This window comes from Hordeum vulgare, chromosome 5H, assembly GCF_904849725.1.
Source record: "Hordeum vulgare subsp. vulgare chromosome 5H, MorexV3_pseudomolecules_assembly, whole genome shotgun sequence".
NCBI classification, from domain to species: domain Eukaryota; kingdom Viridiplantae; phylum Streptophyta; class Magnoliopsida; order Poales; family Poaceae; genus Hordeum; species Hordeum vulgare.
The window spans coordinates 185395211-185539389 of NC_058522.1; the positions used below are offsets into that span (position 1 = coordinate 185395211).

The 144179-nt window shown below is 45.1% G+C and overlaps 1 pseudogene; it reads right to left on the minus strand.

Moving 5' to 3' along the window:
* Positions 1 to 23409: 23409 nt before the first annotated feature.
* LOC123396483 lies at positions 23410 to 56217 on the minus strand (annotated as a pseudogene).
* Between the last annotated feature and the right edge of the window lie 87962 nt (positions 56218 to 144179).

A 144179-nucleotide genomic window follows, 5' to 3' on the forward strand; every position in this document is an offset into this window, starting at 1 on the left:
CAAGTGCAAACTAACAGATGATCTAAATGTACTACGATAACCACACAGGTGCAAGCAAAGTCATCACGCTAGTCCGGAGCTCATGAAAAGAGGTTAGCTTCTCTGGGGGGTCGACGAATATGCCGGGAAGAACGCGATAAAATGGAGGAAGGATTTGCCGGACAGGGTTCTCTCTCAAAGGGATCGATCAAAGGGCAAGGGAAATCAGTCATTTCTACTATGATGATGCATAATTAAAATGGTACTACGAAATGGGCTCGACGAGACGAAAGCGTGGGCGTTGTTTTTACCTCAATTGGAGCTACGGTAGCGAAGTTATGTCTGTTTGAGTACCAGGTACCAATGTGTAAAAAGATTTACTTCAAACAGGTCCCTGGCAGAAAGAACAGAACGCGCCTTCGACGGAGTACGCTTTCCAACAGGGAAAGCGTATTTCTGAAAATGCGGTTCCACTTATTGCACTCGGTCCGGGCACTCTCTCACTTACAGTCGGGCCCAACCTTATCCACTCCCTCTCTCTCTAGCTGACGAGCGGGGCCCGCCCCATGTCTCGCTCTCCTCCTCGTGTCTTCTTCTCCAATGCGACAGAGAGGCAGGGGAGGGCGTCGGTGGCCACGGCTGCCGTTACTTGGCAACTTGGGAGGGCCTACTGCGGGTCTCGCCGGCACCGACATGCCATGCCGCATCTGAGGGTGGTTGTGGGAGCGTGCGTGACGGCCTGAAGTGTCGTGCCCACTTACCGAGGCACGACGGCTCACGGGCATCGGAGGGGCTGCTCCGACAGCGCTCCACTGATGGATTTGAGGATGCCGGTGGCTTTGTGGATTCTGTGGGAAGGATGATGGCATGCATGGGGAAAGGGAAAGGGGCGGGGCCTAGGTTAGCTCGAGGGAAATTGGGCGGCAGAGCTCGGCCATGAGGGGGAAAGGGAGCTCTAAGGGCTTGGGGAGGGGCTGGAGGGATTGCTCGTCGTCGGGAGGGGCTCAGGGCATGCCTTAAATAGCTCAGGGAGGGGTTAGACGACGCCGGACAGAGTTTCGAGAGCCATGGCGAGATTCTGGTGGCGAACCTATGTCGGCACACAACTCCAGGAGCAAGGGGACGAGGGGGAGAGGACTCTGGAGGGTTCACGCTCGCCATGGGAACCTCCATGACATTCCTGGACAGGGTGGAGCTTTCTAGAGACACGCTCCCGACAACTTCAATGCACACAGCTCCAGTTTGGCTGCGTCTGGCGTGGTCACCACGCGGCCATGGTGTTACCACGCTCCACTTGCTGCCAAACCATGTCTGGGGTGTTCTACAAGCTTACCTGAGGTGATCTATGCATCTGAAAAGCTCCAAAGAGACCTGAGGTGATTGAACCAGGGCCAAATAGTTTCCAATAGCAAGGTGTTTGTGTTGTGCAGTGGCCACCACAGTGCTCCTTTTAGCATGATCTTTGGATGAGGTTGACCACTCACTAAGGACACTATCCTGGCAAAATTTCAGCTTGAATGAGCAAAGATAACTAGCACTTCAATTGTAACTTGGCAGTGTGACCAGAATTGAAGAAGATCATGCTGGGATCAAATAGCTAGATAAAAATGGCTCAAATTTGGTGGAGATCAATGATTTAGGCACATGAAGGCACTGTAAGAATTTCATACCACTTGCATAAGTATAAATGGTACTTCCTTCACAGTGCTCCAATCTGGACAGAAACTTAGATAATTTGCTGAGGGAGGTTTGCTAGAGGGAAGGCGCTAAATTTTGGTGGACAATAATAAGTTATCATCATGAACTACGCTGCAAAACTTCAGCCCAAGGGAATCAAGGAATCAAGCACTTCCTTTGCAAATAGGAAATCTGGAGAGAATTTGCAAATGGTTGTTGTGCTGAACTTTTGAATTGTGGAACTTGATATTTTGATGGAAATAGATAATATATGGATATGAGAAGCTTCACAAATTATTTGGGATTTTTCCTAGCTACCAAAATGGTAGTTCCTTTGGAAAGTCCCCAAATTGGAATATTGGCTTTAAATAGGAAAAAGGAAATTTTCCCCATTTAATAATGGCCAATATTTTATGGGAGCTCAATATGGTCACAAAGAATATCCCCACAAGTTTTCATGACCTTGGGAGATGGATACATATATTCTTGGATTTAATTTCTCAAAAAGGTAGAAAAAGGAATCAATTCTAAATGAGAAGTATTGCATATAACTTGGCAATATTTTTGCACATCTAGGGTTGATGAAGGAAGAAGGAGTTATGGAATATTTGGGAGGATTAACAGAGCAAGGGAAATGATAGATCCTTTGTAAACACAAAGGCAGGATTCCGAGTTCCAATATTTCAAAACTAGGGTTTGAAAGAGGTTCGGGGTTTACTCAACAAGGGCAAGCTAGAACAAGTGCATGGGAAAAGCACTAAGATGTTGAGGGTAGACTGGATTCACCTGGTCATTTGCCAAATTCCAGAGGAAAAATTTAGGGAGAGATCAGCTAGGAAGGAATAATAGGACAAAAATCGATAACCCCATTTCTAGGGTGTTACAAACCTTCCCCCCTTAGAAGAATCTGGTCCTCGAGATTCCTAGGGTTAGCTTAGAACAAATATTAGTATGCCTCCTATGAAAACCTCTGGGTTGGTCTTAGTTCCGTGGTTGAAAAGAACCGAGTTAAGGGTACCAAAACTAGTACACCCAGATCGAGATACGGATATCACAAGATCTACTCCACACGTAGGGGTCACAGGGTAGCCCTGCCATTTTAGAAAAAAAGTAGAATTTTCTTTTTTCGAAAATGCTTGGGGCACAATAATGTACAGTGACCTCTCTCGCTGTCAGGTGGGACTTGGGCCCACTGACAGCCTTCTTCTTCTAGTTGCAGGAGTGCGAGGCAAGGCACTAATGGCGGATGTGGGGTCGGAGCTACTCACGATCCTCCTGGTTGGTCTACTGGCGACATTGGTTAGTGGCTCGCTACTACTATGCGCGATGATCCTTGATGATAGTCGCGATGCCACTGCCAGAGGGGTGGTTGGGGTCAACTATGGCGTGTTAGGACGGCGGAATAAGGACGGGCGGTGGCGGCGAGGGGCGGCCTGTGAACATCACTCAAGACGGTGACAGAGGCACTGCTGGGTCTCGGGTCAGTGTGGTGCAGTCAGCGGAGCTCTACCAGTGTGGAGACCACGTTGCTGGTTGCTCCTCGCTGCACGACATCCACAACGAGTGGGTGCTGGGGTAGAATTGCGGTTTAGGTCTTGGCCTGGAAAAGTTGTAAAGGTTTATGTTGCAATAAAATTACTCGGAATTTCTCCAAAATTGCAACCAGCGTGCACACATTGCTCACACGATTCATAGGAAACCTATTCAGACTAATATGCACGCAGATGCAGAATGCACATGTTGGCAAAATGTAGGCAGAAGAAGGAAATTGTTTGAGAAGATTACACTAAGGTGATTTAATGCTAGTGGGTATATGTACTCCTAGTATACATACGCCTACACCAGCTCGCGTTTCATTAGGGACTCCGGGCGAGTCCGTTGTTATTAGGTGTAAGTTCTCTACTGACTTGAATCTTATTAAGAACCCACTGTCAGCTATGTTAAATATCTCTGCTTAACAGGGTGACAGATGAACCAAGCACACATGGAAAACAAGCATACATGGCATTACAACAGCACATAGGCACAAGCAATGCAAGCAGTACAAACAACACGCAGCCCTACTAGGAAGCTAATAACAACAACTCACTCCAAACTACAGCGTCCTAATCCTAGTCGTAGGCGAAGAAACAGTCTTCGCAACACTCATACTGGGCGTACTCTTGCTGGGGCTCACTATCGAAGCCACAAATGGGCGTACTCTTGCTGGGGCTCTCCTGGGGGACGAAGGCTGAGCCAACTTCCGTCTTGATCGGCGGACACCTCTATGGGTTGGGGCTCAACTGCTGGAGCTGCTGGGGGAACTTGACGGAACACATCCCGACAACGAAGTCGCCGGATAGCTCCTAGAATGGAATTTGGGTGGATATTGCCTGGTTGATATGGGTCCATGGATTGCGAGAACGGTACTAGCTACGAAGGTGGAGTGGGTTTGGTAACAAGGAACGGGTGGACTGGGATGCAACTTGATGGGCCGCACGGTATGCTTCCGTAACAACCCGTGTGGTGGCATGGTCAATGGATTTGAACTCTCTATGAATAACGGGGGGCAATAGTCCCTGGGCAGCAACAAACTAGACCAGTCGAGCTATTGCTGGGTCGGCGTCTTCGACTGTGCTAGAGAAATCGCAACATATGTCTGACATAGAGGGAAAATAGGAAAACCCCTGCATCTCCGCCACTTGCGGAAACTGGAAATGAAGACGGGTGATGGCTTCCGGTTCAGCTATCTGGACGGCCAACACGGGGCTGAGCATGGGTTTGCCTCGAAAATTCATGGGCTTCCCATCTGCTGCTGGACCTGGGTTGATATACACCTTTGCATGGAATCGGCAAAGACGGGGAACGAGTTCCGATTGGAATACCAAACACACTGGAGGCTTACTACGACCAAGGGCTCGGGTGAGCATACTCGAAAGGATGGGCGAAAAGCAAGGATATTATTAGCCAAGGTTTGACTATGGAAAGTGGGTGTTTTGGAAGAACTAGCCATGGTTGCTGGTTTGGGGATACTAGCCTGGGTTCTCTTGCAGGGATATGGCTTACTGGATGGAGAGAGCTGCGGCTTACAAGTGGGAGGAGTTAGATAGGTAGTCGGGCTGGAACACACCAGGATGGCGTGGATCCTTCTCGTGCTGGGTAGAAGATATGCCGGCACACCCGACAACTGGGTAGGGTCGTGGTCCAATCTAGAGTGGCTGGGTGGGCAGATAACTGGGTAGGGACACATCCATTCCGATTGTGCTGCCTATTGATCAATAGTGGCCATGTTGGGTGCCAGAGACGGGTCACATCTATTGGGATTACTACTGGCTGATTCTAGGGTGGTCTTGGTGCTAGGTTAACCTACAACCAGTTAGGCTCTGATACCAAGTCTTGTGGCACCCCGATAGAGGGACGACGCACGGCAGTCCCCAAGATAAAACCGGACGCACGCCAAAGACATGATGCAGCAATTCCCAGCAAAAATGGCTTTATTAATATGATGGAGTATTACAATACTGTAGCTTACAACATTATTACATAACTCCAAGGCTAACTAAATGGCAGCACATATCTTGGTTCACCGGCATTGACGTCTCTGGCTGGGCTCCATAACTCGCAGGACTGGCTGGGTTACGATATAGCACGACAAATCTTCTCCTACAACTGGCCACATGCAAGCTCAGGTGAGTAGTTTGAATGTACTCGCAAGACAACAAAATACATAACATCCGAACAAGAAGATGACGAAGCTAGCCCTATAATTATATAATAATTATTCTAAGCATGGCATGGAATTAACTGGAAAACATGGATCAGGCATAGCATAAGATGGATCAATCATAGCATAACATGGATCAAGCATGGCACAATATGGATCAAGCATCTAATAGCATGTCAATGATCACACTAGGTACTTGAAGTACCTACTATTACTGGATACCAACTTACTCTGTTATGGGTTGTCCCACAACCCTCGACATACTCGTAATCCAACCTGAACGGATACAAATCCCATCCAAATCATATGGTCATCCGACAACTCATCATATAGCCATCTCCTGGCTAACATATCATATTCCCGACACACTCTGATGTCCACACAAGATGAGTTCATCCATCATTGTTATCATTGTTATTGTTGACCACCTAGTGAGGTATGGACGGGCTGTCCAAAACCGTGGACTCGGCTATTCGAATAGGTTCTTACACTCTGCAGAGGTTGCACACTTTACCCACAGTATGGAGCACCGACATCGTGATCCCATTCGGGTGGACCAGTGTTGCTCCAACGAAACGTGTCTGAGCCGTGACTCTTCCATCGCACCACCGGCATTCATCCTCCCCCGGAGTCCTGCCCTGGGTGGCCCAGTGTCCTCATGACACCTTCCACCATCGTGGCCAAACTAAACTATCCCAAACAAGGACGCCGACACAAAACAACTCAACTGGCTCACAGGGTTATCACCATCTACCTCATCAGGGTAGCGCGCATGCATAACCCTCCCTCTTTGGAGGTACCGACCAAAGAGCACGCAATCAGAACAAGTCAAGGCCGTCCCATACCGGCAAATGTGGTTGCAAGGGTAAGCCCGGACAAGTGACTCAAGATCAACCAACTAGGTTGCATTTGTTAACTCAACTCAACTTAACCTATCCATCACCGTACCGTTACCTCAACAAGTATAAGTGCTAACTAACAACATAGGAAAATCATAGTGCTGATAATCATGGCATGAGATCCAAACCATAGTACTAACATGTCAATGTTATTAAAAATATTATTATTAGTATGTTAATATGTAAACAAGACATGCCATTAGATGAAAACTAATGCTAGCATCTAATATGGATGTCATAACAGGTGCATGCAAGTGCAAACTAACAGATGATATAAATGTAGTATGATAAACACATAGGGTGCAATCAAAGTCATCACGCAAGTCCGGAGCTCATGATAAGAGGTTGGCTTGCTTGGGGGTCGACGAATATGCAGGGAAGAAGCGCGATAAAATGCGGAAAGGATTAGCCGGAGATGGTTCTCTCTCGAAGGGCTCGATCGGAGGGCAAGGGCAAAACAATCATTTCTATTGTCATGATGCATGACGAAAATGGTACTATCGAAACGGGCTCGATGAGACAAAAACGTGGGCGCTGGTTTTACCTCAATCGGAGCTACTGTCGTGAAGATATGTCTGTTTGAGTACCAAGGACCAATCTTTAAAAAGATTGACTTCAAACAGGTCCGTGGCAGCAAGAACAGAACGCGCCTTCGACAAAGTACGCTTTCCAGCAGGGAAAGTGTATTTCTGAAAATGCGCTTCCACTTATTGCACTCGGCCCGGGCACTCTCTCACTTACAGCCGGGCCCCAGCTTATTCACTCCCTCTCTCTCTTGAGCTGACGAGCGGGGCCCGCCCCATCTCTCTCTCCTCCTCCTGTCTTCTTCTCCAACCCGACAGAGAGGCAGGGGAGGGCGCCGGCTACCTTGGCTGCCATTGGTTGGCAACTTGGGAGGGCCTACTGCGGGTCTTGCCGGCACAGGTGTTCCACGCCGCATCCGAGGATGGTTTCGGGGCCGTGCGGGACGGCCTGCAGCGCCGTGGCCACTGGCCGAGGCACAACGGTTCAAGGGCGTCGGATGGGCTGCTCTGACAGTGCTCCCGTGAGGGATTTGAAGAAAGCTGAGGGCGTGGACGGGGGAAAGGGAAAGGGCCAAGGCCTGGGTTAGCTCGAGGGGAATCGGGCGGCAGAGCTCGGCCATGAGGGGGAAAGGGAGCTCCGAGGGCTTGGGGAGGGGCTGGAGGGCTTCCTCGTCGTTGGGAGGGCCTCAGGGCACGCCTTAAATAGCTTGAGGAGGGGCTAGGTGATAGCAGACGGAGCTTCAAGAGCCATGGCGAGATTCCGGTGGCGAACCTATGTTGGCAGACACCTCCAGGAGCAAGGGGACGAGGGGGAGGGACTCTGGAGGGTTCATGCACGCCATGGGAACCTCCATGACACTCCTGGACAGGCTGGAGGTTGCTGGAGATGCGCTTCCGACAACTCCAATTCAGAGATCTTCGGTTTGGCTGCGTCTGGCGTGGTCACCACGTGGCCATAGCGTTGCCACGCTCCACTTGCTGCCAAACCATGTCTGGAGTGTTCTACAAGTTTCCCTGAGGTGACCTATGCATCTGAAAAGCTCCAGAGAGACCTGAGGTGATTGAACCAGGGCCAAATAATTTCCAACAGCAAGGTGTTTTTGCTGTGGAGTGTCCACCACAGTGCTCCACTTGGCATGATCTTTGTCTGACGTTGACCACTCACTAAGGTCACCATCCTGGCAAAATTCTTGCTCGAATGAGCAAAGATAACTAGCACTTCCTTTGTAACTTGGCAGTCTGACCAGAATTCAAGAAGATGATGCTGCGATCAAATAGCTAGATAAAAATGTCTCAAATTTGGTGGATACCAATGATTTAGGCATATGCAGGCACTGTAAGAATTTCATACCACTTGCATAAGTAGAGATGGTACTTCCTTCGTAGTGCTCCAATCTGCATAGAAACTTAGATAATTTGCCGAGGGAGGTTGGCTAGAGGGAATGGTCTAAATATTGGTGGACAAGGATAATTTATCAAAATGAACTACCCTGCAAAATTTCAGCCCAAGGGAATCAAGGAATCAAGTACTTCCTTTGCAAACAGGAAATCTGGACAGAATTTGCAAAGGGATGTTGTGCTCAACTTTTGAATTGTGTAACTTGATATTTTGATTGAAATGAATAATATATGGATATGAGAATCTCCAAAAATTATTCGGGATTTTTCCTAGCTACCAAAATGGTAGTTCCTTTGGAAAGGCCCCAAATTGGAATATCGGCTTTAAATAGGAAAAAAGCAATTTTCCCCATTTAATAATGGCCAATATTTTTATGGGAGCTCAATATGGTCAGAAATAATGTCCCCACAAGTTTTCATGACCATGGGAGATGGATAGATATTTTCCTAGATTTAATTCCTCAGAAAGGCAGAAATAGGAATTAATTCTAAATGAGAAATGTTGCATATAACTTGGCAACATTTTTGCACATCTAGGGTTTATGAGGGAAAAAGGATCCCTGGAATTTTTGGGAGGATTAACAGAGCAAGGGAAATGATAGCTCCTTTTTAAACACAAAGGCATGATTCCGAGTTCCAATATTTCGAAACTAGGGTTTGAAAGAGGTTCGGGGTTTACTCAACAAGGGCAGGCTATTACAAGGGCATGGGAAAAGCACTAAAGATGTTGAGGGTAGACTGGATTCACCTAGTCATTTGCCAAATTCCAAAGGAAAAATTTAGGGAGAGATCAGCTAGGAAGGAATAACAACACAAAAATCGATAACCCGATTTTTTGGGTGTTACAATCGGGGGCGGCTCTGGCGAGTGCATCGGGAGCTTCTCTTGGGTGCTGTTTGAGAGGAGGGAGAGGGGATCGAGAGGGTTCGGATGCGTATGCGTGGGAGTGAGTGGAAGTGCACCTCGTTGGGATAGGAACTAGCTTCTGGAGGAGGTTCAGATGGCCTTGGGCCTGGATGCGGCTGGAAATCTCTTTCTCTCTCTATTAAATCTGTATTCAATTCCCTTTTCTATTTAAGAAAATAAACAAAGGTCAAGGAGAAGAATTTGGGCAGGAGGTCAATTTTTTGGTCTCCCAAAAATGAGCGTGAACCATGAAAAATGGAAATGGGAATGATTGCAAGGTACAAATTCATTCCAATGGGTTTGAATAAGAACTAGGTTTCAAAAGTGACCACAAAATGTAGAGAATTTAGGAGGGTCCTCGACAGACGGAGAAAGAAATATTGACAAGGTTCGAGGGTCAAACTTGAAGTAGAAAAAGGCATTGGGATTAAATGCAAGAGTGTTTGCGGGTGGTTCCAAATTAATGGAATATACTATAGCTGCTCCCTAGAATATTGGGAGGATATGTTATAAAGGGATCCCTCAATTTAAATAGATCAAGAGATGTGTACAATTTGGTTATTAGAGTTAAGAAAATTGGTTGCAAATTTTAATGGCATGATGGCATGATGCAATGCAAAATAAATTAGAGGAACTAATATGATACTAATAATGCAAAGAATCAGTCTCGGGTTGTTACAACTCTCCTCCATTAGAAAAGAGATCTCGTCTCGAGATCTTAGAACGAGAAGAGGGAGAGAAACAGAAAAGAGGAGGTAAAACTAAGTTGCTTCTTGAACAAATGAGTGAAACCAACGAACCTTCAAGGTTGCAAATAGATGAAGAATGGCATGAGGATTGAGAAAATAGAAGAAAGACATGATAAGTTGCAAATAACATGAAAGGATAACACAAGACTCGAGTTAAATGGATAATAAAGGACAGAACACGATGTTGATAAAATGATATGTTAGTTTGAAGAGAGGTGTCACGCCCAAGATGCGACCCTATCCTCAATTTGGCACGAGGGCCTCGTTAGGGATAGAAGCGCATCTCGTCGTGTCGCAATAATGGATATCGTTACAAGTACATGTACTGAAAAGAAGAGATATATATAGAATTGGCTTACACTTGCCACAAGCTACATCAGAGTCATATCAGTACATTACATATACATCATGATGAAGAGAAGGGTCCGACTACGGACGAAAACAAACGAGAAAAGAAGAACGACGTCCATCCTTGCTATCCCAGGCTGCCGGCCTGGAACCCATCCTAGATCGATGAAGAAGAAGAAGAAGCAACTCCAAATGAACAATCAACGCGCTCGCGTCAAGTAATCTTTACATGTACCTTTAACTGGTGTTGTAGTAATCTGTGAGCCACAGGGGACTCAGCAATCTCATTTCCAAAGGTATCAAGACTAGCAAAGCTTATTAGGTGAGGCATGGTAAAGTGGTGAGGTTGCAGCAGCGGCTAAGCATATATTTGGTGGCTAAACTTACGAGTACAAGAATTATTAGGGGGGAAGATCTACGCATAGCGGACGTGACTACTGATGATCAAATGAATGATCCTGAACACCTACCTACGTCAGACATAACCCCACCTTGTCCTCGATCGTAGAAGGAACTCACGAAAGAGACAGTCACGTTACGCACACAGTTCACATATTTTAATTAAATTAACTTCAAGTTATCTAGAACCAGTGTTAAACAAAGCTTCCACGTTGCCCCATAACTGCGGGCATGGCTTTCCGTAAAGATTTAACCGTGCAGGGGTTCTCCAACTAGTCCATCACAAATTACCACAAGCCACATAGAAATCCTCGATCACGACACTCGCGATCTCGTCGGATTCCTTAGTGGAAAACCTCAACTCCGAGATTGCCCAAAGCATCACCGGAATCCCGATGCACAAGATATTTCGTCAAAGGTAAAACAAATCCAGCACGGCCGCCCGACGTGTCGACGATCCCTATAGGAGCCGCATATCTCGTTCTCAGGACACGACAGATGGAAAACCCTACAGGTGTCAAACTCGAGTTGCCCCGTGGTGGCCTAGCAGTCTGTCCAGTTTGGACCATCACTCATGAGGAGCACTGGCCCGGGGGTTGATTAAATTATCCTCGGGGTCCGAAAAGTCCCTATGCAATTTTAATAGGTGATTAGGCAAATGTAGTACCAAAGTTGGGCCTTGCCAGACCAGCTTTAATCTAAAACGAATTATCAAGAGGGTCCCCATAACAACCCCGATCGTGTTGGGAGCGCTCAATTATGGAACATAACACCGGTAGCCGAATCTAAGGGGGCAAAGGTGGAACAAAACACTAGGCTAGAAAGGCCGAGCCTTCCACCTTTTACCAAGTATATAGGTGCATTAAATTAAATAGCATTAATATGGTGATATGACAAGGGACACATGTTATCACATAGAAGCAACTGCACCTGCAACTAGCAACGCTAACAACATGGTTAAGCAAGTAGTAACATAGCCAATCAGTGGTTTGCTAGGTCGAGCAGGTTGAAGGTTATCATGGCATTGTTGAGAGGATGATATTTAACATGTGGTAGGCAACGATACATAATCGAGAGAAGCGATAAAAACTAGCATGGCAATGATACTAATGGTATCTGGGGAAATGGTCATCTTGCCTGAGATCTCGCTTGGAAGAAGACTGCCTCCGTGAAGCAGACGAACCAATGTAGTCGAACGGGTCCTCACAATCCGACAGGCTTGCGGAACTCTAACGAGATGAAGCAAACCGGAAACAAGAATCAACACACGATATTCACCACACAATGCACAACACAAATGATGCATGAGCAGCTGAATACATGCAAGTGACAACATGACAATTCAGACAATCAAACACTACACATTAAGTGAAGTTCAATATGCAACGAGTTGCATATTGACAAAACTCCACATTTATTTATTTAGTTCGATCCCGATTAGATACACGGCAATATTAAATGTGGTTAAACATGGCAAGAGGTGAAGCGTAATTAAACTATCTATCCAGGCATTTTAAATGACGTCCGAAATGACATATAGCACCTCCGAGACGACCTCACATGTTAATTTACAATTCTGTCCAGATCTGAACTAACACATTTAATTAGTTTTTAAACAGCAAAACAAAAAGGTTCACGTGATTCTACGCATCATTTCAAGCAATCTACACATAAAGAACATCTCCAACGGAGCTACGGTTCAAAAGATACAAGCACCGCAAGATATGATGGCATGAATGCAATATGTGTGCAACGACGGTCATGAGCACTTCAAAACATACAACCAGCAAGAGAAAATGAAACTACATGAGATTCTAAGCAAGTCTCATATGGGACACGATCAAATCGGAGCTACGGTTGAACAACTACGAGCAAAACAAGAAATCACTACAATCTGCCAAAATCAGCCACATAGTACTTTCTACACCCCACAACTACGAGCTACACAACTCAAATATAATCAACCAAGGCATCACACGAAAGACGGCAAGAAGAACTGCAACAAACAACTAACAACAACTAGCATGGCATCATGGAGCACTAGAGAAAGAAGCCACAAAATGGCTTCTCACACACTATTTCAGACTTAGTGAAAATTACACTTCATGAAAGTGCAGTTTTCGATCTGAAGCCATATTGACAACAGCAAAACCATAAGCTACAGCATGCTAGAGAATCACAAGGACTACAACTAACTCCATTGGACCAACCCCAAAAGAGCTACAGATCACCAGATACAAGCAAGACAAGACAACAACAAAATATAACAGATCCAGACTTGGAAATATTTCAGCACCTCCAAATCAGCACTATTTCTAGCAACTTGAGAGAAAGCAAACCACACCTAAACATGCATTTCTATTGCAACCAAAAATACCAGGGGCTAGAGTAAACATCAAAGGACAACTCCCTAGTTGACAACTTAATCAAACGAAGCACGGAATAAATCCTACGAAATAGACAAGAGGGCAAAATGGCAAAATATCGCACGAACTAACTTGCTCTAATGCTAAAACTAATTGCACAGAAAAATCCCATGTATTTTTCTACCCCGAAAACATATAAAATATGTGGGGTTGCACAACAAAAATAACGCCACACGTAAATGCGAGATAATAACCTAAGCACCGAAAATAAACTAGCGGCAAATCCCTACGCGCAAAAATACCAATGACCGCTCCAAAATACATGCCAAAGGGGCTCCTAAAACATGGGCATTTCTACTGCGGAGTTCGAACAATCTGGACACGCGCGAAAAAAATAACTACGAGCAAAAACATAATAGACCGCACACGTTTCTAGGCATTCGGCATGCTAAACTACGTCAAACAAATATGCAAGTTTTATAATTGGATTCTACGCGCAAAACTGCACCAAATACATATGTAATTCATCGCGATCCGACATACGGTTTAGAAACTACGGACATTCTAATATATGTCTATTTTCTGGAATTAATATTAATTCTGAAATAATCCCTAAAAGGAAAAATTACCTACAAGCCTAACTACTAGGCGCAGCATAACTAAAGTACAACTGGGCGAGGAATAGTAGGGCAGGGAAGAGGATCTCACCTCGGCCACTTGGGCCGGCGTGAGGTGGGCCTTGGGGAGGCACGCCGTTGGGGAGGCCTGGGGTCGGAGGAGAGCAGGCAGCCGAGGCCTGGGCCGTGGACCTGAGGAGGGCCTCTCCTAGCCAGTCCGGCCCACGGGGTGAGGGGGCAGCAGGCGCTACGCTCGGTCGCTGGGAGAGGCAGCGCTCGGCCGCTGGGTCAACGTGGGAGGGGCGGAGCGCTCCCGATCCCGACGAGGCGAAGGCCCCAGGCGGCGGCGGCTACCACGGGAACCCGGCGGTGGGGGCAAGGGAGGCCAGATCCCGGTGGGGTTCTGCCGGATCTGGTCAAGGCGGCGGCTCCGAATGGGAGACCGAGGGGCGTTGGCTGCTGCACGCAGAGGGCGGCGCGCGAGGCGAGCAGGGGCACCGGCGGGCTACAGCCGGGGCCTGTGGTGGCCATTGCTCCCACAAGGGCTGGCCGGCTGAGCTGCTCCGGCGGCGAAGAAGGCAGGGAGCAGAGAGCTCCGACCGGCGATGGGGAAGGCACGAGGCTGCGTGAATCGGGAGCAGGGAGGATCCAGCGTGGAACCCATCCTAGATCGATAATGAAGAAGAAGAAGCAACTCCAAATGAACAATCAACGCGCTCGCGTCAAGTAGTCTTTACATGTACCTTTAACTGGTGTTGTAGTAATCTGTGAGCCACAGGGGACTCAGCAATCTCATTTCCAAAGGTATCAAGACTAGCAAAGCTTATTAGGTGAGGCATGGTAAAGTGGTGAGGTTGAAGCAGCGGCTAAGCATATATTTGGTGGATAAACTTACGAGTACAACAAATAAGAGGGGGAAGATCTACACATAGGGGACGTGACTACTGATGATCAAATGAATGATCCTGAACACCTACCTACGTCAGACATAACCCCTCCGTGTCCTCGATCGGAGATGGAACTCACGACAGAGACAGTCATGGTTACGCACACCGTTGGCATATTTTAATTAAATTAACTTCAAGTCATCTAGAACCAGTGTTAAACAAATCTTCGACATTGCCACATAACCGCGAGTACGGCTTTCCGAAAAGATTTAACCCTGCAGGGGTGCTCCAACTAGCCCATCACAAATTACCACAAGCCGCATAGAAATCCTCGATCACGACACTCGCGATCTCGTCGGATTCCTTAGTGGAAAACCTCAACTCTGAGTTTACCCAAAGCATCACCTGAATCCCGATGCACAAGATATTTCATCAAAGGTAAAACTAATCCAGCAAGGCCGCTCGACGTGTAGACGATCCCTATAGGAGCCGCGTATCTCGTTCTCAGGACACGAGGGATGGAAAAGCCTACACGTGCCAAACCTCTAGTTGCCCCGTGGTGGCCCCGCAGTCTGTCCAGTTTGGACCAACACTCATGAGGAGCACTGGCCCGGCGGTTGATTAAATTATCCTCGGGGTCCGAAAAATCGCTATGCAATTTTATTAGGTGATTAGGAAAATGTAGTACCAAAGTTGGGCATTGCCAGACCATCTTTAATCTAAAACGAATTATCAAGGGGGTCCCCATAACAACCCCGATCGTGTTAGGAGCGCTCAATTATGGAACATAACACCGGTAGCCGAAACTAAGGGGGCAAAGGTGGAACAAAACACCAAGATAGAAAGGCCGAGCCTTCCACCTTTTACCAAGTATATAGGTGCATTAAATTAAATATCATTAAATTGGTGATATGACAAGGGACCCTTGTTATCACATAGAAGCAACTGCACCTGCAACTAGCAACGCTAACAACATGGTTAAGCAAGCAGTAACATAGCCAATCAGTGGTTTGCTAGGTCGAACAGGTTGAAGGTTATCATGGCATTGTTGAGAGGCTGATATTTAACATGTGGTCGGCAACGAGACATAATCGAGAGAAGCGATAAAAACTAGTATGGCAATGATAGTAATGGTATCTGGGGAAATGGTCATCTTGCCTGAGATCCCGCTCCGAAGAAGATTGCCTCCGTGAAGCAGACGAACCGATGTAGTCGAACGGGTCCTCACAATCCGACACGCTTGTGGAACTCTAACGAGACGAAGCAAATCGGAAACAAGAATAAACACACGATATTCACCACACGATGCACAACACAAATGATGGATGAGCAGCTGAATACATGCAAGTCACGGCATGACAATTCACACAATCAAACACTACACATTAAGTGAAGTCCAATATGCAACGAGTTGCATATTGACGAAACTCCACGTTTATTTATTTAGTTCGATCCCGATTAGATACACGGAAATATTAAATGTGGTTAAACACTGCAAGAGGTGAATCCTAATTAAACTATCTATCTAGGCATTTTAAATGAGGTCGGAAATAACATATAGCACCTCCGAGACGACCTCACATGTTAATTTACAATTCTGTCCAGATCTGAACTAACACATTCAGTTAGTTGTTAAACAGCAAAACAAAAATGTTCACGTGAATATACGCGTCATTTCAAGCAATCTACACGTAAAGAACATTTCCAACGGAGCTACGGTTCAAAAGATAAAAGCACCGCAAGATATGATGACATTTATGCAATATGTGTGCAACGACGGTCACGAGCACTTCAAAACATACAACCAGAAAGATAAAATGAAACTACACGATATTCTAAGCAAGTTTCATATAGGACACGATCAAATTGGAGCTACGGTTGAACAACTACGAGCAAAACAAGAAATCGCTACAATCTGCCAAAATCAGCCACATAGCACTTTCTACCCCCCACAACTACGAGCTACACAACTCAAATATAATCAACCAAGGCATGACACGAAAGAGGGCAAGAAGCACTACAACAAACAACTAACAACAACTAGCTTCGCATCATGAATCACTAGAGAAAGAAGTCACGAAATGGCTTCTCACACACTATTTCAGACTTAGTGTAAATTACACTTCATAAAGTGCAGTTTTCGATCTGAAGCCATATTGACAGCAGCAGAACCATAAGCTACAGGACTCCACAAGGTTTTAAAACTCACAGCATGCTAGAGAATCACAAGTACTACAACTAACTCCATTGGACCAACCTCAAAAGAGCTACAGATCACAAGATACAAGCAAGACAACACATCAACAAAATATAACAGATTCCAGACTTAGAAATATTTCAGCACCTCCAAATCAGCACTATTTCTAGCAACTTGAGAGGAAGCAAACCACACCGAAACATGCATTTCTATTGCAACCAAAAATATCAGGGGCTAGAGTAAACATCAAAGAACAACTCCCTAGTTGACAACTTAATCAAACGAAGCATGGAATAAATATTACGAAATAGACAAGAGAGCAACATGGCAAAATATCGCGTGAACTAACTTGCTCTAATGCTAAAACTAATTGCACAGAAAAATCCCATGTATTTTTCTACCCCGAACATGGGCATTTCTACTACGGAGTTCGAACAATCCGGACACGCGCGAGAAAAAATAACTATGGGCAAAAACATAATAGACAACACACGTTTCTAGGCATTCGGCACGCTAAAGTACGTCAAACAAATATGCAAGTTTTATAATCGGATTCTACGCGCAAAACTACACTAAATACATATGTAATTCATCGCGATCCGACATACGGTTCAGAAACTACGGACATTCTAATATATGTCTATTTTCTGGAATTAATATTAATTCCAAAATAATCCCTAAAAGGAAAAATTACGTACGGGCCTAACTACTAGGTGCAGCACAACTAAAGTACCACTGGGCGAGGAATAGGAGGGCAGGGAGGAGGATCTCACCTCGACCACTTGGGTCGGCCTGAGGTGGGCCTTGGGGAGGCAGGCCGCTGTGGAGGCCTGGGGTCGAGGAGAGCACGCAGCCGAGGCCTGGGCGCGGACCTGAGGTGGGCCTCGCCTGGCCAGGCCTGCCCATGGGGCGAGGGGGCAGCACGCGCTGCGCTCGGTCGCTGGGAGAGGCAGCGCTCGGTCGTTGGGTCAAGCGGGAGGGGCGAAGTGCTCCCGATCCCTACGAGGCGAAGGCCCCAGGCGGCGGCAGCTACCACGGGAACCCGGCGGCTGGGGCAAGGGAGGCCAGATCCTGATGGGGTTCTACCGGATCTGGTCAAGGCAGCGGCTCTGAATGGGAGGCCGAGGGGCGGCGGCTGCTACACGCAGAGGGCGGCGCGCGAGGGGAGCAGGGGCACCGGCGGGCTACAGCCGGGGGATGCGGTGGTCGTTGCTCCGGCGAGGGCTGGTCGGCTGAGGTGCTCCGGTGGTGAGAAAGGCAGGGAGCAGAGAGCTCCGGCCGGCGACGGGGAAGGCACGAGGCTGCTCGAATCGGGAGCAGGGAGGAGCCAGTGCGGCGGGGCGATCCAGGCAGAACGGGGCGGCGGCGTCTCGGGCCCGGACGGGCTCTAGATGGGCCTGGGCGGGCCCTGCGTGGGAGGAGAGAGGAGAGAGCCTGGAGGTGGCGGCTGCTGGGTAGGTGGGCGCGGATCCCGAGGTAGGGCTAGGTTTTGCCTAAAATGGAAGGGAGAGCCTCTATTTATAGGAAGGGGCTAGGTTAGAGGGTATCTCGGGGTTTTTCGACACTCCGATCGCGATCGTCCGGTCCGATCGGAGAGACGGGTCAGGGTTAGCTGTGTAGATTGGTGTTGGCTAAGATGAGAGGGAAGGGGTGCGGCGCGGCAACGATTTTTAAAACACCGTCAAACGTCCGACGGTAGACTGAATACGATGCCGCTACGGTCGACCGTTTGGGTACCAGACGGACTCCGATCGCGACGAAATTCGACACGCGGCCTGGCTACAACTAATTACGACCGCATGCCAAGTTTCACCTCGATCAGAGAAAGTTTTCAACACACTTTTAAAATAGGGTTTCGACGATGCCGCGGGCGCTTGCGTGTGTGGTCGGGCTCAGAACAGACAATGACGTGAATTGGCAACTAACAACGGATGCAAGTTTTGAAAACTGGCGGCAACAGGATGCCGATGCAATGCAGATGATGCGCATGATGCGATGATGATGCGACAAAAGAAAATAGACACACGACGAAAACAGAATAGAAGGGGAACCTTCTGGAACGTCGGCATCGTCCTGTCACAAGTGGAACATCACAACGCCACTCGAACAAAAGAATAGAAACTAGATCGTTGGGATGAAAAGAACGGAGAAAAAAATGACTACTTCTATCACTATTGAATTAGAAAAGCATAGACTCAATGGAGTTGTTGGAAAATCAAGAACGAAAAGAACAAGCTTGTTGTGGGCTTATGGTAAACATCTCAAAATTATGAGGTGACAACCAGCCACTAATAACACAAGGATTGCTTGAGAGAAACAAGACATGCAAAACTTGTTTCACCAAGAGGATACATTGAGAACTTGAATCATTGATAAGCACCACGATAGCTGCAATCCTTATTAAATGCTTTAGGTGAGATCTATACCAAGGTAACTCTGAGAAAGAAATGATAGGTTTAAATATCTAATTCTTGACAAATTCTCTTCAAGACTGCTTATTGCTCAAGACTGCTATGACACCATCTCAAAAGATAATGGAAAAAGGATTGCACTTTGATATGCAAGATAAAGAATGCTTGATGTACTACCATAAGAATCTTGAAGAAATATTCGAGAAAGAATTACAATCTTAGTGAACCACCATGAGGAACCATTGGGAAAAACTCCGGAATGGAAGGGCGGTAGAAAAGAATCGAAGGTTACCAAAAGAACAAGATTGGAGCCTTGAAATGATTTTGATGAAACTTCGCTATGAGATGCTTGAGAAAACTTGGAACTCCAGAAAATAAAAGATGAACAACTTAGAACCGAGAATTTGATATCGTGAACAACTTCAGAAGAAGGACAGGAATCACCTTGATGAAACGAAAATAAGAATTATGTTCTTCTTATCCTTGATTAAGTGAAATTGATGAAAAGCAACGGATTTTGCATACCAATTATTCTTTTTAAAATGATTGAAGTGAGAATAGCACGAACTTGAAGAAGTCTTGGATGAAACACCAGTATTGCAAATGAATGAGTATACAACGAATGAATGGAGATACATGAGAACGACTAGATCGTGATCCCACTAGTATAAAACTTAAACAAGGCGCCCGTAAGAATTTAGTTATGACGAAGAGACATCAATTGAGAAGTATTAGAGGATGAAAGCTGAAAGCTAAGAACGAATAAATCTTCTGAAATGATGGCCTTCGATGGATCGGGAATGAAAACAACTCTAAAATGTTGTGGATAGTTATGGAAGGGCTTTCTCACGATCGAAAACATTTGAGAGGACAACACAACACTGAAACCATGAATCTCAAAAAAAGGACCAAGATTTAAGAGAAACTCTTCTTGAGTCTTCAATGCTAAGAATGATGATGAGAAACAACATCATGAATTACTCAGTCACTCAAGAATCATTAATGGAAAGGTTGATTAATTGATTGAATAATTCGAAGCGATCTTGGAGAAGCGATATGACTCATGAAATTCATTCTTACATCACAATTGAGAAGAACTTGAGATATTTGAAAAATGTTGGAAGAGCCAGGTAAGATATTGGGAGGAATTTGTGGGTTATGGGCCCACTCAGAAGAAACCACCATTGAAATGATTGCTTAGAAAGAGAGATCGCACTCGTACAAATTGAAATCTCGAAGAGCTGAGAAACTCGAAATAACTTGAAAAGATTTTGAACGGAAACACTAATCTTCTAAGATAATTTAAGCACTCCGGGTAGAATAGAGAGGTAAATAAACAATACAGGCTTGGATAAGAATTTCCTATACAGGAAAGCCTTTAACAAATGAAAAAGATATGATGATAAAGAGAGGTTGAGTCAAATCCACTAGGGAAGAAAAATAGAACGGGGAATGATGAGCTTAAATCTCCTAAGGATCTTGATATGAAAAACACTGGATTGAAACATGGAAAAAATGGATGCAAAGGCTTCACCTGAATAAAAGGGCACTTGATTCAAGATGTCTGGCTCCAGATGAAAATGGGTTGGACGATGGGGAAAAACAATGACAACTTGACATTAGATCTTGAAAAATATTGGAGCAGATTGAACTAACACTAAGAGAAGCACTCCGGATGGAAAAGAATTGACATGAAAATTTGATTGAACAAAAGGATTATCACTACTATCAAAATATGAGAACACCTCCTAGAAGCAAATACATAACATTATGAATTTTTTGGAAGGATAATTCTAGTTAACTACTTGAATTCCCACCCAAGAACTCCAGAAATTTTTGGTTATGCAATCGGGTCCATGGATACAAGGAGCAAAACCTCACAGAACTCCTAAAATGATACCTGTGAAGCTTCATGCAATAGCCAACGCAAGCAAAAGTCCGAACTGATGGAAATAGCTAGTGCAATCCTCATATAGTGTAACACACCGTCTCACGTGTGACGGGGAAGACAAGTCAACACGTGCAACCAGAAGAGAGCGATGGCGTGTGAAATTCACGTATGACTTGAGAGGCCTCTACATGGACACAAAGGGGGGCTACCAGCGATTTTTAATAAATTGCGAAAACCAAGACTTGAACTCAAGACCTTAGCTCTCATACCATGTTAAGCTTCATGAACTAGCCAACGCAACCAAAAGTCTGAACTGATGGAAAGGGCTAGTGCAATCCACATATACAGTAACAATACTGTACTCCATGTATCACATCCGTCAAGAGAAAACCAGAGGTCTCGAAAACTCATCTACATTAGACCCTCATAATCACAACAATACTAATTATGGTAGTACATCCAAACGCTCTCCCTAGTACGGGGTGACACCAAACTCCTCTCACCACAAGTAGTATTGAAGCAATTTTAATATCTTCGTTGTGAGATACTAAGGAAACTGAATGATAGAGATATGTCGAGAACCCCTTGGAGATGTACTCCTAGGAAACAGGAGGCACCAAGTACAGAATTTCGTCACATCGACCTCATAGAGGTTCCAAAATACCTGCGTGATACTATTTTTTTTGAGTGAGATGAGGGGTAGAATTAAAATTCCTACACCATGATTTCTCACTAGAGCGTAGAAGAGGAGTAAAAAATCCTACCCTCCGATATATAACTAGAATGAAAATGGTATTTTACTAGAATCGACTCGGCGGTAGCAGGTTGGAGAGCCGCACTAAAAACTCGAACGGAAGGGACTTTGGTTCCTCCAGCAAGAGTGACGATGCTGATGACATCACGCCCACCATGAAGAGCAAGGGCAGTGACTCCAACTATGAGTGCGTAGAATTCTAGCCCTATTTTGAAGGTGGGTCGTGTCTTAGTTAGGTCATCTCCTTGTTGGCCACCGACACAAGGAAATGGTCGGCGCTGATGCAACATTCCTTCCGCAAGACCTCATCTCTTGATCAATCACCCCATCGTAGTGGCATATCTCCTATTGTAATCGGGTCACCCCCAATGTAACCCTGCGGGGATGCGAAGAAAAAAGTGATTGGATGCTCCTTACTAAGTATTTTTAATGTATATCATATTTGCTAAAATGGATGGCTTATTTCCCTTATATTTTGATCCTACACTTGTATATTATTGATCCCTACGCTTGCTAAAAATTCTTGCCAGTGCTCACATCTCTGCTACGAGCGCTTTAGGAATGGATCCATAGCAGCCTGACGGTGATGTCGTCGTGGGCGTAGGAACCTTGACGTCGTTGCCTTAGCTACTCTTGTTGCTGAGTAGGCTCGGAAGAACTTAAGAGCGTGAAAAATTTCTACAAGGGTCGTTCGCGTGCAGGTTTTCTTGTACAAACGTAAAAAATATTTAAGGGAGGACAACTTTCAACAAATAATTTTTTGAAAGCTTTTGTGACTTAGCTGTTTTTGTAGTTCTTCTTTCCACAATTAGATCGCCTTGAACGTGTTTAAGTGTTCGTACCGTCACTCCTCCCCCGAGAGGACTTGCATCCTGGAGAGCCTTGTGCCTTTTAAGAAAAAGAAAGAAGAAAAAACGAGGCGGTAGGAACCTTGCTGGTCGAGCAACCATTTAAACAAGCTATAGTGACCGCAACATTTCATGCATATATACATAAAATAAATATGTACTTTGACAAAGGGTTGTAGAACACTTAGCTTTACTGCCTATGCAAAGAGTCTTTCTCTGGCTTTGTACAAAGGATTACAAGCCTTCTTGGCTGACACGTACAAAGGGGGTTGCCGGGGGAGGTCCCGACAACTGTGCCTCATGAGTAGAACTTGCGAAAACGTTCCATATTCCATGAATTATGCATCGAGGTGCCATCTTCGGTCTCGAGATGGACTACGCCAGTGTCGGACTCCCGGATCTGCACCCAAGAACTCCTCATGGAACAAGATTCAAACACTGGGGGGCTTGGCTTGCGACCTGCAACACGACGAAAGACACATCAAGATGGATAATGAGTGCTATTCTCCTCACTGTAGATGATGGAGACACCCAGGTTCGGGCTGCTGGAGCGTAAAACCCTACTCCTACTTGTGTGTTTCTTTCTTGGAAAGGAAGGAGCTTGAAATGTGGTACATGGGGGATGGGGAGAGAATGGGTCGATCCCCTTACAAAGATGTCATCCTCCCTTCTTGTCATGCCCTGATCCTCCATTCCCAAAATATGAGGGGGAAACGGGTGGCCATAACGTGACAATTCAAAGGGGGACAAGGTTTTAGTCCTATCCTGACTAAAGGTGGTCTTCACCTGGTAAAGTATCCCTTGTGACGCTGTTGTGGGCTCGATGATGACCTCTGTCCTATAGAGTTGATCCATTCTAATTCTCTATCACCAAACTGGCAATCTTTTTCCTCCTGCTTTGGGAGGAGTGGCTGGCGTTGATAAGCTTCATAGCTTTGCACTTGGCTTTGTACTTCACCTGTGCACAAAATAAGAATAAGGTGTAAACAACATCAAACAGTAGACAATGATGGATCCAATAGCTTGTAAAGCAAGAATTGCCAACAAATTCCATGTACATAAATAGTAAGATTAACACTAACCAGTATGTGTACATTGAGTGTCTAAAATATTCTCACTAGGTAGGAGTTTTGGGTATATAGTATACTCATATGTGCAACTCTAACTAAATTGAACATAGAAATGAAAAGTCCTGCAAGAAGAAGTTCAATCAGAATCCATGCATGTACAATTTTGAACACCAACATAACAAATCTACCAAACCAGACCATGATCATCATGCATCAGGATTTATGAGTCATGCAAAATAGTAAAGAGATGGGGATACATGCATCATCATGCATCAGGATATGCAATTCTAGCAAAACAACAAAGAGACGAGGTTGCATGCATCAAGCATACGAGCTACAATAATAAAAGGTTTAGATGCTCAGGGAACTGAATGGACTATGCGGTGCGGCAGTCGTTGAGTAGCTAGTGATGAGGATGAGCTTGCTCCCATTGTTCCTGGATGGTAAACAAGATAATAAGATATGTCATGACAAACATCATATATAGAAGACCAAACACAGTTTCACATAGTCAGATACATCTCAATGCATTCCAATATTTATTTTGGCACAAAGAAGATCCACATGCATGCAATATGATCTACTCTACACAAGTTGGTACCTAAACACACTAGAAAAAATGAATAAACAACAAACGAAAGCGCAGGTGCTTCGGGTCAATTAATTGAACAACCAGTTCACAGCCTGAAACTAAGCAGTTGCAAGTGTAGGCATATAAAGCAGAGAACCAGGGCCCTCCTCTCAGGTGTTCGTCTCTAGTAGCAGCTTCACACTAGGTCTAATTAACGTAGCAACTAATTTTGGCATATAAAGCAAAGAAATTGGGCTATAGAAGTAGAGGAAACACTAACAGGCTACAGAAGGCTATTCTTCTTGCAAATAAACATAAGAAAAACATTAGAAGTAGAGAACAAACCGATTGGCTACAGGACTTCTATTTTATTTTTAACATGACTTGACAACAGTTGTAAATAATATGCAAGGAACGAAGGTAATCTCTATCTGCATTGGCTGGCCCTTACTTCTCTTTAGAAATACAACATTATTGAAACTGCAGTCAGCACTTGAAGTTGAATCCAAGGCGATAAATGACATGTACAAAACTTGAAGTTGTAGTCAGCACTATTAAAATGACTCCAAACAAATGCAAATGCACTATTGAAATTGCAGCCAAAACCGCACACAAACTACTAAAAGTACTCTGAATTCAGTCCAAATTTAGACTAGTTATAGTGTAGTACAAAAACTACAGTATAAGTTCAGTGTGAATGTTGTCAAAATTCAGTGTATTTATACTTCACTATTAAAACTGCAATATGCTCTTCACCAATCAGATTCTGTCAAAAATATCATAGTGCAAATTAATCTATTTTGCATCTGAAAAACTGCTTGTCATCCCGTAGATCTATTAACATCAACATGGTGGTTAAGTAGTCCTCAGTTATACATCATTTCCTACAGCAATAACTGGTAAGGAAGAAATCAAGCATCAATGGGCCGAAACATGAGGAATAATGTCACTTCTTACTAGACATAATTTATTACAGTCAATTGTAATCGGGCATCAGGTACAAAGTAATGCAACTCAATGTCAATTGGCTACATCAACACTATGGTCTATGTGTTGTCTAATTGAGTAAACCATGAAGCACTTTGACAAGAATGTGTAAGAGAAAATAACATCAAGAATTGTTGTCAAACTGAAAACTCAATAAAATCAGGTCCAAAACAAACCTCTACATATTGGACTTCAGCCAAAGGATCGGGGCTACAACTAGACAAAACCTAATCTTCAAGTTCAAACTGCACCAGCAAGGCCCAAGTTGGCCCGTGCGTCTGCCCTAGTCGACCCGGCCCTAACATTCTCGAACGTGTTCTTGCAGCCACTGCATTTTTTTTATAGAAACCAAGCTTTTAATTAATATTGCACGATGAATTGATCTCTCCAGTCTTTGGTTTGTTTGCCCATAAAGACTAAAAGTTCAAGACAGCTACCCATTATACATGTGTAACAATTTTCTAAGCATTTAAAAGAAAGTACAGAAGAAAGAAATTACACAGGCAAGAGGTGAATATTTGGTAGAAGGCCATACTTGCTTGAGGTTGATGGATGGAAGATAACCATTCACCATAATTGACAATGAAATCAGTCAAAGTTGTGGAGGCAAAATCCTCCAGCCACAGCTTCTTAGACCCAAAGCCATACATCAGCAGGCCGAAACCGCACCTCCAACAGGACAGCGCAACCATTCATTTGGGTCGATAACATCTCTAGTCCAAGCAGAAATGAAATATGTGTGGAGCCATCGCGCGCTTATCAGCATCGGAACAAGGACATACCTCAACTCGAAAAGCCAGTTGTGGTACTATTCATTGTATCTCCTCGTGAGGGCCTCCACCTCCTTCTCGTGCTTCGGGGGTATCTCAACGAGGGATGCTTGCAACACCTGCGCAGAAGCCAAATCAGCAAATCATAGCAAAAAATAAAGGGCACCCAGAAGCGAGGAGGTGGTCGGAGAGTTCGAAGGAGAGTTGGATTTCTAGACCTGCTCGTCGATGACGTTGAGGTCGGAGAGCTAGCCCGTGGCGGCGGCACCAACACACTTCTTGGCGCAGGAGGGCTCCTTCTCCTTGGCGCGGAAATAGCTCGTGGAGAAGCCTGACTGTGGTCCTCCATCCGTGTTATGGATCTGAAGCGAAGAAAATCGTAGGGAAAAAGTTAGGTCAGATGGGAGAAGAGGGTGGGGCGAACGAGGAGAGGGGCCAACCTGGGCCTCGCCGGTGTAGGATCCAGTGCCCGCTCGCCTCGCTATTCGTGGGTGTGGCAGATGCCAACCAATTTAGGGGTGTCACCTGAAACCCTGGCTAAGCAAAGGAGGTGGTGGATGACTTGAGTGTCGATTCAAGCCTGAGGGGAAGAGGCACTGACCTAGGGGATTCTCGGGGGCATTCTTTGCATCGCCACAGCTCGCCAAAACTGGCCGGCGTAGGTGGTGGGTGGAGGCATGGAGAGAGGTTCGTTGGTGAGAGGGAGAAGTCGCGCGAGAGAGAAGGGTTGTGGGGAGGGAGAGAGTGAGGGGTTGGGTGGGATCTTTTTTACTTTCTCTTTTTCTCTCCTCTTCTTTACGGTGGATGGATGGATGTGGGATGGATTAATGGATAGATGGATGGATGGATGGACGCCATGTGGGCGATCCGCGTCACAACTAATTCCACCAGTCAGAATAAAGCATATGCAAATGTATTTTGTCAATTGTATGTCTTCTCTATTTTCATATAAAAATCAATAAAGTGATCTCTTATGATACACCAGGGTTCATATTCGATTGGCAAACAATATTTTGAAATGGAGTTTTCATTTTCTTTGCACGGAAATTTCATTTTCGATTTTTCAAGTGTCCAAAATGAGCTATCTTATGAAGAACCTAGCAAATATTTGTTGCAAAACTGGACCAAATCATTTTTCTAAAATATTTGGCCATATTTAATGCACAATTTACAAAATGGTTGGGTGTCAAAAGCTACTGCAACTGCCTCGTAGTTTGCAACTACCTCTCGTGAAAAAGAAAAAAAATTCATCGATTCTGTAGGAGGCAGGTCAAATTTGAACTCTAACTGCCTCATAGTTTGCTCATGATTTTTTCTGAAAATATATTTTAGGTACAAAAGTATCTATTTAATTAGGTAAACACCAAAAGTTTTCCAATATTCAACCACTAGCTACGAAAGGTCACACCCTCCATCTTGATTGCACTTTGAAACGGGCATGAAAAATTTAAAAATAACAAAAAATTGGAAAACCTTAGCATTGTGTCATTATATGTGACCAAGTTACGAAGAAAAGTAATAAACTTGTAATTTTGCAATTATTTTAAAAAATGTTCTGAGAAATGAGCTACATGTATGAAGATTCATGGCTTTCAAGCCAAATGATCAATCTTATGGCCACATTCATGGCACAGTTTTTTCAAATGATCTCCTATTTTGCACAAGGGTGCATATTGGAATGGCGAACAACGTTTCTTAAGGAATTTTTCATTTTCTTTGGAAAAAAAGTTCATTTTTCATTTTTCAAGTGCCCCAAATGAGTATTTTTGCGAATGACCTACCGTTAACATTGGACCAAGTCATTTTTATAAAATACTAGGTCGTATTTAATGTACAATTGACCAAATGGTTGGGTGTAAAAATATTTTATCCACCCTTCGTGAAAAAGACAAATTTCCACCGACTTAGTTCGAAGCGAGTCAAATTGGAACTGCATGTGCCTTCTAGTTTGCTCTTTATTTTTTCCAAAAATATTTTTTAGGTACAAAATTATCTATTTAATCAGAGAAAGACCAATTTTTTCCAAGATTCGACCACTAGCTAGGAATGGTCATACCCGCCGTTTTGACCACATTTTGAAATGGGCATGAAAAAATAAAAAAAATGGAAAACCTTCACATTGTGTCAATATATGTGACCAACTTACGAATAAAAACAATAAACTTGTAATACATCAATTATTTCAAAAAAAGTGTTCTCAGAAATGAGCTATCACGTGTGAAGATTCATGGCTCTCATGCCAAATGATCAGTCTTATGTCCACATTCATGGAATAGTTTGCTCAAATAATCTAATATTTTGCAAAGAGGTGCATCTTGTATTGGCAAAAAATGTTTTCTAAGGAAGTTTTCATTTTCTTTTGATGAAAATTTCATTTTCTATTTTTTGAGTGTCCAAAATGAGTTTTCTGTGAAGAACCTACTATATATTTGTTGCAAAATTGGACCAAATCAATTTTCGAAAATATTAGGTCATATTTAATTTACAATTGACCAAATGGTTGGCTGTAAAAAGATTTTATCCACCTCTCGCGAAAAAGACAATTTTTTGTCGGATCAACTCGAAGCGGGTGAAATTTGAACTACAACTGCCTTCTAGTTTGCTCTTTATTTTTCCAAAAATATTTTTTAGGTACAAAAGTATATCTTTAATCATAGAAACACAAAAAAAAAATCCAAGATTCAACCACTAGCTAGGAATAGTCATACCCGCCGTTTTGACCGCATTTTGAAATAGGCTTGAAAAATTAAAAAAATCATAAATTTGGAAAACCTTCGTATTGTGTTATTATATGTTACCAAGTTATGAGGAAAAATAATAAACTTGTAATACAACAATTATTTAAAAAAGTGTCCTCACAAATGGGCTATCATGTGTGAAGATTCATGACTTTTCAAGCCAAATGATCAATCTTATGGGCACATTCATGACCTAGTTTTTTCAAACGATCTCCTATTGTGCTAATATTTTGTTTGTTTAAATGATCTAATATTTTTCAAAAGGGTGCATCTTGGAATGGTAAACAATGTTGCCTAAGGAAGTTTCATTTTCTTTGGACGAAAAATTCATTTTCTATTTTTTGAGTGCCCAAAATGAGTTTTTTTAGAAGGACCTACTATATATCAATTTTCTAAAATATTAGGTCATATTTAATATACAATTGAAAAAAAATTGGGTGTCAAAAGCTTTTATCCACCTCTTGTGAATAAGAAGAAACTCTGCCAATTTAGCACGAAGCAAGTTAAATTTGAACTGCAGCTGCCTTATATTTTGCTATTTTATTTTTCCAAAATTATTGTTAGGTACATCAGTGTCTATTTAATCACATGTACATGGTGTGGTGGTGAGATATCGAGGTTTGGACGGTGGGCGAGGTCCCCAACTCCACAGTGTGTACACTAGCATGCTAGTCGCATGGTCACCGCGTGACCGTGGCGTTGCCACGCATTTTTGGCGGACTAGGAATGTTTGGTGGGTTGTAAATTCCCTTGGTAGGTGTTAGGAAGAATAATACAATATAAGAATCTCACGAGGAGACTGAACTAAGCTTAAACATGAATTAGCACCCAAGTGTTTGATTAGTGGTGGCGAAAATGCACATGGGCAATGGACCTTGCAATTGGCTGAGGATGATCATGTACTAAGGAGACTGTCTTGAACTCTTTTTAGCTCGAATGGAGGAGCCTAGGTGCCACTTGCTTTGCAAAGTTCCACACTAGGAAGAAATATGGGTGTTGAAGTTGGGCTCAAATGAATGAATAGATTGAGCTCAAATTGAGTTGATGATGTTGATTTGGGAGGAGGAAAGCACTGTTAAAACATTATACCATTTGGACATGACAAAGTGACACTTCCTTCACAATTTGCTTCTATGGACAAAAACATCTGAAAATTATTGAGAGGAACTGGCGAATTAAAATGATCTCAACTTTGGTGGAGGTAAGTTATATAGGTAGGAACATGACGTGGTAAATTATAAGCAATAATTAAGCAATGTAAAATATAGTTGCTTCACAAACTGAAAATATGACAAGAATAAAAGATTGAATGATAAGCTTACATGTATTGTTGGATAGAGCTCAAATTTTGTGGAGAGTGATGACTTGGGAATATGAAATATTTGGAAAAATCTTAGATCATTTGGATAATCCTAGCTAGTACTTCCTTCACAAAGCTTCTCCGTTGGTAGAAACTTCGATGAGGAATATTTAATAGGAAAATTGAGATGAATATTGGCATGTGTCAATTACTTGGATATGGAAGATTGACAAACAAGTTTGCACGCAATAGGAGGGGTCTAGATAACACTTGCTTTGCAATGTGCCAATCTGGACAGAAAATAGAAATTGATGTTGGGCTCATGTAGATGATTGGATTGAGCTAGAGTTTGGAGGAGCATGATAATCTGGGCATATGAAAGAAATGTAAAAATTTCATACCATTTGGATAAATAAAAATGGTACTTCCTTCACAATGCTCTCCACTGAACAGAACATTGGTAAAAATACAGGGGGAAATTGGCTAAATTAAATGAGCTAAAATTTGGTGGATTGGGTCTATATAGTCTGTCTCATGTCCTGGTAAATTTTCATCAAATATAAAGCAATATAACATGTAGTTGCTTCCCGAACTGAAAATATTACCAAAAACAAAGATTCGATAGTGAGCTCACATAGATTGTTAGATGGGGCTTAAATTTGGTGGAGAGCTATGATTTGGGCATATTGAAGATTTAGTAAAAAATCAATTCATTAGGATATTACTCGCTAGTACTTCATTCACAAAGCTTATTGCTAAACGTAAACTTTGGAAATTTGCTGAGAAAGATTTAGCTGGAAATGGTGATAAATTATTTCATGAGGCGATGATTTGGATAGGAAAGAGTGCCCAAACTTTTTTAGGGCTTCACAAAGTGCTATTCTGAAGAGAATAGGAAATAAATATTGCTTAATTTTTTTGAACTAGGGAAGGAAGGGTTTTTACATATTTGAGTAATATATGATCCAAATAATTTATGAGAATTTTTGGGGAATTTTGGGGATGAGAGAAATGTAGGTTGCTTCACAACCTATGGCAAAAATTGACACATATGCAAAAATGGTAAGGCGACACCTAGTCATAGAAATGCACCACAATTTACAAGGCTACGACCATCTATATTGGTCATGATCAGCTAGAAATAAGGCAACAAACTAGTGTTGTGTGCTTTACGACTATTACATGTAAGGGCATTATGACCTTTCCGACCACTTGGTCGTTACGGTTTAGCATTAGGAGGCCCCCCCAAACATCTTACGACCAATTGGTCTCAAATGGTCATATATTTACGACCATTTCTTGGAGGGTCACTGCGAGAAGGTCACAAGTTGACATATTTCTTGTAGTGAGTAGCAAAGTCCCTTCTCTCTTTTTCTCTCATTATGTTTATTTATTATTAAAGTGGGCTCATTTGGCCTCCGCCATTTTTATTTCCTCATTGTTACACTGCTCTAATAATGGTGATCATCACATTTTATTTACTTACAACTCAATATCAAAACTAATAGGACGATATGACTCTCTATGAATGCCTCGGTCAGTGTACCAGGATGTGCAAACATCTAGTGTGACATGTATGAAAAATATGATGAATGGTGGATTTCCCGCAAATACTCTGTCATCTCTGTATGATTATGCAAAGCATTATGATGATGAACGCACTAGTCATGTGAAGTGATGATGGAATTTGCATGGCAATATATGTCTGAATGGCTTTGGAAATGTGATGATAGGCAGGTATGGTGGCTGTTTTGAGGAAGATATAAGAAGTGTTATGTTCAACAGAGCATGTCATGTCACAGGGTTTGGATGCACCGGTGAAAGTTGCACTGATCCTTGAGGTGAGAACGGGGGATGGAGGGTAACGAATAGGTTAGCAAATATGAGCAAACGAACGGGGGATGGAGGGTAACGAATAGTTTGCGTATGTCCATGGTGTCACATTAGTCATAGAGAAATAATATACTGATTGAATTTTTTTATTAGTTTTATGTTTTATCACAAATCAAAGTACTACTCGCATGCTCCGAGGGAGAGGGTTGGGAGGAATTAAGCATCGCGTGACACCGACTGGAAACAACACTAGGATTTCAACGAGGAATAGAAATGCTCACACATCATCACCATGTCCTTTTAATTTTTTAGATGAACAAGAAGTTTAGCATCTCTTAATATCCACACCTCTCTAAATTAATCATAATGCACTCACACCTTTTTCTTATCACCAAATTAATATCATTAACCCATAATTTCTCTATATGTGCTACATGATGGTTTTAACTATCATTCATTGAACACCTATTATTTTTGATCTAGTATTATGACCCATGCAAATTACCATCACTATTTGTTTAACTCTCAAACAAATATAAGTGAATAATGATAGCATGATCTTTCTATAAAATCTACACGCCGCCGTGCTCAAAAAGTTATAAGTGAAGCACCAGAGCAACTTCTAAGCTTAAAAGATATAAGTGAAGCACATAGAGTATTCTAACAAATTATGATGATGGTGTAACTCTCTCAAATAGGTGTGTCTAGAAAACAATGATTGCCGCAAACTAAAAGTAAAAGAAAACAAAAGCAAATGACGCTCCAAGAAAATCTCATATTATGTGATGAATAAAAATGTAGCTCCATGTGACATACCGATGGGTTGAGACGAAAAAGGGATGCCTTCCGGGGCATCCCCAAGCTTAGACGCTTGAGTCCTCCTAGAATATTACCTTGTGGTGCCTTGGGAACCCCAAGCTTAGGATTTTTCTGCACCTCATTCCTTTGTCCATCGGGATAATATCCAAAACTTGAAAACGTCAATCACATAAAACTCAACAAAACTTCGTGAGATCTGTTAGTATAAGGAACATATCAAATACTTTCAAGTACTATTACAAGTTTATTTTTATTTTATTTTAGCATAAGATACTATATTCTAACCATTTCATGGCTTATACCCCGTGATACAGTCTATAGCATGATCAAAACAAGCAAACTACGCAAGCAAAAACAGAATCTGACTAAAAGACAATTGTATGTAGTAATCTATAATGAACAAATACGTATGTAACTCCAAGATTTATGAAAATCTGGTAAGTCATGAGGAATTTGTATAGAAATCCCGTGTAAAACTTTAACTTAAAAATAAATTCGAGTAAAATCAGAGAAATTTTGCACTGGACGTCAACATTTTTATTTTTGCACCGTATCAATTCTACCGATCTAGCTTAAAAATAAATTCGAGTAAAATCAGAGAAATTTTGCACTGGACGTCAACATTTTTATTTTTGCACCGTATCAATTCTACCGATCATACAAATCATCCCAAAGGCTTTACTTGGAACAAACACTAGCTAAAAAATACAAACATGATCATTATAGAGTCAATAATCATCTTATCACAAACCAATAGAAAGTAAAAGACAAAAATAAAATCATTACTGGATTGCCTCCCAACAAATGCTATTGTTTTACCCCCCTAGCTAGGCATATTGCAAAGTTTCAAGTGTTGTCACCTTTGACACTCCACCCATAAGTGGCTCTCATGATTGATTCATAAGGTGGTATAATTCTATTTCTAGGTAAGTGTTCCATTCCTTTATTTAATGTAAATTGGAACCTAAAGTTTCCCTCTTACATGTTAATGATTGCACCTATAGTTCGTAGGAAGGGTCATCCAAGTAAAATTGGACAAGTAGGATTGCAATCAATATTAAGCACAATTAAATCTACATGCACGTAATCTTTATTTGCAATTATCATCACATCATTTATTGCACCTAAGGGTTTCTTAATGGTAGAATCCACAAGATGCAATTTTAGGGAACACTCTTCAATATTAGTGAGACCAAGCACATCACGTAAAGATTTAGGTATAGTTGAAGCACCAATGTCACACAAAGCATTCCATTCATATTTATTTATCTTAATTGTTTTAGTATGTTCCCACTCATCATCCAACTTTCTAGTTATAGAAACTTCAAGCTCAAGTTTCTCATCATAAGCTTTTACCATAGCTTCTAACATATGTTGAGTAAAAGCTTTGTTTTGTTTATAAGCATCGGGTGAGCTAACAATTGATTGCAACAAGGAAATACATTGAACTAAATACCAATTATCATAATTAAAATCCTTGTAATCTAAGATAGTGGGCACATCACTAGCTAATGTTTTGACCTCTCCGAACCCACTTTTTGAGTTTTAGCATAAAGATCATCACCCTCCGAGAAAATGGGACGCTCCTTAACTAGAGTTGACTCATCTCCAGCCCCTTTATCATTAATATTGAGAGAATTAAACAAAGATTCAATAGGATAAGTACCAATTGTTTTAAGATCTTCATCGTGATTCGTAATGGGGAAATATTCTGGTTTAGCGGCCATCCTCTTTACTAGAGTGGTTTTCTTATCGGAGATTTTACCTAACAACTCTTCAATGTGAGCAAATTGTGATTGGAGGTCTCACACTTATTTAGTAATTTCATCAAGTTGTTTACTAATAGCATGTAACAAAGTTGAATGTTCCTTTGCTTTAGAAGAAAAGAATTTATTGCGCTCATATTGCGAACTCATGAAGTTTTCATAGAATCTTCCATGTATCACATTATTTGGTAGTAAGAGATAGTGTAGAATCTATCTTGAGACAGGGTGACCGAGAAAGCAAAGTAACTAGCAAGACAAGTAAACTAGAGAGCGAAGATGCAAACTAGTGACAAGCTAAGCAAGCTAAGGTAAATACTTTTGTATTTTTTTATTATACAAACTATATATACTAGCAAATAGAAAGGAGGACAAGTGAATGAAAATTTGTGCGGAGTTACATGGTAGTTGGTGATGATACTTCCCTATAATGCTGCCAGAAATCCTTCCTGATACTTGTGATCTGCGTTGGGTTTTCCGTGAAGAGGAACAGGTTATCGCATGACAATGTTGGTAAGTATTTCTCTTAGTTATGAAACCATGGATTATCGAACCAATAGGAATATCAACCACAAGTATCTTCAGCGACTACACACAAAAGAACAAACAACTTACACCCATTGCGGGCAACAGGGTTGTCTATCCCCTTGAACTTGTTATTTGAATGTGACTCAGGTGTGTAGATAATTGTACATAGAAAAATTAAAATCAAGTAAATGGCAGCAAGGTATTGAAGGTTTTGTAAATATGTTGTGAATAATACCACGGGGCCATAGTTTTCCCTAATGGCATATCTCACGAAAAATAGCATACGGTGGGTAAACAAATTACTGTTGCGCAATTGACAGAAAAGCGAATATTATGCGATATTGACGGTAATGATCAAGTGTATATAGACATAAATTCCATAAACTAATAGGCGAACTCCTGCCGGCACCTATTACTATTACACCACTCATCGACAGCTATCCATCACGCATCTAGATTATTTAGTAAAACAAAGTAATGCATGGAGAACGATGACATGATGTACACAAAGTAAACTCAAGCAATATGAATAAACCCTATTGTTTTATCCTTAGTAGCAGCAACACAAAGACACATCTTGTCTCCTACTGTCACTAGGATATAGAAATTACCCAGGTTGAACCTACTACAATGCACCTCTGTCATCGAAGAAATATCAATCTAGTTGACCAAACTATTTCTATAGATCGGAGAGGATCACGAATCTATCATATTCATGCACATACGAATCATATTTGTATTCACACAAGACTCAAATATTTCTCATGAATAATTTGAACATAAACCCACAGTTCATCGGTCCCAACAAATGCAATGCACAAAAGTAATTACATCATGTGGATCAAAGCGAAGATGCGGTGATAATTGTATTGAAGATCAACAAATAGATAGATTGTCATCTAGGTACTAGCTATGGACCCGTAGGTCTATGGTCAACTACTATTACAGCATCATGAGGGCAGCAAGGTTCATGAAGATGACTATCATAATCGTTTCCCCCTACGGCAGGGTGCCAGCATGGAGCTCCAGATGTCCTCCCATCAGAACAAAGACTTGCGGCTGCATAAAAACTGTCTGAGGACTGCTTTTGGGTTTTTAGCTTAATGGAGAATGTATAAGGTGGAGAACCGAGTCGGGAGGGCCTTGAGGGGCCCACAAGCCAATAGGGCGCCACCAAGCCGCTCTAGGTTGGTTTGTGGGTCCTTCATGTGGCCACAGCCTTCTTCCAATGCTTGTTAGTCTTCTTATGGTCCTAAAAAAATATCCAAAAAGTTTCAGGTCAACTGGACTTTGTTTGGTATAGTAAACTTGAAAAGTGAAAAACATGCAGAAAATAGCAACTGAAAATATGCAATTGTCAATATGTTAGAGTTCAAAAATAATATAAATTGGTAAATATGTGCTTGGGCAGCTTGTCGAAAGTTCTTGTCTTGAGGCCCGGCAACACTTCAGCGTTTGCCCTCTCTACTTGGCAGCTGCTCCTGGGGTGGGAAACTGAAGAAAACAATGCTTGGCTCCAATTGTGCCATTATCGATGATGATCCTGTTGGGCACACCGAAATGACAAACTATTCCTTTGACAAACTTGACTGTTCCTTGCAATATTATCTTCCTTATCGGCTCCACTTCAGCCCACTTGGTAAACTTGTCGACTACAACGAACCAGAACTCAAAGCCCCCGATAGCATGAAGGAAAGGGCCGAGTATCTTGAACCCCTAGGAGAGTTGTGTGGTGTGAAGGGTTGTGCTAGTTGATGTATATGCTTCGCATGGAATTGGCATGCTTCACACGTGGTTACCACGATGAAGGTATCTTGAAGGGCTGTCGACCAGTCAAATCCTTGACGAAACACCTTATCGACAAGCGCATGGGATCCAATGTGGGATCTGCATATCCCTTCATGGATCTCCACCAACAGCTTTCATACATCTTCCTGTAAAATTCACTTAAGTTTGACCCCATTTGGCCTCCTCTTGCACAAAGTGTTGTTCACGAATTGGTACATACTTAATTGTCGGGCTACTTTTTCAGCTTGCTCTTGTTTCTTGGGGAGATCTCCTATCAGGAGGTATTGGATGATCTACTACGCCCATGCCGAAGCTTGTGGCTCGACGACAAGGACCCAATGCATTACTTCCGCCGCCAGAGTGCTAGCTTCCACGGCAAGGACCATCGGGTGTGCCGGGGCTTGCTATTCACCAGCAGGCGTTTTGTCGCTTCCGACAACCTTCTTCATGGCCACTGATGGATGTGCCTGGAAATAGTCAGGACAGTCGAAAGTTCTTTTCTTAGCTTGCTATGCTGATGGCATGACCGATGGTAGAGTCAATCGGAGTACAAAAGTGCCTGGGTCCACAGGCAACTTCTGAACTTCTTGCTTCGACAGGTCATCAACAATACTATTTTCCGTGCGAGGGGTGTGCTCCACTTGTAGACTATCAAAGTGCTCTCCCAACTTCCTCACCTCATCTATGAATGCTTCCATCACACGGCTCTGGTATTTTTTTACTTGACGGACAACAAGTTGTGAGTATCGTCGGACTATAAATTTTCTGATACCATGGTCAATTGCTATCCGTAGACTAGCAAGTAATCGTTCATACTCAGTTGTGTTGTTTTTGATACCTCTCGGGGAAAATGCACGTCGACCATATACTTCGGCACCGATGCCTTGTAGAGAAAATGGCCCATCAAAGTACATGGTCCATATATGTGGTGCTTTCTTGCCTTGGAGGATTGTTTCTGGAATTTCTCGTCTTGCATTGGTGTCCATTGGGACATGAACTCCACCAAGGCTCTTCTTTGTATGTTGTCGTGCTTTCAAAACTTAGGTCAAATCTATCCATCTACAACACCCAGTTGACAACCCTGCTGGTTAATTCTGTATTTGTCAAGATGAGTTGCTACACAAAGCGAGTGATGGGATTGATATGATGTGCTTGGAAGTAGTGGCATGGATTCCGAGAAACAACTAGAAGGCTAAAAATTACTTTTTGTACTCCAGAGAACCTTGACCTAGCCCCCTTGCAAGAGAGAGCTGACAAAGTAGACTTGTCATCGCACCACCTTCTTCTTTGCACAACCCGTTGTTCCGCTCCTTGCGATGTACTTGTGTTGTTTGCTCTTTGGCTTGCGAGAGTTGAATTTGGCTTGGTTTAGGCACAACTAGTATTGGTTTTGAGGACATGTATTTCTTCAAATCTTGCAGCACTGCCTCCGCTTTCAGTGTCCTTTCATTGGACCTGCCTTTTTCAGGATTTTTAAAAAGGTAGGGTGCATTTCCGAGATTTGGAAATGAACCTGTTGAGGGCGACAAAGCATCCCGCCTAGTGATGTGTGTCCTTGATGCGCTTTGGTGCCTCCAACTGCACGATTACCTCAATCTTTGTGGGGTTAGATTTGATCCCATGTTGTGACACATAGAACCTGAGGATCTTGTCGGGTGGTACTCCAAACAAGCACTTCTTATGGTTATGCTTCAAGTTAATCTTTCACAGGTTTCCAAAGGTTTCTTCTAAGACTTGAATCAGCGAGGCATTGTTCATGGTTTCAATACTACGTCGTCCATATATGCCTCCACATTTTTGTGCAGCTGTGGCTCAAAACAAATGTGGACGGCCTTTGAAAATGTTGTACTAGCACTCTTCAACTAGAAAGTCACACGCTTTAAGCAGTACGTGCCACATGGAGAAATGAATGTGGTTTTCTCTTCATCTTCCTTGGTCGTGTAAATTTTATGGTAGCCAGAATAAGCGTCAAGGAACGACAACAAGTCACAGTTGGTAGTTTAATCCCCTATTTGATCGATGCATGGCAAGGGGAAAGCGTCTTTCGGACAAGCTTTATTGATATCAGTGAAGTCAATGCAAATCCTCCACTTCTCGCTTGGTTTCCGCACTACCACTAGATTTTCTAGCCACATGGGGTGGATCAAATCTGTGATTAGATCCGTTGCTTCAACTTTCTTGATTTCTTTGTTAATGAACTCCTGCCACTCTAGGGCTTGCTTTTGGACCTTGTACTTGATGGGGCGTCCATCTGGATAAATGAAAAGGTGGTTCTCAATCACCAACCTTGGATCACTGGGGATGTCAGATGGCTCGCATGCAAACACATATGGTGATGGTCAATGGTGGCACTTATGGTGAAAGTTCCACCCTTCTTGTCCTCCCGTGCAGCCAGTTGCTTCTTCTTGGGGATGGTCACCTTGTTTTCTTGCTCATCGCGGCAGAGGTCTTTGGTAAGTCGTTGATGTGCTTGTTGCGCTCTACGGTGCACTTCCCTAGGACTTTGGTCGGCAGGAGTAGGTGCCTTGTCGGTAAATCCTGCCAGTGCCTCCAGCTAGAGCTTATCGATGCACAAGACTGCATTTTTGTTGTCGGCATGGACGTTGATGGCGCTCATCGTTCCTAGCAAGTTTGGTGTATTCTAGGTGTTGTGAGACGCCGCCATGGACTTCGCTAGTGTCGATCAACCCAAGATTCCATTGTAAGGTAGTGACATATTCGCAACATAGAAAAAAACCCTCTCTATTCTAATGTTGACCTCGCTGCCGAATATTGAGGGATCGATAGAAGATGTGTCTAGAGGGGGTGTGAATAAACTACTTGTCAAGATAAAATTTCTAGCCTAACCAAATTTCAAGGAAGGCAGAAATCTAGCAGTTATAACAAGTCAAGTACACCCTACACATGCAGTTCTAAAGTATAACAATGGAATGTAAAACATGCAAGTGTAATGTAGAGTAAGCTAGGGAGATCAAACGCATGAGATTGACATGCTGATTTTTGGCATGGTTCCGATAGGTGGCGCTATCATACGTCAATGTTGGTGGAGACTGCAACCCAAGGAAGGTAACGGTTGCGAGAGTCCACGGAGGGCTCCATCCACGGAGAGTCCACAAAGAAGTGGCCCTGTCTATTCCACCATGGTTTCCGTCCACGGAGGACCAATCTTACTCACGGTAGATCTTGACAAAGTAGGCGATCTCCTTACCCTTACAAACATCTTGGTTCAACTACACAATACGATGTAGGAGGCTCCCAAGCGACACCTAAGCAATGTAGGAGGCACCACCCTCCAAAAGGTAATAGATGTGGTAGATCAATGAACTCCTTGATCTTGTGCTTCTAAAGATAGTCTCCTCAACACAAAATCACTCTCTCACAGAATATGCATGGGTAAGAGAGGTTGATTTGGTGGAAAGCAGTTTGGGGAGGCAAGAGATCAAGTTTCAAATGTTTGGATTGGAATATCTTGGTATCAACACATGATTAGGTGGTTCTCTCTCAGAAAATGGATATGGCAATGAAGTGTGTGTTCTGAATGATTCTCCCACGAATGAGAGATGGGTGAAGGGGCATATATAGGCAGCAACCAAAACCCAACTGTTACATACCAAGTTGCAAACTTGGTGACACCAAAGTTGAAAACTCGGTGGTACCGATTAGCACAAAGGTGTGAACTTTTGAATCTCGGTGAGACTGTTATGTGAGACTCGGTGGCACAGAAATGGTGGCTAACGGCCAGATGGCCAAACTCGGTAGCACCGACACTCAAACTCAGAAATTCCGATTTTTTGTATAGAGGCACCCGAAAGTTGGTCACCCAAACTCGGTAGCACCGATATGGATTCCGTTGCACCAATTTGGTGGCAGTGGCTAGGGTTTCTGTCTGAGGTCAAACTCGGTGGGTCCACAATATGAAAGTTGTTGGCACCGAAATTGTGTATGTGGATTTTGATAGAACGGTTATGTGGGAAAAATGACTAAGTATTTTGGTGGCTAACTTTGAGCACTTTGAGCAATCGGTTCATTTAACTACCTCACCCCTTTTAATAGTATTGGCTTTCCTATGGACTCAGAAGTGATTTCTCACAGATATAAAATGAAGAGTCTTCTATCTTGAAGCTTGAGCCAATATTATTCCTTTCTTGCATCATGGGGCATCTCCACATAAACCATTAGCGAAAGCTCTCCATGGAGTATTGCTGAAATATGTAGGTAAAAGTGTTAGTCGAAGAGACGATGCATGTTGTCATGAATTATCAAAATCACCTAGGTAGCATATGTGCTTTCAAAATCCCTCCTTTTGGTCATTGATGAAAACATACAATCAAAGCTTCAAAGAAAGATAATCATAAGAATATGACAACTTTGAAAGAAATATGACTAGTGCAAGCTCCCCCTAAATGTGTGCAATTACTTTAAAGGATAATTGCTTTGGATTGCATGGTCACACACATGGTAGAAGGACAAGACATGTCATATACATCTTGGCTATATGCATCAAACATGTGTGAATGAAGGCCTTCCATGTTCAAAACTCCCTCTTGCAAACAATATGTGCAAGAAACAAGACATTATCATGAACAAGGATTTGATGCATATACTTACCTTGAGGATCATGAGCATTTTAGCAGTAGGAGTACAAATGGGAAAACAAATGCTAGAAAACATAAGGGTACTTCATTGTAAACATGTAAAGAGGTTCAAAAATACCAAGATATTGAGGATATATTTCAAATAGAATTTGATGAGAGATATGTCTCCAAAAGAAATAAGAACTTTCTCCCCTAAGAATGAATATGTAGGATTAACTCTCCCCCCTGAATCGTAGTATGTAAATATTGGTAGTAGGTAGGGAAAGACACGTTCAGTCAAGAGATAGTAAAGATAACTGAAACAATTTTATCTCTCTCCCCCTTAATATGTGAGGTTTGATACATCTGCCATAGGTAGATCTCCCCTTAGGTAGACTTTCCTTAGGAACGGATATCTCCCCTTAGAGAAATTTCTCCTTCTTTAAGTAAGCTTGGTAGAGGCGGAGGGTCCCAATCTTTCAATGAGAAGGTGTCTATCGATTTGCTTGAGATGACTTTGACGATCCGACTACAAACGTGCACGGTGTTGCGCCTTAGGAATCTCTAAACCAATCTCCAAGAGGTTATTGACCACGCCGGAGCACGATCAACCTGACCATGAAGGTCTATTCCTGCAAGCAATCGAAGAACAAGCAAGAATATGATATTGCAATCTGAATATTGTGAATATAGATGAAGTATTGATAAGGGTTGGGATCCAAAAGTGGTCTTAGTCTGGTCGTTGGACAAACGAAGTACACGAAGTTGCAATGGCTAACTTTTAACTAAAAAAATCCCAAGCAAAAAAGCTACTTGGTTGATCTACTTATATAGGAGCAAGGGGTGACGGCCAAGGAGGTGGGAGGACATCCCAAGGCAGCCTAAAACTAACCCAAGGTCGTACAAGGCCTATGGTCCCAAGTGGAGGTGGTGCAACACCTTTAGACTTGTAGTTTGACTCGGATTCTGGTGCAACATCATATTGTTTGGTGAGTCCAAGTGGGTCTGAAAGCACATAAAATCAACTTTGCAGCCCAAAATTAATCACGCAATTTGGAGTCTGGATGAAAAAGTTGAAGCCGTTTTGGTGCAGGTATGTCCGTGTAGTCCGAATCTGAGTCGAGAACGTGAAAGACTTGGACTCTATCTTCTCTTGGGCGAAAAGTGACGTGAGAGAACTTATTGAACAACAACTAATTATTTCCTTTGAAATGAGAGGCCCTCTTGAATATCATACAACCATTTTCTCTTCCCTTGTCATCACACGTGATTCATACAAGTGTTCGACCATTCTGCATTTAGGCATAAAATAAAAACAGGTGAAGTATTTTTGTTCTGGATAACATAAATAAATTGTTGCATGAGTTATATCATAAATCACCTCAAATAAATACGCATATGCAATGATTGTTATAATATCAAAGGTAGTCGTGTCCTCATCATCCTCCCCTTTTTGAAAATAAAGACATCCTCGGCGTTGCTTAATCTGAAATTTTGCTAACAAAAGAGACAAGGTGTACATGTTGTATATATATATGTCATCCATTTTTACTTCCCTTGGTTTTTGCACATATAACACATGTATACATGAGTAACTTTGATATGTTATGAAATATAAAACGAAAATATTATCAAAAGAAGTAGAAAGCATGAAATATTGCAACTCAACTTGCACATATGAGTGAAGTCCTTATTCATATCAAAAGATTGACAATGTTCATCATTAAACCATCCTAACATTGGTGAATACACCTTCATTGTTTCAAATTTACATGCTACAACATGCTTAAATAAACAAACATGCAACAAGTCATTTGACATAGAATCACCACCATGATTAGAGGTCATATCAAAATAATTAAACAGTGGCACAATTGTTTCAAAAAATATTTGATGCAAATTTGATTTATTCTCTAATTGACATGGTTCTTTTTCATCAACAATTAATTCAATCGTTTCACTCAACATTGTTGATATTGTACTTAGTTGATCACATGGCAAAGTCAAATCATGAATATAGTCCTCCAAAATAGGTTGTGTGACCAAAGTAATTGGTACCTCATCACATGCTACATTGCAATTGACAAGGCAATCATCATACTCATGTGGAAGTGGAAGATAAGTACCTTTGTCATTACCTCTTATGATCAACTCAGATGATGTAGCCACTCTCGATGGTAACGTGTCACATGGTGAAGGTGATATAACCCTCACAACAATTGATGTGGTTGTCATCGTACGCCCAGTAGTTGAAGGAATAACCATAATAACTTTTGGAATAAGCACCTTGCACTCTTTCTCCTTGTGGGCAAGACGTCGTTTTATTTTCTCTTCAGCTTTTCAAGAAAGAGGAAACAAATGATCCATAGGATAACACTTTTCATGAATTAGTATCTCCCAGATATCATGGTTTAATCCTCCCCAAAATCTATCCGTAAAATCTTCTTCACTTTCTACTAATGAGGAATGCAACAAGGTTGTTTGTAAATCATCATAATATTTTGTTACGTTGTCACTACCTTGTTTTAAATGTTGTAACCTTTTAATCATGTCACGAGTATAATAAGCAGGAACGAATGTAGTACTCATGGCAAGTTTCAAATCATCCCAAGTAGTAGGTATATAATCAGGGTGTAACCGACAATATACACTCCACCAAACTTAAGCATAGCCGGTGAAAGAACCAACCGGGACCGTAACTTTCTTATGTTCAACAAAATTATGGGAAGAAAATATATCATTTATTTCAAATTCCCATTCAATATATAAAGCTGGTCTAAAACGACCATTAAATGATGGTATAGAAACATTAACCTGATCGTGCACATTTGGATCTCTATGCATCTCTCGTAACGGTTGTTTTGGTGGCACGTCTCCCACAATCGAAGAAGCCCATGGATTGACAACTCTGGATACTAATCAAAATCCAAAAATATTGTTCCTATGAACTACTGGGAAGTGGTGGTGGTGGTGGTGTGTCACAAATCCGTCAAGCCAATCTCAGATATGCAATTTTGAATAAACGCTCAACGACGGTACTGTGCTGGTCCTAAGCTAGACAGTACTAGAGATGCGAGCTTAGAACACTAACGGAGTCACGTCAAAGCATAACTAACAGCAATGGATGATATGAAGTAGCTCTGGATAGGAAGATATAAGTGAAGATCACAATGACAGTAAAGATAGTGATGATAAATGAACCCCAAGCAGGATAAATCAAAACTATCTCTAGAACTTCGATCTTGAAAATATGATGTCAAATTTCTGATATTTTTTCTCAAAAATGCTACTGACTCAAGCTTTCGAAAGCACAAATAATCAGCAACTACTTCCCTCTGTTCTCAGCAGCCCGAAGGATTTTTCTAGTCTCAAAGTCCTATTAGAACTCCCGCGCTTTCTCCTCCGATCCGAAATAATAAAGAACCCTCTAATTATTTTTAGAAATTAAAGTAAGCATGCTATTCTCAATTCCAAGATCGTATGAGGACTCAAAAAACTCGGAAACAGACCTAAAAAATATTGACAAATTGTGTTCCTGACGTTCGGAGGCAAGAAGTCCTATCTACAAGCCGATTTGGAGGTGACAATAATGAACTAGCTTGATCAACTATTCAGATACAGCTCGTCGATAGCTCAAATTTGAGTACTCGTGGAGTCAAAACGGACTTCTTATGAGGAAGATACACCAGTTTTACTGAATAGTGCACAAAAGAGTTTTCAATCCGAATTCTCGTACGGGATTGACTATAGATATATCCGAAATTTGTATAGTTTTTTTCTCTTCTGTCTTTTTTTCTCTCACTTTTTTACTTTTTCTCCCTATTTTCTCTAACTTTTTTTCTATTTTTTCCTCTCACTTTTTTTTCTCTTCTCTTGAACAACCAATTAAGATGCAGATTGGATCAAGCACAGATGTGAATGACCTCAAGTATGATAATGACAATAAACAATTGGAGAACATGGTAATATTGATGAATGGTGGTGGGCGACAACGAAAGAGATGACAGCGGCGTGCTGGTGGTATATGGTACTAGCGATGAAGATGGTAAGGCGGCGGCGTGACAACTTGTGAACAGAGCTCGAAACTCTAAAAGACTAGATGCTAAGACCAGCAACTTGACACGACGATGCATCCGATAATTCAACTATGCAAGCACTAAAAATGAAATTGCAAAGACTTAGACTGGCTTGGAAAAAGGATGACTAGATCTAACACTTTTTTGTTGTTTTTTGTTAGGTAATAGGTTATAAAAATAAATCTAATCTAGGGATAACAGGAAATTTTCGCCAAGCAACGTGAAAACTGATACCAGTTGGTAGAGGCGGAGGGTCCCGATCTTTCGATGAGAAGGTGTCTGTCGATTGTTGGAGACGACTTTGACGATCCGACTACAAACGTGCACGACGTTGTGCCTTAGCAATCGCTAAACCAATCTCCAAGAGGTTATTGACTACGCCGGAGCACGATCAACGTGACCACGAAGGTCTATTGCTGCAAGCAATTGAAGAACAAGCAAGAATATGATATTGCAATTTGAATATTGCGAATATAGATGAAGTATTGATAAGGTTGGGGATCCAAAAGAGGTCTTAGTCTGGTCGTTGGACACAAACGCAGTATACGAAGTTACTATAGCTAACTTTTAACTAAACAAATCCCAAGCAAAAATTTACTAGGTTGATATACTTATATAGGAGCAAGGGGTAATGGCCAAGGAGGTGGGAGGACATCCCATGGCAGCCTAAAACTAACCCTAGGTCGTACAAGGCCTATGGGCCCAAGTGGAGGTGGTGCAACACCTTAGGACTTGTTGTTTGACTCGGATTCTGGTGCAACGTCATATTGTTTGGTCGATAAATCTATGCTCCTGATGAATTTCAAGGTGATTCCAATTGCGCCTGAAAGCACATAAAATCTACTTTGCAGCCCAAAATGAATCATGCAATTTGGTGTCCGGATGAAAACGTTGAAGCCGTTTTGGTGAAGGTATGTCCGTGCAGTCCGAATCTGAGTCCGGAACGTGAAATACTTGGACTCTATATTCTCTTGGGATAAAAGTGACGTGGGAGAACTTCTTGAACAACAAATAATTAATTCCTTTGACATGATAGGACCTCTTTAATATCATACTACAATTTCCTCTTCCCTTGTCATCACACTTGATTCATACAAGTGTTCGGCCATTCTGCATTTAGGCATAAAATAAAAACGGCTGAAGTATTTTTGTTCCGGATAATGTAAATAAATTATTGCATGAGTTTTATCAAAAATCACCTCAAATAAATATGCATATGCAATGATTGTGATAATATCAAAGGTAGTAATGTCCTCACCACTCTTTAAGTAAGCTTATTGATGATATTTCTCCCTTATAATTAGGTTCGTTGGAAACTTTTATATTTCTCCCCTTTTGGAATTAATTGCCAAAAAGATCAGAGGGTAAGGGCTCATTGAGAGAAAGGGATCCTTGATACTTCTTTCTTGATAAGGGTTCCTTGAATTTGACTTTTCTCCCCCTTGATACTTGGTAAGGGTACATTGAAATTTCTCCCCCTTAGTTATGAATTAGAGTTCCTTGAACAATCTCCTCCTACAATAGGGATCCTGTATAATTCTCCCTCTTATAGTATATGGGATCATTGAGGTTTTCTCCCCCTAGAGAATTTGTCTCCCCCTAGAAAAAAATGCTATGTCTGACTTCGTTTTCTAAAAGATTCAGTAAAAACATATAGGGCAATGAAACAAGGGATCATTGATACTCTTTCTCCCCTAAGGAAAATGGCCAAAAAATAGAAGAAAGTCAAAGGCAATGAAAATATCAGAGACACAAAGGCAAAGTAGTTTGGTAGAACCGAGAATGAGAATTGGGCCTCACGGAGAAATCAGTTGGATCGAGTTTCCCTGATCGGTGAAAACGGGTTGCAAAGAAAATCAACTCCTTAACGGAAAAAGAACGTAGATTTTTCACAAAACTTTTAAAGAAAATAAAAATATGTAAAGATTGAAAGTGAATAAGATACCAAATGTAAAAGATACCAACTTAGAAGGAAAAGAAGAGAGAACAGATTTTTTTTAAATATACATACATATAGATGAGAGTTGAATGGTTTGAATGAAATTTGCAATGAAAAATGTGAACCATATAACAAACTCCATCTAGATGTGGGGCGGTGACTATGTCACCTATATTAGAGTATTTGACTTGAGGAGTGAAGCAAGATTTCTTGATCATAGGTCATACTCATCGTTTATCACAAAAATGGGGTTACCATTTTTCGATTAAGCTTTTTAGTGTCTTCATATCACTTGTGTTGCTTTACCTCATGAGTTGATGTAAAGCTTTATCAAGAATATGAGTACATACCTTCGAATGATGTTGATGACATGGCATGTAGGTAAACTTGTTGTGGATGCTCAAAGTTGATGAAGATCATCTTGAGTTGGGAGCTATCCATGTCGTTTTGGTTCATTTTTCACCTACAATGGTTAGTCATGCAAGGAAGATCATAATATATCGAAATGACATGAGTGAAATTCAATATCATAGAATTGTCAAGGATATGATTTTGTTGTATTATTCCTCCATCTCTGAAGAAAAGGTTGTTGATACTTGGCCATGTCAAGGTTGCTTTTGATGTGAGTTGATTGCAATCTTGTGGATTATATTTCTTCTAAGTTCCTACAAAAGGGTTAGATGCAATACAAGGGAGCATAGTTTCCAAGATATAAAATAGTCATATCAATGGCATCATGAAATGGGCAATCAAGCTCATGCCCTTGCATGCATCCTAGTGAGTCTAGCTTAGGTTTGAAGCATCAATGATGTTCAACTCACTCCTAAAAAGACAAAACACTTTCTCATAAAGTGGTTTGGTCAAGATATCATATAGTTTTTTGACACTGCAAACATGCTTGAGATCGATATCTCCTTTAGCAACATGATGACGAATGAAATGATGTCGCACTTGGATATGCTTTGTTCTAGAATGTTGCACAGGATTATAGGGAATCCTAATAGCACTTTCATTGTGACATAACAATGGAACTTTTCTAACATGGATGCCATAATCCTTAAGAGTTTGAGTCATCCAAAGTAACTGGGCACAACATGATCCAGCAGCAATGTATCCAGCTTCGGCAGTAGATACGAATACAAAGTTTTGTTTCTTAGATCACCAAGACACAAGAGTTCTCCCAAGAAATTGACATGTACCCGAGGTGGATTTCCTGTCAACCTTGTCTCTGGCATAGTCCGTGTCGGAATAGACAACAAGATTAAAATAAGATCCCTTAGGATACCTTATGCCAAAGTTGGGTGTATGTATAAGGTATCTCACTATCATTTTCATAGCCAATAGATGACACTCTTTTGGTGCTGCTTGGTATCGGGAACACATGCAAACACTCAACATGATATCAAGACGGGATGCACATAAATATAGCAATGAACCAATGACTTATCGATAAACATTTTGATCAACTAGTTTGTCCACCTTAGTGAGGTAAAGATGTCCACTCGTAGACATGGGGGTTCTCATACCTTTGCATTCTTGCATGTTGAAATTTCTGATTAAGTCCTTGGTGTACTTGGTGTGAGAGATAAACGTACCTTCTCCCGATTAGTGGATTTGCAATCCAAGGAAGAACTTCAGTTCACACATCATGGACATCTCATACTTCTCTAACATCAACTTTCCAAACTTTTCACTAAAATGTGGGTTAGTAGAACCAAACATAATATCATCCACATAGATTTGACATACAAACAGTTCGCCATTAACTCTTTTAGTGAATAAAGTTGCATCAATTTTACCAATATGAAAACCTTTTTCAATGGGAAACTTCATTAGACATTTGTACCAAGCTCTAGGGGCTTGTTTAAAACCATATAAAGCTTTACGAAGTTTGTAGACATGATCGGGTTTTTCTAGGTTCACAAAACTAGGAGGTTAACTAACATAAACTTCCTCCTCAATTTCTCCATTGAGAAAGGCAATTTTCATATCCATTTGGTAAAGAGTTATAACATGGTGATTGGCATACACTAAAAGAATGTGAATGGCTTCAAGTCTAGCAACAGGAGCATAAGTCTCACTGTAGTCCATACCTTTGACTTGGGTGTATCCTTGCGCTACAGGACGTGCCTTGTTGCGTACAACTTGTCCGTCTTCATCTTGCTTGTTCCGAAACACCCATCTTGTACCAATGATTTTCTGATCGCCTTCACGCTTTTCAACAAGTGTCCATACTTTGTTTCTCTCGAAGTTGTGTAGCTCTTCATGCATGGCATTCACCCTATCCGGATCTGGAAGAGCTTCTTCAACCTTCAAAGGTGCAATACTAAAGATGAAAGAATAATGATCACAAAGGTTAGCTAAACGAGATTTAGAGCGAGTGATTCTCCCAGTTTTTATGTCACCGTAGATTTGATTCAACGGATGATCTCTGTACACTCATGATCTAACTCTTGATAGCTTCTTGTAGTTGGATGGTGGAGCTTATTCTTCATCATCACCATCTTGAGCGTTGTCGTTGACGCCATCATCTCCTTGAGGTGTTGGTGAGGAAGGTTGATGTGGATCATCACGATGTTCTTCTTCCTCTTCTTCATCATGTCGTGTACCGCTTGTGGATGCTTCCATGTTGTTTTGTGGTTCACCTTGACGTGAGGAAGGTTGAGTTGATGAAGTGCATTCCATCACCTCCATGGGACGAATCTTGCCAATGGACGAGTCTTTGATCGCTTCCGAAGGTTCCTTATCTCCTACATCAATTGGCAATTGTTCGACTTGTGAACCGTTAGTCTGATCAAACTTCACATCTATCGTCTCCTCAACTTTTTGCGTGAAGTTGTTTTAGACACGGTAAATGCGAGGGTTTGATCTGTAACCAAGTAGGAAACATTCATGAGATTTAGGTGCAAATTTAGATCGATGATGCTTATCAAGAATATACCACTTAGAGCTGAATACCCGAAAGTATACAACTTGGGGTTTGTTAATGGTGAGTAGCTCGTATGCTGTTTTACTAAGAAGCTTCTGCAGGTAGAGCCGGTTTATGGCATGGCAAGCTGTTTCCACGGCTTCTTCCCAAAAGTATCTTGGAGTCTTGTATTCGTCAAGCATCGTTCTTGCCATCTCTATAAGAGTCCGGTTCTTCCTCTCAACAACTCCATTTTGTTGAGGTGTGTACGTCGCCGAGAACTCATGTGAGATACCTTCTTTGTTAAGAAAAGTGTCCACATTAGTTTTCTTGAACTCCGTTCCGTTGTCACTCCGAACCTTCTTGATCTTCACTTTAGACTGATTTTGAGCTTTTCGAGCAAAGTACTTGAATATCCTTTGTACCCGCGACTTATCATTAAGAAAGAATAACCAAGTAAATCTGGAAAAATCATCAACAATGACTGAACCATAAGAATTTCCACTGAGGCTCTTGTAAGGATTGGGACCAAAGAGATCCATGTGAAGCAGCTGGAGGGGTATTCTGGTAGTCATGATGTTCTTCACGGGATGACTTCCACCAACTTGCTTTCCTGCTTGACAAGCACTACAAAGTCTATCTTTGTCAAAGATAACATCTTTAACACCAAGAATATGTTCACCTTTGGTAAGTTTGTCAAGGTTACGCATACCTACATGTCCTAACCTTCTATGCCATAACCAACATTTAGAATATTTTGCAATAAGACATGTACGGGGTTTGTGTATTTTAGAGAATCAACAATGTATAGATCACCTCTACCGAAAACATTAAAGACAATTTTATGGTTGTCGCTTCGAAAAACTCGGCATTCAACTTTCGTAAATAGCACATCGAAACCAAAGTCTGCTAGTCTAGATACAAAACAAGATTGTAGCCAGTGGATTCAACAAGCATGACATTTTGAATGGAACTATCATGAGCCACGTCCACCTTACCAAGACCAAGTACCTTACCCTTGGAGTTATCTCCAAAAGTCACATACCTTCGAGGTCCACGGTTTGGTGTGATCTCACGGAACTTGTCTTTATCTTCAGTCATATGATCGGTGAATCCACTGTCGACAACCCACTCCTTACTACCGGCCATGTAGTCTCAACGGTTCGCCATAGGACTAACGTTCCTCATGGTCTTCTCATACTCGATGTCAAAGTTCTCACCTTCGTCGTAGTAGCCATCCTCCACATAATCATCATCGGATGAAGTTCCCTCATAAGAAACAAGAGTTTCATCAGAATTTTGACTATGAAAATGTTCATGTTTATGCATTCAAATAACATCAATAATTATGTTGTTAATAGTAATGACATCTCCTTTGGCACGCATGAGGTCACGAAGCTCAAATATGCATTTATCAAAATTAGAATTGGTTGATTCACTTTCTGAAAAAGCAATGTATTTGTGGACAACTATATCAAGATTTTTCAAGGAATAATATGGATACCTTTTCTCTAAGTCTTTCCACAAGGTATGATCACACGCCAAGTTTTGCAACTGATTAAGCACATTTCTTGGTAATCCTTTAATGATTAGATTGACAAAGTTTTGCAACTGATTAAGCACATTACCAAGCATATCAATTTCATCATCATGAGAAGGATGTATAGGATCAATGGGAGGCACATAGGGATATTCAACATACGTGCGCAAATGGAACTCATAAAATATATCAAACATTTCATCTTTCCATTGTCTAAAATACTCACCACTGAGAATGGGCACTCTACAACTAAAACTCCTTGAACTAGTCACATTCATCTTCCTCCAATGGTGGTTAAACCAAGGTTTTAGAGACCTTGCCCTGATACCAATTGAGGGATCGATACAATATGTGTCTTGATGGGGGGGGCTAAATAGACTACTTGTCAAGATAAATTCCTAGACTTACCCAATTTCAGGGAAGGCAGAAATCTAGCGGTTATATCCTACGCACGCAGAAGTGCAAGGCAGAAGTCAAGTACACCCTACGCACGCAGTTCTAAGAGTATAGCAGCGGAGTAAGGTAGGGAGATCAAACACATGAGGTTGACACGGTGATTTTTGGCATGGTTCCGATAGGTGGCGCTACTGTACATCCATGGGTGAGAGAGTCCATGGAGTGCTTTACCCACAGAGGGTCCACAAAGAAGCGGCCTTGTCTATTCCACCATGGCTTCCGTCCACGGAGGACTAGCCTTACTCACGGTAGATCTTCACGAAGTAGGTAATCTCCTTGCACATACAAACATCTTGGTTCAACTCCACAGCACGAAGTAGGAGGCTCCCAAGCGACACCTAACCAATCAAGGAGGCACCACCCTCCAAAAGGTAATAGATGTGGTAGATCAATGAACTCCTTGCTCTTGTGCTTATAAAGATAGTCTCCTCAACACAAAATTACTCTCTCATAGAATATGCATGGGTAGGATAGGTTGATTTGGTGGAAAGCAGTTTGGGGAGGCTTGAGATCAAGTTTCAAATGATTGGATTGGAATATCTTGGTCTCAACACATGAGTAGGGTGTTCTCTCTCGGAAAATGGATCTGGCAATGAAGTGTGTGTTGTGAGTGCTTATCCCATCAATGAGAGGTGGGTGAAGGGGTATATATAGGCAGCAGCCAAAATCCAACCGTTACCCACAAAGTGGCAAACTCGGTAACATAGAAGTTGAAAACTCTATGGTACTATTTTGCACAATGGTGTGAACTTTTGAATCTCTGTCAGACCGATATATGAGACTCGGTGGCACCGAAAAGGTGGCTAACGGTCATATGGCCAAACTCGGCGGCACCAATACTCAAACTCGGATATTCCGATTTTGTGTACCGAGGCACCCGAAAGTTGGTCACGTAAACTCGGTAGCACCGATATGGATTCGGTGGCACCGGTTTTATGGCAGTGGCTAGGGTTTCTGTCTGATTTCAAACTCGATCCATAATATGGAAGTTGGCGATACCGAGTTTGTGTATGTGGATTTTGACGGAATGTTTATATGGGAAAAATGACTGAGTATTTTTGTGGCTAACTTCGAGCACTTTAAGAAATCAGTTCATTTAAGTACCTCACCCCCTTTTAATAGTATTGGATTTCGTATGGACTCAAAAGTGATTCTCACAAATATAAAATGAAGAGTATTCTAGCTTGAAGCTTGAGCCACTATTATTCCTTTCTTGCATCAAGGGACATCTTCACATAAACCTTTGGCCAAAGCTCTCCATGGACTATTCCTGAAATATCTAGGTAAGATTGTTAGTCCAAGAGACAATGTATGTTGTCATGAACTATCAAAATCACCAAGGGAGCATATGTGCTTTCAAATGTCACCAACATAGTAATTTTCCACTTGGGGTGAGATATTCTAGGGTTGACTCCCTGGAATGACCATGTCAACTTGAGACCCGAGTCAGGGATCTGTATCCATTTGATCATGTCAGGCGAGATCTAATTCAAGCACGTCCCACTATCGACCAACATCTTTGTGACCTTGAGGTTGTGGATTGTTGGTGACACCAGCAATGGCACACACCGAATGACAATGATGTGGTCAGGGTGATCCTCAACATTGTAGATGATGGGAGGGTTGGACAACTTTAGGGGCTGACTTGCTTCTGCAGCTAGCTCTGCATCATTGTCTTCACAAGCCCACTACTTGAGTTGCCTGTGGGAGGAGTGCAAATATGCGCCTCCATCAACACACATGGCATCTTTTGCCTTCTGGAATTCTTGGCCATCAGATCCCTCCTCATGTCCATCATCATTGTCCTTGTCATGAGATTTCTTGTCTCGGCCTCTAGGTGGATTTTATAGCTTGTCCTTCCCGAGGCGACCACCATGGCCCACATAGTTTTTCTTACCAGAAACACTAGCATCATCTTGGCTCTTCTCCTTGTCACGCCTTTCCTACTCTTGCTTCTGTTTCTCGACAATTTTTCCACTTGACGACATTCGGTGAGGTTGTGGCCCTTGGTGAGATGGATCTTCCAGTACGACATGTATATGTGGAGGGACTCGCCGTCTCCCTGAGGAATGATGTGCAGGTAGTTAGGCCATCCCCAGAGCTTGTGGCCCTCGTGGTATACTCCAATAAACTGGTTGCATAGGTCCACTCAGGAGGAAATGGACCCATACGTCAAGTTCATCAACCAACTTCGCACATTACATTTGAATGTCAATGGGAAATAGTTCGCGGATACGTTCTCATCGCGTCCCCCGGCAACTTGGACCGTGATGGTGTATATGCCAAGGAACTAGGACGGGCTGACCTTAGCCTTCACATTTTTCCTACATGTGAGGCTCGAACGTCTTAGTGGAGGGCCATCAGTCTTGCCGCACCTCGTGGGTAAATGTGGGGCAACCTATCTCGTAGGGTAGGCTGTTGTGCACTCAGGGCGTAGGCTCGTCGATGGCTGGGTCTGCACGACCATTCAATTGGCGATGTGTCTCCCACCGCCTCTCAATGGTGGCATGGGCGTCCTCCTTTAGTCTCTCCTTGATGACTTGGCATTGATATCGTTCCTGCTGTGGGTCTGATGAAATGAAGGACATCTCACCCATCATGTCATTCTGGTGGGCATGGTGTCGTTGCTGCTGCGGGGGTGATTGCACAGTGGGTGTCCCGCAAGCACCATGCCCGACAGTGTGCCCCGCGGGCTCTGCTTGGCGTGTTCATGAGGGTCCTGCCACATCCAACTTGTCACGGTTGTCGAAGCTCAGCAGGATTTGGATGGTGGACCTCCAGTCTTCCATCTTCTCCAATGCGAGTGTGAAGTTCAACAAAAGTTGTGCTTGCGCTGGAGCTTCCTCCCTGTTGTTGGGAACGGCATGGTGCAAGGCATGGGTCGCGTTCCTACTCCCGATGGAGCTAGGAGGAATGACACCTCTCCCCGATGCACGTTGCCCTTGCTCACCAGAAGGTCGATGTCAATTTTGGCCTTGCGTGTCTTGAGATTGACGCATAGGGGTCTTGTCCACGTGCCGCCCAAGATCATCGTTGTTTCTGTAGGGGCTGCTTGCATTGGTCATGTGAAGGACGCGGTGGATCCCCCATCGCAGCCACTACTGTTGCTGCAACCATTGTTAGCGCAATGTTGTCTCCGATCACTGCAACAATGGGACATCTGCCGCATCCTTCTCAAGACGAATGCGAGCAACCCCCACGGAACAGCGATGATCCCGGGCAACACACAAACAAGACCACTGTGCATTATTCTTAGGACGCTCATGGCAAAAATCGACATCGACCTTCTGGTGAGGAAGGGCAACTTGCGTTCAGGAGAGGTGTCGCTCCTCCTGGCTCCGTCACGAGTAGGAGCACGACCCACACCTCCCACTGTATCGTTCCCAACAATCGGTAGGAATCTCCGGTGCAAGCCCAACTTTTGCTAAACTTCCCACCTGCACCGGAAAATATGGAAGACTAGAGGACCACCATCCAAAGCCTGCAGAGCTTCGCCAATGGCGACAACACGGAGGCGGCAGGACCCTTGCAAACACGTGAGGCAGAGCCCGCACGACACATTGCTGGGAGTGGTGCTGGAAGGACGACGAGATGAAAGGACGACGCCCACACCACGATCGAGAGGTGGCGAGAGACACATTGCCAATCGAGCAGCAGTGCAGTCTCAATCATTGATGAGCTTATGGTCAGAGTGCACGACAACCTACCCTACAAGATAGGTTGCCCGACATTCATCCATGAGTTGCAGCAAGTCCGCTGGCCCTCCACCAAGACATTCAAGCCTTACCTGCTAGACAAATATGCCGGCAAGGTCAGCCCATCTGAGTTACTTGGCGTATACACCATCATGGTGCAAGAAGTCGGGGGATGCGACGAGAAAGTATCCGCAAACTACTTCCCGTTGGCGTTCAAACCCAATGTGAGAAGTTGATTGATGAACTTTCCACAACGGTCCTTTTCCTCCTGGGGCTGACCTGTCCATCCAGCTTGTTGGTGCATACCATGGGGGCAACAAGCTCTAGGGATAGCCGAGCGATGTGAAGATTATCCCCTAGAGATATGGCGAGTCCCTCCGCAAATACATACAAAGATTTAGCCGTGTTGACCACAACATCCCTAATATCCATCCGGTTGTTGTGATTGTTGTGTTCCACACAAAAATTTGCAATGGGCAGATGTGTGAGGAGATGAGAATCAACAAGTTATGTGACATTGCCAAGCTGTATGCTCTGGCTGACAAGTGTGCACGCATCGAGGAAGGGAAGAGACTCCCCGGAGAGGACGCTCGCCTGGATGTCTATTCCGACGATGACAAAGATCTGCTCGCCTACAATAAGAACGGTCGAAAGTGCATTCAAAAGTGCAAGGGCATGGCAGTCATGGCCATTGAAGGGTATGGCAACTCCAAAGCCGACAAGAAGGCTTAGTCTGAAGCATCCGGCAAGGTGGTTGCTGCTTGCTCCGGCGACAATGAAATCACGTTAGGAGAAAAGACCGACATGTTGTACTGCAAGATCGCCAAGGTCCATGACATCACCAAATTCTATCAAGTTGGACAGCTTGCTGAGACACTAAAACAGGAGTACGAAAGGCACGACAAGGAGGAGAGCCAAGACGGTGCTGGTTGTTCCAGTAAGAAAAAACATGGTGGTTGTGGTGGTCATCGCGACAAGGCCAAGCAGCTAAAATAGAAGACTCATAGAGTTCGAGACTAAATATATGATGACGAGGACAATGATGATGGAGATGAAGAGGGGTCTGATTAACAAGAATTACAGAAGGCAATAGATGCCATGTGTGTTGATGGAGGTGCATCTTTGCGCTCCTCCCATCGGTAGCTCAAGCAATGGGTCCATGAAGTCAATGTGGAAGAGACAGAGACAAAGCGAAGGACACCCCTCAAGTGGTCCAACACTTCCATCATCTTCGATGCTGAGGATCACAAAGATCGCATAACTGTCATCAGGTGTGTGCCATTGTTGTTGTCGCCAACAATCCGCAACCTCAAGGTCACAAAGTTGTTGGTAGATAGTGGGGTCGGCTTGAACATGATCTCTCTAGACGTGATCAAACCACTGCAGATCTCCCACACGGATATCAAGTCGACAAGGACATTCCGAGAAGTTAACCCAGGAAGATCTCAGCCCAATGGGAAAAACTACTCTGCCGGTGACGTTCGGTAGCGAGCTCAACTTGAGAATAGAGACAATTTTCTTCGATGTTGAGAAGCTGTTGCTTTCATACAATGGAATCTTGGGCCGACCGGGACTCGCAAAGTTCATGGCGGCGCCCCACCCCGCCTAGAATAGACTAAAGATGCTAGGACTGATCAGTGTCGTAACCGTCCATGTCAACAACAAAATCATAGTCCTCTATGTCGACAACCACTATCCACAGGTAGTGGCAGCATCTGCCGACAAGGCACTTGATCTTTCGAACAAAAGTCCCGGGGGAAGGGTAAGGACAAGAATTTCAGCAAGTCTGGCGATAATTCCTAGAAACGTGTGGTAGAGCACAACACGCCCGTCGACGACTTACTAGAGACCTCTGCCGCCAGGAGCATAAAAAAGAAGGTGGCCATCCCCAAGACGAAGCAAGTGGCTACATCGGAGGAAGGCAAGGGTGATACTTTCACAATAAGTGCCACCCTCAACAACAAATAGGAAAGCATGCTCATCTCCTTCTGTATGTGAATCTACTACCCCTTAGTGATTTTGGTGTATTGAAGACTTATAGGTTCAGGAACTAATATGTTTGTGAGTGTAGACATGCTCTACAAGTAGCCGAGGAGTTTGTTATATCCGACGAATGTTGACCGCTAAAAATCAATGTCTTTAACTGAAGAATTTGATGCTTTCTTGAAGACTTTTAAAATGAAGATATATATTGATGCGAGAAGTATGAAGCATGAAGACTTCTGTTTTTTGTAGTTTGATTTCCATCCATTGAGTCATAGAAAACGCTGTACTATTAAAGGCGTTCAAGGTAATACTAAGGAAATGTTTTCAAGTGATGCACATCTCAAAGGTCTACACATAACCAATCCTTCAAATGAAGCCTTTGGAAATCTCTTGCAGCTGAGTCAAATCCTTAAGTGCTAGAGACAAATTTATTTTGGTCTCCGAGGAAATTGGTTTGACTGAGGAATCAAGATTTCGCTGGTGCGAATTGCCTACCATTAGGAACATGATAGCCCTAAGAACTTTCCTAATTTGTAATTCTGATCGTTCTATACTCAGCGCGAGCTGCCCTGAAATATCTTATCCATATAACTGTTTTTTGTAATTCTGATAATTGCTATGCTTAGCACCAACTGTCCCGAAATATCTTATCCACATAACGGTCATATCAATAGGGGCATTTATGTCATATCTTGTTGGGTTGCACCGTGGCTATAAGTAACCACCCCACAACCACTAGTTGGTTGGATGCTCCAAGAGAGAAATTGACAAGTGTCATTTGATGACAACCCACCCTCCAAGGACTTTGAGAGAAAATCCTCAGTGAGCAAAAACCTAAAACCCAAACACCTGAAACCCAAAGTGATTGAGCATCTTTGAAGAGATTGTTTCTATGGGGAATCGACGCTCGTAAAATTTGAAGATTGTGCGTCTTCCAAATGGTTAGGCGTGATGCTCTTGTGCATCAAATAGGAAATTATGGATTGTCGGTTGACCTATTTTGTTAGGGTTTGGAAGTCTACCTTGACGACTTGCCACGAGTGGTTGGGCGAGGTCTATGTGGCCTTAGCTCAAGGAGAATACAGTAAGGACTGTCGGTCCGGGGACGTCTTTTCGTTTAAATACCAAGCCACTCCAAACCAGACGTACGAGTGTCACAACAGTTGGAACTCGGTCATCAACTCATTGTCATCAGTAAGCTCCTATTTCTATTTCCTCAAACCTTTCATTTCCACGAGTACATGTTGATGAAATTGACCGTTAATGATTGAAGACTTTGACTGAAGACTTTCTCAATTTCCTCAACCCAAATTCTTCAGTCACCTTGTGTATCGCCCACCTATCCTGTGTACATGCTACTTGTGCTCTATGTATATTTCATTTCATCATGATGACTATGCTACTTCCATGTTATGCATGCACTTGAGTACTTTATCCGATACTAGTATTTATTCACATAACAAATTCTTGAAGAAGTAATTACTAAGTGACTAATTTGTACAAATCCCTTATTCACCCCCGTTAGTCGATATAACGCACTTTCAATTGGTATCGGAGCAAGGTACTCCCTTGTTTTTTGTGATTTTGGTTTAACCACATGGAGTTTTAGTTATGATGACGACAGGTATGATCAAAGTCTATGTGGGGTGTCCTAAATTTGATGGAGTGGACTACCCCTACTGGAAGGATAAGATGTGTATGCATGTTGATGAAATTGATAGCGATCTCTGATACATTGTGGAAAACGGTGTTCCCTCTGTCACTCCCACTATGAATGTTGCTGATATGAAGAGATTCAAGCAACTCGGGTCTCAAGCAAAGAATATCATTCGTGGCCACTTGAGCAAAGGTTAGTATGGAAGAGTGAGTGCTTTGGAATCTACGAGGCTCATCTGGGACATGGTGTCCAAAGTCATTGAAGGAATCTCAACTCAACGTGAATCTTGAGTTGATGTTCTTCGCAATCTCTTCAACTGGATCAGAATACTCGATAACAAAAAAATTCAGGAAACCATCAATTGCCTGAGTGATATCTCCAAAGAGCTCCAGGCTCTGGGTGCCACTAACATCACTAACCATGAGGTAGTGAAGAAACTACTGAGATCTCTTGATTCCTCATTAGACACACTGGCTTTGATGATTCAAGAGCATGGACACTACAAGTCGCAAGATCCTGGTGATATTCTTGAAAGCCTCAGTACTCATGTATTCCAACAAGGAGAGAAAATATATCTTTATGGGCCAAGCTATAGGAGGTCTCATGCATCGAAGGTAAAGGGAATTTCCTCATTTGATGAAGAAGAATCTAACAACAATCTTGGTGATCCTGAAGAACTTGGTGAGGAGCTAACAATGCTCATGAGGAAATTCCACAAGTTTTCAACACAACGTCCATTTAGAAAATCTTTAGAAAGTGTTATGAATAAATCATAATCTTCATCATAGGACTATAAGAAAAGGATTTTTCACAAATGCAAGAAGTTTGGCCACTACATTGCTAATTGTGCTTGCTGGGAAAATGACTCAAAGAAGAAGAAATACAAGGATTATAGTTCCGACGACAAGAAGAAGAACAAGTCTTCAAAGTCCTCATCTCACAAGAAGAGCATTTCTAGAAAGTCTTGGGAACTTATTGGCAAGGAAATGGATTCTGAAAAAGAATCTAAAGAATGTGAGGAAGAGGAAGAATCTGAGGAGGAGTCAGACCCTAGTGTGGGAAGCCTAGCTCTTTCTACAACATTCGTCAGTAAGTCCATCTACATCATTCAGGAAAATGACATTGTCAACGACACTTATGACAACGATGAGCCGATGACGACTTTGATCCCTCATATTGCTTCGTGGCAAAAGGTGCCAAGTTACTCAAACATGCTTCCTCTTTCGACTCAAGTGAGGATGAACCTGATGATTATCATAAACCTAGTTAATCCAAACTAGATAATATTGCCACGAAGCAATGGAATGCTATGGAAAAGCTTCAAAAATTGTTAGACAAAAGTGATGACCTGTTGAACGACGAAATAGATTAGACTCAAAATGTCACTGCTGATTGTCAATGTATTCAGTCTAAGTATGATAACCTTTAGAGTCGTCATGAAACTCCCTTTGCTGACATGAGAAGCTTTCCTATGAATTTCTTCAAATAAAGAAAGATCTTGAGAAACTAAGGGTGCCTCATGATGTCTTCGAAGGGAAAACGATTATTTTCTTGCTCAATAGATCAGTTCCCCTCAAGAGGAATTCGCTCCACCTTGTTTCAAATGCATCGAACGTAAAACTGCGAATTCTTCACCTGAAAGTTCAGATGCTTCTATTGCTACAAATTCTTAAACTATTTACGTGGTCACAAATTCGTCAACTTAGGACACCACAAGTGTCACTGACGATAATGCAGGGTTGAATGGATTGTATGTGAGAGGCATGTACAAAAGTCTCAAAGGGCATCAAACCCTTTGTGATGTGCTCAAAAAGCAGATTCTCAATAGGAACCCTAGGAAAGAGGGTATTACATTCGAAAGGAAGTTGAATGCTAATGGATCCAACTGCAAACCTGAGCAGTACCCCAAAACTTCATGAATTGCTGCAAAAGGACTCCCCCGCAGATCCATCCACTTTATGTGGCTTTAATTGTGAAACTTCATAATACTCTAATTAGTTATTTTACTCCAACTACAAACTCTTGAAACATTAGTATGGTTAAGTATTTGCTAGATATGTTTGAAGTAACTTGTGGAATGGTTCCCCTATGAGGATGGTGTGGGCTTCCAAGAGCTCCCTACAAAATCTTTAAGTGAATGTTCTCATGACACCATGCAGGAAGAAAGCGAACCCGAGATCAAATTCCTCGTATGGACCACGGTCTTCACATGGAGAAAATTCCTCATATGGTCAAAAGTCTACTCATTCTTTTGCTAATGCTTCTCTTTCATAGGGAAAATGTCGGCGTTCTAGGACTGGGGGTACCCAGACACGCCTGCCTATGGCCCAGGGCGGGCCTGCCTCACCCGAGCAAACCAACGGGCCCAACACCGTTCAAGTTAAGGCCCTCATGAGGAGGAGCTGTGTTAAGACCCGTCGGGGGCCTCCTCAGGACCCCTCAAGAGTGGCGGATATTCCGAGGCAAGGTCGGTCCTCACGAGTCAAGGGTGATGCCAGGAAAGGACATGCGAGCAACAGATGGCAGGTTGGGGCGGTTACCCCTTTTGCGCAAAGGATGCGGGAGCGTACAAGGGTTCCAAAGGCATCTTTCGAAGGTTTCCCTTCTAGTGCAACAAAGCCGCAGCCGCCCGCTAGTAGGGCAAACATCACCCACGGGCGCGACCCTACAGTGTGGACAGTTACTTTGCAGGCGAAGACCACCTTTAGGTAGGGGAGCATGTTCTCCTGTTCCCCTTCAAAATTGGCCGATGTGGGATCCCTTCCCACCGAAGCTATGAGGGAAGAGGACCCGGGCCTCCGCTATAAATAGAGAGGCTAGGATACTTGAGAGGGGGAGCTCACTCGGACGGTAGAACAATACACCTTGCCACTTTACTAATTCATCAACCACCCGGGTAAACTTTTGTGTCCTGTGCTACCCTCGCCATCGAGTGAGTCCTTCATCATTTCCATCGAGAAGTTGGCTAGGCGAGGCAGAGCAGGGAGAGACCTTCGTACACGCCCTAGTGTTCGAATCCTTAGGGTTTTGCGGAGCCCGAAATCCGACATTTGACGCGCCAGGTAGGGGCGTGTCGAGGTTTCCTCCCAGCTCCGCCTTGGCCAAGCTCCACGGCTCCGATGGCTGACGATCGTCAAGTTCGTGCAGGACGCCTGTCACGCCCAAGATGCGTCCCTATCCTCAATTTGTCACGAGGTCCTCGTCAGGGATAGAAGCGCATCTCGTCATGTCGCAAGAATGGATATTGTTACAAGTACATGTACTGAAAAGAAGAGGTATATATAGAATTGGCATACACTCGCCACGATCTACATTAGAGTCACATCAGTACATTGCATATTCATCAAGAGTAAGAGCAGGTTCCGACTACGGACGAAAACAAACGAGAAAATGAAACGACGTCCATCCTTGCTATCACAGGCTGCCGGCCTGGAGCCCATCCTAGATCGATGAAGAAGAAGAAGAAGAAGCAACTCCAAATGAACAATCAACGCGCTCGCGTCGAGTAACCTTTACCTGTACCTGCAACTGGTGTTGTAGTAATCTATGAGCCACAGGGGACTCAGCAATCTCATTTCCAAAGGTATCAACACTAGCAAAGATTAATGGGTGAGGTATGGTTAAGTGGTGAGGTTGCAGCAGCGGCTAAGCATATATTTGGTGGCTAAACTTACGAGTACAAGAATAAAGAGGGGGATGTTCTACGCATAACGGACGTGAACTAAAGTTGATCAAATGAATGATACTGAACACCTACGTACGTGAGACATAACCCCACCGTGTCCTCGATCGGAGAAAGAACTCATGAAAGAGACAGTCACGGTTACGCACACAGTTGGCATATTTTAGTTAAGTTAACTTCAAGTTATCTAGAACCAGTGTTAAACAAAGTTTCCACGTTGCTTCATAACCGCGGGCACGGCTTTCCGAAAAGATTTAACCCTGCAGGGGTTCTCCAACTAGTCCATCACAAATTACCACAAGCCGCATAGAAATCCTCAATCACGAAGCTCACGATCTCGTCGGATTCCCTAGTGGAAAACCTCAACTCTGAGATTACCCAAAGCATCACCGGAATCCCGATGCACAAGATATCTCGTCAAAGGTAAAACTAATCCAGCAAGGCCGCCCGACGTGTCGACGATCCCGATAGGAGCCGCGTATCTCGTTCTCTGGACACGATAGATGGAACTAACTACGGGTGCCAAACCTCGAGTTTCCCTGTGGTGGCCCCGCGGGCAGACCGTTTGGGACAAACACCATCAGCACTGGCTCCCCTGATTATGTAAATTACTCCTCGGGTTCATGACGCCCTATGCATTTCAATATTAACAAAATTATTATGTTAGGCAAATGTAGAACCAATGTTGGGCCTTGCCGGACCAGCTTTAATCTAAAACGAATTATCAAGGGGGTCCCCATAACAACCCCGATCGTGTTAGGAGCGCTCGTTTATGGAACATAACACCGGTAGCCGAAACTAAGGGTGCAAAGGTGGAACAAAACACCAGGCTAGAAAAGCCGAGCCTTCCACCTTTTACCAAGTATATAGATGCATTAAATTAAATAGCATTAAATATGGTGATATGACAATGAACCCATGTTATCACATGGAAGCAACTGCACCTGCAACTAGCAACGCTAACAACAGGGTTAAGCAAGCGGTAACATAGCCAATCAATGGTTTGCTAGGTCGAACATGTTGAAGTTTCCATGGCATTGTTGAGAGGCTGGTATTTAACATGTGGTAGGCAACGAGACATAACGATAGAACCGGTAAAACTAGCATGGCAATGATAGTAATGGTATCTAGGGAAATTATCATCTTGCCTGAGATCCCGCTTGGAAGAAGAACAACTTGGTGGAGTCGGTAAACCATCGTAGTCGAATGGGTCCTCACATTCCGACACGCTTGCGGAACTCTATCGAGACGTAGCAAACCGAAAACAACATTAACACAGATATTCACCACACGATGCACAACATGATGCATAACCTACCATGATGCATGAACAGGTTAAAATGCAAGGCATGGCATGGCAATTCACCTCACACAAACTCTACACATTAAGTGAAGCTCGATATACAACGGTTGCATATCGACGAAACTCCATGATTAATTATTTAATTCACTCCCGATTATTTACACGACAATATTAAATGTTTTTAACATGGCAAGGGTGTAGCGATGATCCTACATGTCCTACTCGGTTAACACGCGGAGCATAGAACGAGCTACGACACAAGAACATGCAACACAAGAATATATGCCATGAATGCGTCATGCATGCGAGTTCAAACATCACGGGCAAGAAGAGAATGAAACAGGTGTCGCCACGGCGAGCAAGAGGGAACCATGGCGGCAAGTCGGAAACGATGCCACGACAACGTTCCTACCACGATACTCGTCGAGATATCGTGCCAACCTGCTGGGAACGCGTGCAGGAACGGTAAGTAAAGATGGGGTGATCCCGTATATCGGGTTCCCTTGTGTCAGGGCACAACATAAGAAGAACACAACGTGCCACGGGCAACATACGGTGCAACAAACGATACAATTCATACAACACTACACACGGTCACGACAACGTCTCAACGTTATACCTTTGAAGCGAGCGATTCGGAGCAGATCGGTTCGTAGCAGACATCGTGGAAGTCGTGGTCGTCTTGGTACTCGAGTCTCGTCGATGGTAGTCGTTCGCTTGGCGTCGGGTCACGGGTCTTCGGCGTCGGGAGTCGAACACGTTCCGGGGTTCGTCGAGGACGTAGTTGAAGTATGTGGCTCCTGGGTCCTCTCAGTCATCTCTACTGCAACTCCATGAAGAACACGAAATATTCCTGGCCTTGACATTGCAGCAAACCCTTGACCAATTTACAAACCCTTTCTCTCTTCATAATGTGCATCTGACTACGACCCCTGTAGAACGATTCCTCCTGTTTTACCATCAGCCCAACCACTGTCCTTAACAGGTTGCTCAATAGCAACTGACACTGCAATCTTATCACCCTTTCATAATGTGCACTGCAATCTAAAACACCAGGTACATACACCTTTGCTCCTCGAAGAACCAACTCTGCACATTTCGACTTACAATAATCTCCTTCATAGATTGACCAGGTTGCCCATCGTAATGCAGAGCATGCGGTCCTGAACCTCGAACAACTACAACATTTTCAAGGCCAGAATACGGGCACTTGTCCACCTGGTAACTCCGTTCATGTGCTTGCTCTCCAGCATTCTGCTCACCGACCTTCAAACCATTAAATCCACCAGGAAGTTCATTGCGAGGGCTTGGGAGATGCGGGCGAAGTACTCCTAAACTTCCGGCTGCCACCACAGCCCCGGCCTGAACGTGTACTGGTCTGTGGTGGCTGTATTAGCAGGCGAAGGCGAGCAAGCAACATAGCAAGAGCAGAAAGCTTCGGCAGTAGCGGCAACACAACAACAACAAGCCACAGCATCAGCAGCATACAGCAAGCAACGGGAGATAGCATCACGCATCGGCAGCAGCAGCATGGAGGAGCTCCATGGAGCGTAGGGCGGCGCGGGAGGCCAAGTGCGCGGCGCATCGGGAGGAGCCGAGAGGAGCCCGACGTCGCCAGGGAAGGCACGGGGCGGCACTGAAGGTGCTACGACCGGGGCGACCTCGGGCCGGCACGGGACCTGGGCGCGATAGGGGGCGGGCGGCTCGGTCTGGCGAGGCCCCACGGCGGCGCGGCGAGGGGAAACCTGGCAGAGGCCGCGAGGGTCGTAGGCGGTGAGGGCTCTCATCGAAGCGGCCAGGCAGCAGGAGGGCGGGGCAAGGACGAGCGGAAGGTGCCGAGAGGAGCTGGCATGACGGCGGCGTAAGGGAGGCGAGCGAGCACGGGGACTGGAGGCTAGGGCGGCGCGGGGGACGAGGACAGGTGGGATCGGGGATGGGGAGGCTGCACGAGGGGGAAGGCAGCGCTGGGAGAAGGGGAAGGATGGACCGGGACGACCTAGGAGACAAGAGGGAGGTGGGCTCGCCAGAGAAAGAAAGGAGATGGGCCAGGAACCCACTCCGCTTTCTCCTCTCTCTGTGAAACTAAAAGAAAACGTTTTGCAAAAATAAAATAAATGGATTTTGAATAAATCCATAAGATAAAATAAAAGGAGTAAAACAAAAATAGAAACACATTTGGGCATCTAAAATGTTGCCAAAGTTTAAGAAAATAAGTGGGACATTTTTAGAATAAGGAAAAAATTACATTTAAATGAAATGGGGCTCTGTTTTTGAATAAAACCAAAAGGAAAAAAAATCAAATAAATGAGTGTTGCGCCCCACAATTAATAGAAAGAAATTTCGAAGAGGAGGAACATTTTGTGTTGAACCAAAACATGAACTTTTAAATCTGCCTCAATTAAATGGTAAGAAAGGAGTTTGAAAACATGGTGCCACAGGGGTTACGAGCTTGAACTTGTTGCACCCAATCACACAACAAACACAATGGCACACTCACAAAGCATTCACACTCACAATCACCAAGGTGCAAATAGACACCAAGACAAGCACGCAAGAGAAATGATGACATGCATGATGCGATGATGATGCGACAAATAAAATAATCATACGTCAGCAACGGACAAGAGGGGATCTTCTGGAACGTCGGTCTCGGGGTGTCACAACGCCGCTCCACCAGTTTCACCCAGAGCGCGCCCGTCGGTGCCGCCGGTGCTCGCCGGTCAACGTCACCCGTGGTGAATGCTGCCACTGGCCCCGAAGTTCAAGAGCAACAAGGTTCCTCCCAGCCAGTGATCGAGCCGGTCGACGACAGCACCACCACTCCATCGTTCGCCAATCCTGCGGGATCAGCATCGCGCGCCGGACCAGAGTTGCCCCATGACCGGCTCGTGCTTGCCCTGGCCACCGAGCTGCTCTGTTACTAGCCTGCTCCTGGCCGCCACGACGAATGGCTCCATCGCATCGAGGAGCTCATCGCCACCGCTGGTAACTCAACCTGATCTTGACGTCGGGGAAGCAAGCCAGCTCAGCGGCCTTCGTCTCGTTGGCCGCGGCGATAGATTTCTCCTAGACATCAAGGAGAGCCCTCCTCGTGGTGACATACTTCTCCCGCTCTTTCAAGCATACCTGCTCCGTGCCCAGGCGGCTCGCCCCCTGGGACAGTTCTTCCTACCGGCCGGTGAGCTTGGCCTCGCGGACCTTAAGTTCCCCCCCTGCAAGCGACGCTGCTCAGCCTGGTCGGCTTGCTTCCCCTGGAGGGCACTCATGCGGGCTTCCACCTCTGCGCACTGCTCGATAGCCGCCTTGGCCTCCTTGAGGGCCTTCTCACGCGTAGTGCGGGCGGCCTCGGCCTCCTTCTCGACCTTCCTCATCTTGGTTGTGACATCACCCAGGGCGGTGAAGGCCACATCCAAGACACCTTGGGTGAGCTCCGAGATCTTCTCGACCTCCTCCTGAAGAGTCTCGAGCGCTGGTGCGGGTGGCGCTTTCGGAGGAGCGGCGGCACGAAAAACAAGGGGCCTCGAAAATTGCTCAACAATTGCGGGCATCAACACCTCAAGAGCGTGTGGACCCTCGCAGGCCTGCCCCCCGGGCAGCGGCATCCCCGCAGTTATTTCAGGATGCTTCGGGGGCTCGGGGGGCTGGACGACCAAGGCCAGGGGGCCGCCCCACGAGCCTCCTCCTCCCACCCGTAGACGGCGACGCACCAACGAAAGCAGGCAGGGCGTCGGGGGTTGCCTTTGTCTTGACAACTGTCTTCTTCCTCTTTGTCCCCGGCAAGACGAAATCCCTGGACGTCAAGTAGAAAGGACTAAATCAGCTGAGCACGGACAATAGATGCCCAAGGCGTGCCCAGGCGGGTAACTCACTCTTCGACATCGCGGCATCTCTGCCTCCTGTCCGCCCCGGTGACAACAGAAAAAACGTGGGCCAACACAGAGGGAGGCGAGGTCGGCGCCTTGGGTCTCCCATCGGCAGAGGCGGGGTGTGTCGGGGACGGCTTAGCGCCGAGCCTCCGGGAAGTGAGCACGCATGCGGACCGCGTGGCGCGTGGAGTCAGCAGAGGCCCCCTGCAGGCCCTGGCCGTGCGCGAGGGATTCCGGCGGAGGTATCACCAGTGGCGTCGTCATCCTCGAGCTCGCGCAGAAGGACGAATTGCGACGGTAGAGGCACGTTTGCCGCGCGGACGTCGACGGTCTTCTCTGAGTCCCATTCAGCAGAGGTGTCGCCGGATGACACCTCCACCGGACCGGATCATTCCGCCAGGAGGAGCCCCGGCTCATTGAAGACATGCATCACAGTGACAAGGTCAGCCCGGTCATCACGATGGTATAGCGGACCCAAGGTATTGGGAAGGTCACGGGGGTCACCGCCCAGCAAAATCTCCACGGCCCTGCCCAGGTCCTCTGTGGGGAGGTCCCGGGACCGAAGCCGGAGCTCGTCGTTGCCAGCACGGTAATCCCACATGGGCCTGGAGTGTGCCTCGAGAGGTGCCAAGCGTTGCGCCAGGAACTCCTTCACTATCATTCCCCCGGTCAGCCTCTTGGCAGTGATATCACGGGAAAAGCGCTCCAGCATGGGCACAGCCCGAGGGTCGGAGAGGTTTGTTGATCTCCATGCGAAGGTCCTCTCCAGCAACTCCCTCAGATGTTCCAACCGACGGATGGCATCCTTGAGGCCCATAAGGACCCAGCGGTGCCTGAAGTTCTCCACCTTCTTCCCGGCCTTCAAGAGCATGTTGCCTCTCTAGGCCTCCACGAAGGAAGCGCACGCCGACAAGTGAGCACCGTCGTGCAGACGCATGCTGAAAAGTTGGCAGAGGAGGGCAACTGACGGCTACACGGCAATGAAAGCCTCGCAATAGAAGGCAAAGACGGACAGAAGCAAGATGGATTTGGGCTGGAGATGAAGAGCTTGGATCCCATAGTAGTCCAAGACAGCGGTGAAGAATCGGGAGAAAGGCAGCACCAACCCAGCGTAAATACTGTGAAGGAACAAGGGGTATACCGCACCTGGCGAGGGCCACTCCTCTACGGCGCCAGGCCAAATCAGGGTTCGCCCGTGCTCGCTCGACTCTGCCGTGGTCCATGGAAGCACTGGGACGAGATTCGCGTCCTTGGAGAGGGCGCAGTACAGGATCGGAGAAGGCAGGGCCGGACCATGCCCCTCTGGCTTCTGCTTGCTGGTGGGTGCCATTGCTGAACTAGCAAGGAACTATGCGGCGCTGGATCTGGGAGACGCCAGTTGGAGTTGGAGACCTAAGAAGAAAGGCGAGTACGGAAGAAGGAAAGCAATAAGGCACTGCAACTACAAGCAGGGCACCTAATAAAGGGGGGATAGAGGACAAGGAGGACCCGACACCAGCCGCGTGACGCGCGCCGGCCTGGCCCACAGGTATTTGAGGGCCCACGGCGTCTCATGCTGCCCCCTGAGGTTCCGCCCCGAAGCCAACCCAAGCACTACGGGGGTCCAGGGGCTACTTTCGTAGTTCTGGGACTGGGGGTACCTAGACCCGCCTGCCTATGGCCTAGGGCGGGCCCGCCTCACCTGAGCAAACCAACGGGCCCGGCACCATTCAAGGTAAGGCCCTCGTGAGGGGCCAAGCCTCACAAGGAGGAGCAGCATCAAGTCCCACCGAGGGCCTCCTCAAGACCCCTCCGGAGGGGCGGATATTCCGAGGCAAGGCCGGGCCTGAGGAGTCAAGGGTGACGTGAGGAAAGGACAGGCGAGAAACAGATGGCAGGACGGGGTTGTTTCCCCTTTTGTGCAAAGGAGGCCGGATCGTACACGGGTTCCAAAGGCATCTTCCAAAGGATTCCCTTCTGATGCAAGAAAGCCGCATCCACCCGCTCGTAGGGAAAATATCACCCACGGGACCGTCCCTGCAGCGCGGACAGTTACTTTGCACGCGAAGACCACCTTTAGGCAGGGGAGCATGTTCCCCTGTTCCCCTTCAAAATTTTCCATTGTGGGATCCCTTCCCGCTGAAGTTATGAGGGAAGAGGACCCGGGCCTCCGCAATAAATATAGAGGGTAGGATACTTGAGAGCAGGGGTTCATTCGGACGGTAGAACAATACAGCTTGCCATGGCATCCGGAGGCTCGAGAGCACTGTACTAATGCATCCACCACCTCCTCGAGAGGCAATCCACCAAAAGGAGTATGGTTTTATGCTTCACAGCGTCCCGAACCTAGGTAAACTGTTGCGTCCTGTACTTCCCTCACCATCAAGTGAGTCCTTCGTCGTTTCCATCGAGTAGTGGGCTAGGCAAGGCAGAGCAGGGAGAGACCTTCATACACGCCCCAGTGTTCGAATCCTTAGGGTTTTGTGGAGCCCGAAATATGACAGATAATATAAGGGGCATGAATATGTGCATTATTCTTAAAACCATTATGTTCGCAAATCCTAGAATAATTTCTCTGTATATTCATTTGAGTAGTATACTCCCCCATTATATGAAATGAAGTGCATTAGCTTGAATGCCTAAATTCTCATATGGTTCTCATAGAATGAGGAACTCTTTGCGACCCCTCTATATGTGGGTGGTGAAGAAAATGAACTGATCACTTATGGAGGCCCAGGTCTCCAAACGAAATTGAACGTCTCAAGAATTTGCTGGAGACTCGAGAAAATGCTTGAAAGAACACAATCTAATCACGAAGAAATGAATCACTTATTTCCATCGTCCTCACATTACTACATATATATAGTTCTTCACTGATATTCATCAAACTCACGAATTTCATAAGTCATATTCTTCACTCTGGAGTATATGAGTTCGTAAGATGCACTAATTCGTTTAAGGGAAGAACCACCTAAAGCTACTAAGTAGGCACTCGACACTCATGTCCTAATCACATGACTGGTGATAAGATCCTCTTGATGAACTTGGCACATGCTCCATATCATCTGTAGCACATCACATACACTGGCAAAGGAAAAAAAAGCAAGGTATTGGGTCTAGGTAGGGTTGCAATCTCAAAGGATCAACACATGGATAAAGTGATTCTTGTTGGATGCCTAGGATTAAACCTCATGTCCGCATCAATGCTTTGTGATCTTGATATGGTTCTTATCTATGGAAAATATAGTTGCATTGTGTTGATGGATTCTGGAAAATCCAATGTCTTTGAAGGATTTAGGAGGGGAGACTTGTATATTATTGATTTTTCTATAGGTCCACAGCCGGCCACATGTCTACTTGCAAAAGCTTCAGAAGGCTGGCTATGGCATCGACGACTTCGAAACGTTGTCATGAGGAATCTTCACACACTCGCGAAGAAGAAGCACGTCGGTGTCGAATTCCTCAAGGATCATTTGGGCGGTGCTTGTGAGTCTGGAAAATGACCATATCCAAGCATCCCTCCAAGACAATCATGACTACCACTCGTCCCTTTGAATTGCTTCACATGGACCTATTTAGCCCCACTAATTATGCAACACTAAAAAATGTTGCATCATTATATGGCTTCGTCATTGTTGATGGCTTCTCTCATTACACTTGGGTCCATATTATCTGGTACAAAACCAAAGTGTAGGAAGTCCTCAGATGATTGTATTCAAGGGCCTCGATGAATTTCGGTGTCAATATCAAGCACATCAGGAGTGATAATGGGACCGTGTTCAATAACACTTGTCTCAACGACTATATTGATGAACTTGGTATTACTCATCAGCTATCTTCCCCATATACTCCTCAGCAGAATGGCATTGTGGAGCGCAAGAACTAGACTCTTGTTCAGATGGCTTGCACCATGCTTGAATAATGCAAGACACCTCATCACTTCTGGCCTAAGGCCATCAACACTGCTTGGCACATCATCAACACGGTATATGTTCACGAATTCCTCAAGAAGACTTCGTATGAACTCCTCACTAAACCCAATGTGAGTTATTTCAAACTCTCCGCTCCAAAATGCTATATTAGAGATCCTCATCATAGTTCCAAATTTTCACCAAAAGCACATAAAGGTCTTATGCTTGGTTACTGAAAGGACTCACACACCTACAAAGTCTTCAACACGTACCACCACAACAAGGTTGTTGAAACTGTAGATGTGCGGTTCAATGAAACTAATGGGTCATAAAAAGAGCACCTGCCGCCTGTGCTAAATGAAATGACTCCCGTGGAATCTATTAGGTGCAAGTCTACTAAAGAAATCATACCCACTAAAGAGCCTATACCAGCTGAGAAAGTCATCCCGAACAATTAAGGCATTCATGCGGTGCACCTAAGGAAAATGGTGCTGAAGAAAATCCTCATCCCGGACAAAGTATTCAACCAGCTCATCCCAGAGTGGCAAATAAACTTCAAATTGGCAAAATCCTCGACAACATCAATGCACGAGGTCCCCTAACTCGCTTGAAAGATTCACACTTCAGTATAATTTTTGGGCACTTTACTTTTGTCACTATCAGAGAGCCCACTAAAGTTGAAGAAGAATTTATGCAGCGTGAGTAGATTCAATCTATGCAAGAGAAATTGCACCAATTCAAGCTCAACAATGTATGGGAATTTGTCGAGCAGACAGATCCTCACAAGCATAACATTATACGTACCAACTGGATCTACCGCAACAAGAAGACGAAAATGGTCAAGTGGTGAGGAATAAGGTACATCTTGTAGCTCAGGGCTACACAGAATTAGAGGGAATTAACTTTGATGAAACTTCTGCACTTGTTGCTAGAATTGAAGCTATTCTCATATTGCTTTCTTATGCTAACCATCACGATATCATCTTATATCAAATGGATGTGAAAATTTCCTTCCTCAATGGTAATCTTGAGGAACAAGTATAAATTGCTCAACCCCCACGTTTAGAAGATCCCAAGCATCCTAAGAAGGTCAACAGATGCAACCAAGCCCTCTATGGCCTCAAGCAGGCCCCTCGGGAATGGTATGGCACTCTAAAAGAATTCCTCAAGGTGAAAGGTTTCAAATCCGGTTCACATGACCCAACTCTTTTCACAAAAGTATTCGTGTCCAAATATATGTGGACGATATTGTCTTTGGTTGTACTAACAAACGTTAGACTGATGAATTTTCCTACATAACGAGTGAAGAGTATTGTCGTGATTCTTGGACTCGACACGTGTTGTGTGACCGGGAGTCCTTCCCTCGAAGGCCTAGGAATCCGACCCTCGCAAGGCCCCTCCTTGCGACGTACAAATCATCGAAGGTTGCCAGGGACCGGTAGAGTCCGTCTCGAGGCCATTCCCGTGAGGGAACGGTACTACCTCCTCATGTGGGTGACGTGAGCCACACAGGATGGTGCCAGGGTCGGTACCGGGAAGAACGAACAGAGAGGCTTTCCCCTGTGGTGCTCAGGGAGAAGAGCCAGCCCGAGAGTTCCCAAAGCAACCCCTAAAGGTTTTCTACTTGGTGCAGGAGGCCCAATGTTGGGGGCTCGGCAGGAAATACGTCACCCCTGAGCCCACCAGCGCATCATGGTGTACAGCTTTAGCATGCGTAACCCACCTTTGTAAGGGTGGCTTGCAGTCCTGCCCCCTTTCAAAATGGCCGTTGTGGCAACCCTTCCTACTGAGTGTATTTGGGGGAAGAGGACCGAGGCAGTATAAGAGGGACGTCCTACCTCCATAGCAAGGGGGATCGACCAACTCCATTAGGGCAAGTACCCCCCCTTTGTACTCGTCTTCCACCACAAGCAATCCGAACAAGCAGGAGTAGGGTTTTACACCGCAAGGTGGCGTGATCCTGGGTAAACTGTGTGAGTGTTCTTGTTCATCTTCCTTAGCTAGACACACCGGAGAGTCGCCATGAGCTTGAGAGGAATTACAGGGTAGAAGAGTGAGAGCACCCAAGTGTTTGAACATTTCTGGGTCTGCGGAGCCCCGATTCTGACATTTGGTTGTCAAGTAGTGGTGCGCAGCCGTTATTCAGTTCCAGTTTCGGCTTGAGATTCACCGAACCCATTGCTGATGCTTTCCGTGTGCGTGTTGAGCTTAGAGCAGCCCAAGTTGCCATGACCGCGCCTATGGGCCATGGCGCCTGCCGTCACTCAATCGGGGCTGAGGCCGCTGCCACTAACCTCCTTGCCTGCAAGCAAAAAGCTTCCTCCATGCACCCCTCTATGCAGCGGGAGGGTGGCACCACCGCAGCTTCCTCCTCCCACATTTGTCTTGAATGGGTGACTGCGTAAGGAGCACTGTTCATGGCATGTGAATCCTATGCTACCGCCCGACGGATGCTGGCTACGACGCATGGCTCAGCCGCATCACTCAGCTTGTTTACACCGCCGGAGAAGCCCTGGTGCCCCGCACTCGCTTATCCCCCTTTGTACCATGATGGAGAGGTGGCTCAGGAAGCGTTGGTTCCTCCTTGTGCGTAGGGTGACCAGGCTGAGCCCCGACGCAACGCGCGCCCGGGCAACCCGCCTCACAAACCACCCCCACATGCCAAACAACAAGATAGCTGCTAGATTGTACGCCGTGAGTCTTCGCTTGATGGGTGCGATGACCTCGAGCAGTAGCATCACCGCTAGGATTGGGTCGACCAGGATGTCGCAGTAGCCGGTACCAGAACCGAGCTGTCCTCATGCGTGGTGGCCCGTCAAGCACCATGGGTTGTTGGGCCTTTACTCGCAAGCTACGCAGGGTGGTTTGGCGGGCTAAGTTCAAGACTAAGCTACCCCACGCTATGATGGCACCCTCCACCCCGCGTAGTTCATCAAACTCTACACTCGCAGCTGTGAGGCGGTGGGTGGTGAAGACAAGGTGATGGCGAACTGGCTTCCCATGGCCCTCAATGACACCGCACGGTCCTGGCTCCTGAACGAACCCAAGAAGTCGGTCTCTTCGGGAGTGATGTCTGTGAGCTGTTTGTCGCCAAGTTCAAGGGTATGCATGACCGTTCCCTCTCCTTCAACGACTCGTGCTACATGGAGAAGTGCTCTAGGGAGACCCTTTGACAGTACATCCAACAGTTCAGCTAGGTGTGCAACAAGATCTCGCGTGACATGGACGAGGCTGTCATCATGGCGTTCACCAACGGCGTTAAGGACATAAAGATGTGTGAAATGCTCGCCATGAATGACAAGTTGAACATGGCCATGTAGTTGTTCAACCTGATTGACAAAAGTGCCAAGGATGACGAGGGCCGCTTGCTCACCCATGACAACCATGACAATGCGCCCGACGATGCCAAGGCCAAGGGCAAGGAGGTCAAGGGCAAAGGACCCGCTATGCTTGCAGCTGAACCCGAGCAGAAGCGTGACCGCGAGCGAGGCGTGCTTGGAAAGTACCACCATCCATTCTGCATCTACCATGACATATATACCCACAACACCTTAATACTAACAAGAACTCAAGGTCCTCCAAGACGAGCGGGTTGGTCAGCGACCGAAGCACATTGACTATGGTGGTGGTCGCGCGGCGGCCGCTCCACCGGTAGGTGGGATAGTAGCAACGATAATCCTCGCAGGGGCTAGTACGAGTAGCCTCGCAAGAACGTTTGGCACCTGTAGCCTCATGAGGCGCACCCTTGAGTCAATGCGGATCTCCCTCCGTTGCCACCACCATCGAGGAGGAGCGATGACACAACGCGATGAGGAGGTCGAAGACTATCAAGAGCCTCACACGGTGTCTTGCATTTTTGGTGGAGCTCATGCCCCTCATCAAACCGCTGGTTCAAACAACTCTCTCGCAAGGTGAATGCCGCCCTCCCGAGGCTAGGGGTCGCGAAGCCCCTCAAGTGGTCGTAGTATGCCATCACCTTTGACACCAGATACAAACTGAAGTATGTGGCTACCGCGGCACACTCCCTATGATGTGTACTCCAACCATGAGCAACATTGCAGTCACCAAGACTCACATCCATCAAGGCGCGGGCCTCAATATGCTCTCTATCAAAACATTCAACATGCTTCGGGTGCCTTACGACCAACTCATGCCGACTAGGCCATTCTCTCGTGTGACCGACTGCTCCACCACTTGGCTGGGTCAGATCCACCTTCCGGTCACCTTCGGTACACGTGACAACTATCATACCGAGCTCATTGACTTCAACATGGCGTACATTGGCCTCCCATACAATGCCATCTTGGGCTACCTAGCGCTGGCCAAGTTCATGGTGGAGATCCACGACGGTTACAACATCCTCATGGTGCTGGGTAGCAGCGGCGTCATCACCATCACCTGTGACGAAAAGGACGTGGTCAGCTCCCTCAAGCGCTCCTACTAGGCCGTCGCAGCACAGCTTTCCGAAGATGTAGGGGATGATGTGCCTCCCGAGGTTGCACACCAAGGAAGAAGTAGTTGCTGCCCGCCTCTAGCTCCACCAAGGTGAAGGGTACCACGACTGATGCCAGGGTTGTGAACCCCGTGCATGTTGCTGATGCCCGCCCCCTTCCGGCATAGGCAGGTGCTCCCGGTGCCTCCCTCAGGTAGGGCTCGAGGGATTCCACTTGGAAAGCATCTGACCTGGCTGGTAGATAGAGAGAGGTACTCCACTTGGAGGCATGCATCAACCTGCTCCCTCACGAGCAAGAGGTACAACGCCGGACGCCGGGGGCACAGGAGTTCATCACCTAGGAAATCGACAGGCTATGCGAGGCACGCGCCATGCATAGCGCGCATCGCCTGGAACACCTCGTCAGGAGGATTGTTGCTCCCGGGAGGACAGGTGAGGTGCGTGTGTGCGTCGACGTAGTGAGCCTCAATGGGATCCGCTCCCGAAGCTCCTTCTAGCCTTCGCGCGTGGGCCTAAGATGAGGAACCACCGCCGACCATGTTCACATGCCCTTCGGCCTGGAGAACGCTGGTGCTACCTTGCAAAGGTTGGCATGGCTCGCAATGGCGCCTCACATGGTGCCGGGACCTTGCAAGCCCCTAGAGATGTGGGAGGCAGCCGACCCTTGAGGTACTGGCCTTCACGACGGGCTTCGTCAAGCAACCTCAGAGCTCCCACGACAACACAATCGCCAGGTGAATTTTTGTTATGTTCGAGATCGAGGGCACCCTTTGGACTGCGTTATCCTAAGGCGAGAGGGCACACCCTCGTGGAATTATCGCTTTTTGGTTGTGTTGTAAATCCTCTCATTCCCTTCAAAGATTATATAATTCGCTTAAACCCTACGTTTGGTGCATCGCCACTGTTTAAAGTTGCCGCACTCCCGCAACCTGCCTCTTGGATATCCCTTGGCGGTGCTAGACACGGCGTTTGTCCTCGAGTTTGTACCTGCAGCATTGATAAATTCAATTGACCGAGGTCTGTCTCGCGGGCTTGTTCCTGTGCACATCACCTCCTAAGGTCCCCTGGTGTCTCGCCCCTCACGGGGTTACCATGAATGGGAGAGTGGGGCGCGGCTTAATACGCATCAACACTGGTGTGGGGCTTCGTTGCCTCGGGCGCCATGCAGTGGGTAATTTACCCCTAATTAGTCCATGAATGAACATGGCACGGTGTGTGTGCTTGGGTTCGTCCGTGTAGTGTCGCTAAACCCGAGTGACTGAACTCTGTCTAAAGGGCTTACCCTCGTACACGTCACCTCCAAGGTTCCTCAGGGTCGAACCCTTTCGTGAAGTGGCCTCACGACGATCATCATACACGTGTCGCTCCTATGTCAGAGGCTCCATAAGCATGCTGATGCGCAAAGAATAAGGTGCAACACGCCTGAAGACCGAGACTAGGCGCTCCTGAGCCTTGTGCCTATGCTGTCCGACACCTCTATAATCATCGCCCATGACACACTCATATAATAATGAGTTTGGGGTTGTACATTCCCCGGAGCCTCCCAAGTAGAAGACCAGAACGAGCTGTCTTGTGGCCTCAGAAGAGGGATCCCGCCCCCGCCCAAGTGGAAGTCCCCATGTTTCGCACTCGCAAAATTACTGTTGAACCGCAACTATTCCCACGCCCAAGTGGAATCCCCATGCATCGCTGGAAAGGATCACTAGAGCTCCATGCTCGCCAACTTCCCCTTGTACCTTGCATGAGCTGGTGCTGGACATGGTGCCTATGCTAGGGTTAGTCCCTATAGTGCTGAAAAATATAATCAATTGAGCTCTATGTGGCAGGTTTACCACGGTGCACATCACCTCCTCGGGTCCTTGCTAACTAGACTCCCCGCACGAGAGCCAAGTGTAAGCAGGCAGGCGCATGGCGCTCCAACTGATTCATCCATGTGAGAGATGCTTGCATGTCAAGGGTGAGTTCTTGAGCATCGTGCCGTAAGAACCTTCACTAGTCATGTAGTGCCTCACCCCCTGGCATTCCAGTGGCGGTAGACGTATCCACAGGGCTGGGCCCTACCGACGTAGAGTACAAAGGATCTCAACATAGAATGCAAGGGCCCTGTCAGGACCGGTTTTTCGTGGATTTTAAATTCCCTTCAAAATGGCCCTTGTGCATAAGAGCCCCAGGAATACTGTTAGTGGGTGCACAAATCCTTGATACGATTTTCCAAGCAAAAATACAAATTTTAGGTACAAGACCGAGTTGGCCCATCGAGTACATCAAAAAGGGTTTCTACTGGTTGATGGCGAAAGCGGTTCGGGGATCTCTAGAGCCCATGGGACTCTATTTCCCACAGGAACAACTCAACTGGTTAATTCCTATCTCACGTGACTGCTGCCTTCAGTGCCTAGGTTCCGGGGTTCTCCTCGGGTTCCTCCTTTCCAAGAACGCAATCTGGCCAAGACACTAGCCGAGGACAAGCTAGTGAGTACTTTGAATATACTAGCAGACATTATGAAAACATGCATAAAGTTGGCAGGGGTCAATGTGCACTAGCAATAATACCACAATATTTCGTAAACCATACCATAACTTATCAAGTACTAGAAATGGGAATTTAATGATACTGAGAAATTAATCAGCAATCAATCAGAGTAAGATTAATGGATGTGATAAGACATGCTTTCGTTGGGCGTCTGAGCAACACGATATACAAGGCTTGAATAAAATATGACGACATGCCATAGTCGGGCTTCTAAGTGACACCACATAAAGGGCTTATCAGAAATATAACAAGCATGCCACAGTCGGTCGTCTGAGCGACACCACATAAAGGGCTTATAAGAAATATAACAAGCAAGCCATAGTCAGGCGTCTGAGCGACACCACATAAAGGGCTTATAAGAAATATAACAATAAATATTGAATATCTAGGATATAGAACCGTCCCAGGGATATCCAACAATCATAATCATAGGGGTTAGTCCACAGTAAAAATTATAGTACGGTCATCCACCATATTTCATGACTAGTCTCACGATTTATTTAACTTCATCCGAAGACCAACACTCCGACCGACACTTGACTAGTCAACCAGTCGTCCATGACCATGGACATGGCTACTCAAATAGTTTTTACTCTCAGAGGGTGTACTCTCTACCCACATCCCATGGGTTTCAATATCACTCGGGATAATCCCATGTATGGTATCTCCAAAGTAAACACTCAGAACTAGTACACACCCATTTTTACCCACGCGAAGTCCGGCTTCACTAAGAGTATGCTGCGAGGGAAAAAAACATAATACGGGGAGGCTCCAACCTCGACTAGCATGGGATCAAATTTATACCGCGCGCTAAAAGGGAAGATCTCTTCCCTCTCGGTCCCGGATGGGAACACCCCTAACCGGATGACTGGATTTAGTCCATTACCCCGGATACCATCATTCCAGCCTCTCTACTTGGTGTGTACCTGGTAATAGCTTTACGACCTACTGAACCATATTCCCTTTCAGGAAGACCGGTGGTAGCACGAATGGGTTAAGATGACACACTAACAAGACTCGATCTAGGGTTGACTCAGGTGGTTCAAGTTATTCCCTGCATGATTAGCACAATCAAAGTGTGTTCTGCAGACAGAGTCACTACCTGTCGTGCCCCACATGCCTTGCTGACCATTCTCGTCCCACGAGATGTCATTCCCAAAGTCGTATCTCCACGGGACACCGACTCTCTTCGGATCCCATCCAGTAGGCATGGGTGGCACATGAATGTGACTACTATCCCAAGCATCTCATTGATGCAATAATTGTACTTGCAATCATAAGGCCACATGCATGATTATCACATGAAATATCACCACTTACTTAACATAACTATAATGTTTATCATGACAAGCAAACCCCACACTACCAAAAATATGTCGGCTTCAGGATGCTTGCCTTCAGTGTGTAGGCAAGTGAGGTGCACATCAAAACTTTTGAAAGTTTGATCTTTCTCCAAATTCCTATTTATAAGAAATGCTCAAATTAACATCCAATACAAACGACACTCAAATTTGTTTGGAACTTTTTAAAATAAATACAAAAATAAACTAGATCAAATTCGAAAGAGGTGAGAAAAAGAATCAACTCATTTGGACTATTATTTTAAAAGATGTGGCCAGTCAAAGTTTGGTCAAGAATCTGTGTTTGAAATAATTCAGAAAAATGGAAAACGGTTCAGAATTTAATATGCTTGCGCTAGGGGAAAACGTACTCTGTGGAAGGAGCATCCACTTATGCACGTGATGGCTTGGTTCTATCGCTGATGAGGAGGGCCCACGGGCAGGTTTGACTTCGGTCAAGCCTATCGTCTTCCTCCTCTAGCCGAAGGGAAGGCGGGACTCTGACGATGCTCACCGGCAAGTGGGGCTACCAATCAGGGAATTGAGGGCATTGGCACACTCAGGAGCTCAAGGCGACTCAGGGAAGGGGTGGCATGGTCTCCGGGGAACTCGGGAGCTCCGGCGACTACGATCCGGCGATCGTGGTGCGGGCCAACAAGGGGCTCCGCCCATGATCCTCCTTGAGCCACGTAGAGAGGGGGAAAAGCTTCGCCATGCCTACGCAGCTCCATTCCAGGGAAAAACGACGTCAGTGATGCGCGGCTAGTCGAGAGTTTAGTTCGGGTTCGGGCGGCCGAAGCTTGCCGGAGGCGGGGAAGACATTGGTTATTGGTCATATTGGAAGCAAGGGATCGTGGCTATGGCATCATGGGATCGAGGACTGCGATGTGGCTTCGAGAGGCTCTATTTATAGCCGGGAACTGTCGTTCTGATGGTGGTGATGGATAAGAACGGCGGCGACACCTCCTGGCGATGGAAGAGGAGTAGCCGACGGCAGCAACAGGGCTGGGCAGCAAGGGTACGACACATAGGGGGTGGTCCAAGCGCAGGTTGTGCTCGGAGGGCGATGGGGCGGTGTTGGCCATATCAGAAAGCCGTGGTCATGCTGCCATTGCCGCAATAGGTGCGCGAGCTGCAAAAGCCGCGCTCTAGAGCGCGCTCTTGGCATGCCCCTAAGGTGTTTGAAGAAATGCCAAGGCATGTTAGGGACTCGAGATGCAGCTACCAATCTCCAGTTCTATTGTTAGGGGTGGCACTAGGGAAAGCAATGGGTCGGGTTTGGGGCGGGTGCAGCTGGTCCAAATCCAGCCCATGACCCATCTTCCTACCCTCTGCCCATCCACGAATGCATCCATGGGTAAAAATTATGCCCATACCCAAATCCATTGGATATCCAAATACCCATGGAGCTCCATGGGCATTGAAAAATCATCATGAAGGCTTCCCAAGGATCAAATTAACTCATCATTTTTCATTAACTAAGATTAGGTTTAATAATTATGTTAGTGGAGTTGTGGGGGATTAGGGAACATCGGACAGACTTTGACCTTCTTTGACCGCGAGTGACTTGGGGTTGAATATTTTCTTAGTTTAGTGTCACTTATATAGGGGGCCATGGGTCATACGGATATCCATTGGATATCCATGGAGCAAAAATTACAACCATGCCCAACTCGATTGTTCGTGGGTATCCAGATCCACGTATCCATGGACAGAAATGCGCTCCATACCCTTGCCAAACCGGGTCGGGTTTCCATATACATGGATAAAATTTCCATCCTTATGTTGCACACAGTTAGTGGACATGCTGGTTTTGTCCTAGGGGCAACTTCACCACACAAACTAAACAACATGTCAAAACTGGTCACCATCTTAGGGGCATCTAGAATTGTTTTATGGCCACTAACATTTCCAGTCCAAGGTCTCCTTGGATGCTAAGAATGGTGGCAAAGTTAGCTTTTGGAAATTGAAAACTAGTTAGTGCAATAGTTTGAGAAAAACAATTCTAGACAACATCTTTGGGAGATTAAAACAATTGCTTACTATATCCAAAAGGGGCTAATCTCCCCGACTTAATGGTCTTGCACGGTCCTCTACAAAAACTAAAATTTTCAAAAGCTTTGGGCAAGAAAATAATAAGATTGCAGTGCACAGTGCAAAACTGGTCCATAATTGAAAGTAGGATGTGGTGCCGAAAATTTCAAAAGACCAATTTGTGTTTTTGCATAAAACTCATTTATATGAACTCCTCGACCACTCCCATTTTTTGCAGAAATTTAATGAATTTTAACTAGGAGTAGTATTACAAATACCAAATTGGATTAGAATGGACAAGAAGATAATGTGCTCACTTATTCCAAAACACTTGGCTAGATTATTGCATAAAATTGATCCAAAAACATACTAGGTTATTTCCAAGTTTTTGTGCAATTTTTAATAGGAGTTCTCAAATGGTTCCAGTTTAAGTTGGACTCTGAAAGAAATTAAAAGCTAACTTTTGATAAATAAAACTGAAAAGAATATATTTAGAAAAATTCCTCCATTGGATTTGGAAATAAATGGAAAAATATTTGAGGCAGACACTCAAGTCAAATAATATCTTTTTAAACTCCTATTTTAGGAAAGGGATCTTTTTATAAACTAAAGCAAGAAGGGATCTAAAAATAGCAGAAAACCCAAAATAAATATTTAAAATAACCATGGCCAAATTTTAATAAATAAAATCATTGCTATAATTTTGGGATGTTACAAACTCTACCCCCCTTAAGAAAAATCTTGTCCTCGATATTAGTTAGGGACGTTCCAAAATATAAACTCCTACCACACTCCAGTATCTACACGAAAATAACTACTCTATGACGTTACAGTGAAAACGATAATTGGTGCAACTATGCTATGGTACTCGTGCTACATACTATTGCTATGGTTGGGAAATCGAGGCGTTGCTATGAATGGCTATGACAAAATTTTCGATAAAGCAAAATTTGCAATTTCTGAATTGTGCTTGCCATACCCAAGTATATAGTGCTCTCTCTGGCTGACAGGTGGACCGTGAGCCGACTATCATCCTCTTGTTCTTCCTTCGACTCTCTTCTGTCTTCTCTCTCTCGCGTGCTTTTTGTTGTTTTCTCCATGCGTGGCATCTAGCGCGTAGGCGTCTAGGGCCGTACCATGGTAGTGTGCAGCGTGATTAGCTGCTGGCACAACATGCCCTCGCGTCCCAGGCCAGTGCTTCACTGCTTGCGGATTGGTCTCCATACATCGGCGATCGAGCGACGAGCGGCGCTGGTGGACTCCGTCCATCGCACACCTAGCTCGGGCTATAAAACGAATGCGTCGTTCTCTCCTCTACCTCACGCCCGGCCTCACTCCTCCTTCTTCCTTCTTATCTTCATCTTTGTTTGCAGGAGCTCAAGGCGAGGCTCCAATGGTGGACGAGCTCCCGGGGTGGCTGATAATCCTGCTGGCTGGAGGAATGGCGGCGTTGATCGGGTTCTCAGTGCTCCTATGCGTGATGATCCAGGATGATCGTCACGATGCTGCTGCTCGGGTTGTGGCTCTCCGCTATGGCGATGAGCACGAAGACTAGGCGTGCGCAAAATGCATGGATGGTTGCTAGCACTCTCCAACAATACAAACAACCACAACATATTCCTCTCGGAAAATATGTGGTGCTAGCGAGGCGATTAACTAGGTGTTAGGTGTGTGCGGTTCTGCCATTAGCGCCCGGGCAGAGCGAGTGTCGTTGTGAGCCGGTTGGCATGCGAATAAAATCCTTGTTGGAGAAAGTTTTGTTGTAGTAGTTTTATTAAGAAAAATTATCACACAAAGGATTGTCCTTAGGAAACATCCAAGGAAAAACCGCAGTAATCACACAACTGAAATATAATATATGCATGCAATAAACTAGACTAGCAGATACAAACAAGGCGTTCAAGGAACACGCAATAATCTAACGGTCATGAGGAAATAGTCCTGGAAGTGGAATATCTACTTCGTCTTCAAGGGCGAGCGGTTGGAGGACTCGCAGAATGCGTCCTGCTGGGTCTATCCTCAGGAGTTCGCCAATGGCGATCTGAGGGTTTTGGGAAGTGAGGGTGTGGAGAAAATCCATCACTTGCTGGGTCAAGCGCTCTTGAGCGATGAGATATTGCACGAACCTGATCAACACGGGGTCTCTCTCTGCACGGGCGCCTGGAAAAGACGTTGCTCCTCCGGGCACTGCATGGCTCGGAAAATAATAGTACCCGCTTTCACTGGCATATGGTACCGCAAATTGAAGGCGTGTAATCACTTCGCACGCAGCAACCTCTATGGACATTTTCAAGGTAGGCATAGATTTCCCGCTGAAGCAGACTTCCTTGGGGTCTTGGTTAGGGTCCACTGGGAAAATGTACACAACTTCCCAATATTTCGAGGTAGTGGAAGTGATCCTCGACTTGAATACTAGCGTGGAAGGGGAGAACCCATGGTACTGCGGGTAAAATCCCACATTATCTTTACAAAACTGCCCGGAGTTGCATCCGGAGTTCCGAGGTAACTCCCTTGGGGTAGCATGGCTAGAAGGTTGTGACTTCAGTGCATAAGGTGAGGGATGCTGGAAATAGTCACTAGGTGACTCTTATATAGGGCTGGGTTTGGGCACAAGCCTTAGGTTGGGTTGGTCTTAGTGGCTGGCTCCGTTCTAATGTGGTTCGGTCGAGGCCACAGATAAAAGTCCACGAAATCTGACATATTACTGTGGTGGTCGGTTGGGAATTGTCTTCCCGTGCTTACGTCGAACTATAGTTATACGGACACGTGCACACATACATGGCTATCAGCGGTACTGTAAAAATAATGGTACAAAAACAACTTGCCCATTTATTTATGATAATACCAACTCATACATTACACGTAAGGGAACACTAAGGCGGGGTATGGCTTAGTCTACTTCGTTTCCATCTAGGTGGGAGGTTCTTGCAGACGTCGAGTTTGCTAGAACCACAGCGTCATGGTTTCTCGGGGAACAAGGTGGGTCTACAAGGCTGGGGTAGACGTGGTGTTCTTTGCGGGGTGCCGAGGCTACCGTCCCATTGGAGGAAATCCCCAAAATGCTGTGAAGCTCCTCAAGGGAGAAGATCCACCTCATCAAGGGCCACGACATCACCGAATGCCACTAAGTGGAACAACTTTCCGAAAAAAAGAAGCAGGGGTTCGGAAGGCACGACAATGACAAGATCCAAGACGGTGCTGGTGGTTCCGACAAGAAAAACAGTGCGGGAAGGACTAGCAAGAGAAAGAGAAGTCTGCTCGAGGCCGAGACAAGAAATCAGATGACGAGGACAATGATGATGGAGAAGAAGATGGGCCTGATGTCCAAGAGTTCGAGAAGGCGATGGATGCCATGTGTGTTGATGGAGGTGCATCTTTGCACTGCTCCCAATGACAACTGAAGCAGTGGGCCTGTGAAGTCAATGCGGTAGAGCCAGCGAGAGAGGCTAGGAAACCCCTCAATTGTTCCAACACTAAAAGCACATATGCTCCCTTGGTGGTTTTGATAATTCATGACAACATGCATTGTCTCTTGGACTAACACTTTTACCTAGATATTTCAGGAATAGTCCATAGAGAGCATTGGCTAAAGGATTACGTAGAGATGCCCCTTGATGCAAGAAAGGAATAACATTGGCCAAATCTTCAAGCTAGAAGTGTCTTCATTTTATATTTGTGAGAAATTCCTTTTGAGTCCATAGGAAAGCCAATACTATTAGAAGGCGGTGAGGTATTAAAATGAACTGGTTGCTCAAGTGCTCAAAGTCAGCCACCAAAATACTCAGTCATTATTCCCACATAACCATTCTGTCCAATACTACGTACTCAAAGTCGGTGCCACCAACTTTACCATTTCGGCGCCACCGAGTTTCATTTAGACAGAACCATAGCCATATCCACAAAATATGTGCAACCGAAACCATGTCGGTGCTACCGAGTATGGGTGACCAACTTTCTATTTCCTCGGTACACAAAATCAGAATTTCCGAGTTTGATTATCGGTGTCACCAAGTTGTGTCATCTGACTGTTAGCCACCTTTCCGGTGCCACGGAGTTGTCTATATTGGTTCCACTGAGATTCAGAAGTTTCCACCTTTAGTGCAAGTCGGTACCACCGACTTGATGACTTCGGTGTCACCGAGTTTGGCACTTTAGGTGTAACGGTTGGATTTTGGAGGCAGCCTATATGTACCCCTCCACCTACGTCTCATTCAAAGAGGAAGCACTCAGAACACACACTTCATTGCCAGATCCATATTTCTGAGACAGAGCCACCTACTCATGTATTGAGACCAAGATATTCCAATCCAATCATTTGAAACTTGATCTCTAGCCTCCCCAAGTTGCTTTCCACCAAATCAATCTCTCCTACCCATGCCTATTCTGTGAGAGAGTGATTTTGTGTTGACGAGACTATCTTTAGAAGCACAAGAGCAAGGAGTTCATCATTCTACGACATCCATTAAATTTTGGAGCCTCCTACTTCGGCTTGTGGAGTTGAAGTAAGATGTTTGTAAGGGCAGTACATCACCTAATTTGTGAAGATCTACCGTGAGTGAGGCTAGTGCTTCATGGGTGGAAGCCTTGGTGGAATAGACAAGGCTTCTTCTTCGTGGACCCTTGTGGGTGGAGCCCTCCTTGGACTCTCTCAGCCGGTACCTTCAGTGGGCTTGAAGTCTTCACTAACATGGAAATATGATAGCGCCACCTATTGGAACCATGCCAAAAATCGCCATGTGGACCTTTTTTGCGTTTGATCAACTAAATTGTACTCCTTTACATGTGCAAAGTCTTTACTTTTCCGCTGCCATATATGTTGACTAGCATGTGTAGGGTGTACTAGACTTGTTAGAATTGCTAAAATTCTTCCTTCCATAAATCTAGGTAAGGCTAGGATTTTAATCTTGACAAGTAGTCTATTCACCCACCTCTAGACACACCTTTTTTTGATCCTACAATTGGTATCAGAGTAAGGTCTCCAAAACCTTGGTTTTGTCACTGTTGGAGGAAGATGAATGCGACTAGTTCCATGATTTTTAGTTGTAGAGTGCCTATTCTTGATGGGGAGTATTTTAGACATTGGAAAGATGAAATGCTTGATATATTTGATGAGTTCCATTTGCGCAAGTATATATGTTGAATATCCCTATGTAGCTCCCATTGATCCCATACATCCTTCTCATTATGATGAACTTGTATGCAAGAGTGGGTTCTCGACAGTGGATGCACCGATCACATGACCGGAGATAAAGACATGTTCCATGAGATTATACCAAATCATAGACCTCAAGGTATGTTACCTTTGGAGATAACTCCAAGGTAAGGTGGCCGTATCTCATGACAGTTCCATTCAAAATGTCAGGCTTGTTGAATCCATTGGTTACAATCTTCTTTCCGTATCTAGACTAGCAGACTTTGCTTTTCATGTGCTATTTACAAAATTTGATTGCCGAGTGTTTCGTAGCGACAATCATAATATTGTCTTTACTGGTTTTCGTAGAGGTGGTCTATATATTGTTGATTTTCCTAATAAATCCAAACCCCGTACATGTATTATTGCAAAATCTTCTGAAGGTTAGTTATGGCATAAAAGGTTAGGACATGTTGGTATCCATAATCTTGACAAACTTATCAAAGGTGATCATATTCTTGGTGTTAAAGATGTTATCTTTGACAAAGATAGACTTTGTAGTACGTGTCAAGCAGGAAAGCAAGTTGGTGGAACTCATCCGCGAAGAACATCACGACTACAAGAAGACCACTTGAGATGCTTCACATGGATCTCTTTGGTCCCAATGCTTACAAGAGCCTCGATGGAAATTCTTATGGTTTAGTCATTGTTGATGATTTTTCCAGATTTACGTGGGTATTCTTTATTGATGATAAGTCGCACGTACAAAAGATCTTCAAGAACTACGCTGGGAAAGCTCAAAAACAGTTTGAAGTGAAGATCAAGAAGGTTCGGAGTGACAATGGAACGTAGTTCAAGAACACAAGTGTGGATACTTTTCTTGACGAAAAAGGTATCTCACATGAGTTCTCGATGACGTACACACCTCAACAAAATGGAGTTGTTGTGAGGAAGAACCGTAGTCTCATAGAGATGGAAAGAACGATGTTTGACGAATACAAGACTCCAAGACACTTTTGGGCAAAAGACCTGGAAACAGCTTGCCATGACATAAACCGACTCTACCAACACAAGCTTTTCGGTATAACGGCATACAAGCTACTCACCGGTAAGAAACCCCAAGTTGGATACTTTCGGGTATTCGGCTCTAAGGGCTATATTCTTGATAAGCATTGTCACTCTAAATTTTCTCCTAAATCTTATGAAGGTTTATTACTCGGTTACGAATCAAACTCTCACACTTACCGTGTCTACAACAACTTCACTCGCAAAGTTGAAGAGAAAGTAGATGTGAAGTTTTATGAGACTATTGGTCCACAAGTCGAACAATTGTGAAATGATGTAGGAGATAAGGGAACTTCAGAAGCCATCAAAGACTTGTCCATTGGAAAGATTTGTCCCGTTGAGGTGAAGAAGAGTACTTCATAAACTCAAGTGGAAGATCCTACTTTGCGTCAGGGGAACCACAAAACGACATGGAAGCATCCACAAGTGGTACACGACATGATGAAGAAGAGGAAGAAGTCCATCGTGATGATCCACCTCAACCTTCCTCACCACCACCTCAAGGAAATAATAACATCAATGATAACGTGCAAGATGATGATGATGAAGAAGAAGCTCCACCATCCAACAAGAAGATGCTGTCAAGGGTTAGAGAAAGAGTGGCCAGAGATCATCCGTTGAAGCAAATCTATGGTGACATAAAAACTGGGAGAATCCCTCGCTCTAAATATCGTTTAGCTAACTTTTGTGAGCATTATTATTTCATCTATACCATTGAACCTTTGAAGGCTGAAGAAGCCCTTCAAGACCCAGATTGGGTGAATGACATGCACGAAGAGCTACGCAACTTCGATAGGAACCAAGTATGGACACTTGTTGCAAAGCTCGAAGGCGAGCAAAACATCATTGGTACAAGATGGGTGTTTCGGAACAACCAAGATGAAGATGGACAAATTGTACGCAACAAGGCGCGTCTCGTAGCCCAAGGATACACGCAAGTCGAAGGTATGGACTACGAATAGACTTCTGCACCTGTTGCTAGGCTTGAAGCTATTAACATTCTTCTAGCTTATTCCAATCATCATGATATTACTCTTTACCGAATGGATATCAAAAGTGCTTTTCTCAATGGAGAAACTGAGGAGGAAGTTTATGTTAAACAACCTCCTGGATTCGTGAACTCTAAGAAAGCTAATTATGTTTACAAACTTCGTAAAGCTTTATATGGTTTTAAACAAGCCCCTAGAGGTTGGTACAAATGTCTAACAAAGTTTCTCATTGAAAAGGGTTTATGAGATTGATAAAACTGATGCAACCTTACTCAATAAAGGAGTTAATGCAAAACTTTTTGTATGCCAAATATATGTGGATGATATTATCTTTGGTTGTACTAACCCACATGTTAGTGAAAAGTTTGGAAAGTTGATGTTAGAGAAGTAGGAGATGTCCATGATGTGTGAACTGATATTCTTCCTTGGATTGAAAGTCAAACAATCGAGAGAAGGTGCGTTTATATCTCAAACCAAGTACTCCAAGGACTTAATCAAGAAGTTCAACATGCAATAATGCAAAGGTATGAGAAGCCCCATGCGAACTAGTGGACAACTTGAACTCACTAAGGAGGACAAACCAATTCATCAAAAGGTTTATCGATCAATGATTGGTTCATTGCTATATTTATGTTTCTCCTGTCCTGACATGATGTTGAATGTTTTCATGTTTGCCCGATACAAAGCAGCACCAAGAGCGTGTCATCTATTGGCTGTGAAAAGGATAGTGATATACCTCATACATACACCAAACTCTGGCATACGGTATCCCAAGGGATCTTCTTTTAATCTTTCTGGCTATTATGACTCGGACTTTGCCGGAAAAAAAGGTTGACAAAAAATCCACCTCGCGCACATGTCAATTTCTTGGGATATCTCTTGTGTCTTGGTCATCCAAGAAACAAAACTCGGTATCCTTATCTACTACGGAAATTGAGTACATTGCCGCTGGATCATGTTGTGGACAATTACTTTTGATGACTCAAACCCTTAAGGATTATGGCATTCATGTTAGAAAAGTTCAATTATTATGTGAAAATGAAAGTGCTATTAAAATTTCCTATAATCCTATGCGACATTCTCAAACAAAACATATCCAAGTGCGCCATCATTTCATTCGTGATCATGTTGGTAAAGGAGATATAGATCATGTTGGTACCGACAAACAAATATTTGATATTTTTATGAAACCACTTGATGAGAAAGTGTTATATCACTTGAGGAGTTAGTTGAACATCATTGAGGCTTCAAACTTGAGCTAGAATCACTCGGATGCATGCAAGGACATGAGCTTGATTGCCCATTCCATGATGCCATTGATATGACTATCTTATATCTTGGAAACTATGCTCCCTTGTATTGCATCACATTTTGTAGGTACTTGTAAGAAATACACTTCACAAGATTGCCATCAACTCACATCAAAAGCAATCTTTACATGGCCAAGTATCCATGTAAGTGCATCTATTGCCCCTTAGTGATTTTGGTGGTTTGAAGACTTATAGGTTAAGAGACTAATATGTTTGTGAGTGTGCACAGGCTCTATAAGTTGCTCAGGAGTTTGAGTTATCCGATGAATATCGACCCCTAAAAATGTATGTCTTCGGGTGAAGACTTTGGTCCTTCCTTGATGACTTTGATCGTGAAGAAATTGCGAAGAAATTGATATTCCTCAAAAAGATATTGAAGATGAGGAATTTGGCGTGTCCTAAAGAAAACACTTTGAGGACTTTGAAGTGTGAAGATATACTCCTTCTGTTTCATTTTCTTTACACTTGAGTCATATGAACATTGTATTGTTAAAGGGGGTCGAGGTAAAACTACAAAATGATTTCCCTCATGATGCTCAACCCAAGCTTAATTCTACCAAAGCCTCAAAGTGAGGAATATGAGAGACATGAGGACTTTCATAGTTGAAAGTTCGACCGTTGTCGCGCCATGCGCCACCTCACTGATCATATCCATCCAACGGTCATATTATTTAAGATCGTTTATGTCAAATCATGTTGGGATGCTCCCAGGCTATAAATAGCCGCCCCCACAACCACTTGCTGGTAGGCTGCTCCGAGAGAAACTAACACTTGTCTTTTTGAGCAACCCAAATTCCTCAAAGTCTTCGAGAGAAAATCACCGAGTGAGGAAATAACCCAAACACCAAACCCAAACCAGAACCCCAATTGATTGAGCCTCACTGAAGAAGTTGTTCTTGTGTGGAGCCGATGTTTTTTACCTTTGAGGACTGTGCATCCTCCAAACGGTTAGGGGTTATGGTCTAGAGCATCCAAAAGTCAATTGTGGATCGCTGGGTGACTGAGTTTGTGATGGTTTGGAAGTGTGCGTTGAAGACTTACCACGAGTGGTGGGCGAGGACTATGTGTCCTTAGCTCAAGGAGAATACGGTAGGGACTGTGTGTCCTTTTGGTTTCAATACCAAGCTGCTCTTAACCACATGTACAACTGTCACAGTAGTTGGAACTGGGTCATCAACAACTGTCTCCATCGAGCTAGGAGTTATATTTCTAAGACTCTTTCATTTCCTCAATTGTTTGTTGAAGACTTTCATCTGTGATGTTTGAAGAATTTGTGTGATACTTTCTATGAATTTCCTCAACCTCAAATTCTTCACTTGAGATAATATTCACCTGCTTACTCTGTACTTGCGAACTGTGCAAACCGAATCTCTTAAATTTGATCGAGTATTTTGCTCTAGTCGTTTTTTGCACTCCTGAAATTGTACTATTTCCGCTGCACTAAGTTCATAACTGAGGAATTTCCTCACGAGGAATTTCCTCAGTGATGAAATTCTAAAACTCTCCTATTCACCCCCCGCTAGTCGATATAACGCACTTTAATTTGGTATCAGAGCAAGGTACTCTCTTGTTCTGTGTGATTTTGGTTTAACAACCTGGAGTTTTAGTTATGTCGACCGCAGGTATGATCAAGGTTACTGTAGGATGCCCTACCTTCGAAGGAAAGGATTTTCCCTACTGGAAGACCAAGATGCAAATGCATATTCAAGCTATTGACAATGATCTCTCGTATATTTTGGAACATGTTATTCCCTCCATCACTGCTACTATCTCTACCGCTGATGTGAAGAAGTTAAAGCAACTTGACTCACAAGCGAAGAATATCATCTGTGGCCATCTGAGCAAAGGTCAGTATGGCATAGTGAGTGCTTTGGGCACAACTAAGCTTATCTGAGATAGGTTGTCCAAAGTTAGTAAGGGAGTCTCAACACAGCGTGACTCTCATGTTGATGTTCTTTGCACTCTCTTCAATTGCTTCAAGAGGCTTGGCAATGAAAACTGCCAACATACCTTTGAACGCCTCACTGACATCTCAAATGAACTGCAAGCACTTGGAGCTAGAGACATCACTGACCACGATGTTGTGAAGAAACTGCTAAGATCTCTTGATCCATCATTTGACACACTAGTTCTGATGATTATAAAACGAAGAGACTACAAAATGCTTGATCCTGATGATATACTTGAGAGACTCAATACTCATGAATTCCAACAAGAAGAAAAGAGAGATCTGTATGGACCAAGCTACTCAAGACCTCGTGCGCTGAAGGCTAAGGCTATTTCGTCATCTGAAGAAGAAGACTCGAATTGCAGTATTGGTGATTTTGAAGAACTTGGACAGGAACTTGCAATGCTCGTGAGGAAATTCCAGAAGTTCACAAAGCATGGTCAGTTTGGTAAATCTGCAAGAAGAGATATGAGGAAATCGGAATCTTCCTCTAAGGACTAAAAGAAAAGAACCTGCCACAAATACAAGAAATCTGGTCACTACAATGCTGACTGTCCTCGCTTTGTCAAGGAATCAAGGAAGAAGAAATACAAGCATGAAAGTTCTGATGACTCAAAGAAAAAGAAGAAATCTTAGAAATGCTCATCTTCAAAGTCCTCATCGCACAAGAAGACCAATTTCCGAAAGGCTCGGGCACTCATTCGCAAGGAAGTGGATTCTAAAGAAGAATCTTAGGAATGTGATGAAGAGGAAGGTTCTGAAGATGATTCAGAGTCTCGTGTGGCAATTCTTGCAGTGGCTACCACATTCGTCAGCAAGTCAACCTTCAACCTTGAAGAAAATGAAAATGTTATCTACATTGATGAATATGTTGATGACTTCACTCCAACCTATTTCTTCATGGCAAAAGGTTCAAAGGTACCAAACCATAATTCCTCCTCTGATTCTAGTGACTGTGAACCAGATGATTATCAAAAACCCAGTTACTATGAATTTGCCAACATTGCCACTAAGTAACAAAGTGCCATTGAAAAGCTTCAGAAACTGCTAGACAGAAGCGATGATCTGTTGAACGATGAAATAAATCGTACTGAAGTCCTCACTGAAGATGTGAAAAGTCTTCAGTCTAGGTTTTGATAGTCTTCAAGATCGTTATGGAAGACTCTTGGATGATCATGAGAAACTTTCCTATGAATTTATTGAAAGGAATCTTGATCTTCAAAAGTTGTGACGCCCTCGGTTTAATCGTATGCTAATCATACACGCAAATGCGTACGATCAAACCCAAGGACTCACGGGAAGATATCACAACACAACTCTAGACACAAAAAAATACAAGCTTCATATGATAAGCCAGGGCCTCGAGGGCTAGAATACAAAAGCTCGAGAAACACATGAGTCAGCGGAAGCAACAATATCTGAGTACAGACATAACATGGGGTGCCTTAGAGAAGGCTAGCACAAAAGAAACAATGATCGAACGAGGCGAGCCCTCCTGCCTGAGAACCTCCTAACTACTCCTATCTTCAGCGGCCTCCATGAAGAAGACACCATCGGGACGACAGGCGTCGGCAGGAAAACTCCATCTCCTGGGCTCCATCATCTGGTCGCAGCAAACGGATCAAGGGGACAAGGGGGGAGCAAAGTAGCGGAAAGTACTCATCCAAAGTACTCGCAAGTCTTACATCATATCTATTCTAAGTATGCATCAGCATCAAAGAAGGGGGTTATATGTGGACTGACTACAGCAGTGCGAGAATAGAGAGAGAAGGCCTAGTCCTATCGAAGACTAGCATCTTTAGGGTCTTGCAGCAATAGACGAGAGTAGAACAGGGGTAAAACAATAATAGTCATATTGTAACAACAATATTAAAGTGAGGTCATGCCTAAAAATCCTCCCTCGACTCCCTGCGCGGAAGCAATCCCGAGGCAAACTAATTCCAGTGAAGTAACAAATGTAGTTGTATAAGATCAGGGCACAACTCCAAGTCGTCCTATAACCATGGACACGGCTATTCGAATAGTTAATTTTCATCCCTGCAGGGGTGCACCACGTGTCCCGTCACGCTCGATAACACTCTGGCCGGACACACTTTTCTGGGTCCTGCCCGGCCTCGGAATATCGACATGTCACAGCCCCACCTAAGACAAATTAGAGAGGCCAGCCCGCCGGTCTAACTCCTAAGCACAAAGTGTTCGTGGGCCCAGTTCCCCTTCGCGCTCGTGCACGTGGCGTGGGCGGCCGACGTATGTCCTAGCATCCCTTAATGACAAGAGCGATGCATCTCGGGACCACTCGGGCGCGCGCCGCTACATTGCTGACATCTGAGAAACTTCGGCTGGTACCGCGACGTCGAGTACCAATAATTCTTCCCGCGTAGCCGGTTAGTGCGAAAAGGTCTTCGACCAACCCAGATCAAATACCCAAATCCATTAACATTTTAATTAGGCCATCAACAAAGTCTCACGGGAATCCACCCGTCTTACAACTAATCACCAATGATCCCAGTAACATGGTCGAGTAACTGTGTGGTTGTAACATTGGGGGGAATCCGAGGTATCACCCTCGTTGGATTCCGAACGATGTATCCATCAAGGTGGGCTTAGAGGAATCACCCTCGGGGGTCCCACACTTGAGGGGCTGTTCGACAGAGGCATCGTCGGTAATGGTGGAAGAGGGATCACCCTCGATAACCACGACCGACTAGCTATACTATAGAGATATCATCTGGAGTACTTAGCGAGGTGTTACCCTCGGTACCCGATAGTATCTCTGTAGCGTCGTACAACTAAGGGGGGTGTATCTGCTGTGTCGGGTCTGGTTCGTCGATCAGGGATCGAGATTTGAAAACAAGCGGGGCAACTGAACTACGGAGTCAGAGGGGATGACTGCTCCACCTATACTAAGCATATTAAAGGTACAGGACTGAAAGTAGCAGTTCATCAAAAACAATCTATGCATCAGATATAGGAGCAAACTACAATAGTAGCAAAATACTAATGCAAGCAGTAGGAAGAAAGACATATGCGATATAGGAATGATCAAGGGGGGTTTGCTTGCCTTGCTGCTCTACGGCAAAGGACTGGTCAACAAGGTCGTAGATGTACCCGGTAGCAGCGTCAATCTCGGGGTCTACCGGTAAGAAGAGGGGGAAGAAACAATAAATAATAGCAACGGTGCAACACAATGCATGACATGGCAAGATGCAGGCTAGACATGAGCTAACACAGCAACATCCGTCATAGACGGGTCCGAAGAATATCTGACGATATTTTCCGGGTCTCGGGCTACTACCGGTTATACTGGAAAGGATGGAAATGCTCCATGTTTGCTATGCTAGGGACGTGTGACAAACGAATGGACCGTGTATCCTGGTTCGTCTCGTTGTGCTGATCAACTTTCATGTTGAAAATATTTTGATCTGACTTACAGTTTATTTAATATTAATTTTCAAAGTTTTATTCAATAATTAGGAACTAAAAACAGATTTCAACAATTTAATAAAATGCTATTATGACATCAGCATGATGTTATGCTGAAATCAAAAATTGAGTGGTCAACTGACCAGCGGGTCGTGAACGTCATAGGAAAAAGTTTTAATTTAGATTAAATATTAATTAATGAGATTAATTTACTCGGCGACCCACGTGTCATACTCTAATTATCAAATTAATTAATTAATTAATATATCTAATTATTTATTTAATAAAAACATTATTTTTATTTTTATATTTTAATTTTCACATCTCTTTAAAAGAGGTTGTGGGGCCTCCCTGTCATAGACACCGGGGTGCGTTGGCCGCACCGGTAAGTGGCTTAGGCCAAATACACATATTTACACACAGATACATATCCATACAATTAACGTATACCGCCATATAACGAAATACATACATACATACATACGTGCATCTCATACATACAAAATACATACACAATACATTAATTATTTTTATTTCTCCTCACATCTCACATCTCCCACCTTTGTGTTAACATAGAACTTCACAAAGAGAGAGCTCCATCTCCACGATCACCTACGCGAACCTAACGGCGTCGGATCGGAGTGCCGTCTGCCGGAACGGAACCGGGACAACGTGAGGAAGGAGATGGTGGGAGGATCCCGAGGAGGGGCTCACCGACTTTGACGAGAGGGCCCAGTGAAGCCGGAGTTCTCGTGAGGCGGAGTAGACGGCAAGGAGGAAGACGATGCGGTGAGGGTGGTGACGGTGGCGACGCGGTTCCGGTGAGGACGGTCGTCGGAGAGGCCTCCCGGAGGGGGGCCGACCGGCGTGACGAGGAGGAGAGGTCTCCCTGCCCGGTCCCTCCTGGACCGAGCGGAAGGAAGGGGCCGACGGGGGGGGGACGGTGCATGGGAGGCCTGCGGGGCTCCTAGAGGGTGGGGGCTCGAGTTTAGGTGTTGTCGTGGGGGAGGGGCTCGGTCCCTCGGAGTTGGGTCCGACGGGAGTGAGGGGGAGGGCTGGTCGGCAGGGTGAGCAGGGGGCCTTGGCCGACGGGGGGATCTGGGGGCCGCCGGCGGGATCGATGGGGGCTCTAGGAGGGATGTGAGCCAAGGGAAGGAGGCTGCAATGGGGAATCGGGAGGAGGGAGATGCGGTTGGTGGGGGGATCCGGCCGGGGTAGGTGAGACGGGAGGGTTCCCTCGCGAGGGGAGGAAGCTGCAAGATGGGGGGGGTCTCGCGCGTGGGGGGTGTGGGGCGATCCCCTGGCGGCGGCAGGAGGGGAAGTGGGGCGAGGGGAGCCAGGGGGGGTCGGTCGCTAAGGTTTGGCCCCCTGTTGGGCCGGTGGGTGGTGGCCAGCTGGGCCACCACGCCCACCTGGGCCGGGGGGGGGGGGGTTGGTCCTTTTGTTTTTTTTTGGTTGTTTCTTTTTTTATTATTTCTAATTCCTTTTTGTACCTACTTTTATTTACTATCTTTTATAATTTATTTTATATACTTTTACTTCTTTCTTTTATTTATTTATCTTTCTATATATATATGTATTCTCCTACCATTTATTATATTTTCTTTTAATACTTTCTTTCATTCTACTTTTTATATATAAATATATATAGCTTTCTGTTTTAATTATATAGTTATTGAAATAAATCTTAAGAAGCCCGGTTCAGTTATACAATTCATTAGGGTAAACAAATTATATAACTCCCCCGACATTTTTATTTCAACCTTATAACTTTTCCCGTTTGATTTCAAACTTAAGTCTTAAATTCGAACTGCCTCAAATAATCGCGAGATCAATCATAAGAAACACGGTGACGTGGCATCCTTTGCATAGTTTTACTGTAGTTTAATTACCTGGATTACTGTAGCCTAATCCGGGGATGTCACAACTCTCCCAACTAACAAGAATTCTCGTCCCGAGAATTAAAAGGTAGAAGGAAAGAGCTCGAGGTATTCATTATGAAGAATTAACTTTTGTGGGTATTCCTCTTTTGTGTCTATCACGGAACCCTCAAAAGTTGCTGAAGCCTTCATGGAACTTGAGGGGATTCAAGCCATGCAAAGATGAAATTCTTCAGTTCAAGATAATAATGTGTGGGAACTCGTCAAATGACCATATCCTCGCAAGCACAATATCATCGGCACCAAGTGGACCTACCGAAACAAGCAAGATGAGGATGGTAAAGTGGTGAGGAATAAGGCACGACTTGTAGCCCAAGACCACACACAGGTTGAAGGAATTGACTTCGATGAAACTTATGCACCTGTTGCTAGACTTGAAGCTATTCAAATATTACTTGCTTATGTTAATCATCACAATATAACTCTATATCAAATGGATGTGAAAAGTGCATTCCTCAATGGTAAGCTTGAGAAGAAGTATATGTTGCTCAGCCCCTCGGTTTTGAAGACCCGAAGTATCCATACAAAGTCTTCAAACTCAAAAAGGCACTCTATGGACTCAAGCAAGTCCCTCGGGCGTGGTATGATACATTGAAGGAATTTCTTCAGTGATGAAATTCTAAAAATCTCCTATTCACCCCCCGCTAGTCGATATAACGCACTTTAATTTGGTATCACAGCAAGGTACTCTCTTGTTCTGTGTGATTTTGGTTTAAGAACCTGGAGTTTTAGTTATGTCGACCGTAGGTATGATCAAAGTTACTACAGGATGCCCTACCTTTGAAGGATAGGATTTTCCCTACTAGACGACCAAGATGCAAATGCATCTTCAAGCTATTGACAATGATCTCGGTATATTTTGGAACAAGTTATTCCCTCCATCACTGCTACTGTCTCTTCCACTGATGTGAAGCTGTTCAAGCAACTTGAATCACAAGCGAAGAATATCATCTGTGGCCATGTGAGCAAAGGTCAGTATGGCATAGTGAGTGATTTGGGAAAACCTAAGCTTATCTGAGATAGGTTGTCCAAAGTTACTGAGGGAGTCTCAACACAGCGTGACTCTCGCGTTGATGTTCTTTGCAAGCTCTTCAATCGCTTCAAGAGGCTTGACAGTGAAAGTTGCCAAGATACCTTTGAACGCCTCACTAACATCTCAAATGAACTGCAAGAACTTGGAGCCAGGGACATCACTGACCATAAAGTTGTGAAGAAACTGCTAAGATCTCTTGATCCATCATTTGACACACTGGTTCTGATGATTCAAGAACGAAAAGACTACAAAATGCTTGATCCCGATGATATACTTGAGAGACTCAATACTCATGAATTCCAACAAGAAGAAAAGAGAGATCTGTATGGAAGCTACTCAAGGCCTCGTGCGCTGAAGGCTAAGGCTATTTCGTCATCTGAAGAAGACGACTCGGATTGCAGCATTGGTGATCTTGAAGAACTTGGACAGGAACTTGCAATGCTTATGAGGAAATTCCATAAGTTCACAAAGCATGGTTAGTTTGGTAAATCTTCAAGAAGAGATATGAGGAAATCAGAATCTTCATCTGATTACTAGAAGAAAAGAACCTGCCACAAATGTTAGAAATCTGGTCACTACATTGCTGACTGTCCTCCCTTTGTGAAGGAATCAAGGAAGAAGAAATACAAGCATGAAAGTTCTGATGACTCAAATAAAAAGAAGAAATCTTAGAAATCCTCATCTTCAAAGTCCTCATCGCACAAGCAGACCAGTTTCAGAAAGGCTCGGGCACTCATTGACAAGGAAATGGATTCTGAAGAAGAATCTTAGGAATGTGATGAAGAGGAAGGTTCTGAAGATGATTCAGAGTCTAGTGTGGCAAGTCTTGCACTAGCTACCTCATTCGTCAGCAAGTCAATCTTCAACCTTGAAGAAAGTGACAACGTTATCTACACTAATGAATATGCTGATGACTTCACTCCAACCTATTGCTTCATGGCAAAAGGTTCAAAGGTACCAAACCATAATTCCTCCTCTGATTCTAGTGACTGTGAACATGATGATTATCAAAAACACAGTTACTATTAACTTGCCAACATTGCCACTAAGTAATAAAGTGGCATTGAAAAGCTTCAGAAACTGCTAGACAGAAGCGATGATCTGTTGAACGGTGAAATAAATAGTACTCAAGTCCTCACTGAAGATGTGAAAAGTCTTCAGTCTAGATTTTGATAGTCTTCAAGATCATTATGGCAGACTCTTGGCTGATCATGAGATACTTTCCTATGAATTTATTCAATGGAAGCTTGATCTTGAAATGTTGAAAATGTCTCATTATGATCATCGAATGGAAAATGATTCATTGCTTGCTAAACAGATCAGTACCGCTCAGGTTGAATTCATTCCACCATGTTTGAAATGCGTCGAGCATGAAACTATTAATTCTTCACCAGAATCATCAAATGCTTCTATCTCTACAAATTCTTCAACTGTCCATGTGGTATCAAATTCTTCACTTGAAGAAACCACAAATGCTACTAACAAAAATGCAGGGTTGAAGGAATTATATGTGATAGACATATACAAAAGTCTCAAAGGGCATCAAACCCTTTGCGATATGCTCAAAAAGCAGATCTTGAACAGGAACCAAGGAAAGAAGGCATTGCCTTTGAGAGGAAATTGAATGTCGATGGATCATACTGGAAACCTGAGAAGTACCCTAAAACCTCATGGGTTGATGCTAAAGGCCCTCCTGTTGATCCATCCACTCTAACAGGCTTTGCATGTGAATTATCCTATTCCTGAGATGAGTCATTTGACTCCAACTATAAACTGTTCATAAATCAATCTGGTGAAGTGTTTGCTCGATATGTTGGAACTAACTACAGGAATGGACCACCGCTCTGGAAAATCTGGGTCCCCAATAGTTGCTTGGAAAATCTTCACGTGAATGTCCTCATGACACCACCTGTGAAGAACCAGAAACCCATATCAATTTCCTCAGATGGACCAAAGTTTTCACGAGGGTCAAATTCCTCAAATGGTCAATATTATGCTCGTACTCGTGCTAATGCTTCTGATGTGCAGGGAAACTACAAGGGACATGAATATGAGCGCTATTCCACAAATCATTATGTTTGTAAGTCCTCAAAGAATTTCTCTGCCTATTCATTTGAGTACTCTAACCCCCTACTATGAAAATAAGTGCATTAGCTTCAATGCCTCCATTCTCATATGGTGCTCGCAGGATGATAAACTCTTTGCCAACCCTTCAGATGTGGGTGGTGAAGAAAATGAACTAATCACTTCTGCAGGTCAGATCTCCAGATGAAAGTCATTATCTGAAGAATTTGCTGGAGACCAGAGGAAATTACTTGACTCGACGCAAGCTAACAATGATGAAATGCTAACGTTTCACACATCCTCAAATTTACTGTTTATGATGAAATTCTTATCTGATCAAATTGATATCATATTGTTCAAGTCTAGAGCATATGAGATGGTAAGTTCTACTAACTCATCTGTAGGATGACAAACCCAAGAATACAGAATGGGTTCTTGACAGTGGTTGCACAAATCACATGAGTGGTGATAAAAGCTTGTTGATGAATATGCCACTAACTCTATCACCACTAAAGCAAATCACTTACACTGACGAAGGTAAAAGCAAGGTATTGGGACTTCACAAAGTGGCTATCTCCAAGGACGGGCGCATGGACAGAGTCATGCTTGTCGAATCCCTTGCATTTAACCTCATGTCAGTCTCAATTCTTTGCGATCTTGATATGATTGTCATCTTTGGAAAATATAGATGTGTAGTCATCATGGAATCTGACAAATCGAAAGTCTTCGAAGGATTTAGGTGAGGAGACTCGTACATTGTTGATTTTTCCACAGGTCCTCAACCAGCCACATGCTTACTTGCAAAAACCTCAGAAGGGTGGATATGGCGTCAACAACTTGATCATGCAGGTATGAGGAATTTGCATACCCTGGCGAAGAAGAAGCATGTCATTGGCAACGAATCCGGCAAATTCCTGCAGGACAATCTGTGTGGTGCTGGTGAATTTGGAAAGATTACCAGATCCAAACACCTGTCAAAGACTATCATGACTACTACTCGTCTGTTCGAATTGCTTCACATGGATCTGTTTGGACCTATTCATTATGCTACTCTAACCAATGCACCATATTTATATGGCTTTGTCATCGTTGATGACTATTCTCGCTATACTTGGGTATACAACATTCTGTATAAAACTGAAGTGTAGGAAGTCTTCAAACAATTTTCCTCAAGGGCCTCGATGAACTTCTGCGTCAAGATCAAACACATTAGGTGTGATAATGGGACAGAATTCAAAAACACTGGTCTTGATGATTATCTTGATGAACGTGGTATTACTCACGAATTATCTCCTCCTTATACTCCTCAACAGAATGGCGTCGTTGTACGCAAGAACGTGACTCTGGTAGAAATGGCACAAACTATGCTTGAAGAATATCAGGTTCCTCGTCGCTTCTGGCCTGAAGAAATCCACACTGCTTGCCACATCATCAACCAGATATATCTTCACAAATTGCTCAAGAAAACCTCACATGAACTCCTCACTGACAAGAAACCCAATGTAAGTTATTTCAAAGTCTTCGGTGCAAGATGCTAGATTAGAGATCCTCACAGTAGCTCAAAGTTTGCATGTAGAGCACATGAGGGTTTTATGCTTGGTTACGAAAAAGACTCGCACACCTACAGAGTCTTCAACACCTATCACAACAAGTTTGTAGAAACTATAGATGTGCGGTTCGATGAAACTAATGTCTTGAAGATATCATTCCTACTGAGGAGCAACCCCTAGTTGAAGAAGTCGTCCCCAACACTGAGGAAATGCAAGCAAGTGCACCTGAGGAAAATGCTACAGATCAAATTCCTCAGCACAACGAAAGTCTTCAACCTACTCGTCCAAGGATTGCAAATGAAGTGGAACTTGACCAAATACTCGATGCAATCAATGCGCCAGGTCCTATCACTCGCTCAAAAGCTTCACATTTAGTTAAATTTTGTGGGCATTCCTATTTTGTGTCTATCACGGAACGCTCAAAAGTTCTTGAAGCCTTCATGGAACCTGAGTGGATTCAAGCCATGCAAGATGAACTTTTTCAGTTCAAGCTAAATAATGTGTGGGAACTCATCAAATGACCATATCCTCGCAAGCACAATGTCATCGGCACCAAGTGGATCTACCGAAGCAAGCAAGATGAGGATGGTAAAGTGCTGAGGAATAAGGCACGGCTTGTAGCCCAAGGCTACACACAGGTTGAAGGAATTGACTTCGATGAAACTTATGCACCTGTTGCCAGATTTGAAGCTATTCAAATATTACTTGCTTATGCTAATCATCACAATATAACTCTATATCAAATGGATGTGAAAAGTGCATTCCTCAATGGCAAGCTTGAGAAGAAGTATATGTTGCTCAGCCCCTCGGTTTTGAAGACCCGAAGTATCCATACAAAGTCTTCAAACTCAAAAAGGCACTCTACGGCCTCAAGCAAGCCCCTCGGGCGTGGTATGATACATTGAAGGGATTCCTCATGAAGAAAGGCTTCAAACCCGATTCACTTGATCCTACTCTTTTCACAAAATCCTAGGACAATGAACTATTTGTGTGCCAAAAATATGTCGACGACATTATTTTTGGTTGTACTCACAGTGATGAATTTGCCTACATGATGAGTGAAGAATATCAAATGTCTATGATGGGGGAGCTGAAATTCTTCTTAGGTCTGCAAATTCGTCAACAGCGCAATGGCATCTTCATATCTCAGGAGAAATACCTCAAGGACGTTCTGAGGAAATTCAACATGCATGAATGCAAAGGCATCAAGAGTCCTATGCCTACCAACGGCCACCTCTGCACTGACGAAAATGGTAAAGATTTTGATTAATAGGTATATAGCTCTTTATTGGCTCTTTATTGTACGTATGTGCATCTAGGCCAGATATTATGCTTAGTGTTTCCACGTGTGCTCGTTTTCAAGCAATACCAAAGGAATCACACCATAAGGCTGTGAAACATATTCTTCGATATCTAACTCATACAACAACACTAGGATTATGGTACACCAAGGGATCAAATCTTCACCTCGTTCGATATTCTGATTCTGATTATGCTGGTGACCGTGTGGATCGCAAGTCAACATCTAGCACATGCCATTTCCTCGGAAGATCATTAGTCTGCTGGTTCTAAAATAAGCAGAACTGTGTATCACTCTCCACTGCCGAAGTTGAGTACATTGCTACTGGATCTTGCTGTGCTCAACTGCTATGGAAGAAGCAAACCCTCAGATACTACGACATCAACATGAAGAATGTGCCCCTCTACTGCGACAATGAGAGTGCAATCAAGATCGCCTACAATCCAGTACAACACTCGAAGACCAACCACATTCAGATCCGTCATCATTTTCTTCGTGACCATGTCCTCAAGGGCAATATCATCATAGACCATGTGAAGACTTATGATCAAGTAGCAGATATTTTCACAGAGCTCCGGGATGAGAGAAGGTTTTGCAAGTTATGGTGTGACCTAAATATCCTAGAATCTTCGAATGTCCTGTAAATATGCACACAGCCTAACACTTATGAAAAATTGATGATTTAGATGTGCAACACACAAAGTAACAATTTTCTTCAAAAAAATGAAGAAAATCACTCTAAGTGTGAAGAAATCAATGAAGAATTTCGTTCTCACGGCCCTACGACAATTATACATGGCACCTGGAATCATCATTCTTAAACGGTGGGCCATGCCACCACCCAACTTTGAAATTCTTCAAGCTGATTTTTCATCAAAGTTGAAATTCTTCAATTTGAGACTTTGTCACAAAATCCTCAAATTTTCAAAATCTTCAAATTCTTCAAAAAAAATTGATGATCTTCATTTCAGTGTGTATATATATATAATGAGCTCAGTCTTCAATTTGATATTTCCTCTAAGTGAATGCGATCGGACCCGACTCCCCTCTATGCTAAGCTCAACCGAGTCTATTCTCAATTCTTCATATGAGTTCTATTTGACACTTGTACAAAATCCTCACTGAATCCTTGTCAGCTGTGAAATTTGGAACGAAATCCTCAAAATTCAATATTTTTAAACATTACAATAGTAACCACACCCACTACTCGCATTCGGATAACCACGATCTCCACCGCTTCAATCGTGGGCACCACGTGTCAAGCAGAGACGAAGGGGCAAGGGCAGTTCGGTCCGAAAGTTTCGTCCCGAATAGTTTTTCAGCTGAGCTATAAATAGCCCTTTACCCCCCTCAGTCAAAACTCTTCTCTCCCTCTCGTCTTCTCCGCTCGAGCTCGAACCCTAGCGCCGCCACTAGCATCTTCGTTGTCGGTGAGGAAAAGCTTCACTACCTCTCCCTCGCCCTCGCCGGACTCATGCCGACTGCAGAATATCTTCCTCCGCCACCGCCGTAGCTGTCTGTAGATGACAAGTTAGGGCACTGAAGATCTAGACCAAAGAACTTCCTCTTTTTACTTCTTCAGTTCATCGTGGTCTTCCCACAGGGTAAATAAAATCCTATTTTCTTGCTACTGTTGATTTGTTATTTTCTCTTTAGATTCATGAAATCACTATTTCCATAGAAATTTCCTCATCAGTGCACACCCATGTCACTAAAATTCTTCATGAGATTCCTCAATTGTGTAAATTTTCGAATCTGCATAAATCTGGAACCCAAGATCAGAATGCTTAGTCAAGTTCCTCAACTCACTGGTCAAATTCCTCAACTTAACTAATTCTTCAATTTCCTCAAATTTGAGAATGCATATGGCCTCTCCAAATTCTTCGCACCTATACTCTGTTCACAGGTACAAAATGTCAGCTGATGAATCACAAGGTTCTCATCAACTTAACTCATTTGCAACATTTCTAGAAGAAACCATACGTGTGTCTTCAGAATCATCAAGAGTTCAAATTCCTCAGCAAAAACCTCTGGCGAAGAAAATGGAATAAGACCGAAAACAAAAAGGTGGCAAGAAGCTGGAACAAAATGTTGCCTTTGAGATCCCTGAAGAAATCTATGCTGACTACTGTACACCTGATGAGGAAATTCATGGTAAAGAGACCACGGCGAAGCACAAAATAAGGTTTCACGGGATCGAACGCCGATGGGCAAAAGAGTGGAAAGAGTACAGATATGTGACTCCAAAATATGCCAAGAAGTTTGCCCTCAAGCCTCCCTGCAAAAGGTTTCCATAGGAAGATCAACAAGAAGCTCATCTCTCAAATGTATCCACTATTGAGGATTGCCCTAATGAAAAAAAACAAATATTTGTCTAAATTACAGAAAAAGGCCAAAGCTGCCGTGACGAAATTCAATGAGGACTCTGCTGCTGCAGCCACTGCTGCTACTTCTTCACCTGTTGATGCATGTGCCAGTGACATTCCTCACAAAAAGGCTCTGCTGAAGAGACGAAAAGCCTCAACAGCTGCATTAAAAGAGCAATTTCCTCAAAAAGTTGCAACGACTTCAAAATCCTCAACTACAGCAAAGTCTTCAACCCCTCCACAAAAGCAGCTCAGTAAGATTCAATCTAAACAAACCCAATTCCTCTGAGCCATCTGCCACTGGCTCAGCCTCAAAATCATCATCAAGTCTATTAAAGACTAACATGACTGCTGGTAGAGGTACTAGACGATGCCCAAGAAAAATTGTCAACATTCCTGAAAGTGCATTAAATCGACTAGAGGGGGGTGAATAGGAGATTTTTAGAATTTAATCACTGAGGAAATTCCTTTTGAGGAAATTCCCCACTGATGACTAACTTACAGCGGAAATAGTAAAGGATCAGGAGTGCAAAGTTTCACAACAGCAGTTTTTCAGTGTGAGGAATGTGAAAACAGATTGCACAGTGAGCATGCACGCAGAAAACAGATGAGGATTAACTAGCGTGAAGAATTTGGAGCTGAGGAATTTCAGAGAAAGTCATCAGCAAATTCTTCAAACAGTGATAGTGAAAGTCATCAACACATAATCCGAGGAATGTAAGGAGATGAGGAATTAGAACCTGTATCACAGCGAAGACACTAGTTGATGAACTAGTTCCAACTGTTGTGACAGTTGTCCATCTCGTTTGGAGCGGCTTGGTATTGAAACCAAAAGACACACAGTCCCGGGACACACAGTACCTACCGTATTCTCCTTGGGCTAAGAACACACAGTACTCACCCAACACTCGTGGTAAGTCTTCAAGGCAGACTTCCAAACCCTCACAAACTTGGTCACCCGGCGATCCACAATTGACTGTCGGATTGTTCTAGACCGTGACACCTAACCGTCTGGAGGATGCACATTCCTCAAAGGTAAAAGGCTTCAGTCCCACATAGGAACAACTTCTTCAGTGATGCTCAATCACTTGGTTCTAGGTTTGTGGTTTGGTGTTTGGGGTATTTCCTCACTGATGAATTACTCTCAAAGACTCTGAGGAATTGGGTTGCTCTTATAACAAGTGTTAGTTTCTAACGGAGCAGCCAACCAGCCAATGGTTGGGGGCGGCTATTTATAGCCTGGGAGCATCCCGACATGATTTGACCCTAATGCCCTTAAATAATATGACGGTTGGTGTGGATAAGACCAATGATGTGGCGTGGCTATCAAAACGGTCGGAACCCTCAACTGTGAGAGTCCTCATGTCACTCGTATTCCTCACTTGAGGCTTTTGGTAGGATTAGGCTTGGGTTGAGCATCATGAGGAAATTCATTCCAAAGTGTAACTTTGACCCCCTTTAACAGTACGGTGTTCCTATTACTCAAGTGTGAAGAAAATAAAATAGAAAGAGTAAATCTTCATGCTTCAAAGTCTTCAGAATGATTTTCTTCAGGACACACCGAATTCCTCAATTTCAATATCTTCATGAGGAATATCAATTTCATCGCAGATTCTTCGCGATTCAATTCTTCAGCTTCAGACCAATTTCTTCAACCGAAGATATACATTTTTAGGGGTCGATATTCATCAAATATTTCAAACTCCTCAGTGACTTATAGATCATGTGTACACTCATGAACACATTATATACTTCACCTGTAAGTCTTCAAACCACCGAAATCACTAAGGGGCACTAGATGCACTTACAATCTCCCCCTTTTTGGTGGTTGATGACAATTAGGTTAAGTCTTCAACAGGGATAAAAATATGAAGTGTAAATACTCATTTGAGGAATTTGAAATCAAGATTCAGAGAGACTCCCCCTAAAGATGTGCATATCTTGAGGATTTTTCTTTTCACACCAAATGCACATTAATCATTTATATCATGGAGATCTCCCCGTGAGTCTTGTAAATCATGCATACATATAACATATAGTATGAAGAAAGTGAAGATGCATGATGAAAAATGGTATCTGACGAATATCAGCATGCGTGCATTAAAAACTTGAGGAGTAAGCATGCAAAGAAAAACGGTCAAAAGCGCCAGAGTACGATCGGGCTTAAGTTACAACTCATTACATAAAAACTTCAGAAGAGCCAAGAGTTTGTAACTTAAATGTAGTTCATAAGCCCCAAAATATCCCGCTTGAAGACTAACTCTCAAGTTTCTCCACCTTTGTCATCAAGTGAAAAAAAGGGACAAACTGAGGACTAACAAATGTGAAGACTTCACTCCTTGGCGGTTGATGAAGATACGTGGTGCTTCTTGGGAGTAGTCTTCTTCCTTAGACCGGTGGCAGTGTCGTGCTGTTCTTCATCAGATTCAGTAGTGCGGAATGACGAAAAGGAATTGTCTTCAAGGTCTAGAACTAGAATTGACCTGAACTTCTTCTTGGGAGGCCACGACCTGTCAAAGTCTCGCTCAAACTCCAATACTTTGAGTTCTGTCCGAGTCTTCAGATGAGCAAGTGTGGCCCAGGTGCGATCAAAAACCTCATGCAGATAGTGATGGTTAAGCTTCACAGAGTTCTGTGTTTCAGTGATGGTTTTCACAATGGAGCTGAACTGGCGTTTGACCCACTTGTGATTGCGATCCACCTTTTGGTGAAGATTGAGGTGAAGCTCTCTTCTATTCATCACACGAGGAGCAACAGGGCTTGGAGGGTGAGTATCAATATCATCCCATGAGGAATATGCTTCTGGCTGTCTGAACTGGCCATCAAGGGGCCTATGGCCTTCATCAATAACTGACTTTCCTTTTCCTTCAACTGGATCGAAAGTCTTCTTGTTGACCCTGATAGGAGGCATAAAACCAACATGGTTGTTGAAATCAGCATGGAATTTGATGCATGTCCTTGTACTGATGATTCTCATGATTGATGGGGCATATATCTTGTGATCAAATGGACACATGGCATTGTCGGCCAAAGTCCTCAAGAAGAAATCATGTATGTTGATAGGAATACCATGGATGATGTTGAAGAGGATATTCTTCATGATGCCTACGACATCTTCTTCATCGTCATGCCCATTGATCGGCGTAAGAACACTGCAGAGGATTCAATAAACAGACCTTGGTGTATATTTGAGCTCGTGGACGAGGAAGGTTTTTCTCGGTGGTTACCCTTTAGCCAAAGGCTTCATGAGGACTTCCATCATCCTGTTGGGCAGCTCACGCTCACCATAAAGCTTCATGGCCTCCTCTGAGGGAATTGATACTGGCAATTCACGCAATAGCTCAGTAGCAGGACCCTTGTAGTGAGTGTTTTGCGTCATCCAGTCAAACACCCAGGTGTTAATATCTTCAGGATCGCCAGAGATGTGAATAATGGCATAAAATTGAAGAATAAGCTCGCTGTAACAATCAGAGATATCTGAGCACATTGGTAGCAGTCCAGCTTCATGAAGGACGTTGAGGACTAGAGCCAGGCATGGTATTGCTTCAAGTTCAACATGAGGAATATGCCTGTGCTGGAATATCTTATTTCTTCCACACAGCACAGAGGCATAGTAATTCAGTTGTGTCCTCGTCCAAAACTTTAGATGCCTGATTTGAGGCTTGTCATAGGGATTTTCTCCAATGAAGTACATGTGTTCTTCAATGAAGTTCTCCTATTGAAACTCTGGTCGCTTGGAGAATGGCTGACGCTGCATTGGTTGAAGATTTTGCTGAGAAACTAGGGGGGATACAACAATTGCAGTCACTGGATTGAGCATGACGAAAGCATCGTCTTGGTCTGGTGCATTTTCCTCAGCATTGTCCTCAGGGTGAGGAATTTCATCAGCTTGGGCGTCAGGCTGAGGAGCATGCTCGTGTTGTGCTTCAGGTTGAGGAACGGCATCTGGCTCTGCCTCAGGCTGAGGAATGTCATCAACTGGACCATCCTGTTGAGGGTTCTGCTCAGGAGGAGGAATAGGTTCATTCTGAGCCTTAGTGTAAAGATCTTGCTCAGGAGGAGGAGTTGGGTCAACCTGATCCTCAACTTGAGGATTTTTCTCAGGACTCTCAATTTCATCAGCTTGAGGATTTTCACTTTGCTCTTCCTCAGCTTGCTTGGTGACCGAGCCAGCTTCATTAGCTGGTGCAGCTGATCCTTGTGCAGTTGTTACCTGAGGAACGGAGGGCTAAGGACTGTCGTCAATGCGAATTTCTTCGTTAGTGTGTTCCTCAGATGCAACATCCTTCATTTCCTCATCTGGCCCTTTCTCGTGGTCTTCAAAGGTGGCCATTTCATAAGATGGAGTGACGTTGAGGGGCACAGGGTCCAGTGGAGCATTTTCTTCAAGCGCTTTGAGGCGCTTGGCCTCAGTGTTTTCTTCTGTTGAGGAGGCCTTTCTCTTTTTGGCTTCCTTCTCAGCAGCCCTTGTCTTCTTCACGTCTGATGCAGACGGAGTCATCTTCTTCACCTTTGAAGCTTTTGGTGAAGGTGTTTTCTCAGCAGATTCATCAGCTGGCTTTGAGGAACTAGCTGGATCAGAGTCATCAGCTTGCTTTGAAGCAGCAGCTGGATCAAGGGCAGTCTCACCAGCTGTAGCAGATTCATTAGCTGGATTTTCCGTGGTGATTTCTTCAATTGCCGGTACATCCACACGGCTTTATTGTGGTATTTCCTCAGCTTGATGAGTTTCATCAGCTTGAGGAGATTTGTCGGCCGGCTCTTCAATCAGGGGCTGAGGAGTTGGTACTAGAGGGGCAGCCTTCTTGTTGTAGTCGTCAACAGCTTTAGTGGCAAATTTGATGAAACTTCTTTTGAGACTCTGACGAACAGATAGCTTGTAGTACTTATCTGTCAAAGTCTTCAACTGAGCCTGTGTTGACACCAGTGCATCACGCGTCAGGTTGAGGAGATTCTGCTTGAGGAATTTCTCCTTCTTGATCCTTCCACTTGGCCTCGCTGATGAATGTGGACACCATGTGGCTGATGCCAGTGGGAAGTTTCAAATCATCAAGAGGAGTGTTGGGGTCCTCATACCAGATGTTTATGTAGTCTAGGAGGACTTTGGGGTCCATGGCCAGAGGAATGGCGCTACCAGAAGCTTGAGCTACCCTCTCCTGGTTGTTTCTGATCATAGCTTGTAGGGTTTCATCATCATATTCATCAGTACCCTCTTAAGCAGAAGGGACTGTGATGATTTTGCTAGGGCTTGGTTTCATTCCTCTTCCAGCAGACACCTGAGTCTTCATAGGAGGTGGTGAAGACTTTGTCTCCGAGCTGGTTGCAGCTCGGAGTGAGGAGCTGGAGCTAGCGGGCAGTGGCTTCATGACTGGCTTCTGTTCTGGTTTTTAAACCAGTGGTGGTGCTGAGGATTTTGGCGCTGATGGTTTTGTAACTGATGCCAGAGCTGGTTTCTGTTGATGCTTTGGAGCCTTTGGTTTTGACGGCACAGACTTTTGTTGAGGAATTGTTGAACCAGAGGTCTCAGCGGCAGAGGAAGTAGCTGCAGTTGAAGCTGCAACATATGATTCATTGAATTTGCTCACCGCAGCATCTGCCTGCTTCTTAAGCTTAGCCAAGTGCTTGTCCTTTTCATCAGGATACTCACCAAGGGTCTTTAGGCTTGAGGGATGTTCTACTTGATGAGCCTCAAGTGGAGCCCGTTTGCCAGGAGGCTTCAGAGAAAATTTCTTCGCATACTTGGGAGTGACAAATCTGTATTCCTTCCACTCCTTAGCCCATCGGCGTTCTATCTTCTGAAGCCGAATCTTTCTCTTGGCCATTGTTTCATTTTCATCAGGTGTGCAATAGTCCAAGTAAATATCCTCAGGGATATCCAAAGTTGTATTCTGCTCAAGTTTCTTGCCTCCCTTCTGTTTCCTGTCATGCTCCATTTTCTTCAGCTGAGGATTTTGCTGATGAGATTGAACTCTTGAAGATTCTGATGAGACTTGATGATTTTCTTCAAGAAACGCTGCAAATGAGTTAATGTGACGAGAACCAAGAGATTCATCAGCTGACATGTGTGTACCAGTGAAGAGAGTATAGTTGCGAGGAATTTGGAGAGGTCATATGCGTTCTCAGATTTGAAGAAAATGAAAAAGTTTGACAGTTGAGGAATTTGACCAGTGGTTGAGGAATTTTCCTAAGCATACTGTTCTTGGGTTCTAGAGTTGTACAAATCCAAAAATTCGCACACGTGAAAATCTTAGATGCTTTGTGAAGTTCATCAATAGTGTGGTGGTAGGCAGTGTTTGAGGAATCATATGCGTATTGATTCTTGAGGAAAAAACAGATTTCACATCTCAGATGTAAAATAGTAGATCTAAGTTGCTGTAAAAATAGGGTTTTTATTTACCTTAGATGGCGCGCATGAAGAACAGAGGAGAGTTGTCGGGAGAAGCTCTTCGGTGCGTGTCCAATTCGCCCTAACCTGGCAGCAGAGGACGTCTACGGCGGTGGAGGACGAAGATGGTCCGACTCCGGCGTGGTTTCGGCGACGGAAAAGTCGAGGCAGTGAAGCTCTTCTTCGCCGGCGACGAGACTTCCAGCGGTGGCGCTAGGGTTCGGGGCTTTTGCTATAGCAGGAGAGCGATCGAGCGAAGAAGTGTTTGCCGAAGGGGATAAGGACATATTTATAGCCAGGCAGTTACTGTTGGCGCGAAGAAATCAGACCAAATAACCCCTGCCTCTATGTCTCCGCAGGACACGTGTAGCTCCCGAGCAAAGCTGTTGAGATCGTGGTTATCCGAACGAGGGAAGTGGGGTTCAGTTACTATTCATTTAATTTTTTTTAAAGATTTGATGATTTTGTTACAAAATCATCAGCTGACAAGGACGTAGTGAGGATTTCAAACAAAGTTTCAAGTAGAACGCATATGAAGAATTGAATAGACTGGATGAGAATTGCATAGAGGGAAAGTAGGGTTCAATCACATTCCCTTAGATGAAATATCAACTTGAAGAAATAGCTATAAGTGAATGCCGTTGAGGACTTAAAATCAGAGTCTATCTAGTTAAACGAAAGTCATCAAGTGATTTTGAAGGTTTGACTAACTTGAGGATTTTGTGATAAATCATCATAATGAAGAAAAACTGTTTTGAAGAAAAACAAGTTTTGAGGAAATGGAACTTTGTAGAAAATCAACTTGAGTAATTTCACGTTGGGCGGTGGCGTGACCCACCATATATGAATGTTGATTACAGACACCGCGTACAATTGTGGTAGGGCCCTGAGAATCAATTTCTTCGTTGATTTCTTCACATTCAGAGTGATATTCTTCATCAATTGAAGAAAATCGATTCATCATGTCTTGCACATCTAAGTCATCAATTTTGCGTAAGTGTTAGGATGTGTGCATGTTTTTACAAAACATTTGAAGATTCTAAGATATTTAGCTCACACCGCAACTTGCAAAACCTTTTCTCATCCAAGCGCTTAGTGAAGATATATCCCAGTTGATCATCAGTCTTCACATGGTCGATGAGGATATTGCCCTCGAGGACATGGTCCCGAAGAAAATGATGACGAATCTGGATGTGCTTAGTCTTCGAGTGTTGTACTGGGTTTTATGCAATCTTGATTGCACTCTCGTAGTCGCAGTAGAGTGGCACATTCTTCATGTTGATGCCGTAGTCCTTGAGGGTTTGCTTCATCCATAGTAATTGAGCACAGCATGAACCAGCAACAATGTACTCAACTTCGGCAGTGGAGAGTGATACGCAGTTCTGCTTCTTTGAGGACCAGCAAACTAGTGATCTTCCGAGGAAATGGCACGTACCAGAAGTTGACTTCCGATCCACACGATCACCAGCATAGTCAGAATCAGAATACCCTACCAGATGAAGATTAGAGCCCTTGGCATACCATAATCCTAGTGTTGGTCTGTGAGCTAAGTATCAAAGAATATGCTTCACAACCATATGGTGTGATTCCTTCGGTTTTGCTTGAAAACGTGCACACATGCAAACACTAAGCATTATATGTGGCCTAGATGCACATAGATACAATAAAGAACCAATCATAGAGCGATATACCTGCTGATCGAATTCTTTACCACTTTCATCAGTGCCGAGGTGGCCATTGGTAGGCATTCGAGTCTTGGCACCTTTGCATTCATGCATGTTGAATTTCCTCAGAACATCCTTGAGGTATTTCTCCTGTGATATGAAGATTCCATTGTGTTGTTGACGAATTTGAAGACCTAAGAAGAATTTCAAATCCCCCATCATAGACATCTGATATTCTTCACTCATCATGTAAGCAAATTCATCACTGTATCGTTTGTCAGTACAGCCAAATATGATATCATCGACATATACTTGGCACACAAATAGCTCATTATCATAGGATTTAGTGAAAAGAGTTGGATCGAGTGAACCAGGTTTGAAGCCTTTCTTCATGAGGAATTCCTTCAATGTGTCATACCATGCCCGAGGGGCTTGCTTGAGACCATAGAGCGCCTTTTTGAGTCTGAAGACTTTGTCTGGATTCTTTGGATCCTCAAAACCTGGGGGCTGAGCAACATATATTTCTTCCTCAAGCTTACCATTGAGTAATGCACTTTTCACATCCATTTGATATAAGATGATGTTATGATGATTAGCATAAGCAAGTAGTATTCGAATAGCTTCAAGTCTAGCAACAGGTGCAAAATTTTCATCGAAATCTATTCCTTCAACCTGGGTGTAGCCTTGGGCTACGAGTCGTGCCTTATTCCTCACCACTTGACCATCCTCATCTTGCTTGTTTCGGAAAATCCACTTGGTTCTGATGATGTTGTGCTTGCGAGGATCTGGTTGTTTGACTAGCTCCCATACATCATTCAGCTTGAATTGAAGAAGTTCGTCTTGCATAGCTTGGATCCACTCCGGTTCCAAGAAAGCCTCAACAACTTTTGAGGGTTCTGTGATAGATACAAAGGAAAAATGCCCACAAAAGTTAACTAAGTGTGAAGCTTTTGAGCGAGTGAGAGGACCTGGCGCGTTGATGTCGTTGAGGATTTTGTCAAGTTCTACTTCATTTGCAATCCTCGGAAGTGGTTCTGGAGCAATTTCCTCAAGAGCATCTTCTTGATTTTCATCAGTGATGGGCATGGTTTCTTCATCAATTTCCTCAGTGGGAACAATGTCTTCAATAGGTTTGAGCTTTATTGCTTCCTCAGGAGACAACTTATCGGGATCAGAAGGCAATTTCTCTCTTTGCGAGCCATTAGTTTCATCGAACCGCACATCTATAGTCTCAACAACTTTGTTGTGATAGTTGTTGAAGACTCTGTAGGTGTGCGAGTCCTTTCCATAACCGAGCACAAAACACTCATGTCCCTTAGGTGCAAATTTTGAGCTACGGTGAGGATCTCTAATCAAACATTTTTCACCGAAGACTTTGAAATAACTTACATTGGGTTTCTTATCTGTGATTAGTTCATATGAGGTTTTCTTGAGGAATTTGTGAAGATATACCCTGTTGATGATATGGCATGCAGTGTTGATTGCTTCAGGCCAAAATCGACGAGGAGTCTGATATTCTTCAAGCATAGTTCTTGCCATCTCAACCAGAGTCCTGTTCTTCCTTTCGACGACACCGTTCTCCTAAGGAGTATAAGGAGCATCTAATTCGTGAGTAATACCAAGTTCATCAAGATAATCATCAAGACCAGTGTTTTTGAACTCTGTTCCATTATCACTCCTGATATGTTTGATCTTGATGCCAAAGTTCGTCGAGGCCCTTGAAGAAAATCGTTTGAAGATTTCCTGCACTTCAGTTTTATATACGATGATATGCACCCATGTATATCTGGAATAATCATCAACTATGACGAAGCCATATAAAGATGCGGCATTGGTTAGTGTGGCATATTGAGTAGGTCCAAATAGACCCATATGAAGCAATTCGAAGGGACGTGTAGTGGTCATGATAGTCTTCGAGGGATGCTTGGATCTGGTCATTTTCCCAGATTCACATGCACCGCAGAGATGATCCTTGAGGAATTTGACTGATTCGATGCCGATGACATGCTTCTTATTCGCGAGCGTGTGCAAATTCCTCATGCCTGCATGACGTAGTCTTCTGTGCCACAACCATCCTTCTGAGGTCTTTGCTAGTAAGCAAGTGGCTGGTTGAGTACCTGTAGAGAAATCAACAATGTACAAATCCCCTCTTCTTACACCTTCGAAGACTTTGGATCAGTCAGAATCCATGATGACTACACATCTATATCTACCAAAGATAACAATCATATCAAGATCACCGAGCATCGAGACTGACATGAGGTTAAAACCAAGGGATTCATCAAGCATCACTTTGTCCATATGCCTATCCTTGGAAATAGCCACTTTGCCAAGCACAATACCTTGCTTTTACCTTTGTTAGCATATGTGATTTGCTTGAGAGGTGATGGAGTTAGTGGCATATTCATCAGCAAGCTTTTATCACCAGTCATGTGATGTGTGCAGCCACTATCAAGAACCCACTCAGTATTCTTGGGTTTGTCATCCTGTAGATGAATTAGTACAGCTTACCATCTCATATGCTTCAGATTTGAAGAATATGATATCAATTTCATCAGATAAAAATTTCATCACAACAGAATTATAGGGACGTGTGAAATATTTCTATTTCATCAATATTGGCTTGCGTCCTATGAAGCATTTCCTCAGGTCTCCAGCAAATTCTTCAGATGATGATTTTCATCTGGAGACCTGTCCTGCAGAAATGATTAGTTCGATTTCCTTACCATCCACACCTAAAGGGGTGGTAAAGCATTCATCATCCTGCGAGCACCATATGAGAAAGGTGGCATTGAAGCTAATGCACTTCTCTTAAAAGTAGGGGGGTTAAAGTACTCATATGAATATGCAGAGAACTGGTTTGAGGATTTATGAACATAATGATTCGAAGAGTAACGCTCATATTCATATTCCTTGTAGTTTGCCTGCATGTTAGAAGCATTAGCACGGGTAAGAGCATAATTTTGACCAGTTGAGGATTTTGATCCTCTTGAAGACTTTGGTCCTCTTGAGGAATTTGATCTGGGGTTCAGATTCTTCATCGGTGGTGTCATGAAGACATTCACCTGAAGATTTTCAAAACAGCTTTTGGGAACCCAGATTTTCCTCAAGGGAGAACCATTCCTGCAGTTAGTTCCAACATATCGAGCAAATACTTCACTAGATTGATTTTTGAATATTTTATAGTTGGAGTCAAATGATTCATCTGAGGAATAGGATAGTTCACATGAAAAGCCAGTTAGATTGGATGGATCAAACGTAGGCCCAGTAGCAGCAACCCATGAGGTTTTGGGATACTGCTCAGGTTTCCAATAAGATCCATCAGCATTCAATTTCCTCTCAAAGGAAATTCCTTCTTTCCTCGGATTCCTGTTCAAGATCTGCCTTTTGAGCACATCACAAAGGGTTTCATGTCATTTGAGGATTTTGTATATGCCTGTCACATTCAATTCCTTCAACCCTGCATTTTCATCAGTAACATTTTTTTTTCCTCAAGTGAGGAAATAGACACTACAGGTGCAGTTGAAGAATTTGTAGCAATAGAAGCATTTGATGATTCTGGTGAAGAATTAGCAGTTTCGCGTTCAATACATTTAAGACATGGAGGAATGAATTAGTTTGAGCAGCGCTGATCTGTTGAGCTAGTAATGAATCATTTTCCATTCGAAGATCATCATGAGAAATCCTCAGCTTCTCTAGATCAAGCTTCCTTTGAAGAAATTCATAGGAAAGTTTCTCATGATCAGCGAGGTGTGTATCATAACGATCTTGAAGATTATCAAATCTAGACTGAAGACTTTTCACATCTTTAGTGAGGATTTGGGTAAGATTCATTTCATCATTCAACAGATCATCACTTCTATCTTGCAGTTTCTGAAGCTTTTCCATGGAAGTTTGTTGTTTAGTGGCAATGATAGCAAGTTTACTGTAATTGGGTTTTTTATAATCATCAGGTTCACAGTCACTTGAATCAGAGGAGGAAGCATCATTCGGTACCTTTGAGCCTTTTGCCATGAAGCAATAGGTTGGAGCGAAGTCATCAGCATAGTCATCAGTGTGGATGGTATTATCATCTTCTTCAAGGTTGAAGATTGACTTGCTGACGAAGGTGGTTGCAAGTGCAAGACTGGCCTGTCCGGATTCTGAGTCTTCATCAGAACCCTCCTCTTCGTCACATTCCTCTGATTCTGCCTCGGAATCCATTTCCTTGCCAATAAGTGCCCGGGCCTTTCTAAAACTCGTCTTCTTGTGCGATGAGGGCTTTGAAGATGAGGATTTTGAAGTTTTCTTCTTCTTCTTCGAGTCATCAGAATTGTCATCCTTGTATTTCTACTTCTTTGATTCCTTTCCCCAACGGGGACAATCAGCAATGTAGTGACCTGACTTCTTGCATTTGTGGCAGGTTCTTTTCTTGTAATCCTCAGATGAAGATTCTGATTTCCTCATATCTCTTCTTGAAGATTTACCGAACTGGCCACGTCGTTTAAACCTTTGGAATTTCCTCACGAGCATTGCAAGCTCCCTCCCAAATTCTTCGCGGTCACCAATTTTATCATCCGAATCTTCTTCTTCAGATGAGGAAATTGCTCTAGCCTTCAGTGCATGTGGTAAAGAATAGCTTGGTCCATATAGATCTTTCTTTTCTTCTTGCTGGAATTCATGAGTATTGAGTCTTTCGAGTATATCAGCTGGATCAAGCATCTTGTAGTTTGGTCTTTCTTGAATCATCAGAACTAAAGTATCAAATGAAGAATCCAAAGATCTTAGCAGTTTCTTCACAACTTCGTGATCAGTAATGTCTCGAGCTCCCAGTGCTTGTAGTTCATTTGATATGTCAGTGAGGCGATCAAAGGTATCTTGGCAGCTTTCATTGTCATGCCTCTTGAAGGGATTGAAGAGATTGCGAAGAACATCAACACGAGAATCACGCTGGGTTGATACTCCTTCATTTACTTTGCACAGTCTCTCCCACATAAGTGTTGCTGAGCCCAAAGCAGTCACTCTTCCAAACTGGCCTGGGCTCAGATGGCCACAGATGATATTCTTCGCTTGAGAATCAAGTTGCTTGAATCTCTTCACATCAGAAGCAGAGACACTAGCAGAGATGATGGGGACGCCATGTTCCACAATATACCAGAGATCATTGTCAATAGCTTGTAGATGCATCTCCATCTTGGTCGTCCAGAAGGGAAAGTTCTTTCCTTCGAAAGTAGGACATGCTGCAGTAACCTTAATCATGCGTGCAGTCGACATAACTAAAACTCCAGCTGGTTAAACCAAAATCACACAGAACAAGGGAGTACCTTGCTCTGATACCAATTGAAAGTGCGTTATATCGACTAGAGGGGGGTGAATAGGAGATTTTTAGAATTTCATCACTGAGGAAATTCCTTTTGAGGAAATTACTCACTGATGACTAACTTACAACGAAAACAGTAAAGGGTCAGGAGTGCAAAGTTTCACAACATCAGTTTTTCAGTGTGAGGAATGTGAAAATAGATTGCACAGTGAGCAGGCACTCAGAAAACAGATGAGGATTAACTAGCTGAAGAATTTGGGGTTGAGGAATTTCAGAGAAAGTCTTCAGCAAATTCTTCAAACAGTGATAGTGAAAGTCATCAACACATAATCTGAGGAATGTAAGGAGATGAGGAATTAGAAACCGTTTCACAGCGAAGACAGGAGTTGATGACCCAGTTCCAACTGTTGTGACAGTTGTACATCTGGTTTGGAGTGGCTTGGTATTGAAACCAAAAGACACACAGTCCCGGGACACACAGTCCCTACCGTATTCTCCTTGGGCCAAGAACACAGACTCCTCGCCCAACACTCATGGTAAGTCTTCAGGGCAGACTTCCAAACCCTCACAAACTTGGTCACCCGGCAATCCACAATTGACTGTTGGATTGCTCTAGACCATGACCCCTAACCGTTTGTAGGATGCACTGTCCTCAAAGGTAAAAAGCTTCAGTCCCACACAGGAACAACTTCTTCAGTGATGCACAATCACTTGGTTCTAGGTTTGTGGTTTGGTGTTTGGGGTATTTCCTCACTAATGAATTACTCTCAAAGACTCTGAGGAATTGGGTTGCTCTTATGACAAGTGTCAGTTTCTAACGGAGCAGCCAACCAGCTAATGGTTGTGGGGCCGGCTATTTATAGCCTGGGAGCATCCCGACATGATTTGACACTAATGCCCTTAAATAATATGACGGTTGGTGTGGATAAGACCAATGAGGTGGCGTGGCTATAGAAACGGTCGGAACCCTCAACTCTGAGAGCCCTCATGTCACTCGTATTCCTCACTTGAGGCTTTTGGTAGGATTAGGCTTGGGTTGAGCATCATTAGGAAATTCATTCCAAGTGTATCTTCGACCCCCTTTAACAGTATGGTGTTCCTATTACTCAAGTGTGAAGAAAACAAAACAGAAAGAGTAAATCTTCATGCTTCAAAGTCTTCAGAATGATTTTCTTCAGGACGCAGCGAATTCCTCAATTTCAATATCTTCATGAGGAATATCAATTTCATTGCAGATTCTTCGCGATTCAATTCTTCAACTTTAGACCAATTTCTTCAAACGAAGATATACATTTTTAGGGGTCGATATTCGTCAAATATTTCAAACTCCCAGTGACTTATAGATACTGTGTACACTCATGAACACATTAGATACTTAACCCATAAGTCTTCAAACCACCAAAATCACTAAGGGACACTAGATGCACTTACAATTCCTTCTGCATCAAAAGGAAGTGAAGAATTTGATGACGAATTACTTCAAGCCATTATAAAAAACAAACAAGAAAGAGTCGCACAAGCCACTTGCAGTTCCATTCCACTTGCAATGTATCCGAAGGTATTGCTAGACTTTATAGACCTCTAGTATGAAGATCCAAACACTCTGATTGATGATTTGAAGCTTCCCCCTAGTGTAAGCCACATGGTTGCCACTTTCATCAATGAAGCAAAATGGAAGGAACAAGAAGCCAAACAAGCCAGGGTTTCTAAGTTAAAAGGAGAAATTTTTGAAGCAAAACCTCATCAACCTATCGCCTGAGAAACTCGTTTCAGCTAAGGCTGTACTGAAAACCCTCACAGACAAATATACATGTTTTCACGCTGATCGTAAGGGGTCAAAGTGCAATTCGTCAAAGCTGTAACTACTACAATTGATGAATACAATAGCAGAATGGCCGCTCCAAGGCGGCAGACAAACCCTCAGCCAAGCTACACTGTTGAATTACCTAAGGAAGATGAAAATGAAGAACCAACTTTTGAAGAATTTCTGCAGAATATTCTAGCTGAAGAATCTGCCAGGCCTGACTCTAATAAAACAGTGCCTGATGAAATTCCTCCTTCACCTAAATCCTCAAAGGTGAATAAAGTGACACCATCTGCAACAGACGTGAAGAAATCAAAGCGGTTGAAAAAGAGGCTAAAAGGAGAAAAGATTCAATGGCTTCAGAATCCTCAGAAGCAAAACGCCCGAAGATTATGCCTTCCGAATCTTCATCAGCCCCGGTGGATGCTACTCCTTGAAATATAGCACCATTGTATATGATGGTTCCGTTCGGTGAGGAATACATCATCCCTGAAGAGGATGAAGAAATGGAAGATAACCGCTCTCGTGCATCCACACCAACATATGAGGAAATTCAAATTGACGATATTCATCAAGCCACAACACCTCCTATGACCACTGAAGAAAAGGAGGGTGATGAAGAAGTTCACCCTAACTCACCAAGAACAGCCCAATTTCCTCAAACTCCGGCTAACACTAAAATTATGTCTGGCTCCGATGAAAAGACCACACATGAGGAATCATCAGAAGACCGCGAATCAGCTCATCAGCTGAAGAAAATGCAGCATCAAAAACTGCAACTGCTTCCTCAAGTTAGCAAATTCCTCAAGGTGAAGAAAATCCTGAAGTTGAAACTGCACTTCTTGTGGTGAATCCTGAAACTGCCATTGTGGTGGCCACCACTCCTCAAGATGCACAACAGCACAATCTTCACCCGAAGCCTAATCAACCTTTCTCGAAGAGGCCAAAGTTTCAGAAGGAAGGATTCTTTGATGAACGCCATTACTTCACACGTGCAAACCCCTATGATAAGCTTCGCATGAGGCACATGAAATTCTGGACCAGAAATCAACTCAACTGTTATGCATCTATTCTCTATGGAAGAAAGAAGATAATTCTTTACACCCATATTCCTCATTGTGACAAGGAAGAAATACCTAGCTTCACCCTAGTTCTCAATGTTCTTCATGAAGTTGGGCTACTGCCATTCTGCACATATATCAGTGATTTGAACACGGACATAATTCTTCAATTTTATGCCACACTTCATATCTTAGGCGACCCAAAAGACGTCACCACATGGGTCTTGGACTGGATGACTGAGCACACGCATTACAATGCTCCAGCCACAGAATTGCTTCGAGCTCTCCCAATATCAATTCCCTCAGAGGATGCAATCAAAATGTATGATGAACGATAACTGCCGAACAAGCTCATGGATGTCCCCATGAAGCCTTTGGCTCAAGTCCAACCTCCAAGGACCAGATTCCTCGTAAATGATCTAAATTATGAGCCCAGAACCGTCGATCAAATCTTGTCATATTCCGTCGCTCCAATCAAAGGGCCTGATAATGAAGAAGACGTTGTAGGCATCATGAAGAATATCCTATTCAACGTCATTCATGGCATTCCCATGGATCTCCATGATTTATTGTTAAGGACCTTGGCTGACTACACTTTTACACCATATGAGCTGAAGATTTATGCACCATGGATTATGAGTTTCATCAGGAACATATCGGGCATCAATTATCAAGCTGACTTTCAGAATCACCTTGGATATGTGCCGCATATCAAATTCATGAAGCAATCTTTTGAACCTTTTGAAGGCAAAGGCAAGTCCGTGATAAATGAAAGAAATCGGCCCCTAGACGAACAATTTCACAAGGCTGATTCATATTCTTCATATGATGATACTGCTACTCAAGAACCTCCAAGCCCAACTACCCCTTGGGTGATGACTAACAGAGAGCTTGTCCTAATTCTTCACTAGACAGTCGATCTCAATCACAAGTGGGTGACACGCCAGTTTGGTGCCATTGTGAAAACCCTCAATGTGACTCAAAATGTAATAAAGAAAAATCACTATTATCTTCATGAGTTTTTCGATCGTACTTGGGCCACTTTGGCTCACCTGAATACTCCTGAGGAACTTGAGGAAATGGAATTTACTTGAGACTTTGACTGATTGTGGCCTCCAAAGAAGAAATTCAAGCCTATTCCAGTTCCTGACTTAGAGGACAGTTCATTTTCTTTATTTTGAACTGCAGAATCAGATGAAGAACCAGAGGACACTACAACTGGTCCATGGATGAAGCCTACCTCGAAGGATGCTCACGCCTCTACATCGACAAGCAGTGAATTTCTTCAAGGGCGTTAGTCCTTAGGTTTGTCCCTTTTTGTCACTTGATGACAAAGGGGGAGAAATCTGAGAGTTACTCTTCAAGCGGGATACATTATGGGCTTATAAACTTTATTAAGTTACAAACTCTTGGTTCTTCTGAAGTGTTTGATGTAATGAGTTGTAACTTAAGACCGATGGTGTTCTGACTCTTTTGAACATTTTTTCTCGCATGCTTATTCCTCAAAGTTTATTAGTGCACGCATGCCGAAATTCGTCAAACACCATTTTTCATCATGCATATCTAACTCCTCATACTATATGTCAAATGCATGCATGAATTGCAATATACTGGGGATATCTCCATGATATAAGTCATCAATGTGTATCTGTTGTTCAAAGCAAATTCCTCCAAATATGCACATCCTTAGGGGGAGTTTCTCTGAATTTTAACTTCAAATTCCTCAAACTCTGTACTTACATTCCATATTATTATACCCATTGAAAAGTTAACCTAATTTTCATCAACCACAAAAAAGGGGGAGCTTGTAAGTCCATCTTGTGCCCCTTAGTGATTTTGGTGGTTTGAAGACTTATAGGTTAAGAGACTAATATATTTGTGAGTGTACACAGGCTCTATAAGTCGTTGAGGAGTTTGAGTTATACGTTGAATAACGACCCCTGTAAATGTATGACTTCGGGTGAAGACTTTGGTCCTTTCTTAAAGACTTTGATCGCGTAGAAATTGCGAAGAAATTGATACTCCTCATAAATATATTGAAGATGAGGAATTCGGTGTGTCGTGAAGAAAACACTCTGAAGACTTTGAAGTGTGAAGATTTACTCGTTCTGTTTTTTCTTTATAGTTGAGTTATAGTAAAACCATACTGTTAAAGGGGGTCGAGGTAAAACTACGGAATGATTTTCCTCATGATGCTCAATCAAAGCCTCATTCTACCAAAGCCTCGAAGTCAGGAATATGGGAGACATGAGGACTTTCACAGTTGAAAGTTCCGACCGTTGTCGCGCCACGTGCCACCTCGCTGATCTTATCCACCCAACGGTCATATTATTTAAGGGCATTTATGTCAAACCATGTTGGGATGGTCCCAGGCTATAAATAGCCGCCCCCCACATCCACTTGTTGGCTGGCTGCTCCAAGGGAAACTGAAACTTGTCATTTTGAGAAACCCAAATTCCTCAGAATTTTCGAGAGAGAATCATTGAGCGAGGAAATACCCCAAACACCAAACCCAAACAAAAAAACCGAAGTGATTGAGCATCACTGAAGAAGTTGTTCCTGTGTGGAACCGACACTTTTTACCTTTGAGGACTGTGCATCCTCCAGACAGTTAGGTGTCATGGTCTAGATCATCCAACAGTCAATTGTGGATCGCCGGGTGACCAAATTTGTCAGGGTTTGGAAGTCTGCCCTGAAGACTTACCACGAGTGTTGGGCGAGCACTGTGTGTCCTTAGCTCAAGGATAATACGGTAGGGACTATGTGTCCTTTTGGTTTTAATACCGAGACGCCCCGAATCAGACGTACAACTATCACAACAGTAGGAAATAGGTCATCAACAACTCTCTCCATCGAGCTATGGGTTCTATTTCTTCAACTCTTTCATTTCCTCAATTGTATGTTGAAGACTTACATCTGTGATGTTTGTAGAATTTGTCTCAAGACATTCTCTGAATTTCCTCAACCTCAAATTCTTTACTTGAGTTAATCTTTAACTGCTTACTGTGTACTTGCAAACTTTGCAAACCGAATCTCTTAAATTTCATCGATTACTTTGTTGTAGTCGGTTTTTGCACTCCTGACCGTGTACTATTTCTGTTGCACTAAGTTCATAACTAAGGACTTTCCTCACAAGGAATTTCCTCAGTGATGAAATTCTGAAAATCAACTATTCAACCCCCTCTTGTCGATATAACACACTTTCAATCAACAACCCTTTCTTCGGAGATGGAGGAAGAAGACAACAAAATCATATCCTTCACTATCATTTTATGAAGTTATTCAATCTTGTCATTTGGATATATTATGGTTTTCCTTGCATGGCTAATCATTGTAGGTGAAAAGTGAACCGAAACGACATGGGTGGCTCCCAACTCAAGATGATCTTCATCAACTTTGAGCATCCACAAAAACTTCACCTACATGCCATGTCATCAACATTATTCGAAGGTATGTACTCATATCCTTGATAAAGCTTTTCACCAATTCATGAGGTAAAGCAACTCAATAATATGCAGACATTGAAATGCTTAATCAAAAAATGGTAACCTCATTTTTGTGCTTAGCGATCAGTATGACCTATGATCAAGCATCCTTGCTTGACTCCTCAAGTCAATTACTCTAATATAGGTGACTTAGTCACCAACCTACATCTAGATGGAGATTATTGTATGGTTCACATTTGTCATTTCATACGTTCCTGGAACCATTCAACTCTCGTCAATATGTATGTATACTTAAAAAAGGGTTGTATTTTATCTTTCACAATTAGTATCTTAAAACAATCTTTATCTTCTTATCTACCTAAATTCAGTTAAGGAGTTGATTTTCATCACAACTCGGTTTCACCGATATGGGAAACTCGGTCCAACCAATTTCTCCCAGAGGCGTAATTATCTTTCTTGGTTCTAACAAACCAAATTGCCTCACTGACTCCGATATTATCACTACCTTAGATTTTCTGATATTTTTTGGATTTTTGCCTTAGGGGGAGAAAGAATATCAATGATCCCATGTATCATTGCCTTCTAAGATCTTATTGAACATTTTGGAAATCAAAATTAGTTTTAGCATTTTTTCTAGGGGGAGAAACTCTCAATGATCTCACAATATAAGAGGGCGACTCTTCCAGGATCCCTAATATAGGGGGAGATAGTTCAAGGAAATCTTATCAATATTAACGGGGGAAAACATTCAATGAACCCTTATGTACTATCCAAGTGGGAGAAAATTCAAATTCAAGGAACCCTTATAAAAGAGAGAAGTATCCAAGATCCCTTTTTCTCAATGAGCCCTTACCCTCTGACCTTTTTGGCAATTAATGCCAAAGGGGGAGAAATATCAAAGCTTCCAATGAACCTATTTATATGGGAGAAATATCACCAACAAGCTTACATAAAGAGGGAGAAATTTCTATAGGGGAGATATTTTTTCTTAAAGGAAGGTTTACGTGATCTAAGGGGAGATGTATCAAACCTTACATATTAAGGGGAGAGAGATAAAATTAATTCAGTTATCATTGCTATTGGTTTGAACTTCTCTTACCCAACCTACTCAAAATATCTACATGTTGTGATTCAGGGGGAGAGGAAATTCTTACATATTCATTCTTAGGGGAGAAAGTTCTTATTTCTTTTGGAGACATATCTATCATCAAATATTATTTTCAATATATCTTCAATACCATGGTACTTTTCAAGCTATTTGCATCTTTACAATAGAATATTCTTGTGTTATCTATCACTTGTCTTCTCAACTGTACTCCTAATACAAAAATTCTCAACATCCTCAAGGTAAGTGTATGCATCATATCCTTGTTCATGATTGTCGGTACACTAGAGACTGCGGTCCCTTGTGCCCCAGACTTGTGCACAGGCACCGGCGACACCCTTCACAGCAGTGCACATGGGAGAACTGCAGGAAGGCACTTCAAGACCAACCAAGGCCGCGCCGTTTCCCTCTCTCTAGGGGTGTGGAGTACAAGGGCACCAGATGCAAGGCCCCGACAAGCCCTCCGTGCCGAGAAGATTCCCAAGGCCATGGCAAGCCCACTTCACCGGGAAGACTCCTGAAGATTAGCAAGACACCGACAAGCCTCCCTTGCCGGTAAGGCTCGCACAGACTGGCGAGACCCCCGGCATGCCCTCCTTGTCAGGAAAGTGTTCAAGCCCCCCGCAAGCCCTCCTTGCCAGGAAGGTGACCAAGTCATCCGATAGAGACTCCAGGCCAGCAATCCCCTTTTGCTCGCCAAGTGTCCTCCCCCGTTTCTACCACAATCCAACCGCTCCAGCAAATCGCTGATGTGTCAGCACAAGACCCAGGTGTCGATTCACCTGGGTACGTGTCCCGACCACCTTGCGGCAGGTCAGGGGTCAGACAAGGCATTTACTGCCCCTGACACCACCGAAGAAGTAGAGCGGTGAACACTGTTCACCGTGCACCCCGCGAGCACACTCTTGGTGACCCCTTCGCCTATAAAAGGATGCCCAATGGCCATTCTTAGGGGTTGGCCTTTTTGGGATCAGAGACTCCCTAATCACTTAGTAAGTTACTGTAGCTAACATCCTAGAGTAAGCACATAATTCAAACTAAGCAGGAGTAGGGTTTTACGCGCCAAGCGCCCGAACCTGGGTAAAAGACCTTGCCGGTGTTGATCGCTAGCTCCACTCTCGACGCAGTACATCTCTCTCCCCGTCGAACGATCAAGGGACTCCTCGAGTTTCGCATAGGTGTTGGTTTCCCCGACATCTTTGGTACGTCAGGTAGGGGAATAGGTTACGTTGATCTGACCTAGCCGTCAGCACACTAGTTCTTCTTGACCACCATGGCCCCCAAGAGGAGGGGTGCTCCGACGACAGACACACCCGCGCCCAACGCTCCTGCCCCAGCGCGGACAGGCGATGGTGCGGGCGCAGGACAAGGAGGCGGAAGTCCCGAACTTCCACAACACTCTAGAGAGCATACTCGGGCGAGCTGTATCATCCATGACCACGGCGACCATCCGCGCGCCGGGACATCAAAATATGCAGCTACGCAGCCAACGGGTGGTGCCGCTACCCCGAAGGATGTCAGTACATCCTTGAGGACAACGACGCGCATGGACCCTCCACGGCCTTCCCAGGGCGCACACGGCGGACCAGGCCGAAGCGGCGGCGGGTCGCCGCCCCCGCGAAGGACTTCGGGACCTCGCTCCCAAGATTCACAGATCCAAAATGCATGCTCTGTGAATAGGAAAGGCGTGCCACCACTGCGGGACCAAGGGGGTGCCCCTTTTAACGTAGTTAGAAGTAAGAGCCCCTCGCGGTGTTCGCACATATCGCCGCCGCCCACTCCGGCGGAAGCCCTGAACGAGCTAAACTACTCTTGGACTTCTCACCGACATTGGAGGGCTACCATCCAGAGTCTCGTCGCCCTCGCCAATTGGGATGGGCCCGAGCAGGCAGGGACGTCGAAACGGCCCACCAGCAAACGCGCCCACGACCGCACCGGGAAGACTGGAGCTGCCACCATCACGGTGCAATCTCCCCCACGACGGCCGCAAAGGGTCATCGTCTTTGATGATTAAACCGGGTGTTCCGACCCGCGGACCCACCGCGATCAACATGATGTCCTTCACGAATGGCGCAAGGAGGACACGCGTACTCTCATCGAGCGACGGCGAGAGATGCGCCGTCAGTCAGATAGGCGAGGAGCAGCCGCTGCGGACACTCCCGCATCGGGGTATCCTGACGACCTACCTTACGAGGTGGGCTGCCCGGCATTCACCCGCGAGTTGTGGCAGGTCCAGTAGCGCAGCTCCCGCACCTTCAAGCCCGAAATCCCGGAGAAGTATGATGGCAAGACCCACCCGTCCAAGTTCCTAAGCATCTACACCATCGCGGTGCATGCTGCTTGTGGTCGGGATGAAAAGGGACAGGCCAACTACTTCCCGTTGGTGCTCAAGGCCAACGTTAGGTCGTGGTTGACGCACCTACCCAAGAACTCCATTTCCTCTAGCAAGGAGTTGTGTCAGGACTTTGTTGCCGCCTTCACGGGCGGCCATCGGGCCCCTGGCCAGGAGAGCGACTTGCACATCATCCCCTAGAAGGAGGTTGAGACTCTGCGGAAGTACACCCAGAAATTCAGTCGCATACAACACAACGTCCCGGACGTTCACCCAGCCACAGTCATCAATGCGTTCCATCAGAAGATGCGGAACTAGAAGATGCGTGAGGAGCTTGCAATGAATAAGGTGCACGATGTCGTCGAGATTTACACCCTGGCTGACAAGTGTGCTCGAGCGGAAGAAGGTAGAAGGCTTCCCGGCGAAGACGCCAGTGCGGAGGCCGACTCCGAAGATGAAGACGCTGACGCCGCCACGAAGAGGGGAAAACGGCACAACAAGAAACAGAAGGGGAAGGCCATGTTCCCCGTCGAAACATCCGACAGCACCGACACCTCCAAGAAGGTGAAGGCCGAGGCTTGCGGCAAAGATGCTAATGGATGCGACTGTTGCCAAGCCTTGGCGGCCGCCGACAAGCCGAAGGGCTCCGACGCCCAGTACTGCAAGATCCACCAACACTGCGTGCACGTCGAACAACTTGCCTAAAAGCAGAAGGCAGAGTAACAGATACGCGGCAAAGAAAAGGCCCGAGATGGTGGCGAAGGATCAGGCAGGAAGAAGGTCGGCCAAGGTGGTCCTCCCGGCTAGTTCAAGAACAAGAAGGTGAAGCCTGCGCCAGCGCAGGAAAGGAAGGAGGAAGATGAGGATGAAGACTTCTCACACGACGACTCGAGTGACCATGAGTTCCAGAAGGCCACAGACATGATGTGCCTTGATGGAGGGGCATCGATTCACTCTTCCCACCACCAACTGAAGAAGTGGGTGCGTGAGGTGAGCGTGGTGGAGCCCTCCATCGGCACTCATAGGCCCTTAAAGTAGTCACCCACACCGGTCATCTTCAATTAAGAGGATCACCCACACCTCATTACGGCGGTTGGATGTTTGTCGTTGTTGGTCTCCCCAATGATCCACAACCTCAAGGTGACGAAGATGTTGGTATATGGCGGGACGGGTCTAAACATCATGTCCCCCAACGTGATCCGAAGGTTAAAGGTCCCCAACGAGGATCTCGAGGAAACGGGAGCGTTCTAAGGGATCAACCTGGGGAAGATTCAACCGAAGGGGAAGATCACGCTCCAGGTGACTTTCGGTAGCGACCAGAACTACCGAAGGGAGAAGATCGTCTTCGACGTTTCTGACAATCCGTTGTTATGCAATGAGATCCTCGGGCGCCCTGTACTGGCTAAGTTCATGGCGGCTTCCCACTATGCCTACAACAACCTGAAGATGCTCGGGCCGGTCGGCATTATCGTCATCAACGCCGACAAGAAGGACGCGCTCGTGTGCACCAACCGCCTCTACCGGGAGGTAGTGGTAGCGCCTGTCATCAAGACACTGTCCCCCGGAGAGAAGAATCCCGGCAAGAGAGCTTCCCGTGTTGAACCCGGCAAGCATGTTTCTCCAGAGTACCATGCTGTCGCTCAGGACGCAACCGGAAAGCTCTATTGCCCGGAACAAGAAGTCCGAGGCTGCCCCACCAGAGACCAAAAAGGTACCTGCCTGAGAGGACGGCACGGGTGAAACTTTCACCATAAGTTCCACCCTTGACAGCAAATAGGAAAGAGCGCTCATCGCCTTACTGCGGGCGAATCTCGATGCATGGCAACCATCAGATATCCCCGGTGTTCTGAGGAATGTGGTTGAGCACCACCTCGCCGTCTTCCCCCACGCGTGGCCAGTCAAGCAGAAAGTGAGGAAGCAAGCCTTGGAGTGGCAGGAGTTCATCGCCGAGGAAATCAGGAAGTTAGAAGCAGCGGGACTCGTCAGGGGAGTCATCCATCCCACCTGGTTGAAAAATCTTGTTGTAGTGCGCAAGCCAAACGTGAAATGGTGGCTCTGTATCAATTTCATCGATGTCAATAAAGCTTGCCCAAAAGACCCTTTTCCCTTGTCGCGCATCTACCATATTGTCGACTCCACTGCTGGTTGTGACCTGCTGTCCTTCCTCGATGCCTATTTAGGGTATCACCAGATTTACATGTCCGAGGAAGATGAAGAGAAAACCCCTTTCATCACCCCCTATGGCACATACTGCTTTGTACGCATGCCCTTCGGGCTTAAGAATGCCGGCTCCACCTTTGCAAGAGTTATCCAAATTGGTTTTGAGCCCCAACTCCACAAGAACATGGAAGCCCAGATGGGTGATATAGTGGTCAAAACCAAAGAGAGGTCAACGCTCGTGCTAGATCTCGAGGAGACATTTGCCAATCTGTGCAAGATTAACCTCAAGCTCAGCCCTGAAAAGTGCGTCTTCGATGTTCCATCTGGCAAGCTTCTCGAGTTCTTCGCGTCTCAACGCGGGATCAAAGCTAACGCCGATAAGATCAAGGCCATTGAAGAAATCGAGGCACCGAAGCGCGTAAAGGATGTGCGACGCCTTGCCGGCTATGTAGCCGCCCTGAGCAGGTTCATCTCCAAGTATGACGAACGCGCACTGCCTTTCTTCAAAATCTTGAAGAAGGCGGGGCCAATGGAGTGGACCGCCGAGGCAGAAACATCGCTACAAGACCTGGAGCGATACCTTCGCTCTGCACCAATCCTGGTAGCGGCCAAACCACAAGAACCGATGCTCCTGTGCCTAGCGGCAACCAACCAGGTGGTTAGCGCCCCCCTGGTGGTGCAGAGGCAACCAAACGATGAAGGTACTCTAGCTAAGGCGACGCCACCAGATGAGGAAGCGCACACCGGCAACCAAGGAGCCCCGGAAGAATCCAAGGGTAATCGGAAGGAATCCCCGCCAACAGGCGAGCTAGTGGAGAAGAAGAAGATCATGCAGCGCCCGGTCTATTTCATCAGTTCCCTCCTGCAGGGGGGCATATAGAGATACTCCGGGGGTGCAAAAACTGCTTTTTGACCTTCTCATGGCCTCGAGGAAGCTACACCAATAATTCCAAGCACACGAGATCACCGTCGTCGCTTGCTTTCCGCTGCAAAGGGTTGTGCGGAACCCCGATGCAACTGGAAGGATTGTGGAGTGGGCTTTGGAGTTGTCCGATTTTGGCCTCAAATTCAAAAGCACGTCAACCATCCAAAGCAGGGCTTTGGCAGAGTTCATTGCCGAATGGACCCCGGCGCCAGACGAAGAAATACCAGAATCAACCCTCCGGGCAAGGAATCCAACCAAGAATGGATCATGTACTTCGATGGAGCATTCTCAGTTCAAGGTGCTGGAGCCGCCATGCTACTAGTTGCACCTATTGAATAACACCTCAAGTACGTAATCCAGATGTACTTTCCCCGGGAGAAGTCTGCCAACAACACCACTGAGTACGAATGGCTGCTTGCCGGCATCAAGATCGCGGCAGATCTGGGGATCAGGAAGCTCATCGTCAGGGCAGACTCTCAACTGGTAGAACGGCAGGTCAGCAAGGACTACCAGAGCCCATTGATGGAAGCTTACGTCGAGGAAGTGAGGAAGTTGGAAGACCACTTCGATGGTCTATAGGCGGAGCACATTCCCCGTCCCAAAAACACCATCGCCGACGACCTGTCAAAGTGCGCAGCCCTTAAGTTACCTGTGGAACCGGGAACTTTCGTGCTATGACTAACTCAACCTTCTGTATCACCATCCACCAACCGGAAAAGAGGAGAAGGCTAAAGTCTGGCAAGTACTTTTTGACGGACCTGCCAAGGGACCCCGGCAAGGACCTTGTCGGAAAGGAAGCTGTGAGGGGAGATACAGAGCCTGTCGGGGAAGACACCATCCTGGCACAGGAGATGCCTTTAGTCCTTGCCGTCAAACCTCAGGCTCCGGCATGGGCGCATCACATAGTCCGGTACCTCTAGACGGGGGACTTGCCCGAAGGACAGGAAGAAGCGGAAAGTGTAGCCCGTCAGTCCAGCATGTACCAATTCATGGATGATACCCTATACGGAAGGCGACTGAACGGTGTGAAACTGAAGTGCATTCCCCAAGAGGAAGGGATGGAGCTGTTGGCCAAGATACATGGGGGATATGTGGCTCCCACATAGGGTCAAGAGCCCTTGTTGGCAAGGCATTCCAGCAAGGCTTCTTCTAGCCCACGGCCCTCCAGGATGCAACTGCACTAGTAACCAAGTGTCAAGCGTGCGAGTTTCATTCGAGGAAGCTTCATCAGCCAGCTCAAGCTGCACAGATGATCCCTCTCTCATGTTGTTGATGCGCTAAAGACTAGGGTCTCTAGTGCCCCGGACTAGTACGCGCACACCGGCAGCCCCTCCACAGTGGCAAGGCGCGTTGCTGGGGCTTAGGGCGGAAGCAAGACTCAGAAGCCACCGGGTGCAGATTGCAAGCCCCGGCAAGCACTCGCTTGCAGCGAAGGAAGAAGAGACCCCGACAGGAGCTCCCTCCGGGGAGATAGATAATGCAATGGCGAGACCCTCCCGCTGAGGAAGAAGTACTGAGTCCCGGCAAGCCTCCCTTGCTGGGAAGATTGACAAGGCCTCAGCATGCCATCACCTTCGTGTCGAATAGGAACAGGAAGACCCCCAGTAGGGTAACACTGTTGGGAAGGAAGAGAAAGCCCTAGGAAGGCGCGGGCCCAGGGCGCCACGCGACCTGCGAACGCCTCCACCGATCAGCATGCCACCGACGATGCATGAGCCATGCGTCTACCCTCATGCTAGCGCAACTCCCCGGATTTGCCACGTGTGGGTACGTGTCCAACCCCCCCTGATGAGATCAGGGAAGTGTGTCGAATCATTTAATGCACCTCTGACAAGGCAGTAACACTGTAACTGTCGGTCGGTGCTGTTTCACTCGTGAACCGACCGTTCACCCACTGAGCCACTTTGGTGACCCCTTCGCCTATAATAGGAGGCCCAAGGCTTGATATTAGGGAATTTTGGCTTTTTGACCAATCGCAAGGAGGCCCAAGGATCTACAATAACCCAAAATAAATAACTAAACACATGCAGGAGTAGGGTTTTACGCACCACGTGGCCCGAACCTGGGTAAAAAAATCTTGCCGATCCCTGACTATTGGTTCTGCTCTTATCGCGACCACTCTCCCCGCCAAACCAGCAAAAAGGGGACCGTTGAGGCCCCCATAGGTGTCGATCCTTCACCGACATCTTTGGCGCGCCTAGTAGGGGGAACACTGGAAGCAGGTCGGCAACCGCGCCACCCCGATCGGACGAGCCGCTCGTCGGCTCCACGGATCTTAGTTCACCGCTGCATCTTCCCTGAGTGGGAGCAAGCAGTGGCCGCTCTGCCCCGTGCAAGAGCCCATAGCTCCTCCATAGGTGCTATGGGAGTGCGGGTGGAAGGAGTGGAAACCCCTAGCTCCGCGTCGCCCCGCCAACACACCTACTTAGAATGCCGTGCTGCTGTCGAGGGCATGACAGGGGGCTTCGGCCAGGCCTTCGACGTTTAGTCCGACCGACGCAAATCTCCGGAGTGTTGCATGGTCGTCGAGGACGCATCCGTGGCCCCGAAATACCCCTTCACACGCCCTCTGGCTCGCATTTCTCCTTGGAGCGCTATGATGCCGGAAAGATGTGCTCAGGGGCTTTCCTTCAGAGTGGCCAAATGCCACCGGTGAAAACCTCGTCAGCAAGGAGGCCGCTGGAGGTGACATCAGCTTGCTGGGGGTATGAGTACTCCTCCCCGGTAGCACCTTCAGATGTTCCGGCTAAGAATACATCCAGGCGCCAGATAAGTACAGAGGCAAACTTCTTGCCAGACTCTTGGTAAATTAGTTGTATCCTTTTGAAGCATCGACTTTCGTTTGAGAATCCCGCGCGCAGATGGACCTTGCTAGGATCAGTGCACTCCGACTCCGTTTCAAGCCTGTTCAACGGCTTGAGCGACCCAGAGCGGCCTTATCTTGTTCGAACTCGCTGAATGTTTCAGACGGCTACGAAGCACCTTATTTCGCCTTGAGCCGTGCTGGATGATTTAGATGGTTGCATTGAGTGCGGCAAGGAGTCTTGCCGATGACGACCTCCTCTACCAAGTTTTCTGAGGATCCGCTCCTCTAAGTACTTGCGGCAGGATAAGTCAAGCGGGCAAGCATCCGGAAAGTGCAAAGAAATAATCATACAAAATGAGAGTCGAATAAAGGATGCATCTATTCATTCATTTCTGTGGATACATTCGATTCCACTTACAAAGCATTGTCGTCCTAACCTAAAGACTCTGTCTTTTAAAGAGGATCGACCTACGCGGAGGAATTGGAGTTCATGAAGACAAGATGCGGCAAGGCCCGCGGTACATCCATGATGGCTCCTCCGGGAGCAGCACTATACCGACTTGAGAGGGTTCGGCCTCGTCAAGCCACATGAAGGGGCGACAGATCCGGTTGAGATCCGCCCCTCCAAGGAGGGAGAGGGGCATGACCAGGTTTCACAAGTGCAAGAAGCACTCAGTCCGAGCCGGGGGAATCGTCCTCCGATTTGATTCCCCCATGCTTGGGACTAGGCTCAGCCCCGTCACCGCTACCGCCCTCCCCGTCGCTATCGCTCGAAGCGGAGCATTCAACGCTGCTCGAGCCTTCTTCGCAGCAGCCGAGACGCACACCGGGGCGCCCGTAGAACTTGACGACGAACATACGGGCCTCCATCAGCTTGAAGCAGGGGACGTAGCCGTCCTCGAGTCCATGATCCCGGACGAAGGCCTTCCAGTCGCGCCCAAGTAGCATGGAATGGGGCTTCAGATTACTCGACATGCACCTGCATGGCGCCATGGGAGAATCCGTGCGCTCGCAGCCAGAAGATGGGAGGCCGATCGAGCTCCATCACCATGGCGAAGCCGCGAGGGAGATGAAGGTGACCCCTGAAGGGGGCCACAAAGCTGTGCAATGAAATCGAATGGCGTCGCCTTCAAGTTGCCAGCCGAAAAAGAAGGCATGAGGAGGGATATCGAGGTAGCGCTCCGCCTCCCTCAGCCTCGACCCGGCGTCCTCGGCCCCTCGAGCCCCTCCGGTCAGGGTCAACGGGGCAGCCGCTGGCTGCGGCCCCTGAAGTTGTGGCATGATCCGAGCGGGATCCCCTTGCCGCCCTGTGATACGTCTCCATCGTATCTACTTTTCCAAACTCTTTTACCCTTGTTTTGGACTCTAATTTGCATGATTCGAATGGAACTAACCTCGACTGACGTTGTTTTCAGCAGAATTACATTGGTGTTATTTTTGTGCAGAAATCAAAGTTCTCCAAACGTAATGAAAATCTACGGGGAGCAGTTTTGGAAAATATAAAAAATATATGCGCCAAGTTCCACCTGAGGGGGTGGGCCAGTGGGCCACAAGCCCTGGCTCTGCCACCACCCCCCTGGTGGCGGTGGGTAAGCTTGTGGGGCCCACACGGCTCTCCCGCCCCCAATTCCAGCTCTATAAGATCCCTTTCGTCCCAGAAAAAAAAATAAAGAGAGAAGTTTTCATCGCGTTTTCGATACGGAGGCGCTGCCACCACCTATTCTTCATCTAGAGGGCAGATCTGGAGTCCGTCTTGGGCTCCGGAGAGGGGAAATCGTCGCCATCGTCATCATCAACCTTCTTCCCTCTCCAATTCCATGAAGCTCTTCGTCGTTCGTGAGTAATCTATTCGTAGGATCGCTGGGCAGTGATGAGTAGGATGAGTAGGATGGCGATTGATCCCTAGTATCCACTATGTTCTGAGATTGATGTTGCTACTACTTTTCCATGCATAATGCTTGTCACTGGGGCCCGAGTGCCATGATTTCAGATCTGAAATTATTATGTTGTCACCAATATATGTGTGTTTTAGATCCGATCTTTTAAGTTCTAGTTACCTACTATGTGTTATGATCCGGCAACCCCGGAGTGACAATAACCGGAACCACTCCCGGTGATGACCATAGTTTGAGGAGTTCATGTGTTCACCAAGTGCTAATGCATTGTTCCGGTTCTTTATTAAAAGGAGAACTTTTAATATCTCATAGTTTCCTTTTGGACCCCGCTGCCACGGGAGGGATGGACAATAGATGTCATGCAAGTTCTTTTCCCTAAGCACGTATGACGACACACGGAATGCATGCCTACATCACATTGACAAACGGGAGCTAGCCACATATCTCTCTGTGTTATAACTGTTGCATGATGAATATCATCCAAACAAATCACCCACCCAATGCCTACGAGTTTGCCCTACTGTTGCTACTACTGTTACTACTGTTGCTAGTGTTGTTACTTGTCTTTCTTTGCTGCTGTTACAACTGGTGCTACTGCTGTTACTTGTCTTGCTCTGCTGCTACTTATGCTACTGCTGTCGCTTGCTACTGTTGCTACTTGCTACTGCTGTCACTACTGCTGCTCCTTGCCACTGCCGTTACTCTCTACTTCGATGTTACTACTTTGCTTGCAGATACTAATCTTTCAAGTGTGGTTGAATCTGATAAATTCAGCTGCTAATACATGAGAGTATTCTCTCACCTCCTGTCGTGAGAATCAACAAATTTGGGTCGAATACTCTTTCCTTGAAAACTGCTACGATCCCACGCGTTGGTGGGCGTCAACAACATTCTTCTAGTTTCTTGCCGGAGAGTGCTAGCAGCATTCTTCTAATGCCGTTGCAAGGGGAAGAACAGTTGACATCAGACTGGCGGCTGACGGAGGCCGGCCCCGTCCCCTAACCATGGTTAGGGGCAGGTGCCACCGGCAAATTGAAATAAACAAGAGACGACAAGGCGATAGGCGCGGAAGGCTTCGAGGGTGAGATGGATGGGCAAAACCTCCGTGCAAACACCCCAATTTGTAGGGCAACGCTCGGAGACCACCCTCCTCGCTCCAGAAGCCACCGCCCCTCTCGCCCAATCGCCCTCAAGTCACGAGCGGAACACGAAACCACCCTGATGCACCAATGCATGCAAGGGCGGGCCCATCCAGGCCCGCGGCTTTTGAGGCCACGATCGCCAATTACCCGACCACTGCTGCGCATGTCCTACACGTGGCAGAGGCATTTTCAGGGAATAAAGAGGCCATCACACGCACGCTGCGCACCCTCCCACTTCGCGTGTTCTATGCGAACGTGGGGAAAGTAAGCCTGCAATGGCTCGATTAAGATAAGCCTGGCGCTCGCAAGTCTGCCCACCGCTTTGGGCCTGGCCCAACAATGCCTTGCATGTGTGTGTGGCCCAGGCCTGGGGGCTACTGTCGGTGCACTAAAGACTGGGGTCTCAAGTGCCCCGGGCTAGTGAGCGGACACCGGCAGCCCCTCCACAGCGGCAAAGATCGTCATTGGGGCTTAGGGTGGAAGCAAGACTCAGAAGCCACCAGGTGCAGATTGCAAGCCCCGGCAAGCACTCGCTTGCTGGGAAGGAGGAGGAGACCACGTCAGGAACTCCCTGCCGGGGAGATATACAATGCCACGGCGAGACCCTCACGCCAAGGAAGAAGGACTGAGCCCCGGCAAGCCCCCCTTGCCGGGAAGACTGACAAGGCCTCGGCAGGCCATCACCTCCCTGCCGAGAGGAACAAGAAGACCCCCGACAGGGTAACCCTACCGGGAAGGAAGAGAAAGCCCGAGGAGAGGCGCAGGCCCAGGGCGCCCTCGCGTCCTGCGAATGCCTCCACCGACGAGCACGCCACCGACGATGCATGATCCACGTGTCCGCCGCACGCCAGCGCAACATCCTGGAGTTGCCACGTGTGGGTACGTGTCCAACCCCCCTGACGAGGTCACATAAGTCTATGGAAGCATTTAATGCACCTCTGACAAGGTAGTAACACTATAACTGTCGGTCGGCGCTGTTTCACTCGTGAACCCACCGTTCACCCACTGAGCCACTGTGGTGACCCCTTCGCCTATAAAAGGAGGCCCAAGGCTCAGTAGTAGGGACTTTTGGCTTTTTCACCAATCGAAAGGCTCTAAAAAGGGAAAGATCAATAGTAACCCAAAACGAATAACTAAACACATGCAAGAGTAGGGTTTTACACACCACGCGGCCCAAACCATGGTAAAAAAATCTTGTCGGGCCCTGACTATTGGTTCTGCTTTTGCTGCGATCCCTCTCCCCGCCAAACCAGCAAAAAGGGGACCGTTGAGGCCCCCATAGGTGTCGATCCTTCACCGACACCTCGCCATTCTCGGTCTTGGGGCTTGATATTCTCGGCCCTTTCCCCTCACTGGCAGGTGCTTTGAGTACTTGTACGTCGTAGTCGACAAGTTCACAAAGTGGCCAGAGGTGGAGTTGGTGAGAAAGGTGACCGCTCAGTTAGCCATCAAGTTCTTCAAAGGAACTGTCTACTGTTTCGGGGTCCCGAACAGGGTCATCAGGGACAATGGCACTCAGTTCACGAGCCACGCCTTCATGCACTACGCCCCAGACCTCGGCAGCAATATATGGTTGTGTTGCCCATCCAAAGAGCAACGGACAAGCTGAAAGAGAAAATGCCGAGGTACTCCGGGGGCTCAAGACAAGAACTTTTGACAAGCTGAGGAGGCATGTAAAGCAATGGATTGTTGAACTTTCGACGATTCTTTGGTCAATCAGAATGACGCCAAATCGACCCACCGGCCAGACACCCTTCTCCCTAATCTACAGGGCGGAGGCAGTTCTTCCCACAAAACTCATTTTTGGGTCACCACGAGTGCTCGCTTATGATGAGCTTGAGCAAGAGCAATTGCACCAAGACGACGCTGTGCTACTAGAGGAGACCCGGATTCAGGCAGTTGTGCGAGCTCCTCGCTATTAGCAAGCCTTGCGTCACTATCATTTAGGTTTCCATGTTAGATCATATACATGCATAATCCAAGATTTTGTGAAAGGCGTGAGCTAATGGACTGCCAAGGTCCTGACACATATTTTCTCTTCTTTCGTTTTCTAAAAAGACCGCACAGTTTAGCGAAACTCTGCCAGAGAACCATGTAGCTCCACCGCCAGCATGTCATCGTGCTGCCGGAGCTCTCTCCCTCAACCTCTCCTTCCTCCTTGCTGGATCAAGGTGCGGGAGACATCAGCGGGCTGCACGTGTGTTGAACGCGGAGGTGCCGTAGTTCGGCACATAGATCGGAGTCCACCGCGATCTGAATCGATGCGAGTACGACTCAGTCAACCGCGTTCATAGTAACTCTTCCGCTTAGCGATCTTCAAAGGTATGAAGATGCTCTACAACCTCTCTCATTGTTGGTTTCTCCATAGATAGATCCTTGTATGGCATAGGAAAATTTTGAACTTACTACGATCCCCAACACTCTTGTCAGAAACGGCAGCTTGGGTCTCCGTCAAGTTAGAGAGCTCCTGTTCTCTCTCTACCGCGAGGGAGGACATCTCATTGCTGAGGCCATCAACATCCTCTTCCAGCTTCTTCAATTTGTCGGCAAGCTTCTCCCTAGCAGCCTCAGCACTGGCAGCCTTGTCGGCAACCTCCTGCAACTCACCAGCGTGCTCCAAGGCCTGGGCGGCAAGGGCATCCTTATGCTGATCCACGAGCTCTTGGGTACACCGTGCCACGAGCTTCTCAACTTCTTCGTCCTTGGCGCGAAACCTACCACCGAGAGCCTTCTTGCGATCGGCAAGTTCCTCCTCATGGGACTCAAGGCGCGTTAAGGCGAGCTTCTTCATCAGATATATGGCGCCAAGCCTCTTCCTCCTCCTTCCGGATGTCAGACAACTTCAGGAGGAGCTCGTCCTGCTCGGCCCTCAGATTTTCATGATCCACCTTCAGCTCGTGGTGAGCCTCGGCGAAGTGGTCCCACGTCTCCTCGAAGCGCTTCTCGATCGCCTCCTCTGCTGCCTCGACGAACGCCATCTGAGAGTCCCGTTTCTCCTTCCTGGCCTGGTAAATGGCCTGGAGCTGGCTGACGTTGTCCCTCATGGACTGGAAGAGCTGCTCTTCGTTGAGCTTCCCGCCGTGGGCCCCTGATCCATCCACAATCTCAAGCCCGGCACTGGTGGAGACTTCGCCGTCAAACCTCTCCCCCTTCACGGCTATCCTGGTACGGCACACCCCTGGTGGATTGATGTACAACCCTCGTCAGTGTGAACATAATCGCTGGTTGGCGGGGGCCAAGACGTACGAGGTTGGTTGCTGCCAGCATCCTCACTGGCTGGAGGAGGCCGCGGCATGGGAGGCTGGGCGCCACCAACATCCTCGCCGACAAGAGGGGGATCATCATCCAGCGCTGCTCCCAAACCTTCAATGGCAGGATGATCACCGGTGCGCGCCCCGGGGCTCTTGGTGAACTCCTCTATTGGTTCCTGGGTGGCCTGATGTCGCGCCTCCATAGCAGAGTCGCTCGCAGCAACCTCATTGGCCTCAGCAGACGCATCCCACGTGGTCTCCTCGATGACGAAGTCGACATTCATCTCCTCCGCCAAGGAGAAGCCAGTGGTACAACATAAAGATAAAGATGATTAGAACCAGGCAAACATCCGAGAAAATGGATGGAGAAATGTTCGAACGTCCTTTGCCAGGACACTCACCCTAGTCAAGCTGGTGAGGGGCAGTTGTCCCCTGTCTGACAACATCGCTTGTCGGGGGCTCGTCCTCGGGTGTCGCAGGCCTCGGCGACTCCCACTGGGAGCTCTATTGGGGGCTGGACAACGGAGCGGTGGATGCTGCCGGTGGTGCCTCTGAGGCACTCGTCGATGGCCGCCGCCTGCCGACACCTTGGCCTTCTTCGCCATCCTCTGGGCCAACGTCTCCGTGTCCCTGAGGAGAAGAACCATCACCTGATGAGAAGGGCACAAGGCAAGGGGTTCGAAGGGGGTAAAAGTCGAACACTTACTCCTCCTCCTCCCCTTAGCTGAAGGCCAAGAAATCGAAATCCACGTCCTCCTCGGCATACACCGGGGGAGACACGGATCTGGAACGCTTGGCGCGCGCGGCAGGCGGAGTTTGCCGGAAGGTGATGTTGGAGCCGGCATGTCGAAGCACTCGCCTGGACCTCCGGCGGGCTAGAGGCTCCTGCTCTTCTTCATCCTCCTGTGCGTCAGGCGCCCGTACCTTCGAAGGGCCCCCGGTTACCGAGCTCCTGGGCTCTCCGGCGAGCTCCTCCTACTGCAGCGCCTCCTCGTTGGGCGATCCCTCATCATTGAAGCCGACACTCCCCGCTGCCTCGGAAAGGGCCCGATCCTCTGCCCTGCTAGTGATGTACGCCACCTCCTCGTCGGTGGTTTCCTGGACGAGGCTGGTCTCTTCTCTGATGTGCTTCTCCATCAAGCAGTCAAAGAAGGACAAGACATCCTCCTCCCTGAGCTCAATCCAAGTCGCAACCACACCATGAGAATTATACTCTCGCATCATTGCCATGAGTGAACTCAAGACAGAATTGTTGCACAAGGGTACGACGCCATGCGGCAGCTGAGGCCTCATGTTCGAGTTGAGCAGCTTCTGGAAAATGAAGGCATGCCCCAGCATCGTTAGATTGTTGTTGTAACCAGTCCGCAGTCGCATGATGTCCGCGGCGTTCACAAAGGCCGAGGCTAGCCTTCCTCCCCTATTTTGGAGGGGGCGATGTGCCTGCGGATAAAGTCGGCACCCACCATCTCTAACGTCAGCCCTGCGGCCATGAGAGGTAGGATCCTGTTGACGGTGATACTCAGTTTCTTATCATCAGGGTCGGTATCACTCCAATGCTTGATGCGAGAGTCGATCTTGGTGGTCCTGGGCTCGTAGAAGGGAAGATACTTCCCCTTGCGGATCCAGCACCACCTCCCGTGCCATTCTTACCACTTCTCCCGAAGGGCCCCATCTAAATACATCTCCTTGCATCCGGTCCTCGGAATCCAAGTGATGGAGCCCGAAAGAGCATCCCCTCCCTAGATGCGGGGAATGAAATAGTGGCGGGAGGGGGCGGTGTTGGTGGTGATCCCGACAAAATTCTTGCAGAGATGTGCGAATATAGACAAGCATGTCACCGCATTCGACGTGAAATCTAGAAGGTGGAAGCCGTAGGTGTGCATGATGTCGATGAAGAACTTGGAGAAGGGCGGGCAGAGCCCGCAATAAAATTAATCGATGAAGAAGGGGTACTTGTACGGAGCACCGCCAGCTTCTCCCGAGGTCACTTGGGTGGCCAGATGCGCTTTCGTCTTGGTCGCCCACATCTACTGATAGCGCTCCTTCAGGAAGAACGCGTCGAGACCCGGTGGAAAATAGGCGTGCTCCTTCCGCATCTTCGCCAACTCCTTTCCTTTTGTTCCCTTAGGCGCCATG